This window comes from Macaca mulatta, chromosome 6 (assembly GCF_049350105.2).
Source record: "Macaca mulatta isolate MMU2019108-1 chromosome 6, T2T-MMU8v2.0, whole genome shotgun sequence".
Classification (NCBI taxonomy): domain Eukaryota; kingdom Metazoa; phylum Chordata; class Mammalia; order Primates; family Cercopithecidae; genus Macaca; species Macaca mulatta.
The window spans coordinates 135,673,234-135,795,129 of record NC_133411.1 but is presented as its reverse complement, the minus strand read 5'-3'; the positions used below and the strand labels follow the sequence as shown (position 1 = coordinate 135,795,129).

At 43.4% G+C, this 121,896-nt stretch overlaps 1 protein-coding gene, 1 long non-coding RNA gene, 1 other non-coding gene and 3 pseudogenes across 3 annotated transcripts; 3 read left to right on the top strand and 3 right to left on the bottom strand.

Annotated features, from left to right (window-relative positions):
* Positions 1-3,701: 3,701 nt before the first annotated feature.
* Positions 3,702-62,257, bottom strand: LMNB1 (lamin B1). Its single transcript, NM_001260848.1, is given in 11 exon segments — positions 3,702-4,479; positions 8,269-8,376; positions 15,131-15,250; positions 18,616-18,720; positions 20,346-20,571; positions 22,311-22,531; positions 28,914-29,039; positions 30,409-30,579; positions 35,374-35,499; positions 36,433-36,589; positions 61,678-62,257. Coding segments are annotated over 11 exon segments (1,761 nt in total). The 5' UTR covers positions 62,037-62,257; the 3' UTR covers positions 3,702-4,437.
* Positions 62,258-63,068: 811 nt separating this feature from the next.
* LOC144341524 (uncharacterized) lies at positions 63,069-84,020 on the top strand. The gene is made up of 4 exons (XR_013418503.1): positions 63,069-63,262; positions 74,465-74,551; positions 80,594-80,769; positions 83,552-84,020. It is a non-coding gene; the product is annotated as an uncharacterized LOC144341524 (long non-coding RNA).
* Positions 64,635-73,156, bottom strand: LOC144341353 (protein GVQW1 pseudogene; annotated as a pseudogene).
* On the top strand, positions 80,890-80,991 carry LOC114679105 (U6 spliceosomal RNA). Its single transcript, XR_003730787.2, has one exon. It is a non-coding gene; the product is annotated as a U6 spliceosomal RNA (small nuclear RNA).
* Positions 84,021-91,307: 7,287 nt separating the features above from the next.
* Positions 91,308-91,816, bottom strand: LOC705529 (protein UXT pseudogene; annotated as a pseudogene).
* Positions 91,817-99,080: 7,264 nt separating this feature from the next.
* LOC100425769 (10 kDa heat shock protein, mitochondrial pseudogene) lies at positions 99,081-100,462 on the top strand (annotated as a pseudogene).
* The last annotated feature ends 21,434 nt before the right edge of the window (positions 100,463-121,896 follow it).

Below are 121,896 nucleotides of genomic sequence, written 5' to 3'. Positions count from 1 at the left end.
CTGGAGAAACGTCAGGAGAGAGGACAGGATTTACGTGCTGTTAAAAGTGAAAGAAAATGCATTATTGTGGAAGTGAGGGGTAGGAGGTAGGCAGTGAGGAGATTCTACATCGGACCCAGAGTATAGATCCGATGTGTGGCTCCAGGGCAAACTGGCTACCGATCTGCCTCTAAGATTGTTCTCTGTCCTCACTCTGACCCTCCAGGACAGCAAAGCAGCATCCACTTCCAGCACCGCTCCCCGTTAATTCCTCTTCCCATTCAATACTGCTAATGTGGAGCTCTCTCCCTGAGAACTTGAAATATGACTTCTGTGAGTTTTGCATGTATTCTGCCACGTATATTCCTCATTTTCATCAATCTGGCTCTTAATGTCCCCTCCAGTGAGGCAGCCAAATAGAAGAAACACACAATTCTAAAAACTACCTCCTTCAGTACCTTTTTTTCCATGGAATTTTTTTCCCCCTAATTTGGTAGACAGGGAAGGACAGTCAGTCCCAACTTCAGAATTCTGGGTTTTCCTGTATACACACCGCAGATCCAAGAACCTTGCTTCAGGGACTCACAAGTTTGAACCCTAAGAAACATTCCCCTCTGGCGGCACCTCCTAAGATTCCATGTTGTTACTTCATGCGATGGAATTAAAAAGAAACAATCTGCATTTTGTTTAGAAGCCAATGATCCAGAAGGTATGGATTATTTAAAGAGTCTGTTCAATTTCTCTCATTTTATCATGTGTTTTGGCAAGAAGGGGCATCCAAATAAATGTCTTTGTAATTTAGGATATGATGAAAAGGATGCCGGGTAAGATTGAAACTCAGGAGGAACATGATTTAGAATAATCCTATCTCTTAATATACACAGACACAGACACACTCATGTATGATAGCAGATTAAAATGACATGGACAACCCCTCCTCCCATGACAAGATTGAGAAAATGGAACGAAATTTTTGTTTTAATAGAGCCAAGCTTTGAAGAAAGAACAAGAAATGTCCAGGTGCCACAAAGAACTCAAAATCTGGAATATAAGCCTTAAGGGCTGGTAGTTGCGAATAGGAAACGGCTTTGGGTTCTTGCAAGGGAGTGAACCTAGAAACCCAGAAGTAAGATTGTTGAACAAAGCACAGAACCTTACATTGCTCCCTGCAGCCTCACACTACCAGAATACCGCCTGTCAGCCCAGAGCAAAGACAAACTACCGGCGGGGTAGGGGCGCGGCGCTTTTCGGCAGGATGAGGAACCTACGAGAAAAATAGAACCATGCATGTAAGTGTCACCGTAGATCTGTATTACCATGAGGTGCGAAAGTGACCCAAAAATGGTCCTGGGACTCTGGCACAGGAAACCCCCAAATTCCTCTGCAGCAATACCATCAAAACCCTGGGACACAGATCACTCACAAAATAGCCCTTGCTGGAGATGTGTTCACAACCCTGAAAACTCCATGAGGAAGCCAACTATCATTAGGAGAGTCAACGGACACAGCTAACAGAAAAATTAGCATTCCCCAAAACTCAAGAAAATAGAATTGAGACTATAAAATAAATATGGTTAAAATGATTCATAAAAGAATATAAAAACTATAATAAAAAAGTATGAAAAAGATAAATTTGAGAAAGAATCAAAGACAACTTCGGAAACAAAAATAAAGTCTAAAAAGCTCAATGACTGAAATAAACAGATGAGACAGGGCTGAGAACAGAATCAGTGAGATAAATACAAAGGAGTTAACTGAGAATATAGCATGGAGAAACCTAAAATATATGAAACAGGACAGGTTCAACATAGGTATAAAAGAAACCCCAGAAGAAAAGAATAGACAGTGGGGATGAAATAATACTCAACAAAATAAGAACATCCAAAATTTTCTTAATGAAGAACACAGAGATGAGACCTGAACAAAGGGAATAAAAATAAATTCAGATCTAGGCATGGCAGCGGGCGCCTGTAATCCCAGCTACTCAGGAGGCTGAGGCAGGAGAATCGCTTGAACCTGGGAGACTGAGGTTGCGGTGAGCCAAGATTGCGCCATTGCACTCCAGACTGGGCAACAAGAGCGAGACTCTCTCAAAAAAAAGAAAAAACCAAATAAATAAAATAAAATAAATCCATACCTCAACGGAGGTGAAAACAAACACTGAAGACAAAACAAGGGGAAAATGTGAATCATGCCTGTTATCAAATAGTTAAATAATCCAAAAATGTGTATATATGCTGTGTGCCTAACATCAATTTCATGCAGAGATGCTGATTTTAATATACGGAATGGCAGCGTGCCCTCTGGCTCGCTCATGTTCTGCAGGAATGGGCTTAGGTGCAGCTCAATTTCAGAAAACCTCAATTTAGTCCAAAGTTTGTCAGTCTAAACAGACTCAGAAATCTACTACTGCCACACATCCAGGGACACTAAACTATGTTGAGCCCTGCATTTGTACTCTCAATTTCTGAAGCATACACACTATTCTACTATGTTACAACTGCCAATTTTTCTTAATGCCCAAATTAATTAAAGTGTTGGCTTTTATAACCTAATTTATCCAGCAATAAAAGCACCTAGAATGTATTTTGATGACAAGAACCCCATCTTGTGGCAAAATGTTTCACAGCTGAGTCTGGCTGTGTACTGTATTCTCATTCTCACTCTGAAGATAAATCTGCATTGAGAAGTTATCATTTTATCTGCTTTACCAGACAGAATTTCTAACCCAGCATTTATCTTGTGTCTGCGACGGCACCAAAGTATGCAGTAAATCTGTGCAACACAGTAATTCTGGGGCTTTGTGAGTTATTTTCAAGTGAAAGCTGGTCGTCTTTGTGCAGCTTACTGCAGGAATATTTTAAGAGAAAAACAAACACTGACTAGGGTTAGCTTCTGAAATATAATCTGCCCATTCTAGGAAGGGTTCAGGTATCTGCACTTCCTATAAGATGAATTCACTTAACGAAAGCAATCAAAACAAAACCTCCTCAAATCCACACAAAATGACACCATACATAATAAAGCTACTGCACACACAGCACACTTGTATTTCATAGCATTCATGTTATTCCTCTAAAAGGTGGCTTTTAATCAATTTCTCTGCCCTTCCTGTTTTAAAAGACAGAATTATATTCTAAAATATTCTCCCCATTTTTTCTTTTACTAGGAATGTCCAGCACGGGAAACCATGACAAAATGCTCTCTAAGAATACAAAAACATTAGCCGGATGTGGTGGTGTGTGCCTATAGTCCCAGCTACTTGGGAGGCAGAGCCCAGGAGAGGCCAAGGCTGCAGTGAGCTAAGACCATGCCACTTCACCACAGCCTGGCCAACAGAGTGAGACTCTGTCTTAAAAAAAAAAAAGGAATGTCTTCCTCAATGTTTTCTACTGTCCCTATTTGGTTTTCCTGAAGAAATTTTACAAGGCCTTATTGTTAATAAGTTAAAAAATGTAATAAAGCATTGAGCATGATATCTGACTCAAAAACATTAGTTATGATTATTGCTTTCGTTATTGTTGTTATTGACAATCAAATACAGAAAGACGCCCAAAATAGCTTATCTTCCTCAACTGGCAAAGACTTAAAGAAAAATCCAGTTCAAAAAGTCAAATTATATTTTTATCAAAAGCAAAACTGAAACAATACTTTTCTCCCCTCAAAATCTGTTTTTAAAGGGTTAAAAAGGACAGTACATCAATATTAAAAGAGCTTTTTTTATTTGTTAATGTCACATAAGAAATTTAAGCAAGTTACACTATCTTAAAAAACACAATGGATGCATTTTAATAGAGAAACCCTTCCCTCCCTCCACCTCCCTCCCCGACCCTCCTCATGAATTAAGAATCTAAGAGAAGAAGTAACCATAAAACCAAGTTTTGCGGAATCCATCATCCAGAGTGCTTACATGGTGATTAGGTTAATATTGCCTTCTTACAAAATTTCTATTTAAAAAAAAATTGTAACCTTGATTGCTTATTACAAAAAAATTCGGTACAAAAGTTCAGTATATTGAAAAATGCGTTCCCCCTCCCTCACAGCACCGTTATATATAGCAGAGAATAATGAAGAGCAGATTGCTGGTCTAGATGGAGCAATCTTCAAATTATACCGAGACTCACAGTGGTTTATTCACCCTCCCCTCCTCATCAGAACTTAAAAAAAAAGAAAAAACACGTACAAAAAAAGTCAAAAAATGTGAGGAACCCCTTCCAAACAGTACACAGTTATTAAGTTCAGTGTCAATAATTCACATCTTGCAACAAAGTGTATGGACATGATTTCTTTTACAAAACTTTCAGTGTCAAAAAGGAAATTAAGGCCATCAGATTTGCAGCTTAAAAATTCACATAAAGGAAATATAAAAATATTCTGTGCTTCTGAGAAGGCTCTGCACTGTATACAGGTAAGGATTACCATACTTCTTTATTTTGAGGAAGACAGTTGATGAGAATTTTACATAATTGCACAGCTTCTATTGGATGTTCTTGGGGTTCCCTGATGAGGAAAACAGAAGGAAAAATTAATACTAAAGAAACAGATGACAGTATTCTAAAATAAGACAAAAACTTTTAACTGCAGGGATGCTACAAAACCATATTACCTAACCTCAAAAGGGCCCTTTATCATCTCTCATCTTTTCTAACCTTTTTTTTCTTTTTGTTTGTTTGTTTGTTTGAGACACAGTCTCACTCTGTTGCCCAGGCTGGAGTGCAGTGGTGCAATCTTGGCTCACTGCAACCTCCACCTCCTGGGTTCAAGCGATTCTCCTGCCTCAGCCTCCCGAGCAGCTGGGACTACAGGTGTGCATCGCCACCACACCCAGCTAATTTTTATAATTTTAGTAGAGGCGAGGTTTCACTGTGTTAGCCAAATTGGTTTGGAACTCCTGGCCTCAAGTGATCCACCTGCCCTTGGCCTCCCAAAGTGCTGGGATTACAGGCAGGAGCCACCATATCTGGCCTCTAACCTTCTTTTTGGACTTTTTTCTAGAATACGCACCCCTCCTCCAACAAATTCCAGAACAGTAATTGTCAACTCTGGCTACACATTCAGATCCTGAGGAGTTTAACAAAAAATTCTGATCTAGGTCCCTTGATCAATCAAATGAGAATTTCTCATTTTAGTGGGAAAGGGTAGCTATCTATATATAATTTTAAAGTAATTCTAATATGCAGCTCAATTTGAAAACCATTGTTCAATAACTTCCTTTGATAACTTAAGAAACAGGAGATCAGTGGATCAGCTTTAACAAGCACATTTGCAGACTACAGCTTGCTTGATCCTGAACTTACACACCCCAAGCCATCTGCAGTGGATTTGTCCTCCAAGGTGAAGTCAACGTGGCTCCTCTATCCATTTCTTTATCACTCATTAATTTCATACAACCTCACAGTATGACTTGTGACTCACCACTGATTGAACTAAAACTAGTTTTTTGAAGGTCACCAAAATACTTCTAATCAATTCAAAACGCGATTGGATTCATTCTCAAATATGAAGTTCAAACACCTGTTCTGCCCTTCCATCTTCCCTCTTATGAACCTCGGTATCATTATTTTCTGTGATCACACAAGCTAAAAACCTCATACATCTTTATTTTTATTTTTTTTTGAGACGGAGTCTTGCTCTGTCGCCCGGGCTGGAGTGCAGTGGCCAGATCTCAGCTCACTGCAAGCTCCGCCTCCCAGGTTTACACCATTCTCCTGCCTCAGCCTCCCGTGTAGCTGGGACTACAGGCGCTCGCCACATCGCCCGGCTAGTTTTTTGTATTTTTTAGTAGAGACGGGTTTCACCGTGTCAGCCAGGATGGTCTCGATCTCCTGACCTCGTGATCCGCCCATCTCGGCCTCCCAAAGTGCTGGGATTACAGGCTTGAGCCACCGCGCCTGGCCGGACATCTTTATTTTTTTTCTTCTCTCACGCTCAAGTTTAGTCACTAAGCCTTAATAAATCTCCATTATATATTCCCTCAGTGCCTCTGGAATCTCCCCTCTGAGTTAGTCCCTCTGATTCAGCTTGGCCAGTGATATTTTTAAATGCAGTCTTAATTTCTCCTTTGTTCCAAATTGTACAGAAGCCACATCCCTAAGCATTCCACACTATGCCAGTTTAATCCCAATCTTTCAACTTCATTTCTCTCTCACATAAACCCTACAAAATACCTGAATGAACAGATATACTTGGTGCATTAAGTCTTTTTTTTTTGAGACGGAGTCTCGCTCTGTAGCCCAGGCTGGAGTGCAGTGGCGCGATCTCGGCTCACTGCAAGCTTCACCTCCCAGGTTCATGCCATTCTCCTGCCTCAGCCTCCCGAGTAGCTGGGACTACAGGCACCCGCCATGGTGCCCAGTTAACTTTTTGTATTTTTAGTAGAGACGGGGTTTCACCATGGTCTCGATCTCCTGACCTCGTGATCCGCCCGCCTCGGCCTCCCAAAGTGCTGGGATTACAGGCATTGAGCCACCACCCGGCCGCGTTAAGTCTTTACACATCCTCTGTAATGAGTTAAAGATCACCATGAATTCTTTGCCATTCCTCCCACCAACAGGGGGAGACTATTTACCCCCACTTTGAATCTGGACTGGCCTCATAACTTTGACTAAGAGAATGTTGTAGAAGGGACAAAGGGCCCAACCTTTAAGAAACGCAGTACTCTCTGAGATCGAGACTGTCGTGGCCAACATGGTGAAACCCCATCACTACTAAAATATAAAAAATTAGCCATGCGTGGTGGCACATGCTTGTAATTCCAGCAACTTGGGAGACTAAGGCAGGGGTATCTCTAGAACCTGGGAGGCGGAGGTTGCAGTGAGCTGAGATTGTGCCACTGCACTCCAGCCTGGCAACAAAGCAAGACTCTGCCTCAAAAAAAAAAAAAAAAAAAAAAGAAAGCTGGTACTCTCCACTTACTCTGTTAGACAATTGCCATGCTGTAAAGCTTTGGCTGAACTCTTAAATCGTAGAAATCCACACAGAAAGAGACCTAAAAGATATTCCAGCCCAGGTCAACCTCTGAGCTGAACGCAGCCTGCTTGATTGAGTTCAGTGTGCAGCATGTGGAACAGAAACACTGCCCAGCTGAGCCCAGTCAAACCACAGAATTATGGGAAGTAAGAAATCAACTGTTTCAAGCCACTAAGCTTTAGGGTGGTCTGTTAATGAAGCAACAGATAATTCCAACATCCTCACAACACCATCATCTGCCTTCTCTCCAATACTCAAATAATTACCTATCCTTCAATTAGTGGACAAGCATCACCTCCCAGAGTTCTTCTCAACTACTCTGCTGGCCTGGAGTACCTCCTCTAGCATCTGACATGCTATAACTCATGCTGAGCCACTTGTCTGGCGCTGTGAGTTATCTCTTACATAATTACTTCTAGTAATTACGATGTTTCCTATTTAAGCACAGAAAATGGAACTTGTGCTTGTTTCTTGTAAGCTAAGTGTAATGTATATGTTTTAAAATATTCCTCCTAAATGTACGAGAAGGCATCCAGGTAAAAAATTCATGCTACCTCATGCAACCCACCTCAAGTGGTTCTCAACCCTGGGGATTAAATACATGAGACAGTGTTTATTTAGATCAGGACTAAGGCTAATGAAGCAAAGCAGACTTAAGACTAAAAATCTGGAGCCATGGAGACAAAGTCTTCTCAGGATAAGGGTAGACACTTTGATTAATGATCAGACTCAAACAGCTTGAGAATATAAACTGAAGGCTCATTAGTTATTAATAATTCCAATTTAATTACAATTAAAACCAAGTTTGGAGTTTCTTTATTTCAAGGGCTCTCAAAAGCCCAACCATCAGCTAAAATCTATCTTGCAATTAGACAATGATTAGGAACTTAATAGAGCAAGAATTGTGTTTCACACTGAAGTTGAATATTCCTTTGTTTTTTTAAAGTTTATATGCAGATGCTTGCTCTAAATTAGTGATCTGAACTTTTTAATCATAGAACCCCACAGAGTAAACAAGTTTGGGGGCAAAACATCCAATCCATAGACATGTTTTACTATAACACATAATGCACATGAGAAAACAAAAGACAAAACTGAAATTTGGTAGTATGAGAAAAAATAAAAATAAAAGTGTCAACATATTCTTCCAGTACCCTAAAGTATCACCTTGAATATCCCTTTGGGGAATACAAACCCCACTTGGTAGATAACTGCTCTGGTTCATCAACTGATAGGGGAAAAACCCAACCACACTCTTGGTCTTCATGCAATTCTGTTAATAAAATTTAAAATAAATAGATTAAATAAATAAAGTAATACCTGCTGGTGGAAAAGTTCTTCCTCAACAACCACTCCAGCTGCTTCTTCCTCCTCCTCCTCTTCTTCAGGTATGGTTGTTTTAAAGACTGTACTTCTTTGAGCAACCTCCTAAAAACAATAGTAGTTTACTTTTAAGTTAAAAAACACACTTAGAATCACCAAGTGCGGGGGAGAGGGACCTTTTCTTTGCTTAAGAGACAGCATTTCTTGCCAGGCACAGTGGCTCACACCTGTAATCCCAGCACTTTGGGAGGCCGAGGCGGGCAGATCACCCGAGGTCAGGAGTTTGAGACCAGCCTGGCCAACATGGTGAAACCCTGTCTCTAGTAAAAATACAAAAATTAACCGGGCATGATGGCACGTGCCTGTAATCCCAGCTACTCAGGAGGCTGCGGCAGAAGAATGGCTTGAATCCAGAAGGCAGAGATTGCAATGAGCTGAGATCGCGCCACTGCACTCCAGCCTGGGCGTTGCAGCAAGACTGTCTCAAAAAAGAAAACAAAAAGAGACAGCATTTCTGTTTATTATTATTACTATTATTTATCCCTTTTTTTGGAGACAGAGTCACTCTGTCACCCAGGCTGCAGTGCAATGGCATGACCTCGGCTCATTGAAACCTTCACTTCCCAGGTTGAAGAGATTCTCATGCCTCAGCCACCCCAGTGGCTGAGATTACAGGCATGCACCACCACGTGCAGCTAATTTTTATGTATTTTTAGTAGAGATGGGGTTTTGCCACGTTGGCCAGGCTGGTCTTGAACTCCTGGCCTCAAGTGATCCACCCACCTCAGCCTCCCAAAGTGCTGGGATTACAGGCATGAGCCTCCACACTCAGCCCCTGTTTATTATTTTTAAAGGGGTGGGGTCGGGGGAGCAGTATTTCAGTAACTTTCTGGTTAATGAACTGAAATTTCTGCATAACTAGTAGCAGTTCTTATACCTTCCATATTTCCTATAGGGGAGGAAGTGTCATCCAATTTGAAATACCTGCTGAGAAGTTTCCACTGCTTTTTATACTATTCTGTTACTAAGAATTCTACAAATTATTTGACATACTAAATTCTTTATACAACTCAACATTAATTCAGCTTAAAGATTTTAGATCCTGGCAAAGAGAAGGTGCTAAATAAATGCTGACCAAGGAAGATGGACCATTCTGAGTCTCTCAATTAGCCAATAACTTCAATTCTGTGACACTGGTCTATCTTTACAAACAGAAATAGCCATTTCACAAATATTAGTGTTTTAACCAAATTAGTAATAAAAAGAAATGTGATTCCTTAGATCAACCACCATTCAAGATATCAACTAGGAGAAGCTGGAAGCCAACTGTGATCTCAGGGACCATCAGCAACAGGACCACCTGATGAGTGAGAAGAAAGGACAAGCTCCTTTCATTCCTTTCAGCAACTGACACCTCTTGAATGAAACAAAATCAAGACAGATGAACACTGTACACTATTTACCAGTAACGGACTAGTGAGGTTCCAATGTATTTCTGTACAGAAATAGGTCTCCTATCATTCACTAAAGGTATGACAGAAAGCAATTATTTCCATTTTCTACTAAAAAGGTCAAATACAGATTACGTTCCTGTGGAAAATGCTGACTTGGCACAAATGCAGCAGTGTTTTTGCTTAAGTACAAGGCTAACCTGATGATCTGGCAGCAAGTAAATGAGTGTGTCCTCAAGAGTGCTGCAGAGCATATAATTTTATTCTGTCCCATGTCCTAAGGTCATTCAAGAAAGAGAATGCTACAGGGGAAGACACAATATTACTTCAGTAAAAGCTTATCTAACACAGACCAGCTAGTTTACAATGGCAGAGAAAGAAAACCAAAACCCAGTGTCACAGAAATGAGACTTCGATTTGAAATATGCCCAAGAATGTGTTTTGTAAATAAAGTAAGGTGGCAGAGTAGTATTTTGTGGATTTTTTATTACTCTTGCAGGACCAAGGAAGATGGACCATTCTGAGTCTCTCAATTAGCCAGTAAGTTCAGTTCTGTGAAACTGGTCTATCTTTACAAACAGAAATAGCCATTTCAAAAATATCAGTGTTTTAACCAAATTAGTAATAAAAAATAAATGTGATTTCCTAGATCAACCACCATTCAAGATATCAACTAGGAGACAGCAGCATATAAAGCAGAAAATAAATTCTTAAAAAACTTTGAGAGTACCCAGCTTTTCTCAACTCATCTTAAAATGAGGAATGAGTCAAATAAAATCTTCTATAACAAAATTACCAAATTCCAGCTTCTAGAAGCTCGTGGTATACATCCCATATGCAAACACTGGCTCTTAAGGCTCATGATGTAACTTAGACTATTAGCCTCAATGAGAAGCTCAAAAAACAGCAACTTGCCCATCTTCATTATTATGAATTACCTTAACATAACTACTTTAAGTGTAACTCTGCTATTAAGCACTTTTCATTTGAAAACATGCAAAAACCAACTAATCTAATACAGAAAGTCTGTATAAAAAATGCGTGAGCTAATGTCTAAAAATCTAGGTAGAAAAACAATAATAATTTAGAACCAAAAAGCTGTTGGGAGGTTTAGACCAAGGAAATTGTTATTAGTCAAGATGTTACTAAATAAATGTGTTTACCCCACGTGTCCTGAAAAGTCCACATAAATGGTCTTACATGACAGGCTTTACTCTCTCTATAAAACGTAGCATTGGTCTGCCCCTGCTCAGAGCCTTGGGCACCTGAAGGTGCACTGATCTGTGCAGTGGTGCCCGGAGCCAGCTGCACCTGCTGATGCTGCTCATCCCTGCACAGCTCTGAGCTCAGTCATATAATGCTGGAAGCCTGGCATCAGCCATGGTAGGAGTATTTACACCACAGAAATCAGGAAATGCTACAAATCAGGGCGATCTTATGTGGATGAAAGATGATTTTTATATTTTATATATTACATCCCTGCATATATAAGTAATCATTTGCATATACAAAAGTTTCCATTATATCTATATTCTGGAAAGTTTGGAAGGACTGCTTAACTTTTTATTTCTCTCATAAAAAACATCTTTTCTTTTTTTGCCATGGTGACATCTGCTGTTTTTAACCACCCAGTGCCCCTTCCCTCCTGGGTAAGTGCCCCTTCCCTCCTGGGTAAGAGCCCCTCGGTTTATCTGGGTGCACCCCCCCCATGGAGCACACGTGTGTTACAAGCAGCCCAGTGCGATGTGGCTGTAAAGGGGAGGAAGAAGGCTTCAGCTCTAATTCCACCCTCCCAACTCCAGAAACTGGTTTACAGGCAGGCACGTGACCCACCCTAGTCCAGTGTGAGTGAAGCCCAGGATGGGTGCCTCACAGGGTTTTAGCTTCCCTCCACAATCCAAACACTCAATATTAGATTATTTGGTGGGCTGGATTGCTCATTCTTTTAACAAACTTCTACTGCCTTCTGCTTGCTAGGCTGTTCTGAGAGTTCTGTCAGGAACGAGGAGAGAAAGTGGTATGAATACAGGTCTTATTTCATTAGACAGTCACTTTTGGTATGGATTAATTGGGTAAGACCATGTTTATCTGTCAGTAGTACCGGACCACATTAGCAACAATCTGTAAACTCCACCATAAAGACCATTTTTTTGAAACAGCACCTTCCCACAAAAAGTAAATAGAAAAGACGTACCTCTGGGAGCAGCTGGCAGCTATCCTGCGTCCCCAAGGGAGGCAACCAGAAGAGAGACAACAGACAGATCCCTGGGGACACGCTGTGAGCCACTGGATCAGGTCCACTATTTAAATTTTTTATTATGTGAGCCCCAAAAATTCCCATTATTTCTAAGCCAGTTTAACTGGGTTTTCTGATATTTCCAATGCCCCAGCAAGAGGAAAAAATACATAAAAAACAAAACTGACTAAGCCAGTTACCAACAATCTTACTGCAAACTAGTCTTTATGGCGGGGATTGTTTATAGATTGTTGCTAATGTGGTCTGGTCCCTACTGACAAATATGGTCTTACTGAATTAAATGAATAATGTCTAATGAAATAAGACCTATATTCATAATACTTTCTCTCCTCAATTCTGACAGAACTCACTTAAAACAGAGCCTCGCAAGCCAAAGGTAGTAGAAGTTTGTTAAAAGAATGGACCAACCTTGGCCGGGCGCAGTGGCTCACGCCTGTAATCCCAGCACTTTGGGAGGCCAAGGCAGGTGGATCACAAAGTCAAGAGATTGAGACCGTCCTGACCAAGATGGTGAAACCCCGTCTCTACTAAAAATACAAAAATTAGCCAGGCGTGGTGGTGCGCGCCTGTAGTCCCAGCTACTCAGGAGGCTGAGGCAGGAGAATCACTTGAACCTGGGAGGTGGAGGTTGCAGTGAGTCAAGATCGCGCCACTGCACTCCAGCCTGGGCAACAGAGTGAGACTCCTTCTCAAAAAAAAAAGAATAGACCAAGCAACCAATCAAATAATCTAATATTCAATGTTTGAGTTATGAAGTGGAGCTAAGCTTCAGTTAGCTTTACTAATATGTCATCAGTAATACTAGTAATACTGTCTGAAGATGCATCTCATGTCATAATATCTGGTACTTGGTTCATGTCACTGTATCTATTTTTTGGGGCATTTAATCCTATTGCTCTATTCCAAATACCCTCCTATAACATTGTCTCTAACTTGGAACACACTTTTACACAGGAAAAAAAAAAAAAGAAGAAAGAAATAATGACTAGATTCCATGGGTCACGAAAGTTCATTTAATCTGCCATGTACCCCTTATAACAGTGCTTTTCAGTCTTATCTGAGCAAATTACTACTCTTAACAATGTTTCGCAAGAGACATGTTTACAGTAAGGCATAGACGGGAAGATGGCCATGAACAGAACTTTTTATGCAGGCACCTCAGACTGCTATAATGAACGCTGCTATTGCTTTATTTCTCGGAATGGAAGTCATGGTCCATGTCTGATTTTTTTTTTTAAATGCATCCAGTAAATGCTTCCTGAATTCCTGTTATGTGCCAGGCATGATGCCAGGATGTACCAGAACAGGCCCTTGCCCTCAGTGTGCTTCCTCCAGTGAGCGAGAACAATGTGATGAGCACCACGCAGGTTAGAGGCCCGCCTGTGCACTATGGGAGCAGACAAAAAACCCCTAAGGGGACGCTGTGATTTGACCCACTGACCACTCCATCTTTTGCAGACACTTTCCTCCCTTGGTTTTCCTGACATCACATACCATTTTCCTCTGACTTCACTGGCTTCATCTACTACCTCCTTTGCTCTTATTCCTAATGTCACTATTTTCTAGGGCTCAATTCTGGACCCTCTTCTGAGGAACTTTATTCAGCAAGTCCTGTAATTTACTTTATTTATTTGAGACAGTCTTGCTCTGTCGCCCAGGCTGGAGTGCAGTGGCGCAATCTCAGCTCGTCACAACCTGAGCCTCCTGGGTTTAAGCAATTCTCCTGCCTCAGCCTCCTGAGTAGCCTGGACTATAGGCACGCTCCACCGTGCCTGGCTAATTCTTGTGTTTTTAGTAGAGACGGGGTTTCACCAAGTTGGCCAGGTTGGTGTCTAACTCCTGACCTCAGGTGATCCACCCACCTTCGGCCTCCCAACGTGCTGGGAATACAGGCATGAGCCACCGTACCGGGCCTGATACCACAGTTTATCTTTGTTACATTTATCAGAAAGTCACTTTATCTTATTCCCTGGCTCCCTTACTCTCTTTAGAATGTGGGCTCCATGATGCCAGAAACCACGTGTGGCTTTTTTCCTGCTAATTCCTAACACAAAGTGGCTGGCATATAGCAGACACTCAGGATTTTCCAAATAAATGAATAACCCTGCACTTGTAAATATGCTTAGCTTCCCTACCAGGTTTGCCAGCCTAACATTCCCACTACGTATCTCCTTTCAGCACCACTCAGACTGAAATGCATACCCAGTCAGGTTGTAAGGTACAAAACAGCAGAGCCTACCAGCCTGGAAACTGGGTGAAAAGGTCAGAACCAGTAAGCATGTCAGAACAAGGTTATGACCAATGGCTCCCTTGCAAGGCAACTTACAGGTCTCATGGTAGGCAAGATGAAAAAGCAGTATTACAACTAAAAGGAAAATGAGAAGTACAAACCATCCTGAACTCACAACACAAGTTCCATTAACTTGTTTATGGCAATCGCAACAAATTCTAAACAGAGGCTCAGTGATGCTTTGTACAGCACCTGGATAAGGTGATTCGCTAGGGAAAGACAAGGAGGAAGCCAAGTTTTACTAGCTTCAAAGCACACTTTAGCTGCTTTAGACTACTATTGGTAGGGGTATATGCAGTATCTTTACATGGCAGTGGGGAAGGTAAGGTACTTTGACAAAGATTCTAAGACTGACACACTGAAAACACACACTCCAAGCAGATGTACATTCCACAGTCTTCAAACTCACAGTTTCATGAACATTCTGAGAGCTAGTAACAAGATTAATAATGTAAGCATTTACTAGATAAATGTACTATGCCAGACACTATTCCAAGCATTTCCCAAGTACTGTCTCATTCTTATTATTAGCTCATTGATATTGTGTCATTAATATCCACTTTTAAATGAGAAATCTAAGAGAGGTGAAGTAACTTGCCCAAAGTCAGAAAGCTAATGTGCAGTGAAAACAGAAACTGGACACAGACAATCTGTTCTGGAGCTTTTACTAATAATCCGTACTCTATAATACACTCCTATTTATTCCTAAAATTTAAAGACAGCTTCAGTTCAATTTACTTAGCAGCTTTGGTCTGTTTATGCAATCAGTTACTGCACGTTTCAATCTGATCTTGATTATACTTGCACAGTGAACTTTCAAGTGAAATTAACATTGTGGTGGTCCTGATAAACTGGTCATACCTCTCCCTGAGAATTTTTCAGTATAACCTTCACATCTTCGCCAGTGCCCCATGAGTTCTGGTTCTTCCAGATGAGGTCAGTCGGGGGGCTGGCTGTGACACCAGCGTTTGCAGCCCAAATCTGTAAAAATCAAAGGATATCAGCACACCCAGAACCCAGCTCTCCCACATGCCAATGACAGCAATGCAATGAGACTCAAACACTTGATTCTAAAAGTCTGAGAACTATACCCCCGCTACAGAGTGCTATACATAGCTATGTGGCCAGAACTCACAGAGTTTCTCAAGGCCTCAGCTTCCCCATCTGATAAGTGAAGACGATGATACATAAGGCCCTGAAGTAAAACTGCCTACACTCACGTCCTAGTTCCTTTACACACCAGCTGACCCTGAGCAAGTTACCTTCCTTTAGTCATCCATAAAACAGGGCAGAAATGGCACCTGTAACAGGTGGAATTATTGAAAAGAGCAAGTGATAACCCACACTCAGTGGCTGGCTAACTCAGTGAATGGTAGCCTCAGCATTGTATTACTCTGTGGGTTTTATGGGCCATCCTTCCACGTTAGACAGCCTTCTGTGACTCCCTCTAATAATGTTCTCTGGCTGCCTACAGCAAGAAATAAAGAGACCTTCTGCAGCAGACAGCCTATCTAGAATAATCTTATGGAAACTGGTACATCTCCAAACAGAGACAGTGTCACAATACCCTAGAGTATCTGAGACTGCACTCCAAAAAGAATGCTGGAAATGGATAAATCACTCGCTGTTCAAGGGAAAATATAATTGCTGTTGAAATAGGCCAAAGAAATTATATTCTCCTTCTCGTGAGCATGAAAATACTTTTTATGTATCTACTGGCAAAAAAGAATGGATACAGTAAAGAACACCTGGCAGTCAGAAAGCCTAGGTTTGAATTATGGACAAATCACTACACCTCTAGGAAGCTCAATGCCTCCAGCTACAGGGATACTACCAGCCCTGATCTTTTAGAAAGATCATTTAAAAACAAACAGAAAAGTTTGTAATTCATACATTGTTATATAACATAAAAGACTTTATGACTGCAAAAGGAAAGCTGAAGATGGCAAAGACAAGTATATTTCAATGGGGGCCAGGTGTAGTGGCTCCAGCCTGTAATCCCAGCACTTTGGGAGGCCGAGGCAGGCAGATGACTAGAACAAAGGAGTTTAAAACCAGCCTGGGCAACATGGTGAAACCCTGTCTCTATCAAAAAAAAGAAAGGGTGGGGAGTGGGGGTGGTAACAGGAGAAAAATCTACGAATTACTGATTAGGAGACAGCCCTTACTTCTTAAGATGTTCACCTGAAGAATCCAGATCTTTCATCAGCATTACAAATGGACAGGGGCACAAGATATTAACTGGGATGAAACTGAAAAAAAGAACTGAATCTGGTCCAACATTTAGATGATGTGGAATGTTAGTGTTTTCCTACTTGTAAGCATTATTTCTCACTAGCCTATATGTAATCAAATAGTTGGTTTATGTTAATAATCATCATCATAAAATGTCAATATCCTTGCTAATTTAACCTAAAACTAATATGTCCTATAGCCATGTCATTTAATACGGCAGCAAAATGTGGCTTGTTAGCACTTAAAATGTGGCTAGCCTGGAATGAATGTGTTGTACGGGTAAAACACACAGAAGATTTTGAAGACTTAGCTAAATTTAAAAAAAAAAAGAACGTGGGCCGGGCGCGGTGGCTCACGCCTGTAATCCCAGCACTTTGGGAGGCCGAGACGGGCGGATCACAAGGTCAGGAGATCGAGACGATCCTGGCTAACACGGTGAAACCCCGTCTCTACTAAAAGTACAAAAAAAAACTAGCCGGGCGAGGTGGCGGGCGCCTGTAGTCCCAGCTACTCGGGAGGCTGAGGTTGGAGAATGGCGTAAACCCAGGAGGCGGAGCTTGTAGTGAGCCGAGTTCGCGCCACTGCACCCCAGCCTGGGTGACAGAGCAAAGACTCCGTCTCAAAAAAAAAAAAAAAAAGAACGTAAAAATATCTGACTTTTTAGACTGATTACATGTTAAAGCAATATTTTGGATATATTGGGTTTAATAAAATATAGTTCTAAAATTCATGTCTTTATTATAATGTGGCTATAAGAAAATTTAAAATTACACATGTGGTTCTCATATTTCTATTCTAGAATTTTAAACTGATCTTTGCTTTTGCCTCTGCAATTTTACAGAAAGACCACTTAGCACTACCATGTTCCAAAGAGCTGCTTATCACATTTAATGCCAGTTGCTGAAGAAAAAAAGTATCACATTATTTTATATGATAATTGAGTTCTCCACTAGACCTCTAGAATCCATGTATTTAGTCCCTGAGGTAGTATACCCAGTAGAAAAAGTAGATGACTGGCATAAGGCTTCCATATTATTACTTTTGAGATAGAGAGCACACTCAATTCTGAATCCTCTGAACTAAAATGTCAGATTCTTTTTACCACAGTATACAACTTCTGTAAGATATATAATAGGACTGAGCAATTTTCTCTCACTATAGTGATTACTAAAGAGATGAAAGGATATTGTAGTTAGGACAGTTGATCCTATTTTTACCCATTATTAACAAATTAGCATCTGATATTTTCACAAAGTGGCATCATGCTCTCCGAACATACCTTTTGAAAGAGAAGTCTGAGCCTCTGATCGTCAATAGTAAGGTATGTATCAACATAAAATTTTAAACACATTTAAAACACGTTTAATATTTTTTAAAGAAGAATATATAAAAAGAGACAGTCACCTCTACATTCTTTTAGGACGAAAAGAGTGACTTCTTTGAAATCTATATCAAAGTTAACATATTTTATCATTAGCTAAATCTATCTACTAAGTAAAAGCAAAAGAATCTTTTGTTTACTCGATGAAACATACTTCTCTAAAAAGTAAGCTAATTAACATTTCAGTAACTATTAAAGATGCAGTATTTCAGAACACACCAATTAGAAATCAAGACTCAGAATGCCACTTAGTGATAATTTACAAGGGTGCCTATAATCTAAGGACTTTTATTCAAAACCTACGTTCCTACCCCAACCCCAAAGATAGCTAAGGGTGAAGTAGGGCCTGAACACCAAAATACTACCCAGATGATTTTGAAGCTCACCCAAGGCTGGAGATTGCTGTTATAGACATACGTTAATGCTAGATTCTTAACAGTTCTTTATGCCAAGCAGTGTCTCCTGAATGACACTGGGCTACAACTATCAGTCAAGAGATAGCTTTTATATCTCCTGGAACAGACAAGATAAAAATAATTCAAAGGTCAATTCTTCACTACTCTCAGTAAGACAGAATTTTAAAAATATTTTATAGCACTTGTAATGACCTAATAATATAAAAAGTGCTTTAATGGCCATTTCTAAAATGTTTCTCTTTTAGCCAAAAAACTTTTTGAGTTACTTTGTTAACACAATGAAGTTAAATTAAATGATAACTAGATTCACTTACTGTAACAGTCTGGCCTGCCTTCAGCACATATCTTGAGGTATATTTGTAACTGACTGATGTGTCTCCAATTTTTCTGATCATTTCCCAGCCTCCCATTGGTTGATCCTACACACAGAAAGGAGGGAGGGAGGGTGTTACTTCAGAGATACAGAAAGTTGTGGAATAATCAAATAAATTAATCTATACAGGCAGTTAAACTAAGACCGCTTTACAGTCATCTTCCCACATTTCAGGTTTTCCTACTATAAAAAGAAAACATGATTTTGTCATTTTGTCAAACAGTAACTTCAACAACGAGTTAATTAGTAAGGTACTTAACTTTAAAGAGGACAGAACTGGAAAAAAAGGGTATGAACCAAATTGTCAAATTCACTGCTAGATAAGGTGGGTCTTTCAAATTTACAATACTATCTAGCTGTCATAATCACAATTTTAAACATCGAGCATTGGATTACTTCAAGCTTTTAAAATAGACACATAAGCTTAGAAACAGAAGAAAATCTGTCATTTTCCTTCTGCATCTGTCCCACTTCTGCCCGCATTCAACTCTCATACATGAAAGCATAAGGGGCTCAAAAAAAGGGTCAATGGGCCTGGGCGTGGTGGTTCATGCCTGTAATCCCAGCACTTCAGGAGGCTGAAGCGGGTGGATCACCTGAGGTCAGGAGTTGGAGGCCAGCCTGGCCAACATGGTGAAACCCTGTGTAAAAATACAAAAATTAGCAGGCGTGCTTGCATGCACCCGTAATCCCAGCTACTGAGGAGGCTGAGGCAGGAGAATCACTTGAACCCGAGAGATGGAGAAGCCAAGATCATGCCACTGCACTCCGATCTGGGCAACAGAGCGAGACTCAAAAAAACAAACAAACAAAAGGCTACAAAGAGACCTTAGAGCTTATTCTCTTTAGCATCAAAACTGTTAGTGCTTGTTAGTGCTACTTCACTCATCCAAATTATGTATTCATCCACATGAAAGATAGTTTTAGTAACTGTGATGAGAAAAGATTAATTTTTTCAGGAACATATGTTTCAAGAAGTGACATCCATCCCACTGCCGCCTGCAAGCTCCCAGACCATGCCTTCCTCTAATATCATCTCATAATCCATCGTGGCCTCCAGTTCCTTGATGCGGAGCTAAGGAAGGCCTACACTACTGAGCTCCCGAAAGCCCCAGCCCTAAATTTCAGAAATCTCTGCTATGAATACTTCATGTTTACTTTTAAACATTTCGGAATAAGGCTTCACGCTATTTTTCATATTAAGTATTAGCATTTGTTCATTTATTTATTTGCAGGGAAAAATACTCCCTTAATATCTGAGTCCAGGCTCTTATCTCCTTCTTTCAGTAAGCTTTTTATTAAGTTAATAACTGAAAGAATATCCACCATTTTCATCCAGTTGCTCCAACTTCTTCACAAATCTGGCTAGGGCAGAGAATAATAATAATTCATCCTCAGAACCACTGTGATAAAAGGAACATGCTTTTCAAAAAAGCCCTGACCCTCTAAAGAAGGGTTAATGAAGCAAATCTTTAAACTACTAGGGTACCCACCTCTTCCTCCTATTTCAATTTTTATTTTATTTTATGAATTTAAGTAAAAAAGACATAAACGCTTATTCCATGAAGACTTAAATGAATCCAAACAAAAACTAAGGGGCTATCACAATTGCAAGAGAACCTAGCAATCTGCAAAGCCTTGCTAGAAAAAAAAAAGGGTCTATTTTATTACCTGTTCAGAAGTGTTCTTCAAGCGGATAAATTTTCCATCAACATCAATTTCTTCAATGCAAACATTCCCAGTGGCTGAGGCGGAATGAGAGATGCTAACACTACTACTCGCCTCTGATTCTTCCACATCAACCCTCTTCCGCTTTCCTCTAGTTGTACGTACACTGCGACTTGAGGATGCTCGGGATACTGTCACACGGGAAGAAGGGCTTGGAGACAGCTTCAACCTATATGGGAAAAATAAAACAATTCATTTTTAAAACACATATGCCCTTCTTGCCTTAAAAAAAAAAAAAAACAAGGGCTGGGCACAGAAGTTCATGCCTGTAATTCCACAACACTTTGAGAGGCCAAGGCAGGTGGATTGCTTGAGGTCAGGAGTTCAAAATCAGCCTGACCAACATGGTGAAACCCCATCTCTACTAAAAATACAAAAATTAGTCAGGCTTGATGGCGGGCACCTGTAATACTAGCTACTCGGGAGGCTGAGGCAGGAGAATGGCTTGAACCCCAGAGGCGGAGGTTGCAATGAGCTGAGATCACACCACTGCACTCCAGCCTGGGTGACAGAGTGAAAACTTGTCTCAAAATAATAATAATAATAATAATAATAATAATAATAATATCCCATCCATGCATTTCTAAAGTAAAATATTACTTACAATCTGTTAGCCAAAGCCAAAGTTTACCTTAACTAATGTAAGCTTCTTCATAAGGTGCCCATCATCAATTTTCCTTTTAAAAAAATAACAATCTGAATGTTTTCTCTAGGGACAGAAGTAATATAGTAATATAACCATAATGCAAGAAGTCTGGTAAATGGGTAGAAAGTCATCTGATCTACTGCCACCCACCACAGCCAGTTATAGTTGGTGTACGTTTTTCTCTTTTCATACCTGTATTTTCTTATTATCACAATGGATATATATTAAAATTATCTGGCTTTTTATCCTAAATCAGCCACTTTCCTTTTGGAACTTTTTTTTTTCTTTTTTTGAGACAGAGTTTTCACTCTTGTCACCCAAGCTGGAGTGCAATGGCACAATCTTGGCTCACTGCAACCTCCACCTCCCGGGTTCAAGCAATTCTGTCTCAGCCTCCCAAGTAGCTGGAATTACAGGAGCCCACCACCATGCCCAGCTAATTTTTGTATTTTTAGAATAGACGGAGTTTCACCATGTTGACCAGGCTGGTCTTGAACTCCTGACCTCAGGTGATCCACCTGCCTTGGCCTTCCAAAGTGCTGGCAGGAGCCACCACACCTGGCCCTTTTGGAACTCTTTTCTGAGAACAGGCGTCAAAAAGATTTATACATTGACCAGATTTAAAATATATATAAAGCCAGCCGGGCGAGGTGGCTCATGCCTGTAATCCTAGCACTCTGGGAGGCTGAGGCGGGTGGATCACGAAGTCAGGGGTTTGAGACCAGCCTGGCCAACATGGTGAAACCTCGTCTCTACTAAAAACAAAATTAGCCAGGTGTGGTGACACACGTCTGTAATTCCAGTTACTTAGGAGGCTGAGGTAGGAAAATCACTTGAATCCAGGAGGTGGAGGTTACAGTGAGGCGAGATCACACCACTGCACTCTAGCCTGGGCGACAGGGTAAGACCCTGTCTCAAAAATAAATAAATAAATACATAAATAAATAAATAAAATGTAAAGTCTCTTTCAGCCAATTTGGTATTTTATAATACAATAAATCACCAAAACACTTAAAATCTCAAAGGAAATCCATCCTGACGCAGTTCAGCATTTAAAGTAATAACAATAAACTAAGAGTACTTGAGCAACATTTTCTGTGTTGCAGTAGAAGTATGATCTATTACCACCTCTATACTTAGGTGTTAAAAGAAAGGACCAAGAAAATAAAGTTCTTTTAAAAATGCTATTTATTTTTATTTAAATAAAAAGGGTGAGGGGCAAAAAGTGGACCATAAGGTAGGGTGACCCTTAAGTTCCTTACCTCTCTTCTTCGCCTTCTAAGAGTTTCCTGTAAGCACTGATTTCCATGTCCAGGGCTAACTTTACATCAAGAAGCTGCTCATAGTCATTCAGCTGTTGCTGCATTTGATCCCTTATTTCCGCCATCTCTCTCTCTTTGTCTGTCAGCATGCGACGAGAGTTGTCTTTTTCTTTAGCAAGCATGTCCTCTAATTCTTGAATCCTTTCCAAACATGCTCTAGACTTAAGATACAAGGAAACATACTTTCTAGGAACATTCCAACATTAGCACCAGGCAGCTATTTTAAACCATTTCCTAGACTGGAAAACAAGTACGACCCTATGGAATCTGTAACTCACTAGAATTCAAGAGATTTTAAGAAATTAAAACCCAAAATTCCTCAAATACAAAACACAGACCTCAGGAGAGTTTTGGCTGATAAAAGAATAAAAGACTATTACATAAATGTAAGTTCTGTAAATACACATATAATTTTTCTGTACTTAGCCCAAAAAATTTTAAGCTGTGGTTTTGGTAAAAGTCAAGTCTGGCTCCCTTATAAAGCCTTTACTTCCTAAAGTAAAAATTAAATAAAGAACTTAAAAAGATATAAACACTGACTGACAAAATAAACCTAAGAGTGGGTAAAAGTATGTTTTAGCAGACTGCTGAGGAATATTCAGAAACCAGGGCAAAGGGACTCCGGTTGCTATGTGGAAGGCACTACCTACTGTCCCGTTAGGATTGCTGGGCTATCTCATGTTCAGTTAGCACACAAAGGACTTACAATATAGGGTGATTTGTAAAGTATTACTGTGAATATAGAAGTTGTATATTTGGCATAAAAAAATTAAAAATCACACATCCTACACCAGAAAATTCATCTTAGAAATCTTGTGGCTCGCTGGTAATTACTCTTCTGTGTTTCTGCATGACAGAATTCATCTCAGTAGCCTCAGAAAGTGACAACTCAAAAGGACTGATGGATAGCGTAGGCCCTCAGAATCACAAGTACCTGCAACAGAGCAGGAGAGAAAGGGCATCTAATGCGCAAAAACTAAATCTAGAAGGTTAGAGATAAAAAGGAACTACCCAATACATAAAAACTACACTCTTGCTGGTAAATTTACTTTTCACAGTAGTACGGGTTCAAAATTTTGAAACTGCTTTAACATATACTGGGGCTGAACAATTAAGTAAACGGATGATAAAAACCAGGTTTCTCACTCTCAGAGAGTAAAGATATAGGTACGTCAGAAAGGAAGCCAAAAATGAATCCTGTGGTACTAGATGCAAGTCAGAGACATCTGTATGAATTCATGTTTATCTTAATACAAATGATTAGACAGAAAAAGTTATAAATATGTGCATACACATGGGTTAGCGTACATAAAATATTACCCACTTTTATCAGTGAGAGGGCCAAGAAGCAGTAAGCACACTCAGTGCCCAGATCTTAATTTCTATATACCATTCTCCAATAACAAGAAACAGGGCTCCTTGGAGAATGGATAATTCTAGGACTGGAGCAGGGAAAATGCAAGACAAGCCTAGAGCATGTTATAGTACCAGAAAGCAACAAAGTGCTCCCTCCAGAATGTGGCGCTTAAGTCCTGCCCTTCACCCTTGAGGGTAGGCTGGACTTAGTGACCTATTTCCCATGAACAGTGTATGGAAATGGAAAAATAGTAGCGCTGTTGACAGTGGAGAAACCTGACAAACACTATCTTAAACCAAACACCACCAGTGATGTCATGTGGTTATCACATATGTGCAATCCCTGATACAATGTGACAAAACGGGCACTTAAAACCCAAAACCCCAGTCCAATCACGTGAAAAGCACCAGACAAATCCAAATTGGGGGAACAGTCTACAGGATACCTGGACAATCCTATTCAAGACTCAAGCTCATAAAAAACAAGGAAAGCACAAGAAACTGTCACAGACCCGAGGAGGCATGTGGAACCTGGAACAGAAAGAGGATAACAGAAAAACTGGTGAAATCCAAATAGTCTGGAGTCGAGTTCACAGTAATATACCAGTGTCAGTTTCTTAGTTTTGATAAATATGCTACGGTAACATAAGATGCTAACAACAGGGGGAAATGGGTGCGAGAAAAACAATAACTGCCTATAGTACTTTGCCAACTTTTCTGTAAATCTAAAATTATGCCAAAATAACAAGGTTATTTTAAAAATAATCAAGAGTCACTCTAAACCTATTTGGGGGCAGAGGGGTGCCCTGGTTCACATGCACACACAAAAGTATATTTTTAAAGAAAAAAAATGGACCAATCAATTAATTAAATTCCAGAGTAGTAGTATATAACTTGACATTCTATTTAGACAGGCACTCCTCTTAAGATGGATATTACAAAGGTAGTCCCTGAACCTCAGAGAACTTGCATTTAACTGCATTTGCAAAAATCATGCTATAAATGGAGAAATCCATTTCCCCGCTACCATGTTCCTTGTATTTTCTTTTTCTCCAAAAGAAAATTTTAAAAGTCATGTAAGTTCAAAATGCCTCCCTTCAATCTCTTTGCTTTATTTCATATATCAGAAGTAGAAGACAGAATGGGCAAAAAGGTAGAATCTAAAGGAGAGTTGATGAGAGATATAAACTACCCAAGATTCACAGATAACCTGAGCTGAGATTTACAAACCCAAGGATGTCTCTGTTTGACTGCCTTTGATGTTGTAGAGCTCTTTAAGACGGAAAAATCAAAATCTAGGTATACAAGTTTTAAAGTTATTCTGAATCATTCTGTATTTTAAATAGAAATATTTAAATTCTATTTTCAGTAGCTGCACTTACGCTTGTAGAGTAAGATATAAGGAACACAGTATGAGAAGTTAGACCTAGATTCTCCTTTCGAATTCTGCCATTAACTACCTATGAGCAAGCTGTAACTAACCTCATTAAACCAGTTTCCACATAAGGAAAATGAAGAGATCTAACTAACTAGATTATCTCTCAGATCTTGCCACTAACCCTGAATTTTATGACTTCTGATGATCTTGGGGTTAACTTTTTTTGTAGTATGTAATATCATTGTACTGGTTTACTAAGGTCTAGCTGCAACCAAAGTCTCCAGAATCTGGGTGTTAGAAAAACAAAAGTTAGAGGTGTTTTTAAGTACCATGCTGTACTTTTCTCTAAGGCAAGCAGACTCTAAACAACCAATTCATTTGGCCCCAAGTCAAAAATATAGAAATGCAATAAACAATGTAAAATTTTTAATTCCAAAACCTAACACTGGTACCATCTATATATTATTTAAATATATCTTGTAAAACCAGTATTTTAAAAGCCATGTCAATTTTAAGTAAAATTTAAGAAGTACTTTACTAACCTGAGTTATTTAACCAAAAGGAAATTCTTTTGGCCTAATAGGCAGCATGATGAAACTGATATGACCCAGCAACAAACATGATTAAACAATAGGAAAATATTCAAAAAGGTGACATTTTTCTTTTTAATTATTTTTCTAAGGCTAAAATTTACCAACTAATAAAAATATTCCTCAAAATATACTGTTTACCATAAAGTCTGTTACCAATAATGAACAGAGGAAAAGATTCACCCCCAGAAAGAGAAATTAAAAACTATTTTGGCTGAACTATCTGCTAAGGAGTTAGCTCCTGGAAAGCCCCAGTGCACTGCCTAACATTACTTAAAAACCACTAAGCTAAGGTTTAAAAAAAACTTGCAGCCAGCACAGTGGCTTACGCCTGTAATCCCAGCATTTAAGGCAGTAGCTCACACCTGTAATCCCTTCCATTTTGGGAGGCCAAGGTGGGCAGATTACCTGAGGTCAGGAGTTGGAAACCAGCCTGGCTAACATGGTGCACCCCGTTTCTACTAAAAATACAAAGAATTAGCTAGGCGTGGTGGCGCGCGCCTGTAATCCCAGCTACTCAGGAGGCCGAGGCAGGAGAATCACGAATCACTTGAACCTGGGAAGCGGAAGTTGCAGAGAGCTGAGATCATGCCATAGAACTCCAGCTTGGGCAACAAGAGCAAAATTCTGTCTCAAAAAAAAAAAAACACTTGCAAAATGAGAATTCAATTAACAGGCAAACAGGGAAACAGCCTTGAACCTGGGTCAGAACACACAGCTACCAAGTTTCAGAGCCCACTACTACTTATTAATAACACTAGACTACTCTCAGTCTCCTCATCCAAAGTACAGTGAAGATCAACCTCAAGACAAGATCTGTACTAAGTAAATCAAATGGATTAAGCAGCAGCCAAAAAAAATATATAGTAGGAAAAAATAAAATCGAGGGAGAGACAGTAACCAGTAGACAACTTACTATTAGTAAATGGTAAAGAGTAGTAAATGCCAACTCAGTATAAGAACAGAGAGGCCCATTTTTGGAAAAGTACCTGTGAAGACAGTGATATAGGACGGGTGCAGTGGCTCACACCTGTAATCCCAACACTTTGGGAGGCCGAGGCGGGAGGATCACCTGAGGTCAGGAGTTCGAGACTGCCCTGACCAACATGGAGAAATCCCATCTCTGCTAAAAATACAAAATTAGCAGGGTGTGCTGGCGCATGCCGGTAATCCTAGCTACTAGGGAGGCTAAGGCAGGGGAATTGCTTGAACCCAGGAGGTGAAGGTAGCAATGAGCTGAGATTGCGCCATTACACTCCAGCCTGGGCAACAAAAGTGAAATTCCGTCTCAAAAAAAAAAAAAAAAAAATACAGTGATACAGTCTGTGTGTTTGTGTTCCCATATATTTCATGTTTAAATCCTAACCCTCGAGGTGATGACATTAAGAGGTGGGGCCTTTGAGTGGTGATTAGATCATGAGAGGAAAGCCCTAGTGACTGGGATTGGGTGCTTCTTCAACCATGTGAGGACAGAGCAAGAAGGCACCATCTATAAATCAGGGAACAGCCCTCACCAGGCAGATACCCAATCTGCCAGTGCCTTGATCTTGGACTTCCAGCCTCCAAAACTGTGAAAAATAATTTCTGACATTTCTGTTGTTTATAAGCTACCAAAAGTAGTTTGTTATAGCAGCCCAAAAGGACTGAGACAGATGGTGCAATGGAAAAAAAGATTATCTGTTAAATTTCTAAAAGTAAATCTTCTTCGAAGAGAATGAGGTATAAAAGGAAAAACTGGGAACCAGCAGAGAAACCCATCTATCAGTCTGCAGCCTCTGGGCAAGTCATTAAACTCACCTAGATCTGTGGTTATATGGAATGAACTCAGAGGTGCTCCCAGCTCTGCTATTATATGAAAATTTTCAAAACACTATCAGCACAAAATAGGTTTAAAATAATTTAAAAATGTGTGCTGTAAGTAACAAAGCACATGATAGGCAATGTAAAAGCCCCTATGTTAACTAAATTATTTTATATCACCCCATTTTATATGACTCATTTTCGGATTTCTTTTTTTTTTGAGAGATGGAGTCTTGCTGTGTCGCCCAGGCTGCAGTGCAGTGGCGCAATCTCATCTCACTGCAAGCTCCGCCTCCCAGGTTCATGCTATTCTCCTGCCTCAGCCTCCCGAGTAGCTAGGACTACAGGCGCCCGCCACCACGCCCAGCTAATTGTTTGTATTTTTAGTAGAGTCAGGGTTTCACCGTGTTAGCCAGGATGGTCTTGATCTCCTGACCTCATGATCTGCCTGCCTCAGCCTCCCAAAGTGCTGGGATCACAGGTGTGAGCCACTGCGCTCAGCCATTTTCTGCTTTATTTCTAAGTTCCTGCAATAGATGTCATCAGTTTTATAATTAGAAAAATATTTTACTAAAAATGGTAAAAAGAAAAAGGAAGGAAGAAAAGCCTAATCAAGAGTAAAATAAAGTTGATTCTCATGTGGAAAATTCAAAACAAGATTTTCTCCCTTGATGAAAACAGAAGTTGAAGTTATTTCCAAAACAATTAAGGTGACGAGTTAATTGCTGAATCATTCTGAATGCAGTATATGGAGTATATGTACTTTGTGTCCACACTGACATCACCCTAGGCTAAAATTGATCTGAAGTAGTGTCCATGCCTGCTTAAGCAGCACCTGAAGCACACCATCACACCCTGGTAGGCAGCCAGTCAACACAGTCAGCAATAATCCCATTTGTCACTTAGGCATACCAACGAATGAATGAGTTACTAAATTCTTATTGGAATATGCAAATTAAAGCTACTTTCCTGGATCCTAATTATTATATACTTTAAGCACTACAGAATTTGTCTAGAAACACAAAGAATTTTTACATGTTTTTCTTCATTTTGGTTTTCAAATGATATAAAAAAGGAATGTGTTGAGAATAACTCTGTAGAGATGAAGCTATTAGACAGGTCAGAAGATCCGGGTCCTAGGGTAAGTCCAGTGAATAAACTAACAGGCTCCTTCCTCAAGGGCAAGTCCCTTAGCTCTGTGTAATCTACTAATTAGGAGCAACAGTATCTACTCAAAGGATGTTTATGCAATGCAAAATGAACACATCTAGAAAAGTACTGTGAAGACCAAAGCGCAGGATGACACTATCCTCTGTGACAAACAGAGGGAGGAGTGACATCAGCCCGAACAAAGCAGGTAGGTGCCCATGGTGAAGGTAGCCTTCAAGTCTAACTTCTTACATCAAGATGCTTATTTACCTCTTTCTGTAGATTAGAAAGCTGGGATGAAAGACTCTCAATTCTCATGCGGCTTTCCATCAGCTCTTCCCTGGCACTGTTGACAGTAGAAGTATTCATCTCTGATGACAGTCTGGCATTCTCAAGCTAAAAGAAGAAGCAAAGCATAGTCAGTCTTATCTAGAACTGAAACAAATAAGGAAGCATGATTCACCTCAAGGAATTTCAAACCTAACTCCTGCTGGTAACTGGTTGATGAAACACAGGAAAAGCATCATGCAGTTTGCTAACATGGTGTGAATGATGGTAATTCTGTGTGACTTCTAGAGTCACTTCCTAAATAACGAGCTTTAAGAATGCTAATATACCTCGGCCTTTACCCAAAGCTTATTATTTCAATATTTCATCTGTTAAACCTTTAATGTCTAAGATAACACTGATAATAAGGAGACTGGGTAGTAGCAACTCGACTGTGGTGATGTTTGTAAAGAAAAGAAACATCACATATCCCTAACCCACCAAATCCAATACAGTATATAAACCAACAAGCAGAAAATACTAGTTTATAGATTCATTCAAACCAGATAGAAATGCTTCCTTTCAGAAGCAAAAAAAATAGCTCCTTGAGTAAAATACAAATCCCATAACACTATTGTGTATGTGCGTCTCCTCCCTGGCTCCCTGTGAGGCCACAGTCTGTGACTGATCCTTACTTTAGCTCCTTCACTGTTTAGCTCAATGTGTGATACTGGATAAATGTTATATAACTGAAGTTACTGCTTATAATAAGATCTTTCACTTTCACTAATTACTACTTCATACAACAGATAAAAAGCAACATGAACAGTTTAAGGCCATGCAATGAAAATTTTCAATAACTCTGTGACTCTACTATTCTAAGTCAGCCACGAAAAAGTCTTTTTAATCAAATCATATAAAATTTAAAACATGAGGCAAAATCATTTACCAGGGAAAGCCTGTACTTGTTGGTGATTTTTATGAATTCTTTCATGGTTAGCTAATGTAAGTGGGAAGTTTCTACAATATTTTTTTAAGTGAATAATAGTGACAGAGGAAGAAATAGCAGAGACTTTTCCATTTGGCCCTTATGTAAAAAGGCCCAAAGTGTGGTAGTCTCAATCTACGCACAACGATGATATGAAAATAAGATCTAATGCAGTCTGACATTCATTCACTACTACATGGATGTGTATGTAGGACAGCATGATCAGTACTTGTTATTAGAGGGAAGTTATTTCACATGGCTTGGGACAAAAAGACAAAACCTTACCTCTAATAAAATTGGAACAACTCTACATTCTTCTAGTAATTTTTAGTAACATTTGGTTTATAGAAACTGTATTTTTTAGAAGAAGCCAATTTTCTATATATTTCATGGAGACTAGGGGAATCATTTTTAAAAACTAGAAAAAAATAAACATCAAGCGATGTTCGTCATGGGAATTGTGAAGTAATGATTTTAAGTGTTCAAAAGAATCTTCTGAAGAGTGCTCACTTTGGCATGGTAAGTCTGCTCCAGCTCTTCCTTATACAGCCTCACTTGGGCATCATGTTGCTCTCTCATCTCATGAAGGGCCTGAGCCAGCTTGTACTCATACTCAATTTGACGCCCAGAATCCACCTCTACCAAGCGTGTTTCATGCTTCCTTCTGGTCTCATTAATCTCCTGAGGAAAAAAGAAACAAAAAACATAAAGCCAAGTTACTTACCATGGCTGCACTGGTACACATCTGAGTGACATCACAGCCATCTGAAGTTTTACACATGAACCTCCTCCTGTTTGTCCTCAGGCAGTCATCTGAATAAACACTTTTTTGCCTCTTAGTTTTCAGTTGAGAAGATTTTTGAAATGGAACTAATGACAGAAGTGGTAGCATCTCAAGCCTTAGGAACTTTCTATTCCTTTTGAGGAGCAGAGCTATTTATTTTTCTGAAGCCAAGGAAAGGCCTGGGTGGCCTACTGAAACTACCATGCAATCAAGGATTTATAGACAGTAAACAATACTAAACACTAAGCAAAAATTATTTTTCTAAATTGTTTCACTGATAATCTTAAGAACATCTCTGAAAAAACGGCACATGGAAAGTTAAACTTAACAGTCATGATAAATTCAAATAAAGATTTATGTGTAATGAAACTATTTTCTTTTTTCTTTTCTTTTTTGAGATGGAGTATCATTCTGTCACCCAGCGGTGTGATCTCAGCTCACTACAACCTCCGCCTCCCGGGTTCAAGCAATTCTCCTGCCTCAGCCTCCCTAGTAACTGGCATTACAGGTGTGTACCACCATGCCCGGCTAATTTTTGTATTTTTAGTAGAGATGAGATTTCCCCATGTTGGCCAGACTGGTCTCAAACTCCTGACCTCAGGTGATCCATCTGTCTCAGCCCCTCAAAGTGCTGGGATTACACGTGTGAGCCACCGTGCCCAGCCATAAAACTATTTTCTTAGACATAATAATAGGCAGGACAAGCTAATTTACATGATCTCTTTAAAAGCTGGTATTAAGCTATCATTATCAAGCGACACAGGATCTTATTAACAATATTAGTTGACTAACTATATATGAAAAATTTACCGTTAAAGAATAGAAGTAGTTGTCATGATCCTTTACTCTGTTTTAAGGAAGTGTCTAAATAAAATCAGAATGGAAGGCTGAGTGTGGTGGCTCACGCCTGTAATCCTAGCACTTTGGGAGGCCGAGGCAGTCAGATCACCTGAGGTCAGGAGTTCAAGACCAGCCTGGCCAATATGGTAAAACCCCATCTCTACAATAATACAAAAACTAGCCAGGCATGATGGAGAGTGCCTGTAATCCCAGCTACTAGGGAGGCTGAGATGGGAGAATCACTTGAATCCAGGAGACAGTGGTTGCAGTAAGCCAAGATCGCATCATTGCACTCCAGCCTGGGGAGCTGAGCTAGACTCTGTCTCCAAAAAAAAAAAAAAAAAAAAAAAAAAGAATGGCATTATCTGAAGAAGCCATAAGAGGGAAGTATAACCCACAAAAGTTGCTGTTTGTGTATGTTAGTGTAGGTATTTTCCTGTGCATTTCTTCGTCTTTCTCTTAACTACTACACAGAAGCATGCACTTGACAAAATCAGAAAAATCAGGAAGGTTCTACTGTCACCTTCCCAGAGATCACATCTATTTCATGAAGCAAATAATACCTAAATCATGAAAACACTGAAGAGAGCAACTGCTAATAGTTGCTCTTTGTCTATCTCCTCCTTCCTCTTTGTCTTTCTCCTTCCTTTTTCCCCCAACTGTTCATAATAAGGAAGTTAGATATTATTACTGAATATATATCAGGAAGGAAAAAAAAAAAGTTAAGGCCAGCGTAGTGGCTCACACCTGTAATCCCAGCATTTGGGGAGGCTGAGGCAAGTGGATCACCTGAGGCCAGGAGTTTGAGACCAGCCTGGCCAACATGGTGCAACTTACTAAAAAACAAGGGGAAAAAAAAGTTAGCCAGTTGTGAGGGTGTGCACCTGTAATCCCAGCTACTCATGAGGCTGAGGCACAAGAATCACTTGAATCCGGGAGGCACAGGTTGCAGGGAGCCAAGATCGTACCACTGCACTCCAGCCTGGGCAACAGAGTGAGACTCTGTCTCAAAAAAATTATTTTACATTTTTTGTTTAAAGTAAAAAAGGCCAGGCGTGGTGGCTCCCACCTATATTCCCAGCACTTTGGGAGGCCGAGGCAGGCAGATCACTTGAGTTCAGCTGTTCGAGACCAACCTGGTCAACGTGGTGAAACCCTGTCTCTACTAAAAATACAAAACTTAGCCGGTCATGGTGGTGCGTGCCTGTAGACCCAGCTACTCCAGAGACTGAGGCAGGAGAATCGCTAGAACCCAGGAGGTGGAGGTTGCTGTGAGCCAAGATCACACCACTGCACTCCAGCCTGGGCAAGAGAGCAGGACTCTGTCTCCAAAAGCAGTAAAAAAAAAAAAAAAAAATTTAAGAGGTCTTAGCATCCATTCTCAAAAAGGCAAAAGCCAAACATTCAAAGATGCTATGCAAACACTCTAAAAATATTAAATTACTTTTTACTGATGCTATTTTTAATATAGAACCAGCGACCTTACAAAGAAAAAAAAATACCCTACTTCTGGTTGTCTACACACAACACAAATAATGGTAAATCACAATTTTTACAAAACAAAACAAAAATGCAAGTCAATCTGAACTCAATATAAAAATATCTGCTTTCACAAAGCAACACTAGTAACAATTACATGACAGCACTTGCTACAGTATCCAAAGAGTTTTCACACACAGTATTCCACTTTGATCCTCACCACTCCTTGAAGAAAAAAATAGCAGTATGAGTATTTCATTTTAAATAAGAAACTGATGCTAAGAGTTGTCCAAGGTCTGACTGCTTGTCTGGTGCACCTTGCACTAATACCTATTTTGTTTAAAGCTTGTCATTTTAAAAAATAATCAGATTTCTATTATTTTTGCTCCAAATAAAAAAATGGTTTGCTAACTGCTACAATGAATTCCTATTTTATTATTAGTGACTGTTTTCAAAATTATACTACTTCTAAAAACATTAAGCCTAGCAGATTAACAGCATGTTTTCCCCCATAAGTTGATTCCAACCCTCTCCAATTTTCATGAAATATACATTCCCCTTTCTTCAATTTTATTACTTCCTTTGTTTGACAACAGTTCTGCCCCTGTCCCTTGACCACAGCAGTGAAGGCTTGTAAGTGATATTTTAAGATTTCCACATGAGTGGGCCAGGCACGGTGGCTCAAGTCTGTAATCCCAGAACTGTGGGAGGCCGAGATGGGCCGATCACAAGGTCAGGAGATCGACACCATCCTGGCTAACACGTTGAAACCTAGTCTCTATTAAAAATACAAAAAATTAGCAGGGAGTGGTGGCATGCGCCTGTAGTCCCAGTTACTGGGGGTCTAAGGCAGGAGAATGGCTTGAACCTGGGAGGCAGAGGCTGCAGTGAGCCGAGATCACGCCACTGCACTCCAGCCTGGGCGACAGAGCGGGACTCCGTCTCAAAAAAAAAAAAAAAAAAATTTTTTTACACACCTATAAATGCTGTGAGTAGCCGCATTTCCAGATGTAAGCCATAGGAGAAGGCAAAAGTGATGGTATATAACCTCTGTGATTAGCTTATAGAAGATAATGTGGCTTCTGCCTTGGTAGCTGGTAGCATATATTGATTTTCTCGTGTTTCTCTCTCTCTCTCGCTCGCTCCATCTCTCCCTCCCTCCCTCCCTCCCTCTCTCTCTCTTATCACTGACCCTTAGGGGGGCCATATCATGAGCAACCCTATGGAGAAGAACATGAGGTGAGGAACTAACACTTCCTGCCCACAGCCCTGTGAATGAGCTCAGATGCCATTCCTCCAGGCCAGGTTAAAAGCTGTACTGCAACTTCATGGGACCCAGAAACAGAACCACCCAGTTTAGCAGCTCTGATTTCTGACCTTCAGGAACTGAGAAATTAATACAAGTCTCTGGTTTTAGGTTGATGAACTTTGGAAGTAATTTGTTAGGCAGGAATAGATAACTAATGCTTAAACATGTTGACAGTAATTAGCTGCTGTGACCAAGCCTTTATAAGTTAAGATGAAGTGAGGCTGGACGCGGTGGCTCACGCCTGTAATCCCAGCACTTTGGAAGGTCGAGACCATCCGGATCAACATGGTGAAACCCTCGTCTCTACTAAAAATACAAAAATTAGCTGGGCGTGGTGGCGCATGCCTGTAGTCCCAGCTACTCGGGAGGCTGAGGCAGGAGAACCGCTTGAACCCGGGAGGCAGAAGTTGAAATGTGCCGAGATCCTACGACTGTACTCCAGCCTGGCGGCAGAGCGAGACTCCGTCTCAAAAACAAAAAAACAAAACAAAAACAAAAAAACAAAAATAAGATGAAGTGAAATCACACCTGTTTACAGTAACAGCTTGAGTTCTTAAATGTGGTCTTTTAGCAGCAGTAGCTTGAATAATCTACCTGCAAAATTCCTCTCCATCCCCAAACCTTATTATCTCTTTTCTTTCTTTTTCTTTTTGAGACGGAGTCTGGTTCTGTTGCCCAGGCTGGAGTGCAGTGGCACAATCTCAGCTCACTGCAAGCTCTGCCTCGCAGGTTCACACCATTCTCCTGCCTCAGCCTCCTGAGTAGCTGGGACTACAGGCGCATGCCAACATACTCGGGCTAATTTCTTTTTATTTTTAGTAGGGACGGGGTTTCACTGTGTTAGCCAGGATGGTCTCGATCTCCCGACCTTGTGATCCGCCCGCCTCAGCCTCCCAAAGTGCTGGGATTACAGGCATGAGCCACTGCACCCGGCCTTATTTCTTTATTTGATATATTTTTGTGGCAAAGAAATCATAAAGAAAATATAATTACATGTTTAGCTATGACAATGTCATTCTAAAACCCCTCCATTCCTTTACAAAGTAAAATTATATATAGTTACCTCTTCATACATGTTTTTGCGAAACTCCAAGTCCTCAGTAAGGCTCTGACAACGATTCTCCAAATCCACTTTAAGTAAAGTTTCATCTGCTAACTGTTTTTTGGCAGCAGCTAAGGAGGCTTCCAACTATTACGAGGAAAAAGAATTGTGATAAAAATTACATGGCAATCATTTAATAATGAACTTAAGATATCTATGGATCAAATCAAGTGTTAAAATTCCTATAAATTTATCAATGTATAATTACTTCATTTGAACATTTATCACAGAACTGGGTGTTCATTTGCTGGCCCCACCCACAGAGTATCATACCAAATCACCTGTCAAATTGTTAATTGGCAACAGGGAACAGAACAGAGACATATGACTCACTCACATTTCAAAAATCAAACTAGTTATTTTAGCTAACCACTTTCACTTTTTCCTGTGTGGAGAGCAGCATTATGGCATCTCTTTTCTTACTTATTTCCTAACAAAATAGGCTTTGACAGCAGAGACAGAACGAGTGTGCATACAATAGGGAAGAAGGGAACCACAAGATCTGGACAATCCAGATGTAACGCCTGAGAGGTGACAATGTTTTGCATGTTAGCTACCTCAAGACTTTTCTTCAAGTAAACCATCAGAAAAGAAATAAATAAAAATTCAAAAAGAAGGCCGGGCGCGGTGGCTCAAGCCTGTAATCCCAGCACTTTGGGAGGCCGAGGCGGGCGGATCACAAGGTCAGGAGATCGAGACCACAGTGAAACCCCGTCTCTACTAAAAATACAAAAAATTAGCCGGGCGCGGTGGCGGGCGCCTGTAGTCCCAGCTACTCAGGAGGCTGAGGCAGGAGAATGGCGGGAACCCGGGAGGCGGAGCTTGCAGTGAGCCGAGATCGCGCCACTGCACTCCAGCCTGGGCAACAGCGTGAGACTCCGTCTCAAAAAAAAAAAAAAAAAAAAAAAAAAATTCAAAAAGAAAATACATTTGAAAATCAATCAATCAAATAAACTATGGCTTAAGGCAGACGAGGCAATTAACCTGCCACATAAGGCTCAAGAGTAGGCTTGACCTCACCTGGGCAATCTGATCCTTCAGATCCTCCAAATCTCCCTCTAAACTTTTTTTGTCACCAAGTGCAGTAGCAAGAGCTGCATCTTTAGAATTCAGTGCTGCTTCATATTCTCGAAGTTTGATCTGGGCGCCATTAAGATCAGATTCTTTCTTAGCATAGCTGGAATAGATTTAAAAAGCATAAGATATCAAACCATACTGATGACTTGAGGTCTTCTCCCTCTCTGCTGAAGGGACAAACAAAATAAGTAGTTTAAATAAAGGCCCCCATCACCTATCAAAATTAGAGAAGCAACTCACAGGCATTGGATGTAGAGTTTTTGTTGGCTAACATTCTCTTTCAATGTCACATGACTACTAATGACTATGGGTCAAAGACATCCATATAAAGACCAACGTACCAGAATCCTGCTTGTCCCTGAGTGAGACTACACATCCCTCTTGTTCTATAAAGAGGCACACTAACACAGAATATTTCTGAAGAAATGAAAATTCATTATTTTTTAATACAAAGCATATTATAAGCCAAAACGTACAGGAACTATAAGTCAGGATATCATGCTAGGCACAGTGGCTTACATCTGTAATCACAACACTTTGAGAGGCCGATGTGGGAAGATCGCTTGAGAGCAGGAATTTAAGACCAGACTAGGCAACACAGCAAGACCCTGACTCTACAAAAAAATAAAAAATAAAAACAGCCCGGCACAGTGGCACACACCTGTAGTCCCAGCTACTCAGGAGGCTTAGGTGGGAACATCGCTTGAGCCCAGGAGGTTGAGGCTGCAGTGAGTCATGATTGCACAACTGTACTGCAGCCTGGGCAGTAGACCAAGACCCAGTCTCAAAAAAAAAAAAAAAGAAAGAAAATTAAATTACACTAAATGAGAAAAAAATGTTATTCTAAAAAGTAATTTTATAACTCAATGCATGATACTGAAACTTCCCTGATATTAATAAGAACTAATTGACTCCAAGCTTTGCAAGTACCTCCCATTTTGTTAGATAGAGGTAACAATAAATAATGGCCTCCCTAATATTTTGCATAAAAATTATTTCAGTTTATACAACTAACTACCAAAAAACTGAGGTTCAGGGCTGGGAGCGGTGGCTCATGCCTGTAATCCCAGCACTTTGGAAGGCCAAGGCTGGCGGATCACTCGAGGTCAGGAGTTCAAGACCAGCCTCACTAACGTAGTAAAACCTCGACTCTAGAAAAAATACAAAAATTTAAGCTGGGCATGGTGGCGCCTGTAGTCCCACCTACTCGGGAGGTTCAGGCAGGAGAATCACTTGAACTTAGCAGGTGGTGGTTGCAGTGAGCCGAGATCATGCCACTGCACTGCAGCCTGTCTCAAAAAAACCAACAAACAGGTCGGGCACGGTGGCTCACGCCTATAATCCCAGCACTTTGGGAGGCCGAGGCGGGTGATCACCTGAGGTTGGGAGTTCAAGACCAGCCTGACCAACATGGAGAAACTCCGTCTCTACTAAAAATACAAAAAAGGCATGCAGGCGTGGTGGCGCATGCCTGTAATCCCAGCTACTAGGGGGGCTGAGGAAGGAAAATCACTTGAACCCAAGAGGAGGTGGTTGCAGTGAGCCGAGATTGTGCCCATTGCACTCCAGTCTGGGCAACAAGAGCAAAACTCAGTCTCAAAAACAAAAAACAAGCTGAGGTTCAAATTAAGTTTCTTTTTCTCTAAATATCACTTTTTTTTTGAGACGGCGTCTCACTGTCACCTAGGCTGGAGTGCAGTGGGGCTGATCTCCGCTCATTGCAACCTCCGCCTCCTGGGTTCAAGTGATTCTCATGCCTCGGCCTCCCAAGTAGCTGGGATTACAGGCGTGTGGTACTAGGCTGAGCTAATTTTTTGTATTTGTAGTAGAGATGGGGTTTGTCTATTTTGGCCAGGCTGGTCTCCAACCCCTGACCTCAAGTGATCCACGGGCCTCAGCTTCCCAAGATGCTGGGATTACAGGCATGAGCCACTGTACCTAGCCTCTAAATATCACTTTTTTTTTAATGGAGTTCTACATTATAAAATTATAGTTCATTTGGATATAGTTTGCCCAATAATTATATTTTAAAGTATTTCTCTCATTCAAATAATTGTTAACAGTAGTTACACAGAGAAGCCTTAATAATATCAAAATTATTGCCAGGCATGGTGGCCCATGCCTGTAATCCCAGTACTTTGGAAGGCCGAGGCGAGTGGATCACCTGAGGTCAGGAGTTCAAGACAAGCCTGGCCAAAATGGTGAAGCCCCGTCTCTACAAAAAACACAAAAATTAGCAGGGCATAGTGGGGCGTGCCTGTAATCCCTGCTACTTGGGAGGCTGAGGCAGGAGAACTGCTTGAACCCGGTAGGTAGAGGTTGCAGTGAGCCGAGATCGTACCACTGCATTCCAGTCTGGGTGACAGAGACTCTGTCTCAAAAAAATAATAATAATATCAAAATTATTAACACCTGTTCTTAAAACTGCTATTGTATTTTCCTTGGAGAAATAGGATTTAACTAAAAAAACTGCTATCGTAGAAGAATACTTTTACTTACTGATGTTTGAGGACTGGCTAAAGGAGGAATCTTTAATAAAAATCTCAAAATAATATTGTAATATTAAAATAAAGTGAAGAAATAAACTGGCCAAATGACGATCACATATGAAAAGATTTAATAGCATTCACTTTTTACTCATCATAAAAGCTCAGCAGTCATGTCACATGCTTAAATCTCATGCTTTAAAACACCACAAGATGGCAGGCTTTAACTGAAGACTAGTCTAGAAGAGGGAAAAATTAACTGTTAAAAAAAAATCCCATACTGTAATAATTTACAATCAAAATGCCTAGTTCACACTACTGCTGGGTCTCCACAGGAATGAACTGACACTTGTGAAGGAGCCTCTATTTTGTCCCACTATAAAATTACCAGCAGGGCTAGGATATATGTCATAATACATATGCTTGAAAATGAAACCATATTTTAAATGCAGTATTACACAATACTTACAAAAGCTACTGACTCAAAATTAATTACTTAACAATTACAAACAGTAATTTTTAAAGCTCAGGTCATAAATGTGGTACTTCTCAATGTGATGCTGCCTCATGGCAGAAGAATGACCTGTACCTTCCAGGGACCGAAATGGTCCAGCAAGAATGATACTGCATAAAACAGCATGTCAACTTTACAAGTTATTGTATGCAGCAACCTGTAAAATTGGCATATTTTATGCAATATCGTTCTTGTTTATTTGACTTCACAGATTTAATAGGTAATATAAGCAAATAGCTCAAAACTTAGGATGTCATACTACCAAGTGAAAGATACTGTGGGCAACATCTTGTGAAGTGTAGAAAACACAAGAAGTCAAAAATTAATCCAAGACAGTACACCCAGATGACTAGAATATGGTGATTTCTTCCATAAAAATAAAAACCAAAGAAGATAAGGAGGACAGGGGATGAAGAGAGCATTTACTTGTGGTACCCCGAGGGCCACCCAATGATGCCAGTGGAAATTTCATAGGAGCTTTAATTTCAGTCAAGACTAATGCTTCCACTGTTCATTTTATGTCAAGTTCTTAATCAAGTAAAACACTGTTCCATGAAAATATAAATTGTTCTGTTATAAATTATTTCCTGGCAAAGTGCCGTGGCTCACGTCTATAATCCCAGCACTTTGGAAGGGAGACTAGCCTGGGCAACATGGTGAGACCCCATCTATACTAAAAATAAAAAAAAATAGCCAGACATGGTAGCACATGTCTGTAGTCCCAGCTACTAGAGGGGCTGAGGCGGGAGAATCACTTGATCCCAGGAGGTCGAGGCTGCAGTGAGCCCTGATTGTGCCACTGCACTCCAGCCTTGGTGAGAGAGTGAGGCCCTATCTCCAAAAAAAAAAAAATATATATATATACACAATATATATATATTTTACATATATATATATTATATATATAGGCTAGCTGCAGTGGCTCACACCTGTAATCCCAACACTTTGGGAGGCTGAGGCGGGCAGATCACCTGAGGTCAGGAGTTTGAGACCAGCCTGACCAACATGGAGAAATCCTGTCTCTACTAAAAATAAAAAATTAGCCAGGCATGATGGCACATGCCTGTAATCCCGGCTACTCCGGAGGCTGAGGCAGGAGAATTGCTTGAACCTGGGAGGCAGAGGTTGTGGTGAACCGAGATTGTGCCATTGCACTCCAGCTTGAGCAACAAGAGTGAAACTCCATCTCAAAAAAAAAAAAAAAAAGAAGAAGAAGAAGATACAGTGTAGGGTCCAGTATCCCATCAATCCCCATCCCAACAGTCCTAGTTTTCTGCAAAACAGTTTGAAAACTCCTGACCATCAAGCAATATTCAAGCTCCTTGGCATGGCATGTCCCCCTACAAAGCCCTTCAGGTCTAAGTGCTAAAGACCTTCTGAGCCTGGGACTTCACTCTCCCCTGCTCCATGCCATCTATTCCCACTCCTAACTCCATCTAATTCCTAAGCAACTGCCATTCAAAACTAAGACCAAGGATGCAACAAATGTCATCCTTCCTCTGTAATGCTCCCCTGCTTTACCTCTCCTAGCAGAAAAAAGTCATTTACCTTTCTGGGCTCCACAGCACTTTGTGCGTCATTCTCATATGGTGCATGGTACATACATCTTTTTAAGATTTAAGATTCCAAGTCTGTCTCCTACACTGGAATGTGGGTAAAATGAGATTACCTTCAGATCCTCAGTGCTTGACAATGTCTGGTATAGGGTGGGGATACTCAATAAAATTTCTGTGTTAAAAAATGAAAGCAGCAAACCACAGAAAAGCAGTACTTACAATTTTACTTTAGTGTAACAACTCATGGAAAGATAAGTACTCAGCCTCTGTTATAGAGGACCAAGGTTATTCTGAGACCCAAACAGTCAATCTAGATCTGCCCTGCAATGCCTGTACAAGCCACCACAGCCTTCACAAGCAGGTGGGCGGCAGGCATTGTACCAGGCACTGAAGAGAACTCAAGAGTCAGCTACCGTCCTTGGTGCAAAGTAATTTATAGTCTCTTCTCATAGGAGGTTATGAACACACTTTTGCTTTTTCTAACCCACACAAACGTACAGTGGCATTTATATGCACTCTTATACACAAGTGCACAGGAGTTTAGGGACGGAGGGAGAGGCTCAGCCCAGGTCCTTAATTTTGAGATATATTTACTTAATTCAGCAGACATTACTGAGTATCTACTATGTACTACCAGGAACAGAAAGATAAATAAATAAGACAGGGTCCCAGCTAAGTGCATTGTTCATTTTTCCCTTCCTTCTTCTGGACCCTCAGTATCTTTACTGCTCAGGGTTAGGCACTAGGCCATGTCACCACACATGTGTGCAGCTGTCTAGGTGGCATAAAGGCTTATCTTGCAGATGCTGAAGTAAACTGATGAAAAGGGACTTGTGAGGCTACCTGCATTGGGAGCTCAGGGCAGACAGTTCTTGCAGCTGTCCTTACATTGTGAGCCCTTTAACTCCACAAACGAATTCTTCTGCATTCATATGTTTTTCCTCTTCCTCCTTAGGCCACAATATTAACAGTGAAAAAATCAACACTTCATAAAGTGGCTAATAAAGAGAGAAGAATTGACTACTATCTCTACCTCTTGCATATACAGCACTTACAGTGTATTGATCATACAAATCCCTTACTTGAGGACGTGCTGAGCTACCTCAAGAGATTGAAAACCCTTTCAGGGCAAGGCCCATGACTTATTATTCCTACATCTTCTACACAGAAAATTCAGATAATGATTTTTTTGGTAAATGTCACAAGTGCACGCGCACACACACACACAACTTCTCTTTTTTCATCCTATGTAAAATGTATCATGTCTTTCCCAGGAAGGAAAAAAAATCACACACACAGACACACATAACTTCTCTTTTTTCATCCTATATAAAATATCATGTCTCTTCCAAGAAGAAAAAAATATTAATAACGGATGCTTCTATAATCTCTAAAACTCATACCATACACATAACATGCAGAAAGTCATTCCAGGCCTGCAGTAACAATAACTACTTGAAAATGAAATAGGGGACCAGGCCCGGTGGTTCATGGCTGTAATCCTAGCACTTTTGGAGGCCAAAATGGACAGAATGCTTGAGTCCAGGACTTCGAGGCCACCCCGGGCAACATGGTGAAACACCACTTTTACAAAGAATACAAAAATTAGCTGGGTGTAGTGGCCTGCGGCTGTAGTCCCAGATACTAGAGAGATTGAGATGGGAAGATTGCTTGGGCCAGGGAGGTTAAGGCTGCAGTGAGCTATGGTCGTGCCACTGCACTCCAGCCACTATCGCTCTGGGCAACAGAGCAAGATCCTTATCTTTAAAAAAAAAAAAAAAAAAAAAAAAAAGGAAAGGGAATTAGTAAGCATATTCCAATCATAAACACTTGAAAAAATAAGACTGTACACTTAAACAGGGAACAAAGAATTAGTGTGAAACAAATCAATAAGTAAACTTGCAGGGACAAATACAACATAATCTGAAGCTCATTACAGAATAGTTTTAATTAATTTGGGTAATGGCAAATTATTGCCCACCTGTTGACATTCTCTCGGTCAGTGTGCATCAGTACCTATCCCTAACATTTCACTTCAGGCCCACGCTTATTCAGAAAAACAAATATATTATAGGAGATGAAAGAGAAAAGCCATTTAGTTTCTTAAGTGTAATCAGCTAACAGAAATCATTCTATACAAAACTGTTATTTCTAATCAAAGCCACAAAACAAGGATTTTTAAATCCCTTAAAACAGACCCACTGTATATAGAGAGCCAAGCCAATTAGCCCAGCTGGCTAGGCTCTGTTCCTGCTTTCATATACTGTAAGGTTCTTCTGAACAGCTGTCTGGTAGCAACTCAACACCACTATAGTGCAGTATTCAAGTGACTATCACACAAATCCGTGTCTGGGGATCTCTTCACACCCAGAGCTCAGCATCGATATGCCATGTCTTTTATTATCTAGCCATGCTCCAGACCTTTAGAGAAAAAATAAACCTTATTTTCAATTTAAAGTAAAATATGCCCACATAAAAACCTTGTCCTAAAACTTGGTAATTTTATTTCATAACAGGCTCAAACTACATGTCAAGCACGCATTTGCTCCAACAGTCACTCATCAGCTTCAACACTGTCCTCATGTTAACTTCCCTTCCAAAGGGAAAAAGGATGTGATCTACAGTATTTTTCCTAAGGAAAAGTAATGAACTTCCCCAAAATTAAAACAAATATAACTTAATATACAAAAACTCGGCCAGGTACGGTGGTTCTTTCCTGTAATCCCAGCACTTTAGGGGGCCAAGGCGGGCAGATCACCTAAGGTCAGGAGTTAGAGACCAGCCTGGTCAACATGGTGAAACCCCATCTCTACTAAAAACACAAAAATTAGCTGGGCATTACAGGCGGCTCATGCCTGTAATCCCAGCTACTAGGGAGGCTGAGGCAGGAGAATCGCTTGAACCCGGGAGATAGAGGTAGCAGTGAGTCAAGATCACTCCATTGCGCTCCAGCCTGGGCAACAAAGCGAGATTCCATCTCAAAAAATAAAAATTAAAAATTAAAACATTAAAAAATTACACAAAAACTAGAAGGTCTTATGATCACAATTTCTTTCTCTTTTCTTTTTTTTTTTTTTTTTTTTGTTGAGACAGAGTCTCGCTCTGCCGCCCAGGCTGGAGTGCAGTGGCCGGATCTCAGCTCACTGCAAGCTCCGCCTCCCGGGTTCACGCCATTCTCCGCCTCCCGGGTTCACGCCTCAGCCTCCCGAGTAGCTGGGACTATAGGCGCCCGCCACCTCGCCCGGCTAGTTTTTTGTATTTTTAAAGTAGAGACAGGGTTTCACCATGTCAGCCAGGATGGTCTCGATCTCCTGACCTCGTGATCCGCCCGTCTCGGCCTCCCAAAGTGCTGGGATTACAGGCTTGAGCCACCGCGCCCGGCCTCTTTTCTTCTTTTCTCTTTCCTTTTCCCTCCCTCCCTTCCTCCTTCCCTTCCTCTCTTTCTCTCTCTCGAGATGGAGTTTCACTCCTGTTGCCCAGGCCACAGTGCAATGGTGCGATCTCAGCTAACTGCAACCTCCGCCTCCTGGGTTCCAGTGATTCTGCTGTCTCAGCCTCCTGAGTAACTGGGATTACAGGCGCCCGCCACTACACCTGGCTAATTTTTGGTATTTTTAGTAGAGATGGGGTTTCACCATGGTGGCCAGGCTGGTCTTGAACCCCTGACTTCAGGTGATCTGCCCGTCTCAGCCTCCCAAAGTGCTAGGATTATAGGCGTGAGTCACCATGCCCGGTCTTGTGATGACAATTTCTATCAACAAGGGTCTCCTCTGGCATATGCAAAAAGACTAAGATGCTTTTGCATAAACTCAAAGCTGCAAAGGATAGTTTCCAGTGTCAATGACATTCTGCTACTCACTGAATAAACTAATCTGTCAATGAATTAGCAACAACCTAATCAGACTCAGGCAAACCCTAGCTGAAACGCAGGTAAAATTAGGAAAAATGCTAAATGAGATTGAAACTGGACCACAAAATCACTTCTTTGAAACAAACAAACAAAAAATTCACTGTAACATAAACAGGCACAGGAGTGTGGAGCAGACTCTTACAGATTAAGTCTTAATTAAAATGACTGATTCATTTAAAAAGAAAAAGAAAAACCAATAACCACTACCTTTGTCACTCATCTACAATGTGCTAGGCACTGACCTGGGTGTAAAATATTTCTGAAACAGTGTTCCAATATCCATTCTCCAGTTTGCTGGGTGTTATAAGGCAGCTACTCCTAAAGCAATAGAAGTGGCAGCTTCCTGGTCCTGAATAGTAGCTATATACTGTTTTTAAAACAGTTCAGTGGTTCCATTGGTGGCCTCACACATAAAAGCTCCCAAAGAAGGTCAGTTCTACAACAATGTTCTGAGCATCATTACTGCTCCCCTAGCCTCTCTAAAAATCGTTTCTAAGCACCTAAATCTCACATTGTTTCCCTTTCTGCTTAAAATTCCCAAGTGTTGCCAGGCGCAGTGGCTCATGCCTGTAATCTCAGCACTTTGGGAGGCCAAGGCGGGTGCATCACCTGAGGTCAGGAGTTTGAGACCAGCCTGACCAACATGGAGAAACCCCATCTCTATCAAAAATACAAAATTGGCTGGGTATGGTGACACATGCCTGTAATTCCAGCTACCAGGGAGGCTGAGACAGGAGAATCGCTTGAACCTGGGAAGTGGAGGTTGCGGTGAGCTGAGATTGCGCTGTTGCACTCCAGCCTGGGCAACAAGAGTGAAACTCCAACTTTAAAAAAAAAAAAAAAACCCTAGTGCTTTCTGTTCCCTGCACTGAGTGATGACACAAAGACCTGAACAGAAAAAGAAATTAACTTAGCAAAGACGGGCTATGAAGGACAATGAAGACTTCTGCAAGAATAAGAGAAAGTATCAAATTCACCAGGCACAGTGGCTCACGCCTGTAATCCCAGCACTTTGGAAGGCAGGCGAATCACCTGAGGTCAGGAGTTCAAGACCAGCCTGGTCAACATGGCAAAACCCCATCTCTACTAAAAATACAAAAGTTAGCCAGGCGTAATGGCATGTGTCTGTAATCCCAGCTACTCAGGAGGCTGAGGCAGGAGAATCGCTTAAACACAGGAGGTGGAGGTTGCAGTGAGCTGGGATCATGCCACTGTACTCCAGTTTGGGCGACAGAGTAAGACTCCATCTCAAAAAAAAAAAAAAAAAGTACCAAATCCATCAAATTTAGACAAAAACAATGCTATAGAGCTATCAAGAGAATAGGCTAGGTGCAGTGGCTCACACCTGTTAACCCAGCACTTTGGGAGGCAGCGATAGGCGGATCACTTGAGGTCAGGAGTTCGAGACCAGCCTGACCAACATGGCGAAACCCCGTGTCTACTAAAAATACGAAAATCAGCCTGGTGTCATGGCGGGCACCTGTAATCCCAGCTGCTTGGGAGGCTGGGGGGCATGAGAATCACCTGAACGCAGAGGCAGAGGTTGCAGTGAGCCGAGATCGCGCCACTGCACTCCAGCCCGGGCAACAGAGCAAGACCCAGACTCAAAAACAAAAAAAGAGACATCAAGGGAATAAAAAAGGCTAGGCACGATGGTTCACACCTGTAATCCCAACACTTTGGGAGGCTGAGGCAGAAGGACTACTTGAGCTCAGGAGTTTGAGACCAGCAACATAGTAAGACCTTGTCTCTGTGAAAAAAATCAAAAAATTAGCTGGGTGTAGTGGCACACACCTTTAGTCCCAACTACTCCAGAGGCTGAGGTGAGAGGATCACTTGAGCCTAGGAGGTTGAGGCTGCAGTGAGCCAAGATCATGCCACTGCACTCCAGCCTGGGCAAGGGTAACACCCTATCTTTAAATAAAGAGAGAGAGAGAAAGAGAATAAAAAGAAGCTATTAGAAATTTAAAATACAATAGCAAAAATTGGAAAACAAAATTGAGAACATCTCTTAGTAGAGAAAAAATATTTTTTAAACAAGGGAAAACCAAAGGATTTGGTAAGAGATCCAACATTTGAGTAACAGGAGTTTCATATGGTAATAAAAAAGAAGGAAATAATTCAAGAAAATTTCCAACAACTGAAGGACATAAATTTCAAGATCAAAAGAATTCAATCAGATGATCAACACAATGGATGAAAAGAGATCTACAAGGAACATCCCTGTGAAATTTTATTTTATTTTATTTTGTTTTTTTTTTTTTTTTGAGACGGAGTCTCGCTCTGTCGCCCAGGCTGGAGTGCAGTGGCGCGATCTCGGCTCACTGCAAGCTCCGCCTCCCGGGTTCACGCCATTCTCTTGCCTCAGCCTCCCGAGTAGCTGGGACTACAGGCGCCCACAACCGCGCCCGGCTAATTTTTTGTATTTTTAGTAGAGACGGGGTTTCACCGTGGTCTCGATCTCCTGACCTTGTGATCCGCCCGCCTCAGCCTCCCAGAGTGCTGGGATTACAGGCGTGAGCCACCGCGCCCGGCCATCCCTGTGAAATTTTAGAACTGGACCAAAAGAAGATCCTACAAGCTTTTAAATTTTTCACTCATCATTACTTCTGTAGCCAATGAGAGCTAGAAAACTAAAGAACATGGCTTCATTTTCTTTCTCTCTTCTCTCTCTCTCTCTCTCTTTCACCATGAACTCCTGACCTCAGGTGATTCACCCGCCTTGGCCAAAACATGCCTTCAAAAGTCTAAGAAAATAGCATTTATCACCTAGAATTCTATACCCAAACTATCAATGCTTATACAATACAACTAGACTGGAAAAAAACACAAGGTATCCAAAGGTAATTCTTTATTTAATGAGATAAAATTAATTTAAAAAATGATCCTAAATGATTTGATGTTTTAACAACTGTCATAGACGCTATATAATTATACAAAAAAAAAAGTGGGAAAAAACACTACTTTTACAGGTGATCAAAAGGTGTGATAGGGAAGGAAAACTAATCACAGTATATGACTGAGTTTTGCTGGGGACTGTATTTATAAGTATTTCTGCTATAACATATGTGCTTCTGACAACTCTTGCATTCTGTACAGATTAAAAATAACACAGCAGACCAGATGTGATGGCTCACATCTGTAATCCCAACACTTTGGGAGGCTGAGGCAGGCAGATCATGTGAGGTCAGGAGTTCGAGATCAGCCTGGCCAACATGGCAAAACCCACCTCTACTAAAAATACAAAAATTTGCAGTGCGTGATGGCACATGCCTGTAATCCCAGCTACTCGGGAGGCTGAGGCAGGAGAATCGCTTGAACCCCGAAGGTAGAGGTTGCGGTAAGCCAAGATTGCGCCATTGCACTCCAGCCTGGGCAACAAGGGCGAAACTCCGTTTCAAAAATAAATAAAATAAAATAAAAATAAAAATAACAGAGCAAGTAGAAAAAATAATGTTGGAATAAATAGACCACTCAAAACCTATGCACTCTGAAACAAGAGCACCAGCAATAACATAAAGAATTAGTATCTCGGCCGGGCGCGGTGGCTCACGCCTGTAATCCCAGCACTTTGGGGGACCAAGGTGGGTGGATCACCTGAGGTCAGGAGTTCGAGACCAGCCTGACCAACACGGAGAAACCCCATCTCTGCTAAAAAAAAAAAAAAAAGAATTAGCATCCCAGGAGGTAATCTGGACAGCCCAGGCAGTCAGTTTAGTGTGGCTAGAGCTGCGTCAAAAGATGTTTTTAAATGCACAAAAAAAGGCCGGGCACGGTGCCTCACACCTGTAATCCCAGCACTTTGGGAGGCCGAGCCAGGTGGATCCCTTGAGGTCAGGAGTTCCAGACCAGCCTGGCCAACATGGTGAAACCCCGTCTCTACTAAAAATACAAAATTAGCCGGGCATGGTGGCGCATGCCTGTAATCCCAGTTACTCAGGAAGCTGAGGCCAGAGAATCGCTTGAACCCGGGAGGTGGAAGTTGCAGTAAGCCAAGATTACGCCACTGCACTCCAGCCTGGGTGACAGAGCAAGACTCCGGCTCAAAATAAAATAAAATAAAAAATAAAACGCACAAAAACAACAGAGTGGAAATGCTGGTTTGGAAAAATTTAGACAATAGAGAAACAGAGCTCTGAACACAAGAATAAGACTGGCTACAAAAGCAAAGCTAGAGGTGCACCTCTCTGGGGGAGAGAACCCTGGGCACGGGCACTCACTTTTAATTTTCTTAAAACAGAGGTGAAAGCAGAGCTGAGGATCGTCTTTCCTTCTGAAGATTAATACTATACTCTAGCTATTCTGGCTCACCTTTACTAGGATTTACTAGGACAAGGCACATATAATGCAATACAACTTCCAATTACAATAATATCATCTCTCTATTTACCTGTCACATATGAGCTAATTATAGAAATATTTGTGTCAGAACACACTGAATCAATACTTTAGATACCAAACACTGACCTAAACTAAAATGTGATATATGACTATGGGAGGATAAGAAAAATGTGTTATGAAGACAATAGAATAAAAGAGCTCAATTCCTTGTTGTCCATAGTACAAAGTCAACACTGTCGCACTATCATCTAGATACAAGAATAAATAGCAAAGGAGCACTGAAAATAGCTGAAAGTAATTCTTCTCATGAGCAGTCTTGGAGAACTCTTTTGAGTCCTTAAATTATGTGTACACAAACACACACACACACACACACACACACACACACCACTGCTAGAAAGTTATAGGTTTTGGTTTTTTTCCCAAGGTACATACATATTAGAAAACTCTGAATCAGGGAAGTCAGGGAAGACATCTCTAAAGAAATGAATATTGAGAGGAAACCTGAGGGATAAGTAACCCAATGATGACGGAAATCCAAACAAAGGAGGCCGGATGCGATGGCTCATGCCTGTAATCCCAGCACTTTGGGAGGCCAAGGCAGATGGATTACTTGAGGTCAAGAGTTCAAGACCAGTCCTGGCCAGCATGGTGAAACCCCATCTCTACTAAAAATACAAAAAAAAATTAGCTGGGTGTAGTACAGGTGCCTGTAATCCCAGCGACTCAGGAGGCTAAGGCAGGAGAATCACTTGAACCTGGAAGGCGGAGGTTACAGTGAGCCAAGGTCACACCACTGAACACCAGCCAAGGAGACACAGCCAATACTCACTCTCAAAAAAAAAAAAAAATATCCAAAGGAAACCCCAAATGCAAAGGCCCTATTTTAAGAGGAGCACAGTAAAAGGGACTGAATAAAGGATTTCATGGCTAAAGAGGTGTAAACAAGTTCAACTGTGGTATGAGATGAAGCTGGAGGGTCAGACTGGGGCCAGCCCATGCAGGGAAAGAACTTTTAAGTAGGATAACCTGGGCAAATATGTCCCAGATTGCCCAGGACAAGTTCCGTTTATGCGAGCTGTTACTGCATAATTATTAACAGCTCCCTCTTTCACACACAAAAGTATCCCAATTTAGATACTAAATTGTATGGTCACCCTACTATTAGTAGGGTCTTAGTCTTTACCCTAGAAGCTACTGTTTTAACCAAAGGGGGTGAAATGATCACATTTTAGTACAGAATCTTAGAGGGATAAGAGTTCTGGTCCCCTGTCCAGTGTTTTGTTACATAAACACTGAGTAAGAATCTAGTTTAAATTGACCCTTAAGAATGCCTCCTTCCTGCCAGACATGGTGGCTCACACCTGTAATCCCAACACTTTGAGAGGCCAAGGCAGGCGGATTGCTTGAGCTCAAAGTTCAAGACCAGCCTGGGAAACATGGCAAAACCCTCTCCCCACAAAAAATTAGCCAGGCGTGGTGGCGTGTGCCTGTAGTCCCAGCAACTCCAGAGGCTGAGGTGGGAGGATCACTTGAGCCTGGGAAGTCCAGGTTATAGTGAACCATGCACCGCTGCAATCCAGCACGGGCCACAGAACGAGACCTTGTCTCAAAAAGCAAACAAACAAACAAAAAAACCCATGTATCCTTCCCTTCACTGCCAACATTCTTGAATAAGTGTTCTAAACTCATAATCTTTTTCCTCTCACTCTCCCTTTAATTATGGCCAGGGGTTTCCTCTATTAACCAAAGGCTCTCCTCTCAGTCAACAATCACCTACGGCACCAAAGACACCAATGACAACGGATGATTTTTAGGCTTCATCAAACAAAAAACTCTTGTTCCATGACTCAACTCTCTTTTCTCACCTTTTAAGACGAAGTGTCCCTCTGTCACCCAGGCTGGAGTGCAGAGGCACAATCTCAGCTCACTGCAACCTCCTCCCACTGCAACCTCTGCCTCCCAGGTTCAAGTGATTCTCCTACCTCAGCCTCCACAATAGTTGAGATTAAAGGCATGTGCTACGACGCCTGGCTAATTTATGTATTTTTAGTAGAGACAGGGTTTCCCCATGTTGCCCAGGCTGGTCTCAAACTCCTGGCCTCAAGTGATCCAAACGCTCAACCTCCCAAAGTGCTGGGATTACAGACATGAGCCACCACGCCCGGCCTCACCTCTCTATTACTTATCATCCCCACTGTGGGTTTTCCTTTCTCTACCCAGTCCTCATATGCACGTGTTTTCCATATCTCTTGAGTACTTCAAATTGCCAACTGACATTGCTACCTAAAGTCTGGCAAACACCACTAATTCACTGATTTAGAGTCCTCCAAACCTGTTCCTTCTCCACCAATTTCGGTTAAGAGCAATATTGTCTACCCAGGCACCCAAGCATGGAAGCAGTCGCCCTAGACTCTTCTCCCTAGTCCCTTATGTTCAGTAGCTCTTAAATCCACCTTCTCTCCTTTCTTCCACCTGCCTCAGTTCAAGGGCTGCCTTGTTACTCCCCAAGTGTTCTTACTACTGTTTGTACCTCTCCTCTTTTTTTCCCTCCACAGCATAGCCAGAATGATCATGTCACAATTCTGCCTTAAAATCTTGGGTCTACTCATTACTTAAAATGCAATCCCCTTCCCCACCCCATATATTACATATATATATATAGCTCCAGTAGGCCAGGTGCAGTGGCTCACACCTGTAATCCCAGCACTTTGGGATTAGTGGGGCTGGGCGTAGTGGCGTGTGCCTGTAGTCCCAGCTACTCGGGAGGCTGAGGCAGGAGAATGGCATGAACCCGGGAGGCAGAGCTTACAGTGAGCTGAGACTGCGCCACTGCACTCCAGCACTCCAGCACTCCGAAGTGGGTGGATCACCTGAGGTCAGGAGTTCACGACCAGTCTGGCAAACATACTGAAACCCCGTCTCTACTAAAAATACAAAAATTAGCCGGGTGTGGTGGCGGGTGCCTGTAATCCCAGTTACTTGGGAGGCTGAGGCAAAACAATCACTTGAACCCAGGAGGTAGAGGTTGCAGTGAGCCGAGACCATACCATTGCACTCCAGCCTGGGCAACAGGAGTGAAACTCCGTCTCCAAAAAAAAAAAAAAAATCTATACCTATATAGATATCTGTATATGTATATATACATACACACACATATATATGGCTCCAGTTATATGAATTATTTGACATTCAGGACAACTCACTCTCCTAACATTTTCCATTTAGAAGCAAACGCCTACTTACCTCCCAATACTTAGCTCAGATTCCCCTGGTATGTCTTTCAAAATTTCACAAGGCTGCTAGCCTGCCTTAGGTAGCAGTTCTTGTTTCTCCACAGCAACACCTGGATACTGGTGTCATAGAACTTGATATATTTTATTAGTATACCGCACTTACAGTAGCACAATCCTGTAGTGTTGGTTTTCTGTCTTCCCCACTAGACTGTAAGTAACTTGATAATGGGGACTGAGTATCCCATCTATTCCCAGCATCTGATTCAAGACCTGGCATATAGTACCTGTTCCACAAAAATGTGTCTTGAATAAAAAATGAAAGAACACTCTGTCATGAGTATTAAATATTTATTTAGAGGTTTTAATTTCTTTTAAATTATTAAGGCATGGAATAAAGTGGGAAAGTAGCTTTTTAAGAAGAGAAAAAAGATAAAAGCGATCTCTTTCAGTAATTCATCTTCACCTTTCTTTAGCAAATGAAGCCCTCAGTATTTCAAACAGCTGTTGCAACTACTGACAACTACCCTTCTGACAAATCCAAAATTACCTTCCTTGAAGGCTACTATCAACGTGAAAAACATGCAACTAATAGCATTTCCAAAAGTAGCACCCAAAGGGATCTGAAAATCAACTATCCTATCTGAGACTTCAAGTACCAACCATAGATAATGATGCTCTGTGAGCCTGCTTCACGTCGGTAAACTAGAGTAATACCTGTAGTACACTGTTGTACGGATGAAATAAGGTTATGTATGTGAAAACCCTATCACAATGCTAGAAGTCAGGCTACCATCCTTTCCAGCTTCCATTACTCTACTAAGTAATCCCAGGCAAAATATTTAACCTCTCTGAGCCTGAAGTTTCCTCACTCATCAGCAGTTATCATAAGCTTAAAAGATAATGTCTGGCCGGGTGCAGTGGCTCACGCCTGTAATCCCAGCACTCTGGGAGGCTGAGGCAGGCGGATCACGAGGTCAGGAGATCGAGACCATCCTGGCTAACACAGTGAAACCCCGTCTCTACTGAAAATTACAAAAACTTAGCTGGGCATAGTGGCGGGTGCCTGTAGTCCCAGCTACTCGGGAGGCTAAGGCAGGAGAATGGCGTGAACCCAGGAGGCAGAGCTTGCAGTGAGCCCAGATCGCGCCACTGCACTCCAGCACTCCAGGCTGGGTGACAGAGGCAGACTCCGTCTCAAAAAAAAAAAAAAAAAAAGACAATGTCTATAAAGCATCTACTGTAATGCCTGGCAAACAGAATTGGCACAAAATAAATATCAGCTTTTTTTCCTGCATCTTTTCCCCCACACCCCAAAAGGGAGTCTTGCTTTGTCACTCAGGCTGGAGTACAGTGTAGCAATCTTGGCTCACCGCAACCTCTGCCTCCCGGGTTCAAGCAGTTCTCCTGCCTCAGCCTCCTGAGTAGCCGGGATTACAGATGCCCACCACCATTCCTGGTTAATTTTTTTATTTTTAGTAGATATAGGGTTTCGCCATGTTGGCCAGGCTGGTCTTGAACTCCTGACCTCAGGTGATCCGCCCACCTCGGCCTCCCAAAGTGCTGGGATTACAAGCATGAGCCACCGGGCCCAACCTAAGGGTGATTTTTAATTTTCTTCTTGGTGTTTGTGTTTTCTCCTTTCCTATGATAAATATACATTTCCTGTGTAAAAATTTTAATTTTTGGCCTGGCGCCCTGGCTCACGCCTGTAATCCTAGCACTTTGGGAGACCAAGGTGGGCAGATTGCCTGAGCTCAGGAGTTCTAGACAAGCCTAGGCAACATGGTGAAACCTCGTTTCTACTAAAATACAAAAAAAAAAAAAAAAAAAAAAAACAAGAAAAAAAAATTAGCCAGCATGGTGGCATGTGTCTGTAGTCCCAGCTAATCAGGAGGCTGAGGCAGGAGAATTGTTTGAACACGGGAGGCGGAGGCTGTAGTGAGCTGAGATTGTGCCACTGCACTCCAGCCTGGCGACACAGCAAGACTCAGTCTATTAAAAATAATAATAATAATAATTTTTAGGCCGGGCACGGTGGCTCACACCTGTAATCCCAGCACTTTGGGAAGCCAATGTGGGCGGATCACAAGGTCAGGAGATAGAGATGACCCTGGTCAACACGGTGAAACCCCGTTTCTACTAAAAATAAAAATTAAAAAATTAGCTGGGCATGGTGGCAGGTGCCTATAATTCCAGATATTTGGGAGGCTGAGGCAGGAGAATTGCTTGAACCCGGGAGACAGAGGTTGCAGTGAGCCAAGATCGCACCATTGCACTCCAGCCTGGGCAACGAGAGCGAAACTCCGTCTCAAAAAAAAAAAAAAAAAAGAAATTCAAATGACAGCCAAAGCACAATCTCCTTATCAAAGAGTTACACTGTAAAAAGGGTTTAAAACTGATTTTAAAAACTTCTCTGATCCTAAAAATAATTGGGAACTTCAGCTATACAGGGTCCCATTACTCAACTGATACCTGAGGCTCATTCTCAACATTTGTACATGAAAGAGACTTACACTAATGGTATAAAAAAAAAAGTCTAAAGAATTTCTAACTCAGACATATCAGAGGTGACACCATCTATACAAATGAAAGAATAAATATAACCAGCAACTGTGTAAAGACAGGAAAAAGAAAAGACCCATCATATTTTAATAGTGCTTTATCTTTCATTCCGCCTGTTTACTTCCTTGAATCTGGGTATGCAAAATATTACCTAGTCTCATCCCCTAACTTAAATAAACAACTCCAAAAGATCTTGCTTTATCAAACATCTTTTGAAAGCATGGGAAGGAAATGTCATGACAGTTTAATTATTTGGAACCTGCTTCATAGACTTTTAAATCAGTTTTAGGGGTTTGGTCCTTCCAAGTGTTCCCTTGAAAATTAAAGTAACATTTAACATAACTGTTATAAAAGAACTATAAAAAGCAGTTTAACTAGTTTTATAACTCTTATATTTTAAGAGTTATAAAAATATAAAAGTTTGATAACTCATATTAAGGCTAGGGTGTATACTGTCAATCTGCTTCAAACAGGGCAAAATCAGTACATTAAAAAAAGATATGGTAATACACAGGATGATGAAGGTTTGTTTTTTGTGGTTTTTTTGTTTGTTTGTTTTTGTTTTTGAGACAGAGTCTCACTCTGTCGCCCAGGGTAGAGTGCAGTGGTGCAATCTCGGCTCACTACAACCTCCGCCTGCTGGGTTCAAGAGATTCTCCCGCCTCAGCCTCCTGAGTAGCTGGGATTACAGGCGTGCACCACCACGCCCAGCGGATTTTTGTATTTTTAGTAGAGATGGAGTTTCACTGTGTTGGTCAGGCTGGTCTCGAACTCCTGACCTTGTGATCTGCCCGCCTCAGCCTCCCAAAGTACTGGGATTACAGGTGTGAGCCAAGGCGCCCGGCAAAGGTCCTTGTTTTTCAATTAATCATCCTATGTACAAAGAAAACGCTCCTAAAAAAGATTAGCATGTTTTTGACTGGGCACAGTGGCTCGCGCCTGTAATCCCAGCACTTTGGGAGGCAGAGGCGGGCAGATCACAAGGTCAAGAGATGGAGACCTTCCTGGACAACATGGTGAAACCCTGTCTCTACTAAAAATACAAAAATTAGCTGGGCATGGTGGCAGGTGCCTGTAATCCCAGCTACTTGCAGGCTCAGGCAGAAGAATTGCCTGAACCCAAGAGGCGGAGGTTGCAGTGAGCTGAGATTGTGCCACTGCACTCCAGCCTGGTTGACAGAGTGAGACTCCATCTCAAAAAAAAAAAAAAAAAATTAGCATTTTTTATTATTTTAGGTATGAAAACCAAAGTACATGAGTGTTAAAACAACCCTGAAGATTTTGTTTCACCTACGGGCATTTCCTAAAGTTCCTTCTATGAATGACCAAAATATGTAGAAAGCCAACAGAGTAAATATATAAAATATAGGATAAACTCCCAACCCCTTCTTCATTAAAAAATATTAAAAAATAGTTTATCAGATTTACATCAGTATGCTGCATAATTTGAACTAATAACAAGCCAGAAAAAGGCCTAAATTTCTTAACTCTCCCTGAGATTCAGAAAACTACTATTTATATCATAATTACACAGATGAGGAAATACAGGCTAAAGGACTTAAAAGTACTGGTGGGGTAAGGTGGTTCATGCCTGTAATCTCAGCATGGTGGAAGACCGAGATGGGTGGATCACCTGATCTCTGGAGTTCGAAACCAGCCTTGTCAACATGGCGAAACTTCATCTCTCCTAAACATACAAAAATTAGCCAGGCGTGGTGGCGGGTGCCTGTAATCCCAGCTAACCATGAGGCTGAGGCAGGCAAATTGCTTAAACCAGGGAGATGGAGGTTGCAGTGAGCTGAGATCGTGAGCTGCACTCCAGCCTGGACAAGAGAGCAAGACTCTGTCTCAATAAATAAATAAATAAATACATACATACATACATACATACATACATACATACAAACAAACAAAAATCCACAGTCTTTTATCTGTACTTTCAGAGTTTGAAAACCTAAAATTTTGTTAACACATTTAGTGGCAAAACCTGACCTGAAACCAGGTCTATTTTCAATCTGTCTTTCTCCACCTGCCGTGACAATATCTCTCCCTCAGAAATGTTTCATGATAGAGTGCTAACTCTTATCTACCCTAACTCTATAAACTCCACTGGGGGTGTCATATTCAGTATGTGCATCATATTACCGTCTTAAATTGGAATTGCTTTTACTTCCAAAGCACATCTGGCCCCCAGGGTTTTACAGAGAAGATAGGGGACCTGTATCACTGAAGGAAAATAAATGTCTGAATCCATAAAACCAGTTATTGAAGATTGATATAAACACAACTTTCTGTTACATCTGTTTTTCCCATATAGTTAACAGTGAAATTCTGAAACAAGTCAATTTCTCTGTACTTTTTGTTTAAAGTTTTGAGTGATGGCATTCATCATCATTCTTGGAAACTGTTCTCCCAAAAAAGCTTTCAGCAAAATATAACTAGGCTTGGACTGAATCAGAGTAACTGTACCTTGCATATGAGATCTGTATTCCTATGGATTCAAACACCACATGCATGGAAACTATTGCCAAATTCTCTTCAGACCAAGCATTTCCATGCTCTGCCTCTAAGGTATTTTGTGTGCTGAGGAACCAAAAAGAAACTAAGCAACTTGGAATCTATAATTCTCTCAAGGCTGTTTTCTTAATCTAAATCTACCTAAATGATGATTATACTTAATTACAAACACTCTGGTTCCAAATAAAAAATTAAATATAGGCCAGGCATGGTGGCTCACACCTGTAATCTCAGCACCTTGGGAAGCTGAGGTGGGTGGATCACCTGAGGTCAGGAGTTTGAGACCAGCCTGGCAAACACGGTGAAATCCCGTCTCTACTAAAAATACAAAATGAGTTGGGTGTGGTGGTGCACACCTATAATCCCAGCTACTTGGGAGGCTGGGTCAGGAGCATCACTTGAACCTGGGAGGCGGAGGTTGCAGTGAGCCAAGCTCAGTCTCAAACAAAAAAAAAAGAAATAAAAGAAAGAAACACATTAACAACCCTGGATGCCAGAAGACAATAGGGCAAAATAATACTTTCAAGTTCTGGAAAAATGTTAACCTAGTATTCTATACCTAGCCCAACAGCCAATCAAGCATGAGACTAAACAAAGCTATTTTCAGACATACAGGAATCAGAAAGTTTACCTCCTGCCATCCTTTCCGAATAAATTACTTAAGGATGTTCTTCAACAAAATATGAAGAAACCAAGGAAAAGCAAAATACACCCAGGGTGGAGTGCAGTGGTGTGATCTCAGCTCACTGCAACCTCCGCCTTCCTGGTTCAAGCGAAGCCTCCTGCCTCAGCCTCCAGAGTAACTGGGATTGCAGGCGTCCACCACCACACCCGGCTAATTTGTGTATTTTTAGTAGAGACGGGGTCTTGCCATGTTGGCCAGGCTAGTCTCAAACTCCTGACTTCAGGTGATCTACCTGTCTGGGTCTCTCAAAGTGCTTTATAGGCATGAGCCACTGTGCCCAGCCAGGAAGCTGTCTTTAATAAGTTACAGGACGGCCAGGCGCGGTGGCTCACGCCTGTAATCCCAGCACTTTAGGAGGCCGAGGCGGGCAGATTACGAGGTCAGGAGATCCAGACCATCCTGGCTAACACGGTGAAACCCCGTCTCTACTAAAGAATACAAAAAATTAACCGGGCGTAGTGGCGAGCACCTACAGTCCCAGCTACTCGGGAGGTTGAGGCAGGAGAATGGTGTGCACCCAGGAGGCGGAGGTTGCAGTGAGCCGAGATTGCGCCACTGCACTCCAGCCTGGGCGACAGAGCAAGACTCCAGCTCAAAAAAAAAAAAAAAAAGTTACAGGACATCAGTACACAGCATACCTTCAGCAAAGAGAACTCTAGGGAAGAAAGTAGATTCATGTGATATATATTATGATTAGATATCTTCAAAAAGTCTGCAAACACACTGAGGGCAAATTTTTCTTAATCAACAAGAAAAACGAAAGGCTACTGAGGAATAAATCCATATTAAAAAAGTCATAATTCAAATGAGGAGCAAACTAAAACGTGGCATGTTTTGAGCAAATGATGGTATGCTGAGGGGGAAAGAAGAGTACACCTAATCCTGGCAATAGGAATATACATACAGTAGCAGAGACCTAAGAAAAATATAATCCCAGAACACTACTTACCCTGGGAGAATAGATACTGTCAACCCCTCAGACAGGCCTTCCTTAATCACACTAACCCTTCACTCTGCTTCATTTTTATTCCCTTAGCATCTGCTATTACCTAAACTGTATCACATACATTATTTCATTGATTCTAATACACATTATTCTCATTTTTTAACCCCACTGAAACCAGCATGCATTTTAGAATCCATACATTTACAACTAGTGTCAGCCAGGTGGCAGCCTTGTTACTGTGTGAAAAACCTGTGGATAACTCCTGGAAAGATTACAAAAGCGCCAGCATCAAAATGCTTCACATCACACAAAAGACAATCTTTATTTGCTTGCTGGGATACAGCTCCCCCACTACACTCTCAGCAACAAAGAATAGTACTTCATTTTTTTAAAAAATCTTCGTACCCTCTAACATAGAACGGTGACTGGTTCACAACAGATCATTGATCTGTGTGAATTTTTTTTTTAGACAGAGTCTCACTCTGTCACCCAGGCTGGAGTGCAGCGGACCATCTGGCTCACTGCAGCCTCTGCCTCCTGGATATCAAGCAATTCTCCTGCCTCAGCCTCCCCAGTAGCTGGGATTACAGGCGCCCACCACGACGCCCAGATATATATATACACACACATACATACATACATATATATATATATATATATATTTTTTTTTTTTTTTGAGACAGGGTCTCACTCTGTCGCCAGGCTGGGGTGCAACGCGCAATCCCGGCTCACTGCAACATCCGTCTCCTGGGTTCAAGCGATTCTCCTGCCTCAGCCTCCCGAGTAGCTGGGACTACAGATGCGTGCTACCACGCCTGGCTAATTTTTTGTATTTTTAGTAGAGACGGGGTTTCACCAATTAGGCTGGTCTCGAACTCCTGATTTCAAGTGATTCGCTCACCTCGCCTCCCAAAGTGCTGGGATTACAGGTGTGAGCCACCATGCCCGGCCCTGTGTGACATTTTAATATCTATGAAATCATGATGGGTCCAACAGGATGGTTCCTACACAGTTGGTCCTGGTGTTTTTATCTTCTTAGTGGTACAAATCTAATGGCAAGTCTTACAAGCAACGATATCTAAGACTTGAAGGAATTCAGTGGCAAAAAGTTGGAGAAACATGGAAACAACAGTGTGAGTGAGCTTACCGCTCATTTCAAAAGATGAAACCAAGGCTTAGTAAATCCAAGAAGCAGGGACAAAGAGTGTCAAAGTGAGAATAAGGTACCTCCAGAAATTTCAGTTGGCCGTGCTAATGGCGAGCACGAATTCCAGACCCAAATTTTGCAAATCTCTAAAGCATGACATCAACACTTGTTGCCTACTGATGACAGGCCATTTTGCTTATCAGAAAATCAAAATAAGGCCTGCAAAGGTCTGCAAGTGTATCCTTGTGCACTGGAATGAAAACTCACACTCGCTTAGGTGAATAATTACAAACTCTCCTTCGCTCAAACACTCAGCATTTACATAGCACCCTGTCACCTGCCCTGGTCTACTATCTGCACAATGGCCGACTAAGGGGTACTAAGCACGGTCCCTACCCGAAAGCCCGACTCTACTATGAGGCGGCAAAAGCTGGGGAGAGGGGGCCGCTGCCTGAGGGGTAGGCGAACCGCAACTCGAAGAACAGTGGCAGTAACATGCACAAACCCGGCTTTCCTTCCCTGCGCAGAACCACCTGAGGGCTCGCACCATCCCCGCTGAGACAGGACACCTTTGCCCTGAGAAAGCTAACCAGCTAGCAAACCTAACTTGCCTGAGGCGGGCTGGAGGCGCGCGGATCAAGCCCCGCCTCTCTCTCCCGCCCAAAGCAGGCGTAGAACCTTCGCAAAATGTCACAGGGCCAAGACTGAGCGCGCCAAAGTGGGACCCACCCCCAGGAGACGCGGATGCTCCGGGAAGGTCCCTCCCCTTCCTCCCTCTGCCCGCGCGAAGCTCATTCATTCTAGAGGCGGGCTGCCTGTCCTCCCCGGCCGGCCATCCTGGCACTACAAATCCGCTAGACGCTTTGTCTCGCGCCGGCCGGAAACCCGGGCGCGCACTCGAGCGCGCGTCCGCGCTCCAGTTCCCTGCACCTGGGGCCTGCGGGCCGCCTCTCCGCGCCGGCTCCCCGGGTTCGAGGTGCGAAAGCTGGCGCTCGTTCTCAGCAGTCCCAGGCGCGCACTTATCACGTCCCAGCGGGTATCCAAAACCTAGAAATGGGCATCACGGCCCCCATCGCTACAGTTCGAGCCCCCTCCGCGACCCCTGCCCCGCTATGAACTCTAGATTCTTTTTCCTTTTCTTTCCGGAGACCGAGACCCTGTTCCTTCCGAAGGACGCGTGCATCCTGGCCTCTGCACTCCCTCCCCAGGGCACAACCCGGTGAGCTGGCCGCCGCGACTGCGCCCCCGACCCTCCTTGGTGCTAACGCGGCAGCCAGCTAGCACTCACTTGAGGAGCAGCTGGTCGTGTTCCGCCTTGCACTTGCCCAGCTCGATCTGCAGCTTGGCGCGCTCGCGGGCCGTGTCGTCGAGCGCGCGTCGCGCGTCGGCCAGCTCGGTCTCGTAGAGCGCCTTGAGGCCAGTGAGCTCGCGGCCGCGCACCTCCTCGCGCTCCGTCACCTGCAGCTGCAGCGCGCTGTTTTCCGTCTCCAGGCTGCGCACCTTGTCGATGTACACCGCCAGCCGGTCATTGAGCTCGCGCAGCTCCTCCTTCTCCTGGAGCCGCGACAGCCGCGTGGGGCTCAGCGGCGTGGTGGGGCCGCCAGCGCGGCTGCCCGTCCGCGGCGGCACGGGGGTCGCGGTCGCCATGGCGGGCGGCGGAGACAGCGGGGAGGCGAGGCCGCGAGCAGGACCGTGACAAGAAGGGGACGGCAGGGGGCGAAGCGGGGACCGAAGGCACAAACCGGCGACCTGCGCTCGCGTCCAGACGCCGGCGTTTAGAGGAACGGAGAAGCACCTGGGATGGCGGGAGCTCGATTACAGCACAAAGGGCAAAGGCGCGGGGGGGGGTGGGACTACGAATCAATCGATCGATCGCGAAATGTCCTTTGTAAGAAAACACACACACCCACTCACACACGCACGCGGGAAAATGCAAGACGAGGGTGACTGGAGGCCAAGCAGGGTCCGCGCCGCCGCCGTCTCCTGCTCGCAGCACTTTGTTTCCTCTCAGGCTGCACGGAGCGGCGGGCGGGGGGAGGAGGGCCGGGAGGGGCGGGCTGGAGGCAAGCCGCGGGGGGCGGAGGTGGCGCGGGCCGCGGCGCCGCACACCCCAACATGGCCGGCGCGCCCTGGCGCCTCCACGTGACCGTCATCGGCCAATGGGGAACGGGCAGCGTGCTTCGGCGGCCCGGAGGCCGGGCCTGTAAATTTAAAATCTGGCACTCGGGCAACCGTCCGCTCGGCACGCCCGCCTGGGCGGTGCCCGGACGGGACTCAGGGCGGCAAGGAAGGACGCCCGGGACTGCCCACCCGCGCGGCCCTGGGCCCAGCGCCCTCCGGGCCCTCCCGCCGCCCCGCGGGGACCCCTTGGAGGGGCCGGGCCTGCGAAAGGCGGGAAGGAGCCCGGAGGTTTCCGGGGCGGATCTGCGCCACCGCCCACACTCGGCGGTTCAGGGAAATTCAAATATAAACGTTCCTAAAAGCCACACGCGAAACTCAGAGTCCCCGGCCACCGCGGGCGTGGTAACCTTATCCCCTGTTCCTGTGGAGGGCTCGGGAAACGGCTTGGAGGCTGGGACGCTGTGGAATTACGTAATAGGCACTTGAGTCCGGAGTTCCAAACGCACTGCTTGCAGGTTCCAAGTACCAGCCTTTATTTTTCTCTCGGGTGGAAAATTATATCAGGCAACTTCTTTCCATGAAATTGAGATCTGTGCGTCTTGAAGCCGACAGATTATTTATCACAGAAAAACCAGCAACCCTGATTTTAAATCATTTGCTACCAGTGTTAATGGGCGGTTCCTAATCCGTTTGTTTCTTAAGGGTTTGTAAAATCAAAAACAGCTCAGAAATGATACGATTAACATATGACGGTGAGTAAATATGAGCGCAAGCTGTTTCATACTCTTAAAATCAGATGCATAAAAATCTGAACGTGGAAATTTAAGATGAAATAATTTTTTGCTTTTAAAAAGAGGCTCCCAAGATGTCACTGGCAGCTACTTCTAATAGAAAGCACATTTCATCCCTTTGAAAAGTTCCTAATTTTTAGGCTAACGTTTATTGGGACTGAGTGCCAGCACTAGGCTTTTCATGGATTACCCATCCACACAACCGCCGTGTGATATAGGAAACTGGATTGTATCTGTTTGAAAATTCATCCGGACGGGCGCGGTGGCTCACGCCTGTAATCTCGACCCTTTGGGAGGCGGAGAGGTGGGAGGATCACCTGAGGTCAGGAGTTCAAGACCAGCCTGACCAAGATGGTGAAACCCCATCTCTACAAAAATTAGCCGGGCATGATGGCGGGTGCCTGTAATCCCAGCTACTTGGGAGACTGAGGTGGGCGATTCCCTCGAACCCGGGAAGGGGAAGTTGCAGTGAGCCGAGATGGCACCATTGCACTCCAGCTTGGTGACAGAGACACCGTATTCCAGCTTGGGTGACAGAGACACCGTCTGAAAAAAAACAAAAAAAAAGCATCCATTTTATAGCTGCCCAGCAGGCGACAGACGGGACTGCTTTTGACAGGTCCCAGGATTCTAATTGACTCGAATCTGGCCCTTAACTATACCCTAGATGGCCACCTTATCAACTGTTAGGAACGCTTCTGTAATTAATGGTTACTTACTTTAAAAATGGCAGAAATGAAGACCAGGATATTCTTTTAACTATTAATCAAGTCATGTACATAAGAATTAGTGAAGAACACTGGGAGCTGCATATTCATCACAGATGAATTTCTGGCACTCTGTGAATTGTGACCATTCTCCTTATTAATGGTTCTATTTCCTGTCCGGTTTCCTGAAATATCTTCTTTCTTTTTTTGGGGGGTGGGGGAAGGGTGGCAGGGAGACGGAGTCTCGCTTTGTCGCCCAGGCTGGAGTGCAATGGTACAATCTCGGCTCACTGCAACTTCCACCTCCTGGGTTCAAGCGATTCTCCTGCCTGGTGGGACCAGCGCCACCACAGTCGGCTAATTTTTTGTATTTTAGTAGAGACGATGTTTCAACGTGTTGCCCAGGCTGGTCTCGAACTCCTGAGCTCAGGCAATCCGTCCACCTCGGCCTCCCAAAGTGCTAGAATTACAGGCGTGAGCCACCGCGCCCGGCCATGAAATACCTCCTTTCTTAACCTCGTTGAGAATTTAAGAACCGAAAAGCTTCGACTTTAAGTATTCAAGTAATCTTAAAAGGAACTTTAAAATCTAAATTACTGATGAGAAAACCAGCCGGGCGTGGTGGCTCAGCCTGTAATCCCAGCATTTTGGGAGGCGGAGGCCGGCGGATCACCTGAGGTCAGGAGTTTGAGACCAGCCTGACCAACATGGAGAAACCCCGTCTCTACTAAGACTATAAAATTAGCCGGGACTGGTGGCACATGCCTCTAATCCCAGCTACTCGGGAGACTGAGGCAGAAGAATCGCTTTAACCTGGGAGGTGGAGGTCGCCGTGAGCCGAGATCGTGCCATTGCACTCCAGAAGCGAAACTCATCTCAAAACAAAAAAAAAGAAAGAAAAGAAAATGGGGATGATTTCTACTTGCACAGGATTTGTGTAGATTTAATAAAACAATTTATGCAGTGCGTTAGACATATAACATGTGAAGGCTAAATAGTAACTCTTACTAATAGTAATCATGTGTTTCCAGTCAAAACCAAGAAAAAAGAATGGAAAATCTTGAAGCCTTAGCATTAGGTAATTGTGGCCGGGCATAGTGGCTCACATTTGTAATCCCAGCACTTTGGGAGGATGAGGCAGGTGGATCACTTGAGGCCAGGAGTTTGAGACCAACCTGGCCAATATAGTGAAACTCCATCTCTACTAAAAATACAAAAAATTAGCTGGGCGTGGTGGCAGGCACCTGTAATCGCAGCGACTTGGGAGGCTGAGGCAGGAGAATCGTTTGATCCCAGGAGCTGGAGGTCGCAGTGGGCCCAGGTAGCGCCATTGTATTCCAGCGTGGCAACAAGAGCAAAACTCTGTAGCAAAAAAAAAAAAAAAACACAAACACACACACACAAGAATTAGACAATCGTGCACATTTTTAGTCAGGTACTTTACAAAATATACACTTTCCTTATTCTCTAGGTGTTTCCCATACCTAATGCTAAACCTGGAATATGGCCTTCTGTACTCTCATACTAAGTGAGTCAAGCTCCCTTTATTCAAGTAATTCCTGAAATCTTATCCCTCCAAAGTTTCCCCAATGAATTGGAAGTAACAAGTTGTAAGTTTGTAAGTGACAACCCTTCTGCATTTATTAGGATAGTGGTGATTTCAAATCTCCTGCCTTTGTTTTCACTACACACCTCCATTTACTTGTCAGGGCACATGTCCTCATTATTGGTTAGACCATATATAACCCCACCAAGTCTCAACATGCCATGCCATCATTTCCCTCGCCTATACTCCTCCCACAACTACCTCACTACATATAAAGAACTCAATTGACATTTGTCCTGCTTTATGTATGTCATTTGGATCTGGGACAGAAAAATATAGGATACATAAGACATCTGGGGAGAAGGGGCCATACTAGGATTGGGTGAGAAGAAAGGGGGAGGAGAGACTGAAAGCTTAGCAGTAACCCACTTTTGTCTCCGGAGAGGGGAGCGACAGCTGGCAGATAACTGAGTATACATTGCAAACAAATAGGATAGCTAGGACTGTGACACAAAATGAAACAAAAAAATTGCTAAATGATATCTCTTCAATATATGTTTGCTGAATGGATGAATGAAAAAATAACTGAATACATGATGTCCTGGGACAGGTTGTTTGACTAAATATATTTTACAAACTTGATACTTTTTCCAGTTATTATAAAAGTGTAGGCATTATGTTTTAGAAGGTTGAGTGATTATCCAGAATGTCTTCCAAGTCTGATTTTGATTTTCGTGTTTAAAAAAAAAAAAGCTTAGGAGTTTTAAAGTATATTTACCATCTTTAAGAGGATTGTTCTTATAGCACAGCCACCTGAAGGTTTTATACTGCTCAAAATTGTTATTTTTTTATGTGTATATATATATAGGTAGGGGTTTTAAATTTTGAAAATAAGAACAAAAATTTTAAAATTAAAAAAAAATAGGGGTGAATGGCTGGGAGCGGTGGCTCACGCTTGTAATCTCACGACTTTTGGAGGCTGAGGCGTGCGGATCACCTGAGGTGAGGAGTTCAAGACCAGCCTGGCCAACATCGCGAATCCCCATCTCTACTAAAAATACAAAAATTAGCTGGGTGCGGTGGTGGGCGCGGCACCTGTAATCCCAGACACTCAGGAGGCTGAGGCAGGAGAATCACTTGAACCCAGGAGGCAGAGGTTGCAGTAAGCTGAGATCATGCCATTGTACTCCAGCCTGGGCAATGAAGCAAGACTCCGTCTCAAAGAAAAAAAAAAATATATGGGTGAAGGAGAGTCGAGTGACAGTAAACCAGATGGGATTCCCATAAGAATGAGGAATTCATCCTAAAAAGGGATAAGGAGAGGCTGAACAAACAAAAACAACATGGCATATGTATATGTACTTCACGGAGCTTGAGTAAGAAACGAGTCTCCTTCAGGCCTAAATGCCCAGAGATTCACATATTTTAGAAAAACCAGCCGGGCGCGGTGGCTCAAGCCTGTAATCCCAGCACTTTGGGAGGCCGAGACGGGCGGATCACGAGGTCAGGAGATCGAGACCATCCTGGCTAACCCGGTGAAACCCCGTCTCTACTAAAAATACAAAAAACTAGCCGGGTGAGGTGGCGGGCGCCTGTAGTCCCAGCTACTCAGGAGGCTGAGGCAGGAGAATGGCGCAAACCCGGGAGGCGGAGCTTGCAGTGAGCTGAGATCCGGCCACTGCACTCCAGCCCGGGCTACAGAGCAAGACTCCGTCTCAAAAAAAAAAAAAAAAAAAAAAAAAAAAAAAAAAAAAGAAAAACCAGCTGGATGCGGTGGTTCACACCTGTAATCGCAGCACTTTGGGAGGCCGAGGTGGGCAGATCACCCGAGGTCAGGAGCTCAAGACCAGCCTGGCCAACATGGTGAAACCCCGTCTCTACTAAAAATATAAAAATTAGCCGGGGCTAAAATTAGTGGGACGAGATCATGCCACTGCACTCCAGCCTGGGCAACAAGAGCTCTGTCTCAAAAAAAAAGAGTCTTATTTATTTGCTCACTCATTAATCCGTGCATTTATTCAACAAACATTTGTTGAACACTTACTACATGCCAAGCAAGGAATGTCTAAGGTACATGATCCCTGCTTGGAGAAGCTCAAAGGCCCAGCTACAGGCAGGCAAACATGTATATAATAAATTATCCCTCGAAGTGTCAAGTACTAAACAGGCATGAACAAAGCGGTGTAGGCATGTCAAGGATGGAGCAAGTTTCTGTGTGCAGGAGGAGGGAGCAGACAAGATGATCTCTGAGCTGGGCTTCTAAGAATGTCAGCCTCCAGGGACTGGCAAAAGGACTCAGAACCTTGTGGAGGGCTGTAAATGGCAACCCACAGCCCCCAGGGAGAATTAGAGGGAAACTCAGACAGAATCTCTAATTCCCCATGGTTTTATTTCAAACCACACCAAGCAGGAGGTGCTTTAAACTAGGGATTTGTAAAGTGGTAAGATAAGTGTATTTTAGTCAATAATCTTAATTTAGGCCTGGCTTACATTAGTCAAGAAAAATGGAAAATTGATAAAATTACCATATAATTTTTAAAAAGTAAATTACTTAAGCTATCATAACAGTTATGCCTTGCCTAAAGCAAAACAAAAACAGAAAAACCAATGAAGCAGGAAATGCTAGAGTACCTCCTATGTGCAAGGCACTCCACTGGATGATTGAGTTTTGTTTTGTTTTGTTTTGTTTCAAATTTAAAAAGAAACGAGGTCTTGCCATGTTGCCCAGGCTGGTCTCCAACTCCTGGGCTCAGGCAGTCCTCTGCCTTAGGCTCCCAAAGTGCTGAGATTATAGGCGTGAGCCACCATGCCTGGCCTAGGAGTTTTTTGTTTTGTTTGTTTGTTTGTTTGTTTTTAAGTATAAGATAGTTCCTTCCCTCAGTGAAGGCACTGAATTTTTTTTTTTCTGTGTGTGTGTGGAAATAAAATGTTTACATGTGATTAAATAGGGTAAGCAATGATGCCATAAATTATGAAGCCCCAAGGGATTGACATTGATGACAAGTGTCAAATCACTGAAACTGCTAAAATTTAAAGAAGGACTCACTTCAGTTAAGGACAACATGATAGAACATCCTGCAAGAGGACCATTTGAACTGGACATGGAAGTAGGGGAAAATGTATTCAGTTAATGATTTGAATTACACAAATTAGCTGTATAAGTTTTTCAGGAATAAAACTATAATGTAAAATGAGATGACTATATTTTGTATGAAATATTTGTATTTGTGTACGTTGAGAATTTTTTTTTTTTTTTTTGAGACGGAGTCTTGCTCTGTCACCCAGGCTGGAGTGCCGTGACGCGACCTCGGCTCACTGCAAGCTCCGCCTCTGAGGTTCATGCCATTCTCCTGCTTCAGCCTCCCCAACAGCTGGGACTACAGGCGCACGCTGCCACGCCCAGCTAATTTTATTTATTTATGTATTTATTTATTGTATTTTTAGTAGCGACGGGGTTTCACCGTGTTAGCCAGGATGGTCTATATCTCCTGACCTTGTGATCCGCCCGCCTCGGCCTCCCAAAGTGCTGGGATTACAGCCATGAGCCGCCGCGCCCAGCCATGTTGAGAATTTATATTGGTAACTGGGCAAGAATTATCCAGGATTTGGTTGCCCACATACTTGGAATTTAATGCTACAAAATATATTCTGTTAAAGTCTCTGAAAAGAGATGACACTGAAAAGTAAATAGGGACTTCTCCAATTTACATACAGAGTATAGGAGCAACTGAAACTTTTATATACTATTGATGGGAGTGTAAAATAGTACAACCACTTCAGAAATTGTTTGACAGATCTCCAGCCTGACCAACATGGTGAAAGCCCATCTCTACTTAAAAAAAAAAAAAAAAAAAATTAGCCAAGCATGGTGGTGGGCGCCTGTAATCTCAGCTACTGTGGAGGCTGAGGTAGGAGAATCTCTTGAACCCAGGAGGCAGAAGTTGCAGTGAGCCGAGATCACGCCACTGCACTCCAGCCTAGGCAATACAGCCAGACTCCCTATGAAAGAAAGAAAGAGAGAGAGAGAGAAGGAAAGGAAGGAAGGAGGGAAGGAGGGAGGGAGGGAGGGAGGGAAGGAAGGAAGGAGGGAGGGAGGGAGGGGAAGGAAGGAAGGAGGGAGGGAGGGAGGGAGGGAGGGATTGTTCGACAGTTCTTTATAAAGGTAAAAATGAGTCCTGTAGTCCAGCAGTTCCACTCCCAAGACAAATGAAAGCATAAGTACGGCCGGGCGCGGTGGCTCAAGCCTGTAATCCCAGCACTTTGGGAGGCCGAGACGGGCGGATCACGAGGTCAGGAGATCGAGACCATCCTGGTTGACACGGTGAAACCCTGTCTCTACTAAAAAATACAAAAAAAAAAAACTAGCCGGGCAAGGTTGCGGGCGCCTGTAGTCCCAGCTACTCGGGAGGCTGAGGCAGGAGAATGGCGTGAACCCGGGAGGCGGAGCTTGCAGTGAGCCAAGATCACGCCACTGCACTCTAGCCTGGGCGGCAGAGCGAGACTCTGTCTCAAAAAAAAAAAAAAAAAAAAAAAAAAGAAAGCATAAGTACACTAAAAGACTTGAACAAGAAGTTTATAGTAGCTTTGCTCATAAGAGCTGAAGGGGTTCAGAACATGCCACCCCAGAATATGTCGCTTTGGCATATTGATTATTTTGAGCTGAAGCCAATTGGGAATTACAGCAGATGTAGAAAAGACTCTCGGCCGGGCGCAGTGGCTCACGCCTGTAATCCTAGCACTTCGGGAGGCCAAGGCGGGTGCATCACGAGGTCAGGAGTTCGAGACCAGCCTGGTCAACATGGCGAAACCCCATCTCTACTAAAAATACAAAAATTCGCTGGGCATGGTAGCGGGCACCTGTAATCCCAGCTACTCAGTAGGCTGAGGCAGGAGAACTGCTTAAACCCAGGAGATGGAGGTTGCAATGTGAGATCACACCACTGCACTCCTGCCTGGGCAACAGAGTGCAACTCCATCTCAAAAAAAATAAAAGAAAAGAAATGTATATAAACTCTCAGTCCTAACCACTTCTTCAGTCTTCGTTTTTTCTTATGAAGCCTCTGGTACACTAAAAAAAATTAAGTAAAATTTGTATACTTTTATCCTATTGAAATGTCTCAGGTTGGGTGGGCACAGTGGCTCACGCCTGTAATCCCAATACTTTGGGAGGCTGAGGCGGGTGGATCACAAGGTCAGGAGTTGAAGACCAGCCTGGTCAACATGGTGAAACCCCATCTCTACTAAAAATATAAAAATTAGCCAGGTGTGGGGACAGGTGCCTGTAATCCCAGCTACTCAGGCAGAGAATTGCTTGAACCCGGGAGGCAGAAGTTGCAGTGAGCTGAGATTGCGCCACAAAGAAATGTATCAGGTCAGTTTAATTCTCAGGCCCAGCCACAGAAGCTAAGAGTAGGGGAAAGTTTTTACTCCCTACATAGCCAAAACTGAAAAAGATTCAAATGTTCCTCAACAGGAGAATAGAAAAATGGATTGTGGTATAAGTACTATTTAGCAATTTAAAAAAAGGAATGGCAGGTACACCAACCACATGGTTGAATCTCATAAACATTATAATGAGCCATAGAAGCCAGGTAATAAAGGGTACATCTTGTAAGATTTACTTATTTAAGTTTAAGAACAAATAAATCTAATTTATGGTGAAAGAAATCAGAACAGTGATTTCCTACAGGGTTGAGAATTGACTGAAAGGGGTCATTAGGAAACTCTCTGGGCCCAACGTGGTAGCTCACACCTATAATCCCAGCACTTCGGGAGGCTGAGGTGGGAGGATGGCTTGAGCTCAGGAGTTCAAAACCAGCCTGGGCAATATGGTGAGACCTCCCATCTCTATTTAAAAAAAAAAAAAAAAAAGGCCAGGAGTGGTGGCTTCCAGCACTTTGGGAGGCTGAGGTGGGTGGATCACCTGAGGTCATGAGTTGGAGCCCAGCCTGGCCAACATGGTGAAACCCCATCTCTACTGAAAATACAAAAATTAGCTGGGCTTGGTGGGGCACTGGTAGCCCTAGCGACTCAGGAGGCTGAGACTGGAGAATCGCTTGAACCCAGGAGGTGGAGGTTGTTGTGAGCTGAGATCAGGCCATAGCACTCCAGTTTTGCCGACAACAGCAAAACACCGTCTAAAAAAAAAAAAAGTCCTGGGTGTGGTGGCTCACGCCTGTAATCCCAGCACTTTGAGAGGCCGAGGCGGGCTGATAACCTGAGGTGGGGAGGATAACCTGAGGGTCGGGAGTTTAAGGCCAGCGTGACCAACATGGAGAAACCCGGTCTCTACTGATAAAGTACAAAATTAGCCTGGCCTGGTGGTGCATGCCTGTAATCCCAGCTACTGGGGAGGCTGGGGCAGGAGAATCGCTTGAACCCGCGGGGTGGAGATTGCAGTGAGCCACGATCGCGTCACTGCACTCCCACCTGGGCAACAAGAGGGTAACTCCGTCTCAAAAATAAAAATAAAAATAAAGGCCCGGTGCGGTGGCTCACTCCTGTAATCCCAGCACTTTGGGAGGGCGAGGCGGCCAACATGGTGAAACCCCGTCTCTACTAAAAATACAAAAATTAGCTGGGCGAGGTGGCACGCGTCTGTAGTCCCAGCTACTCCAGAGGCTGAGGCAGGAGAATAGCTTGAACCCGGGAGGCAGAGGTTGCAGTGAGCGCACGGAGATCGTGCCATTGCACTCCAGCCTGGGCAACAAGAGCGAGACTCGGTCTCGGAAAAAAAATAAATAAATAAAAAATAAAAAAATAAAAACAAATAAAATGGTTGGTGCAGTAGCTCATGCCTATAATCCCAGCACTTTGGTAGGCTGAGGTGGGCGTATCATTTGACATCAGGAGTTTGAGACCAGACTGGCCAACATGGTAAAACCCCGTTCCTACTAAAAAAAATTGACCAGGTACGGTGGTTCACGCCTGTAATCTTAGCACTTTGGGAGGCCAAAGTGGGCGGATAACTTGAAATCAGTAGTTCGAGAACAGCCTAACCAACATGGTGAAACTCCGTTTCTACTAAAAATAACAAAAATTAGCCAGGCGTGCTTGCGCATGCCTGTAATCCCAGCTACTTGGAAAGCTGAGGCAGGAGAATCGCTTGAGCCCCGGAGGTAGAGGTTTCAGTGAGCTGACATCGTGCCACTCCACTCCAGCCTGGGTAATGGAGTGAGTGAGACTCCTCAAAAAAATAAAAATAAAAATAAATTTAAAAAAATTAAAAAGAAGGCCGGGCGCGGTGGCTCAAGCCTGTAATCCCAGCACTTTGGGAGGCCGAGACGGGTGGATCACGAGGTCAGGAAATCGAGACCATCCTGGCTAACACAGTGAAACCCCGTCTCTACTAAAAAATACAAAAAAACTAGCCGGGTGAGGTGGCGGGCGCCTGTAGTCCCAGCTACTCGGGAGGCTGAGGCAGGAGAATGGCCTGAACCCGGGAGGCGGAGCTTGCAGTGAGCTGAGATCCGGCCACTGCACTCCAGCAAGGGGGACAGAGTGAGACTCCGTCTCAAAAAGAAAAAAAAAAAAAATTAAAAAGAAAAGAAAAGAAGAAAATAAAAAAAAAACCTTCTGGAACCACAGGAATGTTCTATACCTTGAATAAAGTCATGGGTACATGGGTACATACAATTACCAAGACATTAAATTGTACACTTAAGATCTGTGGATTTTACTATATGTACAATACATTCCACCATGATAAAAAATGAAAATATTGGGAGGCTGAGGCAGGCAGATCACAAGGTCAGGAGTGCAAGACCAGCCTGACCAATATGCTGAAACCCCGTCTCTACTAAAAATAAAAAATTAACCGGGCATAGTGGAGCACGCCTGTAGTCCCAGCTACTCGGGAGGCTGAGGCAGGAGAATGGGGTGAACCCAGGAGGCACAGCTTGCAGTGAGCCGAGATCGCACCACTGCACTCCAGCCTGGGCTGCAGAGTGAGACTCTGTCTCGAAAAAAAAAAAAAAGAAGAAGAAAGAGTGAAACAAGTGACTTGAAGAGGGTGGTTGTCATTTTTGTCTTGGAAAGATTGGAATATGAATAAAGTATTATGAAACAGATCTTTAAAAAGAAAAACATCGGCTGGGTGCATTGGCTTATGCCTGTAATCCCAGCACTTTTGCAGACTGAGGCGGGTGGATCACCTGAGGTCTGGAGTTCAAGACTAGCCTGGCCAACATAATGAAACCCTGTCTCTTTTTTTTTTTTTTTTTTTTTTGAGGCAGAATCTTGCTCTGTTGCCCAGGCTGGAGTGCAGTGGTGTGATCTAACTCACTGCAACTTCTGTCTCCTGGGTTCAAGCAACTCTCCTATCTCAGCCTTCCGAGTAGCTGGGATTACAGGTGCCCGCCACCACACCCAGCTAATTTTTGCATTTTTAGTAAGGCTGGGATTTCACCACGTTGGCCAGGCTGGTCTTGAACTACTGACCTCAGGCTATTCACCCGCCTCAGCCTCCCAAAGTTTTAGATTTACAGGCATGAGCCACCGTACTTGGTCGAAACCCTGTCTCTGCTAACAATACAAAAAGTATCCAGGCTTGCTTGCACGTACCTCTAATCCCAGCTACTCAGGAGGCTGAGGCAGGAGAACCGCTTGAACCCAGGAGGTGGACGTTGCAGTGAGCCAAGATAGCACCACTGCACTCCAGCCTGGGCAACAGAGCAAGACTTGGAAAAAAAAGAAAAGAAAAGAAAAAAGAAGAGAAGAGAAGAGAAAATAAAAGAAAAGAAAAGTTCAGTAGTCACTGTGGCATTCATTTGGGAAAATCACCCTGTGGTAACCTGAATCAACTTCTTCATAAGATTTTCAGGAACCTGGTGTCATTTATAAGAAATTGGTTTCATTTCTCCAATAGTAACTTCTTAGTTACTTTCATTCACTATTTACTTCCTTCAACAGATTTAAGTTGGGTTGATCTCAAAGTGAAGGATGGAGAAATGAATTCTCTATTGTCATAAGGAAAAGGGAAGTCATGAAGTTAGAAGTGTCAGTCCACCATTTTTATTTTTTAAATTACAGTGAATCAAAATATCTGCTTCACTGCAGATGAATTAAGATGCTATTCTTGCCGGGTGCTGTGGCTCACGCCTGTAATCCCAGCACTTTGGGAGGCCGAGACGGGCGGATCATGAGGTCAGGAGATCAAGACCATCCTGGCTAACCCGGTGAAACCCCGTCTCTACTAAAAAAAATACAAAAAACTAGCCGGGCAAGGTTGCGGGCGCCTGTAGTCCCAGCTACTCGGGAGGCTGAGGCAGGAGAATGGCGTGAACCCGGGAGGCGGAGCTTGCAGTGAGCTGAGATCCGGCCACTGCACTCCAGCCTGGGCGACAGAGCGAGACTCCATCTCAAAAAAAAAAAAAAAAAAAAAAAAAGATGCTATTCTTCCTATGAACTACTATAGCGGTCATTTGGAACCCAACATATTGCTTTTTTTTCTACCTTTTCAACTAAATCTTGACTCTAAGGCAGCAGAATGTCTCCCCGGGGGACAATGCAATGGTGCAATGATGTCATCTTTCTGTCTGCCAGGGCCCATATGCAAGTAGAACCAACACAGGACAATGGAAGATCTAAGTACCCTGATCTTTCACCAGACTCTTATTCCTCATAATGAATCTACCATATCAAAGAGATACTTGTGCATACTTCCTTTGAGTAAAGCACCCTAATGGACACAAATCAAGAGACACATACTTTTGAAACTTTTCAAAACATAAACATTTTCAAAACAAAAAATAATTACATGTGGAATGTATCTTATTTCCTGTTATTTTTGTCTAAAAATAAGAAATTGAGGGCCGGGCGCGGTGGCTCAAGCCTGTAATCCCAGCACTTTGGGAGGCCGAGGCGGGCGGATCACAAGGTCAGGAGATCGAGACCACAGTGAAACCCCGTCTCTACTAAAAATACAAAAAATTAGCCGGGCGCAGTGGTGGGCGCCTGTAGTCCCAGCTACTCAGGAGGCTGAGGCAGGAGAATGGCGGGAACCCGGGAGGCGGAGCTTGCAGTGAGCCGAGATCGCGCCACTGCACTCCAGCCTGGGCAACAGCGTGAGACTCCGTCTCAAAAAAAAAAAAAAAAAAAAAAAAAAAAAAAAGAAATTGATCTGTAATGTTTATTTTAGTGAACATGTATCTATTCGTGCTCAGATAGTACCAAATATAGTAAATAACATGTAATGTAAGACTTACTGTCTCTAAATACCACCAGACTATTTCAGTTTCAAGTTTACTGTGTCATGTCAAATGCTTCATCAACTGGTCATGACAATTGATGGAGAAACTGGAGGAAATCAACCACTTAATTAAAATGCATACTTTAAATACTGTGTAGTGTGCTAAGCAATGAGAGAACGAGCCATGGATGTAGCAGCTGCCTCAAATATAATCTAGTTAACATTAGACATGTTACTAGAGCTAAAAGATGTTCAGCTAATAAGATACCTGCATCACATATTAACAGGCACAAGATGAATGTGAAGGTTTGGGAATTTGGTAAAATGAGATTACAGAATTGCACATTAGGAACAGAACTATTGCTCTGTGATAGATCACAGGCAATACACCATTAAAGTCCAAAAATGATCTGAATGTAGGAAAGTTAAGCCTTCAAACATCTGGTTGGGAGGCCAAGGCAAGTGGCTCACGAAGTCAGGAGTTCAAGACCAGCCTGGCCAAGATGGTGAAACCCCGTCTCTACTAAAAGTACAAAACTTAGTGGGGCACGGTGGTGGGTGCCTGTAATCCCAGCTACTGGGGAGGCTGAGGCAGAGAATTGCTTGAACCTGGGAGGCGGAGGTTGCAGTGAGCCAAGATCGTGCCACTGCACTCCAGCCTCGGCGACAGAGCGAGACTCTGTCTCAGAAAAAAAAAGAAAAAAGAAAATCTGGGCCAGGCGCGGTGGCTCATGCCTGTAATCCCAGCATTTGGGGAGGCCAAGGTGGGTGAATCACTTGAGGTCAGGAGATCGAGACCAGCGTGACCAACGTGGTGAAACCCCATCTCTACTAAACGTACAAAAATTAGCCGGTAGTGGCGGCACACGCCTGTAATCCTAGCTACTCAGGAGGCTGAGGCAGGAGAATTGCTTGAACCCAGGAGGCAGAGGTTGCAGTGAGCTGAGACCGTGCCACTGCACCCAGCCTGGGGGACAGAAAAAAAAAGAAAATCTGGCTACAGATCTCATTCTGGCCTTTGGACTGGGAGCAACAAGAAGTGTGGAGAATGCTTTGGAGATACAGTGGGCTAATTTTACCAATCACTAGACAGATAAAACTGGGAGCATTTGAGGGAATAATGAGGTTTTGAGGATCAGGTAAATAAAAGCAAGACAGCACAGGACAGCAGGACAGTCAGGCATACCCACGTGTAAATCCTACTCAGTCAGTCCCTTTGTGACCCCTAGCAAGTTACTTAACATCTGCAAACCGTCATTTTTTCATCTGTAAAAAGCAGAGAAAGAACTACCATATAGGGATGTTGAAAGACTTGAATATGTTAGCATATGCCAAGGGTATCTGACACAAGGGTAGTACTCAAGTACATATTTATTCCTTTGTCTTCCCCTACAAAAATAGATATTAGGATCCTTGCTTCCCAATTCTGAAAGGAACTATTTAATTTAGCCCATAAGGCATTATACTAAAAATCACTGCTTGTTACACATTGCATTTTCAAAATGTTAACTGTTTTACCTTGCCATACTCACTAATGTTTATATTGGCATGGAGTCAATATTTACACAAATATTGAATAGTGTGTGTAGTGATTGACTTACTATAACTTGATTCAATTTAACAAACTTTCAGTTACTGTTACTATAGTCGGCTCTAGAGAAATTATGAAATGATCAAGACGCAGAAACTAACAGGGTGTGCCAGGAAAGACCTGCATTGTTAGTAACCCAACCTCTCTCCAAACACAAGACGCTATGGCTTGAGTTTGGATTTCATAGCCAGTTGTATTGTTTTAGTAATTATTTCTTACATATCCTGGAACAGTTTGATTAATTTAAATTGACTTTTGTAATAGAAAGAATAAATCACTTTCAGTTGATGTTGTGAAACTATAAACAGGCACCTAGTTATTGCAAAAAATGGAAGGAGATATCTATTTTTCTTAGATACACATAATATTATAATCTAGATTTTCCCTTTGTGTGTCCCCACACCACATCCACATTTTGAAGAGAAAAAAACAAAACAAAACAATGCGTGCTCTCTACATGACCACAAGACCAACCACTACTGCCTGCTAGACAGAAAAAGGGTGGCATTAAGTGTGCAGCCATCTGCTTGTCACTGGCTCCTGGCGAGGCAAGAAAAGCTAATTAGCACCCTCACTCCACCCCCACTCTCGCCTCCATGCCCCACCATCTGGCTGGTCACCCCTTGCCGCCAACGTCAGTTTCTTCCTGCACCCTCTAGCTTGAGGAGGCCAGAGACATTTGCCTTCTTAGGAAGCGGCAAGAACAGGCTTCAGCAGCACCTTAAGCCATGAATTTCTAAAACTGAAAAGAGATTACATAAATTACCTCCTCTCTCCGTCAGCAATGCTCTCTCCTTCGCTGATCCCTGTTATCTTACCTAAAACATCTTTTCCTCTTTATCCAGGAAAATAGGTCTGGAATCCAGTCTGTTTTGTAATTGACAGTTGTCTAATGATCAACAGGTACCTAATTCCTCAGTGTAGGAATTAGGTACCTAATTCCTCTCTCATCAATTTTATTTAAGGATTTGGGGGCAGAAAATGGGATGCCAAATTATTCAGTAAATGTAGAGTATTTCACCATAAAGCCACAGGAAATGGTGAAAGGGGACATTTAATTGAAACAGTAGTGACAGCTCAAATCCCTTACTCATTAAAGAGATATAGAATAAATAGGACATCAGCTAAGCAGACTAAGATTTTAAGATTTCACAGAATAATCAGTGAACTTTCTAATGAGTAAACAAATACAGACTAGCTATCAGACTAGCTATCACCAGACATACGATTATCCTATTTGCCTGAGAAATAATGCTATCTGGATAAACTGGTGTTTGCTTCACTAAAAAAAAAAGAAAAGAAAAGAAAGAAAAAGACAAAGAAAAAAAATCTTGCTAATCTAGGATGCAATTTTTTTTAAAAAAACACGTTATTTTTTCCCTATACTTCTTTCTTGTTCTGACTTCTTTCTTCTCTTTTTCTAACTCGTAGTAATACAAGCCATATACTTTAAAAAACTTAACAGTGCCAGCTTAAAAAAGGAAAGGCAATAGGAAAATAGAAAATAAACTCTGGAAATTTCAAAACTGTAAATATTGGCTTAGAATATGAATCCGATTAGAATCTGAGAGATAAGCTGTAGCTAAGCTTACTATGAAAAGACTTGCTCCATAGTTATATTTCAAAAGCAACAATGTAAACTTGGAAAAGAAGACAAACTATAAAAAACTATGGAGTTTTGATGCCAGAATTTTTACCTCGCTATAATAACTTGGTAGAAGAAATTGTCCAAGTGTATCTTTTTTAATTTTAATAACAGAAGGAAAGGTAGGCCAACTGACTTTAGTTTAGAATAGTTTTCTAAGTTAGATGAAATAATGCTGTGACCCAGATCTGAACAGAATACCAGATGCTTCCTACCTACAGGAGACATTTGCAATTTTTTTGACTGCTCACCCTCTGAACTGTCTTCCTATGTTTGAGGAATTCCTCACCATTTGAGTCTTAGTAAGAAACAGGGTCCTGCTCCCACTCTAGATGCTAAAAATCCATCCACCCATGTCAGCCACCTATTTCTTTTGCAGGCCTAGGTTTCGCCAATCAGGTGTACCAGCTCCAGATTTTTTTTTTTTTTTTTTAAATATAGGATCTCGCTCTGTCACCCAGGCAGGAAAGTGCAGTGGCACGATCTCGGCTCACTGTAACTTCCGCATCACCACATCCAGCTATTTTTTCGTATTTTTCACAGAGACAAAAAATGTTGCCCAGGCTGGCCTCAAACTCCTGAGTTCAAGCAATTCAGCTGCCTCGGCCTCCCAGAGTGCTGGGATTACAGGTGTGAGCCACCACCCCTAGCTCCAGAATTTTGACTCTGGAGTCAGTCACTCAAAGCAATGGAAGAGAGGCACGTCCATTCTGGTAGCTACACCCAGTTTCAAAAGTCAGTCAGGGCCGGACGCTGTGGCTCACGCCTGTAATCCGAACACTTTGGGAGCCAAGGTGGGCGGGTCACTTGAGGTCAGGAGTTCGAGACCAGCCCAGCCAATATGGTGAAACCATGTCTCTACTAAAAATACAAAAATTAGCTAGGCATGGTGGTGCACGCCTGTAATCCCAGCTAGTCAGGAGGCTAAATCACGAGAATTGCTTGAACCTGTGAGGCACAAGTTGCAGCGAGTGGAGATCACACCACTGTACTCCAGCCTGGGTGACAGAGCAAGACTCCATCTCTGAAAAAAAAAGGAGTGGGGATGACAGCACCATCCTACGTGCTGGTGAGTGTGGCAGCTGTAGAGTCTCCTCCTCCTTGGCAGCAGCAATGACCTGCTCAGACACAATCTGGGACCCCAGTATGTAGCCTCCTTTGACCTTGGACTTCTTGCCCTCCCATGATTCTGTGAGCTACCCAAAATGTTTTCAATACTGTCCTTTTCTGCTTATGCCAGAATCAGTTTCTGTTACTGATTCTAAAGAACCCTAAGGGACACAGAGCCTCTGGAATAGTGACTTATAATTAAAAAGAGAGAGGAACCAGGACATGAAGTATAGTTTCTTATAAGCTGTGTAGTACTCACAAAAGACATCTAATTGAAGATAAGATCATTAATTTAAGTGTGTATTCTTCCTTAATGTGAGCCAGGGAGGTGTTTCCAGGAGGACACATGGGGGAGGAGGGAGGCTGCGGAGGACAGGTGGGAGGGGCAGCGGGAGAAGGGGGCTCCGGGCTGGGGGAGGCGGGTTTCACTGACAGTTGGGAAATAGTGAAGGGAAACCTCATCCCTTTATCGAGGTCTAGGCCCAAAACTCTTGCAAAATGCAGGGTTTGTATCTGAAGGCCTCTGGCCCGTGTGCCCGCTGCCATTCCCTCTGTCCCTGAGATCTCCAGAAGAGAAAGGAGCTCCAGCAGCGCGTTCTTTGGGTGTGGAGAGGAGCAGAGCAGGATGGAGCCTGCAGGTCATGCCAGGAGTCACCACAAGGCTGTGGCTGTCAGCTCAGGTACCAAGCTCAGGCAGCGGGATTGTAAGAACACCTGGGATGGAAAGCCATGTGCAGAGGATGAGGATATTAGACTACCTCTTTTACAAACAAAACTCTTTTAGTCTAAGCCTGATTATAGTGCTCCCTTTGGCTGTACATATACTAAAATTGGAATGATACAGAGAAGATTAGCATGGTCCCTGTGCAAGTAAAATGCAAATTTGTGAAGCCTCCATTTAAAAAAAAAAAAAAAATTGGAGGCCGGCACAGTGGTTCATGTTTGTAATCCCAGCACTTTGAGAGGCTGAAGCGGGGGGATCATGAAGTCAAGAGATCAAGACCATCCTGGCCAACATGGTGAAGCCCCATCTCTACTAAAAATACAAAAATTAGCTGGGCGTGGTGGTGCACACCTGTAGTCCCAGCTACTCAGGAGCCCAACGCAGGATAATGGATTATCACTTGAACCCGGGAGGCAGAGATTGCAGTGGGCTGAGATGGCAGCCATTGCATTCCAGCCTGGTGACAGAGCGAGACTCTGTCTCAAAAAAATAAAAAAATAAAGGAAAGAAAATACAGCCTAGACATATATTGAGGCCTTCTGTCTAGAAAAATAAAAATAAAAATAAAAATTAGCCAGGCCTGTTGACTTTCACCTGTAGTTCCAGCTGAGGCTGAGGTAGGTTGGAGGATTCCTTGACCCTGGGAGGGTCGAGGGTGCAGCGAGCCTTGAAGCCATGATTACACCATTGCACTCCAGCCTGAGTGACACAGCGAGATCCTATCTCAAAAAAAAAAAAAAAAAAAAAAAGCCTAGTTATAATAGAGCAATATTCTAAGTGTTTTGTTTGGGGTGATGAAAAAGTTTGGAAATAGTGCTAATGGTTGCACAACATCATAAATGTAAGTAGTGGCACCGAACTGTACACTTAAAAAATGGTGAAGATGGCAAGTTTTGTTGCACATGTTTTACCATAATTTTTATTTTTCTTTCTTTATTTATTTTTTTTGTTGAGACGGAGTCTTGCTCTGTCGCCCAGGCTGGAGTGCTGTGGCTGGATCTCAGCTCACTGCAAGCTCCCCCTCCCAGGTTTACACCATTCTCCTGCCTCAGCCTCCCAAGTAGCTGGGACTACAGGCGCCCGCCACCTCGCCCGGCTAGTTTTTTGTATTTTTTTAGTAGAGACAGGGTTTCACTGTGTTCGCCAGGATGGTCTCGATCTCCTGACCTCGTGATCCGCCCGTCTTGGCCTCCCAAAGTGCTGGGATTACAGGCTTGAGCCACCGCGCCCGTCCAATTTTTATTTTTCACAATTTTTATAAATTAATAATTTTATATACCAAAACCCATTGAACTGTACACTTTAAGTAGATGAATTTTATAATATGTGAGTTATGTCTCAACAAAGCTGTTTTTGCTTTTCTTTTTTTGAGATGGAGTCTGGCTCTGTTACCCAGGCTGGAGTGCAGTGGAGCCATCTTGGCTCACTGCAACCTCCGCCCCACAGGTTCAAGAGATTCTCCTGCCTCAGCCTCCCAAGTGGCTGCTATAGCAGGCGTGCACCACAATGCCTGGCTAATTTATGTTTTTATTAGTAGTAGTAGTATTATTATTAAATTTTTGAGACGGAGTTTTGCTCTTGTTGCCCTGGCTGGAATGCAATGGCGCCATCTCTGCTCACCGTAACTTCCGCCTCCCGGGTTCAAGCGATTCTCCTGCCTTAGCCTTCCCAGTGGCTGGGATTACAAGCATGAGCCACCGCACATGGCTAATTTTGTATTTTTAGCAGAGATGGGGTTTCTCCATGTAAGTCAGGCTGGTCTCCAACTCCCGACCTCAGGTGATCCGCCCACCTCAGCCTCCCAAAGTGCTGGGATTAGAGGTATGAGCCACCGCTCCTGGCCTTAATTAATTTTTTTTTTTTAAGGCTGGATAATAGAATGTTAGGAAGGAGCATGTCATTTAATGTGATGATCACTGTAGTACAGAAAATAAGCAAAACTTGCCTTTAGCTGTAATACGTGATTATAACATTAAAGTCTATGTGTGGTTGGCAATGGACTGCCCCCAGTTCTCTCTGAGAATTTCCTGATGTGTCCTCAGGAGTGGATGCTTCTCAGCCTTGTTTCTGCTGTGTAGTTCTATCCTATCACATTATCATGGCTCACTGGTCCAGAGGTGATCTCTGAGTAAAGAAGGAACAATTAGCTTCTCTTTTCCAGGAAGTAGACATTTTGAAGAAGCCCTTGAAGCAGCACTCTAAGGAGAAGGTCTCTGCACGTGTGCATGCTCACAGAGTTCTCCAGATGTGCCCTGGCTTCTGTCCCCTTGAGGCATGGTCTCCCACTCTTCCCTGGATTCAGAGTTGCTCTGGTATTCTAGTAGCGCCTCCACCCCTTGGTTTTTTGTTTTTTGCTTAAGCTGTTTTAGTTTTTAGTTCCTTGTGACCAGAGAATATTTAATTTAATATAATACAGCACAAATCTTTAATATGGTATTATTTCACTGCTAACACAGAATTTCTGGTTTATGGTAAAATAAAGATCATATGATCATCTGCCACTTCCCACTGTCCTTTCTGAAGTACAAGAACTCCAAACAGCTAGCTACAACTGATGTGTTTTAAATTATTTGAAGGTAAGTTAACGCAGTGTTTTAGAAAATAATTTAAGGAATCTGGGGAAGAAATATGAAGTCTCTTAACTTATACGCTTTTTTTTTTTTTTTTGTCCTGGGTAGTGTGTGTGTGTGTGTGTGTGTGTGTGTGTTTAAGTAAAATTACGTTATACTTCCTTTCAGAATTCCATCATCACTTGGGAGATTTCTGTGAATCATCACTAAAGCCATTCACTTTCTTATAACTAAACAAGAATCTTCTTCTGGAGTTAAGTATCAGATATGAATGTTCTCACTGACCTCCTCAGGAAGCAAAAGTCCTAAATCATTATATGGCAGTGAAGGTACAAAAAAAAAAAAAAAAAAAAAAAAAAACAGGAAATAAAGCAGAACTGTTGCCAACACATACAAGCTGCAGTAGCACCCACAAAATGTGTAGTATCCATTCTAACACATTCATTGGACTGGATTACATTGTGTTATAGACTCAGTTAACTCTGGAAGAACGTAATAGGTGTTTATTGTTTAACCTATAATGCAAAACATAATTAAGTCTATAGTCTCCAATTCTTCTCAAGTTCAAATGAAACCAACAATTTTGGTTTTGTCTAACATTCAGGATGTGTTTCTAATTGAACTGAAATCACAGTAATCACTTCCACTTTCTCTCTTGGGATCTCTATCATAAAAATTAATTGTATGATTTTGCCCCTCCCACCCAACCCCCCGTCTCCTGGAAGAAGCAATACTTGTACTTGCTGTACCTGAAAATCCCCATTCAGGGCAGAGGTAGGTATTATTGGCATTTGTCTGATCTCTGGTGTGCCCCAAAAGAAATGGCCTGAAACTGGGGGCATATTGAGTAAGATTGCAAATGGTGATTTGGGTTAGAGTTCCAACCTGTAACTCACTAGAACATCCTTTCATTGACCTCTACTCCAATTAATTAGTGTTTTTTTTTTTTTTTTTTTTTTTTTTTTTGAGACGGAGTCTGGCTCTGTCACCCAGGCTGGAGTGCAGTGGCGCGATCTCGGCTCACTGCAAGCTCCGCCTCCTGGGTTTACGCCATTCTCCTGCCTCAGCCTCCCGAGTAGCTGGGACTACAGGCGCCTGCCACCTCGTCCGGCTAGTTTTTTGTATTTTTTAGTAGAGACGGGGTTTCACCGTGTTAGCCAGGATGGTCTCGATCTCCTGACCTCGTGATCCGCCCGTCTCGGCCTCCCAAAGTGCTGGGATTACAGGCTTGAGCCACCGCGCCGGCCTGTTTTTTTTTTTTGAGATGGAGTCTCTCTCTATTGCCCAGGCTGGAGTGCAGTGGCTCAATCTCAGCTCACTGCAACCTCCAACTCCCGGGTTCAAGCAATTCTCTTGCCTCGGCCTCCCAAGTAGCTGGGATTACATGCACCTGCCACGACAGCTGGCTAATTGTTTTATTTTTAGTAGAGACAGGGTTTCATCATGTTGGACCAGGTTCCTCTCAAACTCCTGGCCTCAGATTATCTGTCCGCCTTGGCCCCCCAAAGTGCTGGGATTACAGGCATGAGTCACTGGGCCTGGCCTAGTGTTCTTTATTACTCAAATAATTGTTATAAGAGAAGATCTTAAGAGAACTCCTAGTCCTACATTTTTGTGAGGATGTCTTATAAGACCACACATTTCCTGTTCTAAATGCAAATTTCAAACATTTCTTAGAGGTTTTTTGGTTAAGTTCAGTGAATGAGTCTTATTGTTACGTACAGGTAGTTGGATAGGCAGGAGCCAGACAGGAGAGGGCTCTCCCCAACCCACTAAGCATATCAGCAATTACGGCATTGCCTCTCTGAGTGCGATACTTTGGCAGCGCCAGGGAAAGGGCATTTCCTGATGGTCCACACCTGTTAATATCAAAATATTAATTGAATGCAAGCCCCAGGGAAAAGAAACTTCCTTCCTAGGCATGCATATTAAGAGGCAAAAATGGCGAAGTGTGATCTTCCAGGTAAACTCCACCGGAAAAAGGAAGAAAGCCTCAGATGGACATGCTTATAACTCCCTAAACACACTGCGCTGTGCTCAGTTCCAAAGGGTAAGGAGGGCACTGCGCATGCGGGCAGCCCACCCTGAGGGAAGAATCATGGGAAAGAGGTGAGCTTATACAAGTCCTAGTATCGCCGGCGCCGTGGGCTCATGCCTGTAATCACACCGCTGCACTGCAGCCTGTGACAGAGGGAGACTCTATCTCAAAAAAAATGTCCTAGTATCACAGTTAAATGGGGGCACTTGACTCTCCCTTTTTGTTCTTTGGGTCTCTTCCAAGTGTGCTTTCCTTCTTTCCTATTCTAAAGCCGTTTTAAATAAACTTCTACTCCTGCTCTGAAACTTGTCTCACTCCTTATGCCCTTCAGTAGAATTCTTTCTTCTGAGGAGGCAAGAACCAAAGTTACTGAGTACCTATACAGATCTAAGGCTGGACAGGCGGCTGGTAACTCAGGGTGACTCCGATCTCTTCCGCTGGTAACATTATTGTCAACTGAAACTGACAATTCCCATCACACCCAGTGAGTCCTGGAGCACCAGAACCCTGACCAATTCACCTTTGCATGCCTAGTGCCTAGCATCATTCCTGCTATTAGGAAGTTTAATAAATATTTATCAAATAAGCATATCATTTATCCTTCCTACTAGGCTTTTCTTCTCAGATTAAGAGCCACGTGGACTTAAACTTTAGATTGGACACAGATCTGACAAATTTGATGCACAGGGAAAGGACTTAAAACATTTATTTAACATATATTTGTCGAATTGAATAAAAAGTAGTATGTTAAGAAAAAACAAAGATATTTCAAATATAGAGTCTTCAGTGAAGTTGTAGAGACTGAAAAAGGAATATATTTTTTAAAACAACCAGGGTGGGCATGGTGGCTTATGCCTGTAATCCCGACACTTTGGTAGGCTGAGGTGGGTGGATTGCTTGAGCCCAATAATTTTGGCAATATAGAAAGACCGCATATCTACAAAAAAATCAAAATAAATTTTAGGGCCGGGCGCGGTGGCTCAAGCCTGTAATCCCAGCACTTTGGGAGGCCGAGACGGGCGGATCACGAGGTCAGGAGATCGAGACCATCCTGGGTAACACAGTGAAACCCCGTCTCTACTAAAAATACAAAAACTTAGCCGGGCGAGGTGGCAGGCGCCTGTAGTCCCAGCTAATCGGGAGGCTGAGGCAGGAGAATGGCGTGAACCCAGGAGGCGGAGCTTGCAGTGAGCTGAGATCCGGCCACTGCACTCCAGCCTGGGTGACAGAGCGAGACTCCGTCTCAATAAATAAATAAATAAATAAATAAATAAATAAATTTTAAAAAAGCAAAAAACCAGGCGCAGTGGCTCACACCTGTAATCCCAACACTTTGGGGGGCCAAGGCGGGCAGATCATGAGGTCAAGAGTTCGAGACCAGCATGGCCAACATGGTGAAACCCCATCTCTACTAAAGATACAAAAAATTAGCGGGACGTGGTGGTGCGTGCCTGTAATCCCAGCTACTCGGGAGACTGAGGCACAATTGCTTGAACCCGGGAGGTGGAGGTTGCAGTGAGCCAAGACTATGCCATTGCACTCCAGCCTGGGCCACAGGGCGAGACTCCATCTCAAAAAGAAAGAAAAAAAGAAGGAATGGCCGGGCGCGGTGGCTCAAGCCTGTAATCCCAGCACTTTGGGAGGCCGAGACGGGTGGATCACGAGGTCAGGAGATCGAGACCATCCTGGATAACACGGTGAAACCCCGTCTCTACTAAGAAATACAAAAAACTAGCCGGGCGAGGTGGCGGGCGCCTGTAGTCCCAGCTACTCGGGAGGCTGAGGCCGGAGAATGGCGTGAACCCGGGAGGCGGAGCTTGCAGTGAGCTGAGATCCGGCCACTGCACTCCAGCCTGGGCTACAGAGCGAGACTCCGTCTCAAAAAAAAAAAAAAAAAAGAAAAAAAGAAGGAATGAAAAGAATGAATGAAAGAGAAAGAAAGAAAAAGAGAGGGAGAGAAAAGAAAGAAAGAAAGAAAGAAAGAAAGAAAGAAAGAAAGAAAGAAAGAAAGAAAGAAAGAAAGAAAGAAAGAAAAGAAAAAGAAAGAAAGAGAAAGAAAGGGAAAGAAAGAAAGGAGGGAGGGAGGGAAGGAAAGAAGGAGGGAGGGAAAGAAAGAAAGAGAAAGAGAGGGAGGGAAAGAAAGAAAGAGAAAGAAAGAAAGAAAAAAGGAAGGAAGGAGAAAGAAAGAGAAAGAAAAGAAAAGAAAACCACAACCCACTAAAAATCCCTGGGTTTTGTGCTTGGAGCCAAAGAAGTAGGCTTCAAAGCAAGCGCCACTGAAGGGAAATCCTGGTGGGCTGGGGATCTGGGGGCGGGCCTCAAGTGAGAGGTAGTCACCGACTGTGAAGCCTGAGCAAGAGTCAGACACAACGACAAACCAACCACTTCCACCTACACAGGGTTCCTAAATAGTCACCACCCCCACTCTTTTCAGTTGGATGATGAGTCAACTAAAACTCTCATCAAAGCTGCCAGGCTTTTCGCCCCCTGCTGTTTTTAGACCCAAGACAAAATCCTCAAGGCATTGAAGGAGATTAGAATCTGCCACCCCTAAATATGCCACTTCCGCATAAAGATGAGTTTGAGCTGATGGCAATTAGGAAGCAGCACATGAAAGAAGAACTCCATGTCCTCCCACTTTCTGCCTATAAGCGGGGCATAAAAGCCTCCTTGTAAAGGTGTTTTCTTTTTCCATATCAGAGAGGGGAAAATGACTCTTATTTGCATAACAAGGCTTACTAAGCAACACTTATCTGCTATACATTTCCTGGTCACCTTCCTGCCATTTACCACTTTTAGAAGCCCAAACTCTTTTTCCTCTGTCTGGTCACTTCTCTACCACTTATTGCTTTTCATTAAAATGGTATATAGCCGGCACGGTAGCTCACGCGTGTAATCCCAGCATTTTGGGAGGCAGAGGTGGGCGGTTCATGAGGTCAGGAGATCGAGACCATCCTGGCTAACACGGTGAAACCCCATCTCTACTAAAAATACAAAAAATTAGCCAGGCATAGTGGTAGGCGCCTGTAGTCCCAGCTACATGGGAGGCTGAGGCAGGAGAATGGTGTGAACCTGGGAGGCGGAGCTTGCAGTGAGCCAAGATCGCGCCATTGCACTCCAGCCTGGGTTGACAGAGCAAGACTACGTCTCAAAACAAATAACATAAAATAAAATGGTATATAAGCCCTTAGGTCTAACTACCTCTCTGGATTTGCACTTTATTTCTGTAAAGTCCCTGTGCACATAAAAATATTAACATTAATAAATGCTATGATTTGAATATTTATCCCATCCAAAACTCATGTTGAAATTTAATTTTCAGGCTGAGTGTGGTGGCTGACGCCTGTAAACCCAGCACTTTGGGAGGCTGAGGCAGGTGGATCACCTGAGGTCAGGAGTTCAATACCAACCTGGCCAACATGGTGAAACCCAATCTCTAGTAAAAATACAAAAATTAGCTGGGCATGATGGTGCACACCTATAATCCCAGTTACTCTGGAGGCCAAGGCAGGAGAATCTCTTGAACCTGGGAGGCAGAGGTTGCAGTGAGCCAAGACTGCGCCACTGCACTCCAGCCCAGATGACAGAGGGAGACTCCATCTCAAAAAAATTTTTAAGGCCGGGCGCGGTGGCTCAAGCCTGTAATCCCAGCACTTTGGGAGGCCGAGGCGGGCGGATCACAAGGTCAGGAGATCGAGACCACAGTGAAACCCCGTCTCTACTAAAAATACAAAAAATTAGCCGGGCGCGGTGGCGGGCGCCTGTAGTCCCAGCTACTCAGGAGGCTGAGGCAGGAGAATGGCGGGAACCTGGGAGGCGGAGCTTGCAGTGAGCCAAGATCGCGCCACTGCACTCCAGCCTGGGCAACAGCGTGAGACTCCGTCTCAAAAAAAAAAAAAAAAAAAAAAAAAAAAAAAAAAAAAATTTTAAAAAGAAAAGAAATTTAATTTTCAATGTGATAATGTTACCGGGGAGGGGAGGCTTTTAAGAGGTGAATAATGAATTAATGGGATAGTGTGGGACTGGTGGCTTTATAAGAAGAGGAAGAAAGATCTGACCTAGCATACCTAGCCCCATCACCATGCAATGTCCTACACTGCCTTGTCACACTGTAGAGAGTCTCCATCAGCAAGAAGGCCCTCACTAAGTGCAGCCCTCTGACCTTGGACTTCTCAGCTTTTATAACTTTTTTGTCAGCCGAGCATGGTGGCTCACGGCTGTAACGCCAGCACTTTGGGAGCCCGAGGTAGGTGGATCACCCTGATCATGAGGTCAGGAGTTCGAGACCAGACTGGCCAACATGGCGAAACCCCGTCTCTACTAAAAATACAAAAATTAGCTGGGCATGGTGGCACACACCTGTAGTCCCAGCTGCTCAGGAGGCTGAGGCAGGAGAATCGCTTGAACCCGGGAGGCGGAGGTTGCAGTGAGCCAAGATCGTGCCACTGCACTCCAGCCTGGACAACAAAATGAGACTCCATCTCAAAAAGAAAAACAAAAAATATTTTTTGTCTATATGTTATCCAGTTTCCAATATTCTGCTCTAAGCAACAGAAAACAAAGAGAAGTAACATATACCTTTGCTACTGTTAATGTCTTTTGTGAGTTTAATTTGCAGGCCTCACTTACTAAACCAACGAGGAAAGGTTTTGTTTTGTTTTGTTTTGTTTTGTTTTTCTCCCTTACAGCCTAACAGAAAACAAAACAAAACAAAAAACTTCTCCAATAAAATAGTGCACTTGAAGAAAGAGTTACTGTTTTTGGCAAGTGTTCGCTAAAGGGTTAACTCAGCATCTCCCCTTCCCAAGAGTCTTGTGTGGGATGAGAGAGGAGAGGACTGATTACATTCTTTCTCCACATAAACTTTCACCCACCCTCCTTCTGAAAATAACTCTTTATCTAGAACTTAAGTGGGATGGGGTCTAATGGAATTTCATGTGTGAAATTTTTATATTTTTAATATGAGAACAAGAAACAACAAACTAGTGCAGCAAATGCCACTAAATTGTACACTTAAAAATGGTTAATGGTTCATTTTATTTCTGTGCATTTTACCTCAATACAAAAAAATGAGTAAAACTACCTTAATTTGGGATCTCTGAAAATCTTTCCTGGTCATGAAATTTGTCCATCCTATTTTGGGTTTGTAAAGGGCTGGATCAAAACTGAAAAGAATTTAGCCCTGTGAAGATGCCTTGGACACAAAGTTTGAGGTGTGGTCCCAGCTCTGCTTCATCTTGGGGATCCTTTACTCTTCACTCTCACTACGCCTCCATTTCTTTTCTTTTTTTTTTTTGTTTTTGTTTTTGTTTTTGAGACAGAGTATCACTCTGTCACCCAGGCGGGAGTGCAGTGGCACGATCTCTGCTCACTGCAAGCACCGCCTCCTGTGTTCACGCCATTCTCCTGCCTCAGCCTCCCGAGTAGCTGGGACTACAGGCGCCTGCCACCAGGCCTGGCTAATTTTTTGTATTTTTAGTAGAGATGGGGTTTCACCGTGTTAGCCAGGATGGTCTCGATCTCCTGACCTCATGATCCGCCTGCCTCGGCCTCCCGAAGTGCTGGGATTACAGGCATGAGCCACCGCGCCTGGCACTGCACCTCCATTTCTATTATGAAATAGCAGATTTGAATATCGGATCTCTTCCAGATGTAAACTGTTTGATTTAGAATCAAGAGATGATTTACATCTTTATTGTTATCTTTCAGTAGGGTTCCTTCTACGTTGCATTATTCCGTAAGGCTAGAGACTGTGATCTGATATAAGCATTGAAACCCAAGCAAATCATTTTCACTGGTGTCTCTTCTTATTTATTTATTTATTTATTTATTTATTTATTTATTTATTTATTTTGGTATTCAGGCTCTTTAATGTCTGAGGATGGGGGGAAGAAGTCAATGGTGAGGCTTCTCTGGGAAATTCTGCAGGCCTTGTAGTTCTCTAAGTCCCTCTAGCAACATGTGGATATGGGCTTTCATATTCATGGAGTCCTTGGTGAGGCTGTTGCTGAGCTCTGTGAGGAGAGAGCTCTTACGATCAATGAACTTGAGAGCTTCTGCCAGTGTCAACTCCAGGAAAAAACCATATCCCAGGGCCACATAGATGCATGAAGTATCTGGGACCACCGTGTCAGTGAAGAAGTTACAGCCAAATCTACCTGCATATATAACTCCGAGTGCTTAGCTTCCTGGAGTCGCTCAATGACGTTTCTCAGTTGAAGGTATTTGGCCAGCTGTTCATGTATCTTGTCTTGATGGTCCAGCACCTTTCGCAAGTCCCGCTGCAGCATGTCACTGATGAAAGTCTTGTGGCGCAGCACTCTCTCCCTCGTGGCCTCCACTGCCCACCACTTAGGGGGCGTTGCCATGATGGGCTCCTCAGGGCTGCCAGCAATAAGCTGGTGTCTCCTTACCTAGGTACTCATTCATCCAGAAAATCCAAACAAACAAACACGAAACAAAAAGGCCAGACACTGTGGCTCACATCTATAATCCCAGCCTTTTGGGAAGCAGAAATGGGTGGACGGATCGCCTGAGCTCCAGACCAACCTGGGCAACATGGCGAAACCCTGTCTCTACAAAATAAACAAAAATTAGCCAAATGTGGTGGTGCACGCCTGTAGTCCCAGGTACAGGGGAGGCTGAGAAGCAAGGATCCCTTGAGCCCAGGGGTCTGAGGCTGCAGTGAGCTATGACTGCACCACTGGATTCTAGCGAGGGTGACAGAGTAAGACCCTGTCTCAAAAAACAAACAAACAAACAAACACAACACAAAATGAAAACAGTAACAATTTAACATATTCCAAGATGCAAAACTAAATAAAACCCAATTCTATCCCCAAGAAGTTTGCAGTCCACTGATCATTACATAACTACAGTTGGCCCTTCCTCTCTGTGAGTTCAGCATTTGTGAATTCAACCAACTATGGATTGACAATATTTAGAAAATGCTTTGGCATGGTGGCTCACAGCTGTAATCTCAGCATTTTGGGAGGCTGAGATGGGTGGATGACTTGAGCCCAGGAGTTCAAGACCAGCCTGGGCAACGTGGCAAAAGCCCATGTCTACAAAAAATACAATAATTAGCTAGGAATGGTGGTGCATGCCTGTAGCTCCAGCTACTCAGCTACTGGGAGGCTGAGGTGAATCCCTTGAGCCTGGTAGGTTGAGGCTGCAGTGAGCTGAGATCATGTTACTGCACTCCAGCCCAACAGAGCCAGATTCTGTTTCAAAAAAAAAAAAAAAAAGAAAGAAAACAATATTCATCTGTTTTGAACATGTACAGATTTCTTTCTTATTATTCTGTAAACAATACAGCATAACAACCATTTGTATAGTATTTACATTGTATTAGGTATTATATGTAATCCAGAGGTGATTTAAAGTATATGGGAGGATATGGATAGGTTATAAATATGTCACCATTTTGTATCAGGGACTTCAGCAGCCTTGGATTTTGGTATCTACGGGGCTCCTAGAACCAATCCCCCAGGAATGCCAAGGAAAAACTATATTTACACAAACACAAATCACCAGTGCCCAGGAACGGCTTGGTTAGCAGTAAGGGCAAAGCACTATAGGTCTCCAATAGTTCGTGCAAATCAACTTCGCCCAGGGAGCTGGGAAAGCGGGTGAATCTGAGGATGGAGAGGCTGGGGAAGCACCAGCCAGGCAGAGAACACAGGTAAAGGTGGGGTTAGGGCAGATGAGAATGTGAGCTGAAGTCATGGCCTGAAAAGCCTCATATACACTATTATTCCTACCACGAAGATGAAGAACTCAGGCCTGGCATCTGAAACATGTGGCTCCCTATAGAGTCTTACTTATAGAGAGAAAAATAGAATTATCTTACAGTGGAGAAAACTGGCAAACACATCCTTATCCTGAGATCAAAGTTAGAAATCACCAGATGAGAAGAAATTGACGTCATGTGCTTACTGGATATAATGCACTGAGAATTCTGTGAAGTTTCTGCCAAAAATACCTCCTCTGAATTTAGTCATAAGGCTTCAGCCAAACCCAAACTTGAAGGACACTCTACAAAATAAATGACCAGTATTTTTCAAAAATATTAATGTCAGCCAGGTGTAGCGGCTTATGCCTGTAATCCCAGCACTTTGGGAAGCTAAGGTGGGAGAATTGTTTAAGGCCAGGAGTTGGAGACCAGCCTGGGCAACATAGCAAGAGCCCATATCTATTTAAAAAATTAATGTCATGGCTGGGCGCGGTGGCTCAAGCCTGTAATCCCAGCACTTTGGGAGGCCGAGACAGGCGGATCACGAGGTCAGGAGATCGAGACCATCCTGGCTAACATGGTGAAACCCTGTTTCTACTAAAAAATACAAAAAAAAAAAAAACTAGCTGGGCGCAGTGGCAGGCGCCTGTAGTCCCAGCTACTCAGGAGGCTGAGGCAGGAGAATGGTGTAAACCGGGGAGGTGGAGCTTGCAGTGAGCTGAGATCTGGCCACTGCACTCCAGCCTGGGTGACAGAGTGAGACTCCGTCTCAAAAAACAAAAAAATTAATGTCACGAAAGAAAAAAAAGAAATTGATTGTTTCCAATTAAAGACAACTAAAGAGACATATTCACTGAACACAATACATGATGCAGGATTTTTTTTGTAAAGAACATTATTTGGACAACTGGAAAGATCTGAATAAGATATATTATTATCGGGGGAAACCCCACCCCCGATATTCAATGTGGGTTTTTTTCGATTTCCCTAAGTGTTGGCTGGTCTGAGAAATAAAGGGAAAGAATACAAGAGAGAGAAATTTTAAAGCTGGGTATCCAGGGGAGACATCACATGTTGGCAGGTTCCATGATGCCCCTGAGCCATAAAACCAGCAAGTGTTTATTAGTGATTTTCTTTTTCTTTTTTTTTTTTTTTTTGAGACAGAGTCTCGCTTAGTCGCCCAGGCTGGAGTGCAGTGGCGCAATCTCGGCTCACTGCAAGCTCCGCCTCCCGGGTTCACGCCATTCTCCTGCCTCAGCCTCCCGAGTAGCTGGGACTACAAGCGCCTGCTGCCTCGCCCGGCTAATTTTTTGCATTTTTAGTAGAGATGGGGTTTCACAGTGTTAGCCAGGATGGTCTCGATCTCCTGACCTTGTGATCCGCCCGCCTCGGCCTCCCAAAGTGCTGGGATTACAGGCGTGAGCCACCGCGCCCGGCCTATTAGTGATTTTCAAAAGGGGAGGGAGGGCACAAATAGGGTGTGGGTCACAGAGATCACATGCTTCACAAGGTAATAAAATATCACAAAGCAAATGGAGGCAGGGCGAGATCACAGGACCACAGGACAGGGCGAAATAAAAATTGCTAATGAAGTTTTGGGCACACATTGTCATTGATAACATCTTATCAGGAGACAGGGTTTGAGAGCAGACAACCTGTCTGACCAAAATTTATTAGGCGGGAATTTCCTCATCCTAATAAGCCTGGGAGCGCTACAGGAGACCCGGGGCTTATTTCATCCCTTTGGCTTCGACCATAAACGACAGCCACCCCCAAAGAGGCCATTTCAGAGGCCTACCCTCAGGGGCCATTCTCTTTCTCAGGGATGTTCCTTGCTGAGAAAAATAATTCAGTGATATTTCTCCTATTTGCTTTTGAAAGAAGAGAAATATGGCTCTTTTCCGCTCGGCTCACTGGCAGTCATAGTTTAAGGTTAGCTCCCTTGTTCCCTGAACATTGCTGTTATCCTGTTCTTTTTTCAAGGTGCCCAGATTTCATATTGTTCAAACACACATGCTCTACAAACAATTTGTGCAGTTAACGCAATCATCACAGGGTCCTGAGGTGACATACATCCTCCTCAGCTTATGAAGATGATAGGATTAAGAGATTAAAGACAGACATAGGAAATCACAAGGGTATTGATTGGGGAAGTGATAAGTGTCCATGAAATCTTCGCAATTTATGTTATTCTGCCAGTGGCTTCAGCTGGTCCCTCCATTCAGGGTCCCTGACTTCCCACAACATCTTATCAATAATAATATTGTATCAATGATCATTTCCTGACTTTCTGGTTATGTAAGAGAATGCCCTTATCTTTAGGAAATAGTAACTGAAGTATTAAGAGGTAAAGCCTAAAAAATTTAAAAGGTTGGACATGGTGGCTTACACCTGTATTGGAGCACTTTGGGGGTCCAAGGAGGGAGGATTGCTTGAGGCCAGTTCAAGATTAGCTTAGTCAACATAGTAAGACCCCTTCTTAAAACAAAATAAAACAAAACAAAACAAAATTTTTTTTTGAGATGAAGTCTCACTCTGTGGCCCAGGCTGGAGTGCAGTGGCGTGATCTCGGCAAGCTCCGCCTCCTGGGTTCACGCCATTCTCCTGCCTCAGTCTCCCAAGTAGCTGGAGCTACAGGTGCCCGCCACCATACCCAGCTAATTTTTTTGTATTTTTAGTAGAGATGGGGTTTCACCATGTTAGCCAGGATGGTCTCAATCTCCTGACCTCATGATCTGCCCACCTTGGCCTCCCAAAAAGCTGGGATTACAGGTGTGAGCCACTGTGCCCAGCCTTTTTTTTTTTTTTTTTTTTTTTTTTTTTTTTGAGACAGAGTCTCACTCTGTCGCCAGGCTGGAATGCAGTGGCATGATCTCAGCTCACTGCAACCTCCACCTTCCAGGTTCAAGCGATTCTCCTGCCTCAGCCTCCCAAATAGCTGGGACTACAGGCGTGTGCCACCATGCCTAGCTAATTTTTGTATTTTTAGTAGAGACAGGGTTTCACCATGTTGGTCAGGCTGGTCTTGAACTCCAGACCTCAAATGATCTGCCCACCTTGGCCTCCCAAAGTGCTGGGATTACAGGCGTGAGCCACCAAGCTCAGCCTAATTGTTTTTTTTAAGGAGAAAAAAAATTTCCTTCATCACAGAACATTCTGTTTTAGAAAATACTCCAGCACTGATTCCATTCCTATGGCTTTTGTGCCTTGTCCCCTGGATTCCTTCTGCCAGAGCAGACTGCACAGCAGGTGTGCCCACTCTAGGCCCAAGGTGTGGCCAAAGCACAACTGGGTTTCTCTTGGGAGCAGTTAGGCATGTGGACTTGAGTGCACCTGTGTGTATGCAAGGCCCTTCATAGTGCCTGACAAATCCAGTGGTGGGGAGAAAAAGAGCCAGCAGTGAGCTGAGGCATTGGGGCCAGGGTCCAGCTCTCCAACACTGTCACATTAAGATGCAGAATTCTGACCTCCCAAGTACTTGGGAGGTATAACCGTTAAGGCGAGAAGACAGACATATATATATGTCATAAACATATATATATAGAGAGAGAGACTGAGTTTCACTCTTGTGGCCCAGGCTGGAGTACAATGGCGTAATCTTGGCTCACTGCAACTTCCGCCTCCCGGGTTCAAGCAATTCTCCTGCCTCAGCCTCCTGAGTAGCTGGGATTACAGGTGCATGACATCTTGCCTGGCTAATTTTTCTATTTTTAGTAGAGGTAGGGTTTCATCATATTGGTCAGGCTGGTCTCAAACTCCTGACTTCAGGTGATCAGTCTACCTTGGCCTCCCAAATCGCTGGGATTACAGGTATGAGCCACTGTGCCTATTCTTTTTCTTTTTCTTTTTTTTTTTTTTTTTTTGAGACAGAGTTTCGCTTTTGTTGCCCAGGCTGAAGTGCAATGGCGTGATCTCGGCTCACTGCAACCTCCGTCTCCCAGGTTCAAGAGATTCTCCTGCCTCAGCCTCTCAAGTAGCTGGGATTACAGACATGCGCCACCATGCCCAGCTAATTTTGTATTTTTAGTAGAGACAGGGTTTCTCCATGTTGGTCAGGCTGGTCTCAAACTCCTGATCTCAGGAGATCCACCCTCCTCGGCCTCCCAAATTGCTGGGATTACAGGCATGAGCCACAGCATCTGGCCTGACAGACATATTTTATTTAACAGTTTGTTGGCTTAACTGGTAACTTTTAAATATTTTGACATATGGTATGTGGGATCTCCATTTATCCTTCAGTTCCAAGCCCACTATTGTTATGGGTGGGTGCTTCACAGCCTGTGAAAGAGTGTAATAACAATTCTCTACTGGAAAGCAACCAGTCTTTTTGCTGGTTGAACCTGAAAACACTTATACTATGTAAAACATTTCTTTTGCCATTGGGTTGCCTTTAGTACTCACAGGTACGTCATGAGTGGTCACAGTATACCATGAGAGAGACACTCTCCCTGGTCTGTTTTCTTTTCCCAGTTTTTACCCATTTCTTCTCCCTTATAAACCCCAGGCTCCAACCTGTTGACATACACCACACAATAAGGGTCTTTGACACAGTGGCCCCTGGTTCCATTCTGGAAGGACGTCAGGCCTGAACATTCAGGTTTATCTGCAGCATCTACAAGCAGAAAACAAAACTTTCTCTTGCTAAAATTGTTTGCCTTTGATGGCATAAATTCTGGGGCCTTATGTTAAAAATTTGGGGGTGGAGGGTGTTACATAGGAAAGAAAAAAAATCCCTTTCTTTCACATTTGGTTATTAAAACTTAAAAACTTTTCATTATCTTTATGCAATTGACGTTTTATAAGTACCTGGTATCAAAAGAGTGAACAGATAACCTGCGGATTGGGAGAAAACATTTGCAAGCTGTGACTCCAACAGGGGACTAATATCCAGAATTTACAAAGGACTCAACAGAAAACCACAAACAATTTATTTAAAAAGTGTATAAATAGGCTGGGCGTGGTGGCTCACGCCTGTAATCCCAGCACTTTGGGAGGCCGAGGTGGGCAGATCACAAGGTCAGGAGTTCGAGACCAGCCTGGCCAATATGGTGAAACCCCCGTCTCTATTAAATGGGGGGTGAAACCCCTGTCTCTATACAAAAATTAGCTGAGCATGGTGGTGGGCGCCTGTAGTCCCAGCTACTCGGGAGGCTAAGGCAGGAGAATAGCTTGAACCCAGGAACTGGAGGTTGCGTTGAGCTGAGATGGCGCCACTGCACTCCAGCCTGGGCAACAGAACAAGACAAGACTCCATCTCTAAATAAAAAAATAGATAAATAAATAAATAAATATCAGGGCCCTTTCCTCTCAGATATCCCTCTCCCTACATAGAGAGAGCTGTTTCTCTTTCTCTACCCTTCCGCCTACTAAACCTCTGCTCCTAAACTCCTTGTGTGTGTCTGTGTCCTAAACTTTCCTAGTGGAAGACGATGAACCCCAGGGTATATGTCCCAGACAACTAGCCACTTCTCACCTATAAGTGGGAGCTAATCCCAGCTACTCTGGAGGCTGAGGCAGAAGAATCGTTTGAACCTGGGAAGCGGAGGTTGCAGTGAGCCGAGATCATGCCACTGCACTCCAGCCTGGGCTACAGAGCGAGACTCCATCTCAAAAACAAAAAACAAAAAACCAAAACAAGTAAGTGGCGGCTAAATAATGTGTATACATGGACATAGAGTGTGGGATACTACACATGGGAGAGTTGGAAGACTGTGAGGATGGGAGGGGGAGGAATGATGAGAAGTTACTTAATGGGTACAAGTGACATTATTCGGGTGATGGTTACATTAAAAGTCCAGAAAATATATCCATGTAGCAAAACCTCACTTGTATCCCTTGAGTTGGAAAGTTGGAAGACTGGGAGGGTGGGAGAGGCAGGAAGGATGAGAAGTTACTTAATGGGTATAAGTTACACTATTCAGGTGATGGTTATATTAAAAGGCCAGACAATATACCCATGTAGCAAAACCTCACTTGTATCCCTTGAGTTTATACAAAAAAAGGAAAGGGGTCTCTCCTTGCGGCGCTGCACGAGAGCAGAGTACGAGGCTGCGGCGCAGGGAGTCACGGCGGGACAAACCTTTAGAAAGTTTCTTCCACTCTGACCGAGTATTGGTTGAAAGGAGTACTGCCGAAACTGTAACCAATGGAGGCATCATGCTTCCAGAGAAATCTCAAGGAAAGGTACTGCAAGCAACAGTAGTCGCTCTTGGACCGGGTTCTAAAGGAAAGGGGAGAGATTCAACCAGTTAGCATGAAAGTTGAAGATAAAGTTCTTTTCCCAGAATATGGAGGCATCAAAGTAGGTGTAGGTGACAAGGCTTTTTTTTTTTTTTTTTTTTTTTTGAGGCAATCTCGCTCTGTCACCCAGGCTGGAGCGCAGTGGCGCGATCTCGACTCACTGCCACTTCCGTCTCCCGGTTTCAAGCGATTCTCCTGCCTCAGCCTCACGAGTAGCTGGGATTACAGGCACCTGCCACCACGCCCAGTTAATTGTTTTTGTATTTTTAGTAGAGACAAGGTTTCACCATGTTTGTCGGCCAGGCTGGTCTTGAATTCCTGACCTCAGGTGATTCGCCCGCCTCAGCCTCCCGAAGTACTAGGATTACAGGCGTGAGCCACTGTGCCCAGCCGGATTATTTCTTTTTTTTTTTTTTTTTTTTTTTTTGAGACGGAGTCTCACGCTGTCGCCCAGGCTGGAGTGCAGTGGCGCGATCTCGGCTCACTGCAAGCTCCGCCTCCCGGGTTCCCGCCATTCTCCTGCCTCAGCCTCCTGAGTAGCTGGGACTACAGGCGCCCGCCACCGCGCCCGGCTAATTTTTTGTATTTTTAGTAGAGACGGGGTTTCACTGTGGTCTCGATCTCCTGACCCTGTGATCCGCCCGCCTCGGCCTCCCAAAGTGCTGGGATTACAGGCTTGAGCCACCGCGCCCGGCCCAGCCGGATTATTTCTTATTTAGAGATGGTGACATTCTTTTTTTTTTTTTTTTTGAGGTGGAGTCTCGCTCTGTCGCCCGGGCTGGAGTGCAGTGGCGCTATCTCGGCTCACTGCAAGCTCCACCTCCCGGGTTCACGCCATTCTCCTGCCTCAGCCTCCTGAGTAGCTGGGACTACAGGCGCCTACCACCACGCCTGGCTAATTTTTTGTATTTTTAGTAGAGATGGGGTTTCACCGTGTTAGCCAGGATGGTCTTGATCTCCTGATCTCATGACCCACCTGCCTCGTCCTCCCAAAGTGCTGGGATTACAGGCGTGAGCCACCATACCTGGCCGAGATGGTGACATTCTTGGAAAACATGTAGACTGAAATAAGTCACTACTGAAATGGCATCAATGTGAAGCTGCCTATTCCACTGAAGTTCTGAAATCTTTCATCATGTAAATACTTTCTATATCTCATAATAAACTAATGATAACTAATGGAAAAAAAAGGAAAAAATGTGGTGGAAAATAATTGAAAACATAGAGAGATTGCAAATTTTCTTTTTTTTCAGAGATAGGGTTTTGCTCTGTCGCCCAGGCTGGAGTGTAGTGGTGATCATGACTCACTGCAGCCTTGACCTCCTGAACTCAAGTAACCTCCCAACTCAGCCTCCCAAGTACCTGGGATCACACAGGTGTGCACCATCATGCCCAGCTAAGTTGCTTTTATTTTTTGTAGAGATGGGGGGCAGGTCTCTCTATGTTGCCCAGGCTGGTCTTGAACCCCTGGGCCTCCTCCCACCTCAGTCTCCCAAAGTGCTGGAATTACAGGCATTAGCCACCATGCCCAACTGTAAGCTTTGTGTATGTGTGTGTGTGTGTGGAGGAGGAGGGTGAGGTGGGGTGGTAGGTGGGACAGAGTCTTGCTCTGTAGCCCGGGCTGGAGTGCAGTGGCATGATCTCAGCTCACTGCAACCTCCGCCTCCTGGGTTCAAGCAATTCTCCTGCTTCAGCCTCCCAAGTAGCTGGGATTACAGGCTCACATGCCCCATTTTTTTTTTTTTTTTTTTTTTTGTAGTTTTACTAGAGACGGGGTTTCACTATTTTGGCCAGGCTGGTCTCGAACTCCTGACCTCAGGTGATCCACCTGTCCTCCAACTGTAAGGTTTTTTTTTTTTGTTTTTTTTTTTTTTGAGATGGAGCAACCTCAGGATCTGGGCTCATCACAACCTTCACCTCCCAGATTCAAGCGAGTCTCCTGCCCCACCCTCCTCAGTAGCTGGGATTATAGGCATGTACCAGCACTCCTGGCTAATTTTGTATTTTTAGAAGAGACGGAGTTTCTCCATGTTGGTCAGGCTGGTCTCAAACTCCTGACCTCAGGTGATCTGCCCGCCTCGGCCTCCCAAAGTGTTGAGATTACAGACGTGAGCCACCGCACCTGGTCAATAAAAGGTATTTTAAAGAAATCTAGGCTCGGTGGCTCACGTCTGTAATCCCAGCACTTTGGGAGGCCGAGGCGGGCAGATCACCAGTTCAAGAGATACAGCCCATGCTGGCCAACATGGTGAAATCCCGTCCCTACTGAAAATATGAAAATTAGCCGGGCATCATGGTGGGTGCCTGTAGTCCCAGCTACTAGGGAGGCTGAGGCAGGAGAATCGCTTGAACCCAGGAGGCAGAGGTTGCACTGAGCCAAGATCGCGCCACTGCACTCCAGCCTGGGTGACAGAGTGAGACTCTAAAAAAAAAAAAAGCTATGTTTGTTAGTTTCATTATTAACGGTAATTTTTGGGGGCTTTTTAAAAAGGTAAGGCCTGAGTTAGTCATTCACAGAGAGTCTGAAAAGGTTAATTAGAAACAGCTGGAGGCAGGTAATGACCTTAAAACCCTAAACAGCACCCAGAGCAGAAGGTGAGCACCCTCTGGATCACCCCTGGGCATGCAGCAGGCAATGGTCCTCGTGTCAGCTTGGGACTACAGATTCCTTCACCAGCAACTACAGCTACTGTGTGTGGATCCATACCACCCAAGACAGCACCATCCCAGAGACATGTGACCAAAATGGTCAGAGTAAGTGCCCCGAGGCAGGTATTAGGAGAAAGTGTGGAGGTGAGGGAGTCAGACGCCAAGGAAGATAAGAATGAGGACTATACAATTAGGGCAGAGGAAAAGGGTTTTGGATCAACTTCAGAGGTTTTAGTCATTGCCTAAAGGTGAGCTTTACATTCTGCTTATAGAATGTTGCTTGGCCAAACTAGATGCTTTGGAATGTTTCAGAATGGAACACATCAGAGAGGATAAAGAGTTTAAAGGGGGTTGATGTCAATGTCACAAAACAAGATAGAACTGAACAGAGACAGGTGTCTGACCAACCCCCAACCCCCTCAAAAAAATTAGATTCAAGGATTTGAGAGAACAGATTGATTCAGTAACACCTAATAAGTCTTAACAATTGGTGTTTATGGCTGGGCGTGGTAGCTCACGCCTGTAATCTCAACACTTCAAGAGGCCAAAGTGGGCGGATCACCTGAGGCCGCGAGTTTGAAACCAGCCTGACCAACATGGAGAAACCCCGTCTCTACTAAAAATACAAAATTAGCTGGGTGTGGTGGCACATGCCTGTAATCCCAGCTACTGGGGAGGTGAAGCAGAATTGCTTGAACCTGGGAGGTGGAGGTTGCAGTGAGCCAAGATTGCGCCATTGCACTCCAGCCTGGGCAACAAGAGCAAAACTCCATCTCAAACAAAACAAAACAACAACAACAATAAAACAAACAAAAAAATTGGTGTTATATAGTTTAAAACTCCTAAACTCAGCTTGGCAGCTGATATACAGGATCAAAGCAGTGGAGACACTGGATGTCTGAAATTTTTTTTTTTTTTTTTTTTTTTTTTTTGAGACGGGGTTTTGCTCTGTCACCCAGGCTGGACTACAGTGGTGCTGATCCTGCAATCTCCCTGCAACCTCTGCCTCCCGGTTTTAAGTGATTCTCGTGCCTCAGCCTCCCAAGTAGCTGGGACTACAGGTGCCTGCTACCACGCCTGTCTAATTTTTGTATTTTTAGTAGAGACGGAGTTTCACCATGTTGGCCAGACTGGCCTTGAACTTCTAACCTCAGGTGATCCACCCGCCTCGGTCTCCCAAAGTGCTGGGATTACAGGCATGAGCCACCACGCTCAGCCTGGATATCTGCATTTAAAGGTAACTAATATAATGCTTTTTGGCCTGTAATCCCAGCACTTTGGGAGGCTGACGCTGGAGGACTGCTTGAGCTCAGGAGTTGGAGAGCAGCCTGAGCAACATAGCAAGGCCTCATCTCTACTAAAAATAATAAATAAATAAATTCAAATAAATTTAGCCGAGCGTGGTGGTGCACACCTGTAGTTCCAGCTACTCAGGACACTGAGGTAGGAGAATCGCTTGAACCCGGGAGATGGAGGTTCTAGTGAGCGGAGGTCGCCTCCCGAAGTGCTGGGATTACCTGTAATCCTGGCTACTTTGGAGGCTGAGGCACGAGAATCGCTTGAACCGGGAGGTGGAGGTTGCAGCGAGCCAAGATTGTGCCCCTGCACTCCAGCCTGGGCATCGGAGTGAAACTCTGTCTCTATGATAATAATAATAATAATAATAATCGGCCGGGCGCGGGGGCTCGCGCCTGTAATCCCAGCACTTGGAGAAGCCGAGGCAGGCGGATTACCTGGGATCGGCAGTTTGAGACCTACCTGGCCAACGTGGTGAAACCCCATCTCTACCAAAAATACAAAAATTAGCCGTTCGTGGTGGTGGGCGCCTGTAATCCCAGGTACTCAGAAGGCTGAGGCAGGAGAACTCCATCTCAAAATAAATAAATAAATAGATAAAGGCAGAGCTAATTTATCTTTTGTAATAGTACATACCTATGTAAAATACTCTGTAGGAAGAGGTGTCCTTTTTGTGTCTTAGTTTACATTCCAAAAGCTTTTCACATTCAAATGGATGTGCTACACTATTCAAAAGATACACATCTCATTTGGTAAATGCATAGGGAAAGCAAACAGCATCTTTAGGGCATGCCAAAACCTCCCAGGTATGTATCAGCTCCATCACTGACTGCTTTGACACTTTATTTTGGCAATTGGAACTTGTATATTTTCATAATAAACAATTTAACTGTTTGTTTCTCAACCACTTAAAGCAAGGTGAAATGGTCTCCTCCCAAAGCTCAAAAATCTAATCGGCAGAAACAAATTCACAGAATTGTCTTTTGTTCTGAAACAAAAGGAAGCAGGGCCAACTCTGCAAATAGTGAGGATCTACTATATAAACTATTACAGTTGTGATATCCAGCGAAAATTCTAGAAGAATATTGGATAGGTTTCACATTGCTAAACAGTTGGAATCCTTTTAGTTCCTTAATCAAATCCACTTAGCATCAGATCCTTAGGATATTCAAGGGAATTACCCAAAGGGAACAGAACAACAAAAGTAGGCTATTTAAGGTGATACTTAGTGACAGTATCAATTCCTCTAAACTCTTCAAAAATGGATTATTGATTTAAAACATCAGAGATGTATTCTTTTCTGTTCTAGGAATGTCCAGAAGAGATGAGCAACCTACAACTGGAATAGATAAAAGTTGCTTTTGACAGCAGGTGAACTTGTTAAAAAAAAAAAAGATAAAAGTTGCAGTTTTATGAATTTTTTCAAAGGATTTGTGTGTTAAGGTGTATACTTTTCAGACTCCAGTAGCCGAAAGATACTTGTATCTGACAGTTAAATGAATTTGCTTTAGAAAAAAAAAGTAATAGATCTTCCAGGAAACCTTTCTTTCCTTTCTTTCTTTCTTTTCTCTTTTTTTTTTTTTTTTTTTTTTTTTTTTTGAGGCAAAGTCTTGCTCTGTCGCCCGGGCTGGAGTGCAGTGGCACGATCGATCTCGGCTCACTACAAGCTCTGCCCCCCAAGTTCATGCCATTCTTCTGCCTCAGCAGCTGGGACTACAGGCGCTGGCCACCACGCACAGCTATTTTTTTTTATTTTTATTTTTTTTTGTACTTTTAGTAGAGACGGGGTTTCACTGTGTTAGCCAGGATGGTCTCGATCTCCTGACCTCGTGATCCGCCCGCCTCGGCCTCCCAAAGTGCTGGGATTATAGGCGTGAGCCACCGCGCCCAGCCTGTTCTTTTCTTAACAAGGTCAATTTTTTAATATACTGGAAACAGAGAAAACCACAACAATGTGCAGGGAATCTTTGAGGTACTGCAAGTGGAACGAATGGCTCTCCCAGAGGTTACTTTTCATCGGAATGTATATCCCATTAGGGGTGATACCTCAGCAGAGTAATGTGCTTAGCATCACTCAGGCAGGAATCTCGTTGGCCATAAACATTTCAGAAATACACATCTAAGCCAGCCTTGACCAGAAGCCAAGACAATACACTAATCCACTTGGACAGCTGAGAGGTTGAAGTTGGGTCAGAGATAAGCAGCACCGGCTGAATACTCATAGCTCACCTACAACCTGACAAGCCCAGGCATGGGGGTGTGCAGTTGGTACAGGTGTTCTTGTTGAGCTGGCTGAAGGCTTAACAACCCCATAATCCAAACTCTGTTACTGTAACTACACTTATCCCTGACACTTCATATTTGTCAAAAAGAATAAATTTTCTAAATTCATGCAAAATGGCAGAAATAAAATCCTCAGTGCTTTAAAATAATGTTAAGTTTCTTCTGGGTTTTCTTTTCTATTTATTTATTTATTGCCATGATCTTCATTAACATATGGGTTTTCTTTCTTTGGTTCGTTCGTTCGTTCTTTCTTTCTCTTTTCTTTCTTTTTTTTTTTTTCCTTTTTTTTTGAGACAGAGTCTCGCTCTGTCACCCAGCCTGGAGTGCAGTGGTGCAATCTTGGCTCACTGCAACCTCTGCCTCTGATGTTCAAGCAATTCTCCTGTCTCCACCTCCTGAGTTGCTGGAAATACAGACACACGCCACCACATCTGGCTAATTTTTGTATTTTTAGTAGAGATGGAGTTTCACGATATTGGCTAGGCTGGTCTCGAACTCTTGACCTCAGGTGATCCACCCGCCTCAGCCTCCCAAAGTGCTGGAATTACAGGCATGAGCCACTGCACCTGGCCGACATGGGTTTTCATTTCATTTATTCAGTAAGTATTTATTTAGTGCCTCCTATGTGTCAGGGTTTTCCTTATGGGTTAAGCCAAACAGGGAAGAGAGCTGCTAACACTGGCCGTAACATGAAATTATAATTTAGATAGAACACTTTTGTGCCGTCAAAATAGTAATGCAGCTGGGCATAGTGGCTCACGCCTGTAATCCCAGCACTTTGAGAGGCTGAGGTGAGCAGATCACTTGAGGTCAGGAGTTTGAGACCAACCTGGCCAACATGGTAAAACCCTGTCTCTACTAAAAATACAAAAAAATTAGCTGGGCATGGTGGTGCGTGCCTGTAATCCCAGCTACTTGGGAGGCTGAGGCAGGAGGAGCGCTTGAACCCAGGAGGCACAGTTTGCAGTGAGCCAGGATCGTGCCATTGCACTCCAGCCAGGGCAACAAGAGTGAAACTCCATCTCAAAACACACACACACACACACACAAAAAAAAGTAATGGATTTGAAAATTCAAATATTATGATTATTAAATAGTTTAATATCTTCTATTTACTCTTTATCTCTAGTGTAGCAGCCAGCATGCTTTCTGTTAGAAATGACAGAAACTCAAAATAGTCTGAGCATAAAAGAGTTTATTGGCTCGTGTAACTGGTAAATTCAGGGTGTGACTGGTTTCAGGATGACAGATACAGGTTCTCAAATGAGCTTCTTAGGTCTTTCAGCTTAGTTTTTTTCATTGTTCTGGACTTCCTCTCTTCTCTGTAGGTGGGCTTTTTCCACCTGGCAGGGGAATTATCAGATAATATTCCTCAGCTAACATCTGTCCCACCTCTGTAATGCAAAAAGCAAAGCACTTTCTCATCCATATCCAAATGTAAATCCTGGGCAAAACTCTAATTGCCCTGACTTGGGATGCATGCCCTTGTCTGGAACACTCGCTAAAGCCAGATAAATAAGACATTAGAATGTCTGGAATACCATGTGCCCACTACAGAGCAGGGTCCTGATTTAGAAAACCCATCAGAACCACATGATTGCATTGCTGTGAGACAGAAGCAGCTCCTCAAAGAAAGAAGAGCTTTTGAACAAAGGCAAAAGACACTGCCCTTACTTTATTTTTATTTTTATTTTTTTGAGACAGAGTCTCACTCTGTCGCCCAGGCTGGAGTGCAGTGGCATGATCTCAGCTCACTGCAACCTCCAGCTCCTGGGTTCAAGCAATTCTCCTGTCTTAGCCTCCCGAGTAGCTGGGACTACAGGCACATGCCACCATGCCCAGCTAATTTTTGTATTTTTGGTAGAAACGGGGTTTCACCATATTGTTTAGGCTGGTGGTCTCAAACTCCTCACCTCTGGTAATCCACTTGCCTCAGCCTCCTAAAGTGCTGGGATTACAGGTGTGAGTCACCGCGCCCAGTCTGCCCTTAGTTTTTGGTTCAGCCATGTTCCCCCGAGTTTTTTTTTTTTCTTTTTTTGAGAGGGAGTCTCACTCTGTTGCCCAGGCTGGAGGGCAGTGGCGCAGTCTCGGCTCACTGCAACCTCTGCCTCCCGAGTTTAAGTGATTCTCTTGCCTCAGCCTGCCGAATAGCTGGGACTACAGGCGCCCGCCACCAAGCTTGGCTAATATTTTGTATTTTAGTAGAGACAGGGTTTCACTGTGTTGCCCACGCTGGTCTCAAACTCCTGAGCTCAGACAATCCACCCTCCTCAGCCTCCCAAAGTGCTAGGATTACATGCGTGAGCCACCGCCTCCAGCCTGTTCCCCCAAGTTTTTGAGTAATCTGATTATATTTCTAGCTCAGTGGTTCTTAAACATGAACACATATTAGAATCATCTAGGCTGTTAAAATGCCAATTGCTGGGACCCACCACAGAGTTTCTGATTCAGTAGGACTGTTTCCAGGTGGTGCCAAGGCTGCTGGTCTGAGGACTATACTTTGAAAACTACTGTTGTAGGATTTTATTTTTAAAATTACCAAAGAACTTCTTATTCAAATGAACAACAGTCCTGGATAAATTTCACAGGTAAATGCTTTCAAATCTTCAAGGAACATGTCATGTTGATTAACTTTGTGGTCTTGGGCAAGTTACTTAACCGCCCTGTCAGTGTTTTTTTTCTTGTGTAGATGGAAATAATGATACTTACATAGTTGTTGCAGATATTAGATGAATCAATGTATATAACATACCTAGAAGGGTTCCTGGTACATAGTATTTACAAATATTTGCAAGTATTTATTTATCTTATTTATTTTTTGAGACAGGGTCTGGCTTTGTTGCCCAGGCTGAGTGCAGTGGTGCAATCTCGGCTCACTGCATCCTCCACCTCCTGGGCTCAAGCCATCCTCCCACCTCAGCCCCCTGAGTAGCTGGGACTACGTCACGCGCCATCACGCCCAGCTAGTTTTTTTGTATTTTTTATAGAGACAAGGTTTTGCCATGTTGCGCAGACTAGTCTTAAACTCCTGAGTCCAAGCTATCTGCCAGCCTCATCCTCCCAAAAGGCTGGGATGATGCGCATGAACCACCACGCCCAGACTCCAAGTATTTAAACTGCTCCAGAGAACAGAGAGGGAAGAAAATCATCCAAACTATTTACAATGGAATCAAAATTTAGATACTAAATCCTGAAAAGAATTATACACACCAATCTCACTTATAAATTATTCATGAAAAATTCTAAATATTGGCAAATAGAATGCGGCTGTATATTAAAAGAATACAGTAACACCACCAAATGAATTTTATTCCAAGAATGGGAGGATGGCTGAACGTTAGGAAATCTATAAATGTAGTTACTTTAGTAATCAATCTGATGCAAAAAATAATATTATCATTTCAAATACTGAAAAGGCAATCAACATTGACTCCCGGTGAAATTTTTAAGGAAAAGTAGAATAGATGGGGAGTAGACATTTGTGGTTTCTATTCTTGCCTACTTAGCATCAGCACGCTATTCTGGAGTAGAGAGTTTGTATGAATCTTCGTAGAATGGGCTCCCACTGGAAAGCCAGGCACTTACTTTTCCTGACCCTGGGTGCCACAGTGCTGGTTCTGGCCCAAACTTGGCTAAGCAGAGACCCTTCCCTGGGACTCTGAGTCAGGAGCAGGTAATGCACAGAAGTAGGGTGGGTTAGAATCCAGTCTGGTGGTGGCAGCAGTACCAGTGTTCAGGGTCTGCAGGGGCAGCAAGAGGCATCTCAACTTGACTCCTCCCGAGGCATAGTTTTGGCTGAAGTCTGCTTTTTTTCTTTTGGAAGAGATCAAATTTTATTTTATTTTAAAAAGATTAGTATGGGCCAGGCATGGTGGCTCACGCCTGTAATCCCAGCACTTTGGGAGGCTGAGGTATGTGGATCTCTTGAGGCCAGGAGTTGGAGACCAGTCTGGCCACCAAGACGAAACCCCATCTCTACTAAAAACACAAATATTAGCCAGGCATGGTAGCACAGGCCTGTAAGCCCAGCTACTCGGGAGGCTGAGGCAGGAGAATTGCTTGAACCCAGGAGATGGAGTTTGGAGGTTGCAGTGGGTTGAGATAGCACCACTGCACCCCAGACTGGGCTACAGAGTGAGACAGAATAAATAAATAAATAAATAAATAAATAAATAATAAATTAGTATGAATGTATCTTGTTAAGGTGGAAAAAAGCATTCTGCAGAGGAAATAGAATGCATTAGGTTTATCGTGATCACCTAAGGGATAAAACTAGAAACAGTGTATAGATGCTATAGGAGGTCAAAGAAAATTGGCAACACCATTACTGACATTTAGACAGACAGAGGTTGGATAGGTGGTCACTTGGAAGAAACGTTAAAGCGCAGACTTCCATATCAGATAGGTACTTGGACAGGATGAATTCATGCTATTTGCAAATATCTGAGAGTCTTACTGGATGCTTCCCAGTCCAGGGAACACACAAAACTCCCAAATGCCAACAAAGTCTTAATCTGTTGCCCAGGCTGGAGTGCAATGGCGTGATCTTGGCTCACTGCAACCTCTGCCTCCCGGGTTCAAGCTGTTCTCCCACCTCAGCCTCCCAAGTAGCTGGGATTACAGGTGCGTACCACCACGCCCAGCTAATTTTTGTACTTTTCATAGTGACGGGGTTTCTTCATATTGGCCTGGCTGGTCTCAAACTCCTGGCCTTAGGTGATCCACCCACCTCAGCCTCCCAAAGTGCTGGGATTACAGGTGTGAGCCACTGTGCCCAGCCTGAAATCAATAATTTTTATTAGAATAAGATGAATCTCTTCTTGACCTGATTTTATTTTATTATTATTATTATTTTAAGAGATGAGGCTTTACCATGTTGGCTAACCTGGTCTAGAACTCCTGGCCTCAGGTGATCTACCTGCCTTGGCCTCCCAAAATGCTGGAATTACAGGTGTAAGCCACCACACCCGGCCCTGACCTGATTTTAAAAGTGTGTTTCTGGGCCGGGCATGGTGGCTCACACCTTAGGACTTTGGGAGACCAAGGTGGGTGGATCACCTGAGGTCAAGAGTTTGAGACCAGCCTGACCAACATGGCAAAACCTGGTCTCTACTAAAAATACAAAATTAACAGGGTGTGGTGGTGCACACCTGTAATCCCAGCCACTTGAGAGGCTGAGGCAGGAGAATCACTTGAACCCAGGAGGCAGAGGTTGCAGTGAGCTGAGATGGCACCATTGCACTCCAGCCTAGGCAACAAGAGTAAAATTCCATGTCAAGAAAAAAAAAAAAGGGTGTGTCTCAGCCAGGTGTGGTGGCTCACACCTATAATCCTAGCACTTTGGGAGGTTGAGGCAGGCAGATTGCTTGAGCTGAGGAGTTTGAGAGCAGCCTGGGCAACATGGCAAAGCCCCATCTCCACCAAAAAAAAAAAAAAAAAATTAGCCAGGCATGGTGGTACATGCCCATAATCCTAGCTGCTCAGGAGGCTGAGGCAGGAGGATTGATTGAGTCCAGGAGATCAAGGCTGCAGTGAGTTGTGATCATGCCACTGCACTCCGGCCGGGGTGACAGAGCAAGACACTGGGAAAAAAAAAAAAAGAAGTGTGTATCTCAAACCAACCAAGGGGCAACATTATATTTACCGGGTAAATGCCAGAAACATTCCCCAGAAACATTCCCATTATTACCAGCAAACAAGACAAGGGTGAGCTCCATGATCATCTCCCACAGGAGTCTATAGATCTTTCTCTTTTTTGTTGGGGGAGAATGTGGCAGGGAACAACTTTTATTTCACTAAAACCTTGTGAATATAAACATGAGCAAAGTAAGTTGAGTGGCCAGTAAAATGCCTGAATCAAGTCAAGGAGAATTTACCATAAACCTAGTCAAAGGAGCTGCAGCAGAACTTGAAAATATATCTGAAAGAGATGAACACATGATCATACCCTTTTCTCAGTGGTTTATTTCTGGGGATCCAGTCTAAGAAAACAATCAGGCTGGGAACAAAGACTTGTATGTAAAGGGAAGAAAATTTGCACCTGGCCTCAATAGAGGACAAGCAGTCTCTTAAGTAGGAAGCTGTTTTTTCTTCTTCTCCTACTTCCCTCCTCATTCTCTCCTATTCCCTTCTTTCTTCTTCCTCCTCTTCCTCTTTTTCTTCCTCCTCCTCCTTTCTCTCCCATTCCCCAATATCTGCTTTTATTTTATTTTATTTTTTTAAGACAGAATCTCTCTCTGTCACCCAGGCTGGTGTACAGGGCACAATCTTGGCTTACTGCAACCTCTGCCTTCCAGGTTCAAACAATTCTCCTGGCTCAGCCTCCCAAGTAGCTGGGATTACAGGTACGCACCACCATGCCCGGCTAATTTTTGTATTTTTAGTAAAGACAGGTTTCTCCATGTTGGCCAGGTTGCTCTCGAACTCCAGATCTCAGGTGATCCGCCTGCCTCGACCTCCCAAAGTGCTGGGATTACAGGCATGAACCATTGCACCTGGCCCCCTGCTTTTAATTTTGTCATACCTTAATATGCCCTTTGATTATAAGAAAGAAGGTCCTGGGCCAGCCCTGGGATAGATTGGGAAAAAGTTAGGTAAGTGCCTCTGAATAACAAATGGGGGCCAGGCGCGGTGGCTCATGCCTGTAATTCCAACACTTTGGGAGGCTGAGGCGGGTGGATCACGAGGTCAGGAGACCGAGACCATCCTGGCTAACACGGTGAAACCCCGTCTCTACTAAAAATACAAAAAATTAGCCGGGTGTGGTGGCGGGCGCTGTAGTCCCAGCTACTCGGGAGGTTGAGGCAGGAGAATGGCATGAACCTGGGAGGCAGAGCTTGCAGTGAGCCAAGATAGCACCACTGCACTCCAGCCTGGGCGACAGAGCGAGACTCCGTCTCAACAACAACAACAAAAAACAAAAACCAAAACCAACAAACACAAATGGGAATTTTCAGATTCTGCTTTGACGCGTCAAGTGGTGGAGGCCCTTGAACTAAGAATCAAGAGAAGATTGGAGAAAACCTCTCAGGATAAGAAGGTGGACCCCAGTATCATGGAAGCAACTGGGAGCTTTGGCAAGGGATAAAAAATAGCAAGTTCCCTGTGGCCGAGAAAGATTCATGAACTGGAGGGCCAGCGATGATTGATCAGCCCAATTTTTTTTTTTTTTTTGCAAGCAATTAAATTCTAGTTTCCCCAGAATTTCCATGAAAATCTATAGCACATAAAAGCCTAAAGATGGTGATGTCTGGAGCTTGTGCTCATGTTGGAAGTGAAAGGTGGGGGAAATAGGCACACATAAAGACCATCTGGAGAAGACCTGAAAACATGAGTAGAAGAAATTGGTGCTGAGGTGACAGAGACCATCCTGGAGAACTTCTGGATGAGTGCTGGACTTTCTGCACTTACGTGGGGTCACAATATATGTATTTTCTTAGGATGGTGAAGGAAAAGGGTAAATCAGAAGGCCAGGGAATTTAGGAACAATCCAATTACTTTTATGCGAGAGTGCTTAGGGCCGCATTATTTATATCCAGAATAATCTACCCTCAGAAGGACCTGAAACTCTATTATCCAATTCAGAATTCTCAAACTCACTGTCTGCCCCAGCTGGGGGAGGCAGAAAGAGCTGGTCCAGTCCCAGCTCCAGGCCCCTTCTGGCCTACCCACTTTCTTCTCCAACTCTCAGCTCTTTCCTGGCCATGGGACAGACAAGTGTGCATCTGTGGGAACTTCTCATCCATGTGTCCAAACTCCACCTAAATTCCTGCCCACCCCTTGGACCCAGAAGCAAGCTCATCAGCGGTGTGGTCCATTCTCAGGAGAATGGACCAGGGAGGGGCTCCATGAAGGTCCAGAAAGTGAGCTTCTTATGGCAATTTGGTAGAAAATTCCAGGGTATCCAGAACACCCTTGAAGGGGAAACTGGACTACAGGGCCTTGAAAATGCTTTGCTCAGCTGGGCATGGTGGCTCATGCCTGTAATCCCAGCACTTTGGGAGGTTGAGGTGGGCGGATTGTCTGAGCTCAGGAGTTCAAGACCAGCCTGGGCAACATGGCAAAACCCCATCTCAATTTAAAAAAATACAAAAAATTAGCCAGGTGTGGTGGTGCATGCCTGTAATTCCAGCTACTCAGGAGGCCGAGGCACGAGAATCGCTTGAACCTGGGTGGCAGAGGCTGCAATGAGCTGAGATTGCACCACTGCACTCCAGCCTGGGCAACAGAAGGAGACACACACACATGCGCGCGTGCACGCACACATGCACACACACACACACAAAGAAAGAAAGAAAATGCTTTCCTCTTTGGGACGGGGCATGGACTTTGGGAGGAAGTCTCATTCAAGAAGTGGATCAAATCCAAAAGAGCTTTATAAAGATAACCTTAGCCTTGTTTTCCCTGTGATTTCAGAAGTCTTGTTAAGGTACAAGGATATTTGAATACATGTCCCCCCATATACCTTAGGGACATACATACTAGAATTTAGCTTGCTGTGTGGGGGACTGGCTGTGTGATTGGGTCTGTAAAAGCAAATAAGGAGGGCATTAGCCTAAGGGTATCTGGAACTGGAACATTTCTTGTAGCTAACAAAACAAAATAAAAACCAAAGTGAGGCTTCGCCAGTCACAAACAGTTAACCAGCTGATTGGTCATACAACTCGGGACCTCCCATGGGAGCATACCCAAATAAGGCAAATGCTCCATCACACCATGCCCAAATATGGCAAACATCTAGCTGAAATCAATCAGGTAATTTCTTCACTTTGTTTCAGTGTTAGTTGCTCATACTGCTGGAACAGACCTCTTCTGGTTTTGAGTGATGCCCAATTCATAAATCTTTCTTTGATCAAGTAAACTCTATTAAATTTAATGTGTCTAAAGGTTTTCTTTTTTCTTTCTTCTTTTTTTTTTTTTTTTGGAGACAGAGTCTTGCTCTGTTGCCCAGGTTGGAGTGTAGTGGCACAATCTCGGACTCATTGCAATTCCTCTGCCTCCTGGGTTCAAACAATTCTCCTGCCTTAGCCTCCTGAGTAGCTGGGACTATAGGCATGTGCCACTACACTTGGCTAATTTTTTGTATTTTTAGTAGAGACGGGGTTTCACCATGTTGGTCAGGCTGGTCTTCAACTCCTGACCTTGTGATGCGCCTGCCTCAGCCTCCCAAAGTGCTGGGATTACAGGTGTGAGCCACCACACCCAGCTGGTTTTCTTTTGACAAATCTAAAAGACTCTCCAATTAGAAGTTCAAGCCGTGTGACTGACCAGACCATAGTGGGCATTTCTCCTCCCTCTGGCTGCAGGGACAGCAGCATGGGGGGTTCCTTCTTTAGCGCAACCATCTCTGGATGTGGATGTCCCCAGGGCAAGAGCAAGGGGCATGATGGGAATGAGGTACACAGAGGCTGAGCATCTGAGTTTGGGCTCTGGCATAAGCAAGCAGGAATTCCCCTGAAATGAAGAAGTGCTTTGGGTGATTCCTAACATATTAGGGGAGATGGCCCAAGGGATATACACTGAACTTGCTGATAATCTCAGGATATTCCAGCGGAAGGCATTGCTTGCACCTCAAATTATCATACGAGACACTTCCATTATTATTATTATTATTATTTTATTTTATTTTATTATTATTATTTTTCTAGATGGAGTCTCACTCTGTTGCCCAGGCTAGAGTGCAGTGGTGTGATCTCAGCTCACTACAACCTCCGCCTCCAGGGTTCAAGTGATTCTTGTGTCTCAGCCTTCTGAGTAGCTGGGATTGCAGATGTGTGCCTCCATACCCAGTTAATTTTTGTATTTTTAGTAGAGATGGGGTTTCACCATGTTGGCCAGGCTGGTCTTCAACTCCTGACCTCAGGTGATCTGCCCTCCTCGGCCTCCCAATGTGCTGGGATTACAGGTGTGAAGCACCGCATCCAGCCACTTCCATTACATTTTGAGGAGACTAGAACATTTACACTATTGCCCTGAAATCCTAAAATCTTCACATTGGACATTAGGAATAACCTTAAAAATCATCTCATTAAAGTCACACCTTATGTTTAACTTTCCTTGCCAAGGGTCATCCAGCCTGTTTCAACAGATTTGGAGACTGGGATTCACTATATTCTGTAGCATCTCATTTTATGTTTGGAAAACATTAATGAAATGATATTTTGAAAATTAAACCTGGCCGGGCACCGTGGCTCATGCTTTAATCCCAGCACTTTGGGAGGCCGATGAGGGTGGATCACCTGAGGTCAGGAGTTTGAGACCAGCCTGGCCAATGTGGCCAAACCTTGTCTCTACTAAAAATTACAAAAATTAGCTGGGTGTGGTGGCATGTGCCTGTAATCCCAGCTACTTGGGAAGCTGAGGCATGAGAACTGCTTGAACCCAGGAGGCAGAAGTTGCAGTGAGCTGAGATCCCACCACTGTACTCCAGCCTGAGCAACAGAGCAGACTCCATCTCCAAAAAACAAGAAAAAAGAAAAAAAAAAAAAAGAAAGAAAATTAAACCTAAATTTGTCCCTGTAATGTGCCACCTTTGGTCTAGGTTCTAGATCCCGAGGCAATGCAGGCTAAGTCTAGTCTGTTTCCCACAAAATACCCTTCACAAATGGAAAGACAGCCAGCATAACTGAGATGTCTCTCTTCAGGTTAGTTTTTTCAACTGTTCCTTGCTTGACATGTGTCAAGGCCCTTCCATCTCCTGATTTCTCTCCGTGAGCATTTTGAAGTTGTGTTTTTTGGGAGGTTTTTTTTTCTTTTCTTTTCTTTTTTTTTTTTTTTTTTTGAGTTAGGGTCTCACCGTGTCACCTAGGCTAGAGTGTGGTGGCACAATCTTGGTTCACTGCAACCTCCGCTTCCCAGGAGGTTGCAGTGTTTCTCAGGCCTCAGCATCCTGAGTAGCTGGGACTAGAGGTGCGAGCCACCAATGCCAGCTAATTTTTTGTATTTTTGTAGACAAGGTTTCACCATGTTGCCCAGGCTGGTCTCAAACTCTTGGGCTCAAAGCAATCTACACACCTCAGCCTCCCAAAGTGCTGGGGTTACAGACATGAGCCACTGTGTCTGGCCTGAAGTTATATCTTTTTAAAAATAGTTATCTGGGTCAGACACGATGGCTCACACCTGTAATCCCAGCACTTTGGGAGGCTGAGATGGACGGATCACCTGAGGTTGGGAGTTCCAGACCAGCCTGACCAACATGGAGAAACCCTGTCTCTACTAAAAATACAAAAATTCGCCAGGCGTGGTGGTGCATGCCTGTAATCCCAGCTACTCCGGAGGCTGAGCAGGAGAATCGCTTGAACCCAGGAGGTGGAGGTTCCAGTGAACCAAGCACTGCACTCCAGCCTGGGCAACAAGAGCAAAACTCTGTCTCCAAAAAATAAAAAAATAAAAAAAATAAAAATAGTTATCTATATCTAGAATTGAATATCATGCTTCTCAGTAGGGAGAGAGTGACTATCATGTATATTTTTCTATTAATACTGACTAATACCACATTGGCCTTTTTTTTCTTTCTCTCTTTTTTAGTGGAGACCTCAAAATGGGCGTAGACAGATAGAACTGCTGGCTACATTCCCTAAATTATTTTCGCATGAGGTATTGCTAAGCCTGACTTTTGCTTTGCTCAGGGCAGCTGCTATGCTGTAGTGAGACTCAGATGCCCTTAAGGGGCATTTGTCCATTCAATATTATTAAATCCATGTTTCGATTCAAGACAATTTAATGTTTTCAGTCACACATTGTATCTTTTCATAAAGGAATGATTAAGTATCTTAAAAGGTCAGAGGGTGTGCCTGATTCTCTAAAGTGTTTTTTGTTTTGTTTTGTTTTTGTTTGTTTTTTTTGAGATGGAGTCTTGCTCTTGTCACCCAGACGGGAGTGCAATGGCACAATCTCAGCCCACTGCAACCTCTGCCTCCTGGGTTCCAGTGATTCTCCTGACTCAGCCTCCTGAGTAGCTGGGATTATAGGCATGTGCCACCATGCCCAGCTAATTTTTTGTATTTTTAGTAGAGATGGGATTTCACCCTGTTGACCAGGCTGGTCTTGAACTGCTGACTTCAGGTGATTCACCCACCTTGGTTTCCCAAAGTTCTGGGATTACAGGCATGAACCACCACACCCAGCTTAAAGTTTTAATAAATATGCTTTGTTCTGCAAATGTGGAAGGAGCATAAAGATAATAGGCATTTTTAAATTTTCACTTAAAACTTAGATTCTATTTCCAGGTATCTTTACTCTTTGAATTCTGAAGACTTAATGGATTCTTAGGAAAATACAGTATTAAGTCTAAAGACTAATTTTTGAAGACTGTCAGGAAAATTACTTATTTTTTTGAGACGGAGTTTCTCTCTTGTTGTCCAGGCTGGAGTGCAATGGCGCAATCTCAGCTCACTCCAACCTCCTGTAATAGCTGAGATTACAGGCATGCGCCACCACACCCAGCTAATTTTTGTAGTTTTAGTAGAATTGGGGTTTCACCATGTTGACCAGGTTGGTCTCAAACTCCTGACCTCAGGTGATCTACCTGCCTTGGCCTCCCAAAGTGCTGGGATTACAGGCATGAGCCACCACGCCAGGCCAGGAAATTACTTTTATCATCACAAAGACTAAGCCTTAAAATATAAAATTACAGGCCGGGCACGGTGGCTCAAGCCTGTAATCCCAGCACTTTGGGAGGCCGAGACGGGCGGATCACGAGGTCAGGAGATCGAGACCAGCCTGGCTAACACGGTGAAACCCCGTCTCTACTAAAAATACAAAAAACTAGCCGGGCGAGGTGGCGGGCGCCTGTAGTCCCAGCTATTTGGGAGGCTGAGGCAGGAGAATGGCATAAACCTGGGAGGCAGAGCTTGTAGTGAGCTGAGATCCGGCCACTGCACTCCAGCCTGGGTGACAGAGCGAGACTCCGTCTCAAAAAAAATAAAATAAAATAAAATAAAATTACAATTCACTTTTTAGTCTTTAAGAGTTCAAAAAAAGATTAACACTAAAGCAAATGTTAGTGATGTTTAGAAAAATTTATAGGATGTTTCAAAGCACTAAATTGTGGCCCTGTTGTCTAAGTTTGGCTTAGGTAAGCACTTGCAACCTCAGAAATCAATGCTATGCACGAAAAGCGTTAGATCTAAGATTACAGTGCTTGGAATTGCCAGTGCTTGGGTATCTAGCATGGGATGAGGAATTTGTCAAGTTCTTACAAATACGTGAGTTTCTACAGTTTGGTTTTTTTTTTTTTTTTTTTAAACATATTTGAGTAATTAAAAAAAATCTTACAATTAATTCAGCTGAAATTAGTTTGTTAGCCCAAAACAAATTACTTCATACTTCATCATTCTTTGGAATTGAAAATATTCTAAATCACATTTGGGCTTGAGCTGGTTGTAACCTTATCCAACAAGTAATGCTAAAAAGGGAAGAATAAGACATATTTTCAGCCAACTTTGGTGGTTACATACCTGAAATGTTTCTTTTTTTTTTTTTTGTTTAGATAATGAGTTTTTAAAAAAACTGAATAATAAGCCTAAAACTAATGGTATAAAGTAGTCACCTTGTAAAAAGACACTGTTTCACTCACGAGTGTACACATGGGCAAGTCAATATCTTGGACTGGCCCTTCCTATCCTCCTTCACTGGAGGCCAGGGTCCTGGGTGGAATTTCTGAAGGTAGGATTTGCAGAGATTGGCAGTGTTTTGTGCAATGTGAACTGAGAAGTGAATGTGGCCCTCCTCCATCCTTTCCTGCCCTTACGTTCTGCTTTCCACTGATGGCCCAACCCTAGCTGTGATCGCAATGGAAGGCGTCTTCCCCCATAGCCCTGCTCAGTGGGAGATGGCACCCAGATTCTGTCTGGCCCAGTCTTGCTCTGGTGAGAGCTGTCAGGCTAGGGAAGGGCCAGTTGAGTATGAAGAGCTGGTGGGTAGGGAGGTGGAAAAAGCTTTGCTGGGAAAGGGGGTTGCCGTTTCTGATAGACAAGCAATGTGTGGTATGCTAACTACTCTGTGAGTGGGATAGGGGAGTCGCCAGACAAGGACAATTAGCAAGGCACCTCAGCAGAGCAATGAACGGCCCTTTCATACATGGAGACTGAACAGCCTCTGGGAGTTGACCTCCACTGACAGGAGGCTTCCTTGTTCCTGACAAACACCGATGCTCTGTTTCTGCTCATGTCTTCCTGTGTGGTCTCTCCTCTCTTTCTCTTCTTAGCGCCAGTGGAATGTTAATTTGGTCTGGGGTACCAGGAAATCCTGTAAATTTGTATCTGAATATTCCTGTCTTCATCTAGACCAGTGCCTTTCTACATACCAATAATGGAATCCTTCCCCTAAGTAAAGAATAGCTCACCTCTAGCTTACTTTGAAGCTTTCTATAACCAATTAATTGACTTTAGAGAGAATGGCCGTGAATAACCTGTAATTAATAACAAACCAGACTGGGCGCGGTGGCTCATGCCTGTAATCCCAACACTTTGGGAGGCAGAGGCAGGCGGATGACCTGAGGTTAGGAGTTTGAGACCATCCTGGCCAACATGGTGAAACCCTGTCTCTACTAAAAATACAAAATTAGCTGGGCATGGTGGTGGGCACCTGTAATCCCAGCTACTTGGGAGCCTGAGGCAGGAGAATTGCTTGAACCCAAGGAGGCCAAGGTTGCAGTGAGCCAAGATTGTGCCACTGCACTCCAGCCTGAGCAACAGAGCTGTCTCAAAAACAAAACAAACGAAAACCAACAAATTAAAATTATTTACCATGAAAGGGAAATAAGCTGGGCACGGTGGTCCACGCCTGTAGTCTCAGCACTTTGGGAGGCTGAGGCAGGCAGATCATGAGGTCAGGAGATCCAGACCATCCTGGCCAACATGGTGAAACCCCGTCTCTACTAAAAATACAAAAATTGGCCAAGTGCAGTGGCTCACGCCTGTAATCCCAGCACTTTGGGAGGCCGCGGCCCCTTTTAGGTGTTATCTAGTGATTTCACAATATGGGAGATGAAGAATTAATATGGGCTCTTACACACACACACACACAGCCCTTGGTATACAAATCTGTTTTTCATTCCCTTTATCTCAAAATAAAGTTACCCGTAAAAGTACTTACAAAAATATTTGGCAGCCAGGCGCTGTGGCTCATGCCCGTAATCCCAGCACTTTGGGAAGCCAAGGTAGGTGGATCACTTGAGGTCAGGAGTTCAAGGCCATCCTGGCCAACATGTTAAAACCCCGTATCTACCAAAAATGTAACAATTAGCTGGGCTTGGTGGTGTGTGCCTGTAATCCCAGTTACTTGGAAGGCTGAGGCAAGAGAATTGCTTGAACCTGGGAGGCAGAGGTTGCAGTGAGCCGAGATCACACCACTGCATTTCAGCCTGGGTGACAGAGCAAGATTCTGTCTCAAAGAAAAAGAAAAATAATTGGCATTTCAGTGTTATGACTATGTAAACATTATCCACTGCTAGGCCAAGCGGTATCCTGTGAATATTCTCCCTCTTCTATGGAACATTCCTCCCTGCCCCACCTTCACTTCCCTACCCCAGACTTAATACTTTTTCCTCCATTTGCATAATTTTCTCTGAACAGTACTTTTTACCAGCTTTATCCTAAACTTTTCCCTAGTTTTGAAATTCTCATTTCAGTAAGGTCATTAGGCAGTCAGTCAGTTCCTTCTCCGTAAATAAATCGTTCCTGCAGCTTCCCGATGGGTTCCAGTCAGGATAGGTGACCCTCAGCTATGCTGAGCAGCTCTTGCCCTGAGAATCTTCCAACATCATCTTTCTGGAGAATTATTTTTCTTCCTATTGTGTTGGATCCTTGTTTCCCAGATCCTGTATCTTCCTCAGTCTTGATTTAGTCCTTTTTTTGGTTTTGTTTTGTTTTGAGACAGAGTCTCGCTCTGTCGCCCACGCTGGAGTGCAGTGGTATGATCTCAGCTCACTGCAACCTCCACCTCTGGGTTCAAGTGATTCTCCTGCCTCAACCTCCCGAGTAGCTGAGACTACAGGTGTGTGCCACCATGCCCATTAATTTTTTTTTTTTTTTCTTTTTTGAGACGGAGTCTCACTCTGTCACCCAGGCTGGAGTGCAGTGGCAAGATCTCGGCTCACTGCAACTTCGGCCTCCCTGGTTCAAGTGATTCTCCTGCCTCAGCCTCCTGAGTAGCTGGGATAACAGGCACGCATCACCACGCCCAGCTAAGTTTTGCATTTTTAGTAGAGACGGGGTTTCATCATGTTGGTCAGGCTGATCTTGAACTCCTGACCTTGTGATCTGCCCGCCT